We start from the raw sequence: 142,840 nt of genomic DNA on the forward strand, positions 1-142,840 counted from the left end.
CCACCGCCACCGCCGTGTATCGGCCACCGTCGGCACCGCCGTGTACCGCCCACCACCGCCACCGCCACCGCCCGGCCACCACCGTCACCGCCATGTACGGGCCACCGCCGTGTACTGCCCACCACCGCCACCGCCACCGCCACACGTGTCCCTTCCCCGTGCCACGTGTCGCCGCCGCTTCCACGTGCCTCGCCCCCCCGCCACCGCCATGTACGGGCCACCGCCGTGTACCGCCCACCACCGCCACCGCCTCGCCCACCACCGCCATCGCCACCGCCTGGCCACCACCGGTCACCGCCATGTAGTGGCCACTGCCGCCACCGCCTGCCCACCACCGCCACCGCCGTGTACCAGCCACCTGCCGGCACCGCCGTGTACCGCCCACCACCGCCACCGCCACCGCCGGCCACCACTCGTCACCACCATGTACGGGCCACCGCCGTGTACCGCCCCACCACCGCCACCGCCACCGCCACACGTGTCCCTTCCCCGTGCCACGTGTCGCCGCCGCTTCCACGTGCCTCGCCCCGCTGCCACCGCCATGTACGGGCCACCGCCGTGTACTGCCCACCACCGCCACCGCCACCGCCACACGTGTCCCTTCCCCATGCCACGTGTCGCCGCCGCTTCCACGTGCCTCGCCCCGCCGCCACCGCCGTGCGACGTGTAGATCCCGCTTCCACGTGCCACGCCCCGCCGCTTCCCCGCGCCACTCGTCGCCGCCGCTTCCACGTGCCACGCCCCGCCGCTTCCCCGCGCCACCTGCCGCCAAACTTGCCGCGTCTGCCCGTGCTATAAAGCGCCGCGTGCGCGCGAACCACACGTCGCTCGCCGCCTCCGCTTCATTCGCCGCCGGGATGCCGCCGCGCTGGCCGCGGCTCGTCCGGTTTCCGTGGCGCCCGAGCGCGCCGAACGGTAGGTTCTACGCCGGAGATGCGTGCCGGTGGCTTCCGGCTCACCCTCGGCACGTACAACACCTCGGAGCTGGCGGCGCGCGCTTACGACGCGGCCGCATGGCGATTTCCGCGGCCACGGTGCGACATGAACTTCCCGAGACGTCGAATCGCTAGAGGAGGCGGAGTTCCTCGCGCCGACGCCGTGCCTCGTCGATGACGAGGACCGCTCGCCGCCACCGCCGAGGTGCAGCGCTCGGATCGCAATCGCCGAGCACGACGAGGAGTTGATGCGCCGGTGGAGGGCGCAGCTTCCCCAACGACGTCGACAACACCGCCGCGTTCTTCGCTGACCTCCGGGCACAACGCAGGTCCAACGAGCGCCATCGTCGGGCCGTCGCCGTGTTCGAGCTCGATAACCCGAATACAACTTGGGCCGACAACGACCCTCGGTGGGACGACATTTGGACCGAGACAACCTCCGACGACGAGTAGATCGACTAGACTAGTTGTTTATCTATTTTATTGTATTTTCAATAAAGTCGTTGTGGCGAGACGCCGATGATGAGAAAAGTTTCCCGCCGGATTACATGTGGAATTAAAGTAGCGAACTCAACTGAAAATTAATTAAGATACATGGCCAGAGTAGTACTCGTGCCTAGCCCTATAGTACTCGTGCCTAGCCTCAACCGAAAATTAATTAAGATACATGGCCGGATTCGATCTGTTCGAGTCATTCGGTCATACTCGTGCCTAGCCCTATAGTACTCGCCACTCGTAGTCATCGTAGTCGCCGTCATCATCGTCGCCGGCATCGGGGTCGCGGTAGTCAAACCTCGGCGGGAGAGCACGCGTGGGCTGGGACCGAGGGTAGCGCAGGCGGGGGCCACGGTGGGCCATGACGCCCCGGAGAGTTCGGTCGCGCCACCACAGCCGACGGCCGGCCTCGTTGAAGTTCGAAGGAGGCGGGCCGCCCTCCTCTTGCCTCGGCGAGCGCCCTCTCACGCCGATTGATGAAGAAGCTCTCCCAAGTCGGGCTGTAGTCGGGATGCCATCGGGGATTCCTCCGCTGCTGCGGCGTGAGCTCGAAGTAGTAGTGGTTCGTGATGGCCATCTCGCGCGCCACACCTAGAGGGACGGGAGGGACCGGTACCCCTCCGACGCTCGGCAACCAGCCGGTAGGGACGCGGTAGCCCGGCGGGCGAGGGTAGTTCGACGCGCAAAGCGCCTCCGCCTCCGGAGGGTTAGAGATACGATGGAAGCCATGTGACCTGGTGATGAGGTTTGCGGATATGAGTCTAGATGTGATATGTAAATGGAGGCCAAGCCAACATATATATAGTGAAAAAATGGCGGGAGGACGGAGGCGGGAAGCGGTGGAAAGCGCGGGAAGAAAAATAGGCGGGAACGCAGTGGCGCCAAAAACTGTCGGTGGGATAAGGACGTGTGGGTAACCTTTAGTCCCGGCTGGTGGGTACAACCGGGACTAAAGATCCTTTTTTGTGTCATCTAACAAAACTGTCGGTGGGATAAGGACTTGTGGGAAAAGGAGCATCGATACGCCTTGCCAAGCCCCTGAACGACTACATCTCATCTAACAGTGTTGGGGAAAGGGTTGGGAAATCTCCCGTGGCGCATCTCCACTTTTAATATCTTACATACAGTTACATGATTACACAAAAATAAATGGGAAATTGATTGCCATGTTGAGATACTCATTTGTGCCATGAACATTCTTCAATTAACTTGATGATGGAGCATCTTCATCATTTAATTAATCTTCTTCGGCCGTAACCATGGAGCATCTTCATCATTTAACTTGATGCTTGGATCAATGTTCACTCTGAAGGGTGGAATTTCATCAAACTGATTATAATCTTCTGACATGTCTGTCTTGTCCTCCACTCCCACGATGTTTCTTTTTCCAGAAAGAACTATGTGTCGCTTTGGCTCATCGTTTGATGTATTTGTTTCCTTATGTTTCCTTTTTCTTGGTTTGGTAGACATATCCTTCACATAGAAAACTCGGGCCACATCCTTGGCTAGGACGAATGGTTCGTCTCTATACCCAAGATTGTTGAGATCCACTGTTGTCATTCCATACAACTTGTCTACCCGAACCCCGCCTCGTGTTTTGTTGACCCATTTGCACCTAAACAAAGGGACCTTAAAAGAAGGTCCATACTCAAGTTCCCATATATCCTCTATGTAACCATAATATGTGTCATTTGGGCCTTCATTCATTATTGCATCAAAGCGGACACCACTGTTTTGGTTGGTGCTCTTTTTATCTTGGGCGATCGTGTAAAATGTATTCCCATTTATCTCGTACCCTTGAAAAGTCACTACGATCGAAGATGGTGTCCGGGCCAGCAAGTACAACTGATCTTCAATATGTTCGTTATTCAGGAGATGTTTTTGCAACCAACCGCCGAAAGTCGACATGTGTTCACGTCTAATCCAATCGTTCGACCGCCCGGGTTCCGGGAGCGTAGAAAGTTCTTGTGGTCACCGATATATGGAGCCACCAAGGTGGAACTTTGTAGGACGTGTAGTGTGCTTGAGTCAAAGAAATCCCGTCCCTACATATCATTGATTTCCTTCCTAGCGTGCCTTTTCCACTTAGTCTCCCTTCATGCCGCGATTCAGGAACACCAATCGGCTTAAGGTCAGGAATAAAGTCAACACGGAATTCAATGACCTCCTCTCTGTTCCATAGCCCTTGGAGATGCTTCCTTCGGCCTAGCACGGTTATGAACATATTTCTTCAAGACTCCCATGAACCTCTCGAAGGGGAACATATTGTGTAGAAACACAGGACCGAGAATGGAAATCTCATCGACCGAGTGAACGAGGAGATGTGTCATAATATTGAAGAAGGATGGTGGGAACACCAGCTCAAAACTAACGAGACATTGGACCACATCATTCCGCAACCTCGGTAGAATTTCTGGATTTATTACCTTCGAGAAATTGCATTGAGGAATGCACATAGCTTCACAATGGGCGATCGAACATTTTCCGGTAGAAGCCCCCTCAATGCAATCGGAAGCAACCGTGTCATTATCACGTGACGATCATGAGACTTCAAGTTACTGGAATGTTTTCTTCTCCATATTTATTATTCCCTTTATATTGGAGGAGAAGCCGGACGGGACCTTGATACCGCTAAGACATTCAAAAAATATTTCCTTCTCCGCTTTTGTAAGAGCGTAGCTAGATAAATGACGTCCTTTAACTCTCTCATGCAGCTTTTTGGGGTCTTTCCAACGTTGCTGGTCCTCCCGTGCTTCGGTGTATCTTTTGTCTTCCCGTACACACCCGTAAAGCCTAGCGGGTTCACGCAAAGATTCTTCGTCACGTGCATCACATCGATTGAAGAGCGGACCTCTAAGACTTCCCAATAGGGTAGATCCCAAAATATAGATTTCTTCTTCCACATGGGCGCGTGTCCGGCATCGTCATTCGGAACGGACCGTCCGCCAGGACCCTTTCCAAATATTACATCTAGATCCTTGACCATACCAAATATATCAACACCATCACGATGGGGAGGCTTCCTCCGGTGATCAGCCTCACCGTTGTAATGCTTGCCTTTCTTTCTTACGGGATGGGTAAGCCTAAGAAATCGACGATGCCCCAGGTACACGACCTTCTAACCTTTTTCCAAATAATCACCTTCGAGCTCATGTAAACAAGTGTGTGCATGCATTGTATCCCTTGTTTGACTCGTCCCGAAATGTTACCAAGAGCAGGCCAGTCATTGATGGTTACGAAAAGCATCGCTCTTAGGTCAAATTCCTCCCGCTTGTGCTCGTCCCACACACGTACACCTGCTAGGGACCACGGCTGTAGAAGTTCTTCGACTAATGGCTTCGGTACACATCAATGTCGTTCCCGGGTTGCTTCGGGCCTTGTATGAGCACCGGCATCATAATGAACTTCCGCTTCATGCACAACCAAGGAGGAAGGTTATATATACAAAGAGTCACAGGCCGGGTGCTATGGCTGCAGCTCTCGCTCTCCAAAAGGATTCATGCCATCCGTACGAGACCAAACCGTAAGTTCCTTGCATCCTGTGCAAAGTTTGGGAACTCTCTATCGATTTTTCTCCATTGGGAGCCATCAGCGAGGTGCCTCAACATCACGTCTTTCTTACGGTCTTCTTTGTGCCATCGCAACAACCTAGCATGCTCTTTATTTCGAACAAGCGTTTCAGCCGTGGTATTATAGGAGCATACCACATAACCTTGGCAGGAACTCTCTTCCCGGGGCGCTCGCCCTCAACATCACCAGGGTCATCTTGTCCGATCTTATACCGCAATGCGATGCACACCGGACATGCATCCAAATTCTCGTACTCATCGCGGTAGAGGATGCAGTCATTAATGCATGCATGTATCTTTTGCACATCTAATCCTAGAGGGCAGACAATCTTCTTCGCTTCGTACGTATCGGCGGGCAATTCGTTACCCCTTGGAAGCTTCCTCTTAATTATTGTCAGCAACTTTCCAAATCCCGAGTCGGTGACACCGTTCTCTCGCCTTCCATTGCAACAATTCAGATGTGCTGCCTAGCTTTTTATGGCCATCTTCGCAAGTTGGGTATAACAATTTGTTGTGATCTTCTATCATCTTGTCGAAGGCCAACCTTTCCTTTTCGGTTTCACATTCTCTCCTTGCATCAGCAATGGCCCGGCCAAGATCATCATCAGTCGGGCTCATCTGGGTGCCTCTTGATCTTCTACTTCATTGTCTTCATTGCCTTCATGCGTATCATCGTATTCGGGAAATTGGGATAACCGTCATCATCCTCTTCCTCTTCGTCATTGTCTTCCATCATAACCCCTCTTTCTCCGTGCTTGGTCCAACAATAGTAACTCGGGCATGAAACCGGATCGCAGAAGGTGGCTGTGAATGAGACTCGAGCGAGCGTAATTTACGGTATTCTTGCGAGTCCACACATGGACAATACATGAAGCCACCATGTTTGTTTGCCTCCGCCACGGCCATAAAATTATCCGGGCCCGCGAGTGAACTCGTCAAACCGTCGGTCAATGTACATCCATTGCCGATTCATCCGCATGATATAATTAAGCTGATCAAAACCATTACAGAACATCACGATGTATATATACACATGCATTTTATCAATTGCGGATGAAAAGGATAAAGTTGTTAACCTCGATGAAGAAGAAAAAAGCAAGTTAAGTGTGGCTTGATTTGTGTAAACTCAAGTGGCAAATCCTCTTAAGCATTTCATCAAACACCTCTTGTGCATGTGAAGAAGAGAGGAGAGCAATACACCCTCTTGTGAAGATAGTGAAAAAATGGCTAAGTGTGGCTCACACTTGGGCAGGGGCAAGGTTATATAGCCAGAGGGGGCCTTTGGACCCGGTTTGTCATACAAACCGGGACTAAAGGGTTCCCCAGGCTGACACGGCCTGCCGCGCCCTGCGGGTGGACCCTTTGGTCCCGGCTTGTATGACAAACCGGGTCCAAAGGCCGCTACGAGACAGGCGCCAGCGGGTGGGGTCGTCCTGGGCAGAAACGAACCGGGTCCAATGGGGGCATTGGACCCGGTTTGGTTCAGCAGTGGGTCATTTGCTTGGGTCCAAAGGCCTCTTCTCCACTAGTGTTCTAATATGAATTGCTAACAACAGTAAATTATAGATCTAAAACTTCTCTTCTAAAAAATATTTTCTAGAAGATTAGATGTCAAATACAAATGATGAAATCCAACACTACATGCACCATGACCATTTATCATCATTGTTTGGACGTAGGAAAACAAACAGCTTAATTTCTCAAGGTAGGCTTTCATAAGTACGGTGTATTTGGTAGTGCCTCCTTCCACTCTGCATGGACTTGCTTGAACGAAAGATGTTCTGTGAAGAACCAAAAGAAAGAAATATATAAGCTCAAACAATACATATTTGAAAGGTGCATTGCCGGCAATATATTTTCAAGGAAGACTAGACAGGAAAAGATTACTTTGCTTAAGTACACGCTTACCAACAACACCAACCAAACGTCAAGTCCGTTAAAAAGTTGGAAACCAAGCTAAGAGCCACACCTATGCCTCAATTAACTATAAAAGATGTTATATGTACTTAGAATGTAACATGCTTTATCTTTGGCAGTCTCATGTAAAAATTCTTACAGAAAAGATACCCGGTTCCTCACATAGCAGTTTGTACATGAACATTCAAGTTCCAGAATTATATGCGATCGATATATGAAGTCACCAGTATTGAGAAGTAAGTTCTCTATGATACAATCTACGAAATAGTGAATTACCTATATGGTGTTGGCACTAAATATTCACTTCACGGAATATTTCAAAAGTCAAGCAATTTCTAGAAGTAATTATCTTGTGGGAATATAGATAGTGCCGTAAGATTTATCATGAATCATGTCTAGTTTAAGAGGTATTCCCAACTTGACATGCATAGATAAAAGAACCAATAAGACGCCTGTGTGCTTGTACATGCAGCTATAAATGTGATGAGAAGTAGTATAGAATATATCACTAGACATGAGAGTATCCAAAATAACACTGGTAGAAAAACGCTCATCTATACCGGTTCCAGAGGGGCATTAGTACCGGTTGAGCAACCGGTACAAATTATCCGGCACTAAAGCCCCCCCCCCCCTTTCGTACCGGTTGCTTACGAACCGGTATAAAAGGGGCCTCCACGTGGGCCACCAGGAGAGCTCAGGGCCAAGGAGCTTTGGTACCGGTTGGTAATACGAACCGGTACCAAAGGTTCCCACCCGCGGCGAGGAATTTGCCCAAATCTTCGCCGCGCGAGAATTGGATTTTTAGGGTTTTTGGAGGGGTTTAGGGATATCGGTTTGTTTCATATCGCGTCGATGTACCGAAACGCGTTTGGGTTTAGGTAGTACATGAAGATCAAGATGATGCATAGCAAGTTGGTGCATATAATATAACACACATGTAATTGCATAAGATCGCAAATTAAGTAGCACTATGCATGAAGATCGATCTTCATGCATAATGGTACTCTCCGAGGCGTACTCTATATATGTCTATTACATGTAGCATAGTGGTACTCTTCGAGTCAACTATATATGTAACATGTACATCTTCATTCATAGTGGTACTCTGCGAATGGTGGTATGACGTCCCGAAGGAAAAATCCCGCCAATTCCTCGCCTATTGCTATGAAGAGGTCATCGATTGAGAGCTTGTTCCGCTTTCTTGCCAACTATAAAAGAATAAGATACAAATGAATACATGAAACAACTATTACTGAAATTCAGCACAACTTATGATAAGAAAACAAATTTGTGAAGATTGTTTTTGTACCTCTTTATTCTTTCATTATTCGTTCTCTCGCTGACAATTCTGCGGATGTACTCGCAAACGAAGAATCCACAGAGATCGGTCCCTTGTGGTTGTTGCGGGCATTTCTTTACAAGAATATAATTCAATCAAACAATAGTCAAGTATGATAATTAAAAGGTGTGTGGACCTAGGTAGTACTACTTACTTTCGCACGCCATCGCAGCTTCGGTGTCCATTCACGGGGCGTATCTTCCTTGATGAAAGTTTGCCATACGCTGCTCGACAAAAGAAAATGCATAAAAGAGTTATCAATTAGTTCAAAGTAGGAAATTAACGAAACAAACTGATAAGAATTAAAATTACCTTCTGAGCATTAAAAAACAAGACACGTATAGTTCCGATTTTTTGCTTACTGAGTCAAAGACTTCAACTTCTCCAATTTCCATATTGATGACGAGAAGAATAAAGTGAAACCTACGCACGTTTCAATATGTAGTGTCATATATATAAGTCATTAGTTAAAATTTTGACATACGGTGAGCAAAATATAATGTGTTTTAAGACAGTAAGACTCACTCGATGTCGGCGGCGGCGTGGGTGCGTCGTCTGCTTCGTCGCGCGGCGTGGGTGCTCTGCTTCGTCTGCTTCGTCTCGCGGCGTGGGATTTGGGGATTTTTCGGTCGCGCGGCTAAGTTAAAACGAGTGGGACGGGCCTTTAGTACCGGTTGGTACCACCAACCGGTACGAAAGACCTTTCGTACCGATTGGTGGTACCAACCGGTACTAAAGGGTTTTTTTTTGTTTTCTTTTTTCTTTTACTGTTTTCTTCTCTTTTGCTGTTTCTTTTTTCTTTTACTGTTTTCTTCTTTCTTTTCTGTTTCTTTTTTATTTTCTTTTGTGTTTCTTTTCTTTTCTTTTCATTTTCTATTTCTTTTCTTTTCTTTTCATTTTCTATTTCTTTTCTTTTCATTTTATATTTCTTTCCTTTTTCTATTTCTCTTCTTTTATATTTCTTTTCTATTTATTTTTTCTTTTCTGTTTCTTCTTTCTTTTCTGTTTTTTTTCTTTTCTTTTGTGTTTCTTTTCTTTTCTTTTTATTTTCTATTTCTTTTCTTTTCTATTTGTTTTCTATTTCTTTTTCTTTTTTCGTTTGTTTTATTTTCTATTTCTTTTCTATATCCTTTTTTATATTTCTTTTATATATATTTTCAAATTCTTTTTCTATATATTATCTATTTCTATTCTTTACTCCCGCCACGACGTCGTCCACGCGGGAAACTTTCCCGCCACGTACGACGGAAAAAGGCGGGAAAGAAAGGGCGGGAATAAAATTTTATTACGAGTGAACTCGAATTAAAAGTACATAGCTTAACTGAAAATTAAAGATACATGGCCAAATTCTACCGTTGGAGTCATTCGGTCATACTCGTGCCTAGCCCTGTAGTAGTCGCCACCTGTAGTCGTCGTAGTCGCCGTCATCATCGTCGGCGGCATCGGGGTCGCGGTACTCGAACGTCGGCGGGTGAGCACGCGTGGGGCTGGGACCGAGGGTAGCGCGAGGCGGGGGCCACGGTAGGCCATGACGCCTCGGAGAGTCCGGCCGCGCCACCACGGCCGACGGCCGGCCTCATTGAAGTTTGGAGGAGGCGGGCCGCCCTCCTCGTGCTCGGCAAGCGCCCTCTCACGCCGATTGATGAAGAAGCTTTCCCAAGTCGGGCCGTAGTCGGGATGCCACCGGGGATTCCTCCGCTGCTCGGCGTGAGCTCGAAGTAGTAGTGGTTCGTGATGGCCATCTCGCGCGCCACACCTAGAGGGACCGGAGGGACCGGTACGCCTCCGACGCTTAGCAACCAGCCGGTCGGGACGCGGTAGCCCGGCGGGCAGGGGTAGTTCGAGGCGCAAAGCGCCTCCGCCTCCCGGGGGTTAGAGATGCGATGGAAGCCATGGGAGAGAATGATGAGGTTTGCGAGATATGAGTCTAGATGTGATATGTAAATGGTGGCCAAGCCTACATATATATAGTGAAAAAATGGCGGGAAGACAGAGGTGGGAACCGGTGGAAAGCGCGGGAAGAAAATAGGCGGGAAGACAGAGGCAAACCTTTAAAAGGAGCATCGATAAGGACGCTCTGCCTATAAAAGGAGCATCGATACACCATGGGAAGCAGCTCAACAAGCCAACATGGATGGAGAGTTTCATCACCATGGATGGAGGAAAGGGTTGGGAAATCTCCCGTGGCGGAACTTGTCGAAGATGCCCTTGGTGCACACGCCCTATGGCATCTTCGGAAGTTCCGCCTCGGAAAAATTTCCCTGCAAGCCCGTGGAAGACTCCATCTCCTCTAACAATGTTGGGGAAAGGGTTGGGAAATCTCCGTGGCGGAACTTGTCGAAGATTCCCTTGGTGCACACGCCCTATGGCATCTTCGGAAGTTCCGCCTCGGAAATTTTTTCTCGCAAGCCCGTGGAAGACTCCATCTCCTCTAACAATGTTGCGGAAAGGGTTGGGAAATCTCCGTGGCGGAACTTCTCGAATATGCCCTTGGTGCACATGCCCTATATATGGCATATTCGGAAGTTCCGCCTCGGAAAAATTTCCTCGCAAGCCCGTGAAAGCTACTTAACTAGTAAAACAAGCCAACCATCTCCATTGTTAATATCTTACATACAGTAACATCATTACACAAAAGTGATTTCCATATTGAGATACACAAGTTATGATCCCTATATGTAGCTAGCTAGCTAGTCTTCTGAGTTTTCTTCGTCCGTTTCCCTTTCTTCTTACTGCGACGCAACCATGGACAATCTTCATTGTTTAAGATGATGCTTGGGTCAATTTTTACCTTGAAGGGTGGAATATCGTCAAACTTATTATAATCTTCCGACATGTCCGTCTTGTCCTCTACTCCCACGATGTTTCTTTTTCCTGAAAGAACTATGTGCTGCTTTGGCTCATCGTATGATGTGTCCTCTTGCCTTTCTTTTCTTTTTTTCGGTTTGCTAGACATATCCTTCACATAAAAAACCTGAGCCAATTCATCGGCTAGGACGAATGGTTCGGTGTCGTACCCTAGATTCTTGAAATCCACTCGTAGTCATTCCGTACTCGCGGGTCTACCCGTACCCCGTCTTTCGAGGTTGAACCATTTGCACCGGAACAAAGGGACCTTGAAATTAGGTCCATAGTCAAGTTCCCATATCTCCTCTATGTACCCATAATATGTGACCTTGTTCCCATTGCCATCTTCCGCATCAAAGCGGACACCACTCGTTTTGGTTGGTGCTCTTTTTGTCTTGGGCGAAAGTGTAAAATGGGTTCCCATTAATCTCGTACCCTTGAAAAGTCGATATAGTAGAAGATGGTTGGTTGGCCAACAAGTACAGCTTGCTCGTCATCGGTGACATTCATGAGACGTGTTTGCAACCAACCGCCGAAAGTCTTCATGTGTTCTCCATCAATCCAATCTTCACGTTGCTCCGGGTATTTAGAGCGTAAGATATCCTTGTGTTCCTCTTTGTACGGAGCCACCAAGATGGAATTATGTAGAAGCTGTGTAGTGTGCTTGAGTGAAAGAATGTCCGTCCATACACGTTGCTGATTTCTTTCCTAGCGTGCCTTTTCCACGCAGTCTCCCCTCATAGCACGATTCGGGAACACCGATCGGCTTAAGGTCGGGAATAAAGTCAACACAAAACTCAATGACCTCCTCTCGTTCCATAGCCCTTGGAGATGCTTCCTTCGGCCTAGCACGGTTATGAACGTACTTCTTTAAGACTCCCATGAATCTCTCAAAGGGGAACATGTTGTGTAGAAATACAGGACCGAGAACGCCAATCTCTTCGACCAGGTGAACTAGGAGATGTGTCATAATATTGAAGAAGGATGGTGGGAACACCAACTCGAAGTTGACTAGACATTGGACCACATCCTTCTGTAAATTTTGTAGAGTAAGTGGATTGATCACCTTCGAGAAATTGCATTGAGGAATGCACATAGCTTCACAATGGGTACTCGAACATTTTCCGGCAGAAGCCCCCTCAATGCAACCGGAAGTAATTGTGTCATAATCACGTGGCAGTCATGAGACTTTAGGTTTTGAACTTTTTCTCCGACATGTTTATTATTCCCTTTATATTCGACGAGAAGCCAGACGGGACCTTGATGCTACTCAGGACTTCAAAAAAGATCTCCTTCTCCTCTTTGGTAAGAGCGTAGGCGGCGGGACCTTGATACTTCTCCGGATTCGGGTTGTTTCCTTCGTGGATACTTTGTCTGGTCCTGCCGTGCATCCGGTGTATCTTTTGTCTTCCCATACACGCCCAAGAAGTTTAGCAGGTTCACGCAAAGATTTTTCGTCACGTGCATCACGTCGATTGCGAGTGAACCTCTAAGAATTTCCGGTAGGGTAGCTCCCAAAATATCGACTTCTTCTTCCACATGGGTACGTGTCCGTCAACATCATGCGGAACAGATTGTCCGCCGGGACCCTTTCCAAAGATCACTTTTAAATCCTTGACCATATCATATATAACTTCCCCGATAGGGCGGGTAGGCTTCGTTCGGTTATCCGCCTCACCTCCGAAATGCTTTCCTCTCTTTCTTACGTGATGTTGTTTTGGAAGAAATCGACGATGCCCCGGTACACATTCTTGTTTCCCAAATAATTACTCGTCGGTCTCACCAAAACAGTGTGTGCATGCATTGTATCCCTTGTTTGACTGCCACGAAATGTTACCAAGAGCAGGCCAATCATTGATGGTTACAAATAACAACGCTCGTAGGTTAAATTCCTTTTGTTCGTGCTCATCCCACATAGGTACACCTTCGTCACGCCACAACTCTAAAAGTTCTTCAACCAATGGCCTCAGGTACACATCAATGTTGTTGCCGGGTTGCTTCGGGCCCTGGATGAGCACTGGCATCATAATGAACTTCCGCTTCATGCACAACCAAGGAGGAAGGTTATAGATACATAGAGTCACTGGCCAGGTGCTATGGCTGGAGCTCTGCTCCCCGAAAGGATTAAAGCCATCTGTACTTAGACCAAATCTTAAGTTCCTTGCGTCATCTGAAAATGACTTGAACTCTCTGTCGATTTTTCTCCACTGCGACCCGTCAGCGGGGTGTCTCAGCATCACATCTTTCTTACGGTCTTCTTTGTGCCATCGCAACAACTTGGCATGCTCTTTGTTCTGGAACAAATGTTTCAACCGTGGTATTATAGGAGCATACCACATCACCTTCGCAGGAACCCTCTTCCTGGGGGTGGACTCACCCTCAACATCGCCGTGGTCATCTCGCCTCGATCTTATACCTCAATGCACTACATACCGGAAATGCATTCAAATTCTCGTACTCCCCGCGGTAGAGGATGCGGTCATTGATGCATGCATGTATCTTCGCACCTCTAATCCTAGAGGGCGAGACAACCTTCTTTGCTTCGTACGTGCTAGAGGGCAACACGTTCTCCCCTGGAAGCATCTTCTTTATTATTTTCAGCAACTTTTCAAATCCCTTGTCGAAGTACCATTCTCTCGCCTTCCACCGCAAGCAATTCCAGCGTGGTACCCAGCTTTTCTGACCATTTTCGCAATTTGGGTACAACAGTTTGTTGTGATCCTCTAACATTTTCTCCAACTTCAACCTCTCATTTTCATTTCCGCAGTTCATCTTCGCATCAAGAATGGCCCGACCCAAATCGTCATCCGGGTCATCAAAAATCGGCTCATCGAAAATGTGCTCTTCTTCGACTTCGTCTTCCCCCATTCTACTACCACCGTCTTCGGTGAATAAGGGATAGTTGTCACTATCCTCTTCTTCTTCGTTGTCTTCCAATATAACCCCTCTTTCTCCGTGCTTGGTCCAACAATTATAGCTGGGCATGAAACCGTTCTCCGAGCAGGTGGACGTGAAGGGTCTTCGAGGTAGAGTAATCCTTCATATTCTTACAGGAACTACATGGACAATACATGAAACCATTCGACCGCCTATTTGCCTCAGCCACGTTGAGAAAATAATGCATGCCATTAATGAACTCGGGATGGCACCGATCACCGTACATCCATTGTCGACTCATCTGCATTTTATATGTATATCAAAAATCATTAAATGGGATGCATTCCATCAACGTAGAAGATGAGGGCATAAATCTTGCATTAGTGCTCATGGGATGCAGGGCGAATCCACCAGGTAATCTACTACCCAACATCCCATCCCTACCAGATCCCTATGGATGAAATAGAATTGACGAAAATAGTGTGATCTGCAATGACATTTAGAGAGAAAGAGAGCCAATCCTCGTCCCAGCCTATCGGCAGTTTTGCTCAGCTCATATGCGAGCGTCTACACTTCAAGGCAAGAACCTCAGAATGCCAACAAAGATCAGAGGTTGGAGAAACGTAATGGAAACTGGAGGTAGACAGAAAGTGATGTTCTCGAAGGGGGCGAAGGAGGGACACTGAGAGGAAGTAGGTATATATACACCTCAAAAGGAAGCATGATGGGGGATAAAATTTAAGGGAAGAACCATGGTGGGAGATGGAATGGGAGGACACATCATCATAATGGGAAGGTAAGGGGAGCTGAAGGGGAACGGACCATGCCAGACTTCGGAGCGCTGATCAATGGCTGCATAATGGTGGGGGTGATGTTACTTGGTGTTGAAAAATAGAGATAATAATGCTATAGACATAATTTATTTATGATGCGGTGGATGACATGGTGAATGATGATGTAAGGCTTGCATGACTTGGCAAGTTAGGATTGGTCAAGGATGTTTGACGAGGTGGATAGGCTGCATGTGAAGAGAAATGAGATCACCTATTAAAAATAGAAAGATTCACTCTACCAAAACAGATCAAATCTATTTCCGATCGGCCCGATGGATATGGCCTTAGGGCATCTCCAACCGCGCGACCCAAGCGGACGCGTTGAGCCGTTCGTTTTGGGCCGTTTGGGTGGCCAAGCGGACACGCGGACAGCGGACCGCGTCCGCGTGTCCGTTTGGGTCGCACGCTGCGCCCAACGCTCGGACGCAGCGCATATGTAATAAAAAAACAAAAATGAAAATGGAAAAGGAAAACAACAAAAAAATAAATTTAAACTTGTTGTTAATTAAACTTAGCCCTATTTGGGGAAATTTTTACACAAAAGAAAGCCCTATATGGGCTTTAAACTAAAAAAAATGAAACCCTAGCGAGGGTTTGCGAGCACGCGGTGGCCGCCGGCAGTACTACCCCCAGTAGTACTCGTCGTCGTCGGCGTCGATGACGACGATGCCCCCCAGCGGCGAAGTGCTGTTCCGGCTCGAAACGCCGGAGGGCGCCGGGGACTCCGGCCAGGGCAACCACTGCGCCCTTTCCCAGGCGGAGTGCGGATTCGGCGGGCTCGCCGGCCTGCGCAGCCGTGCCCTCCGCGCGGACTCCTGGCGGAGCTGCTCCTCCTCCTCCGCCCAGAGCGCGGCCTGATACGTCTCCGACGTATCGATAATTTCTTATGTTCCATGCCACATTATTGATGTTATCTACATGTTTTATGCACACTTTATGTCATATTCGTGCATTTTCTGGAACTAACCTATTAACAAGATGCCGAAGTGCCGATTCGCTGTTTTCTGCTGTTTTTGGTTTCGAAATCCTAGTAACGAAATATTCTCGGAATTGGACGAAATCAACGCCCGGGGTCCTATTTTGCCACGAAGCTTCCGGAAGTCCGAAGAGGAGACGAAGTGGGGCCACGAGGGGCCACACCCTAGGGCGGCGCGGCCCCCCTTGGCCGCGCGGCCCCGTGGTGTGGGGCCCTCGTGCCGCCTCCCCGACCTGCCCTTCCGCCTACTTAAAGCCTCCGTTGCGAAACCCCCGATACCGAGAGCCACGATACGGAAAACCTTCTAGAGACGCTGCCGCCGCCGATCCCATCTCGGGGAATCCAGGAGATCGCCTCCGGCACCCTGCCGGAGAGGGGAATCATCTCCCGGAGGACTCTACGCCGCCATGGTCGCCTCCGGAGTGATGTGTGAGTAGTCTACCCCTGGACTATGGGTCCATAGCGGTAGCTAGATGGTTGTCTTCTCCCCATTGTGCTTCATTGTCGGATCTTGTGAGCTGCCTAACATGATCAAGATCATCTATCCGTAATTCTATATGTTGCGTTTGTTGGGATCCGATGAATAGAGAATACTTGTTATGTTGATTATCAAAGTTATGTCTATGTGTTGTTTATGATCTTGCATGCTCTCCGTTACTAGTAGATGCTCCGGCCAAGTAGATGCTTGTAACTCCAAGAGGGAGTATTTATGCTCGATAGTGGGTTCATGCCTCCATTGATATCCGGGACGAGTGACAGAAAGTTCTAAGGTTGTGGATGTGTTGTTGCCACTAGGGATAAAACATTAGTGCTATGTTCAAGGATGTAGTTACTAGTTACATTACGCGCAATACTTAATGCAATTGTCTGTTGTTAGCAACTTAATACTGGAGGGGGTTCGGATGATAACCTGAAGGTGGACTTTTTAGGCATAGATGCATGCTGGATGGCGGTCTATGTACTTTGTCGTAATGCCCGATTAAATCTCACTATACTCATCATAATATGTATGTGCATGGTCATGCCCTCTTTATTTGTCAATTGCCCAAGCTGTAATTTGTTCACCCAACATGCTGTTTATCTTATGGGAGAGACACCTCTAGTGAACTCGTGGACCCCGGTCCAATTCTCTATACTCGAAATACAATCTACTGCAATACGTGTTCTCATCGTTTTCGCAAACAATCATCTTCCACACAATACGATTAATCCTTTGTTACAGCAAGCCGGTGAGATTGACAACCTCACTCGTTTCGTTGGGGCAAAGTACTTTGGTTGTGTTGTGCGGGTTCCACGTTGGCGCCGGAATCCCCGGTGTTGCGCCGCACTACATCCCGCCGCCATCAACCTTCAACGTGCTTCTTGGCTCCTCCTGGTTCGATAAACCTTGGTTTCTTTCACGAGGGAAAACTTGCTGCTGTGCGCATCATACCTTCCTCTTGGGGTTCCCAACGAACGTGTGAGTTACACGCCATCAAGCTCTTTTTACGGCGCCGTTGCCGGGGAGATCAAGACACGCTGCAAGGGGAGTCTCCACTTCTCAATCTCTTTACTTTGTTTTTGTCTTGCTTAGTTTTATTTACTACTTTGTTTGCTGCACTAAATCAAAATACAAAAAAATTAGTTGCTAGTTTTACTTTATTTGCTATCTTGTTTGCTATATCAAAATACAAAAAAATTAGTTACTTGCATTTACCTTACTTGATTCATCATGTTTCCTTTTAATTTTACCACGAAAGACATACCGGTAGGACGTGGGTCTATAATTGGGAGAAATAATATAGAGGAATTTTTCAACCATGTCAGTACCGTTGACAATTTTGAGGATAGACACTTGGTAGACCTTGCCCCTACCTATGAAATTGCTGCTGCTGCTTTAGTTCGCATGTTGGAAACTAAATTTGTTAATCTCAATCCTATAATCCAACACATGTTTCTCACACTTGGTGATATGGAAAAAGGGGAAAAGAAAGATTTTGTTTTAGAAACCCTTCTTAGAGAATTTGGTGGTATAGCGAGAGAGGCTAGAAAGGTCTTTGCTAAATTTAATATGCTTGGTTCGTACACCAATTTTGTTAGTCTCCTTGAAAAGATGGATATGGATAGAATAAAGTACACTAATAATATTAATGATGGAGGGGAGATCAAAGCACCAATACCATGTAAACTCTTAGCTATGAATGATGCACTAGAAAATAACTATGCTTGGCTTGTTCCTGAAAATTTGTTTGATGAGAGTAGCACGCCTAAGACTAATGAAAAGGGAGATGCTAAAACTTATGTATCTAATATACTATGCCTGGTTGAGAAAACTCCGCACCCCGCTGAGAATGCACCACCCTTCGATAATACTTGATACACACTTTCGCGCCTAGCTGAAAGGCGTTAAAGAAAAGCGCTTATGGGAGACAACCCATGTTTTTACCTACAGCACTTTGTTTTTATTTTGTGTCTTGGAAGTTGTTTACTACTGTAGCAACCTCTCCTTATCTTAGTTTAGTGTTTTGTTGTGCCAAGTAAAGACGTTGATAGTAAAGTTCATACTAGATTTGGATTACTGTGCAGAAACAGATTTCTTTGCTGTCACGAATCTGGGCTGTTTTCCCTGTAGGTAACTCAGAAAATTATGCCAATTTACGTGAGTGATCCTCAGATATGTACTCAACTTTCATTCAATTTGAGCATTTTCATTTGAGCAAGTCTGGTGGCTCGATAAAATTCGTCAATACGAACTGTTCTGTTTTGACAGATTCTGCCTTTTATTTCGCATTGCCTCTTTTGCTATGTTGGATGAATTTCTTTGATCCATTAATGTCCAGTAGCTTTATGCAATGTCCAGAAGTGTTAAGAATGATTGTGTCACCTCTGAATATGTTAATTTTTATTGTCGCTAACCCTCTAATGAGTTGTTCTAAGTTTGGTGTGGAGGAAGTTTTCAAGGATCAAGAGAGGAGTATGATGCAACATGATCAAGGAGAGTGAAAGCTCTAAGCTTGGGGATGCCCCGGTGGTTCACCCCTGCATATATTAAGAAGACTCAAGCGTCTAAGCTTGGGGATGCCCAAGGCATCCCCTTCTTCATCGACAACATTATCGAGTTCCTCCACTGAAACTATATTTTTATTCCATCACATCTTATGTGCTTTTCTTGGAGCGTCGGTTTGTTTTTGTTTTTTGTTTTGTTTGAATAAAATGGATCCTAGCATTCACTTTATGGGAGAGAGACACGCTCCGCTGTAGCATATGGACAAGTATGTCCTTAGTTTCTACTCATAGTATTCATGGCGAAGTTTCTTCTTCGTTAAATTGTTATATGGTTGGAATTGGAAAATGATACATGTAGTAATTGCTATTAATGTCTTGGGTAATGTGATACTTGGCAATTGTTGTGCTCATGTTTAAGCTCTTGCATCATATGCTTTGCACCCATTAATGAAGAAATACATAGAGCATGCTAAAATTTGGTTTGCATATTTGGTTTCTCTAAGGTCTAGATAATTTCTAGTATTGAGTTTGAACAACAAGGAAGACGGTGTAGAGTCTTATAATGTTTTCAATATGTCTTTTATGTGAGTTTTGCTGCACCGGTTCATCCTTGTGTTTGTTTCAAATAAGCCTTGCTAGCCTAAACCTTGTATCGAGAGGGAATACTTCTCATGCATCCAAAATACTTGAGCCAACCACTATGCCATTTGTGTCCATCATACCTACCTACTACATGGTATTTCCCGCCACTCCAAAGTAAATTGCTTGAGTGCTACCTTTAAAATTCCATCATTCACCTTTGCAATATATAGCTCATGGGACAAATAGCTTAAAAACTATTGTGGTATTGAATATGTAATTATGCACTTTATCTCTTATTAAGTTGCTTGTTGTGCGATAACCATGTTTACTTGGGGACGCCATCAACTACTCTTTGTTGAATTTCATGTGAGTTGCTATGCATGTCCGTCTTGTCTGAAGTAAGAGAGATCTACCACCTTATGGTTGAGCATGCATATTGTTAGAGAAGAACATTGGGCCGCTAACTAAAGCCATGATCCATGGTGGAAGTTTCAGTTTTGGACATATATCCTCAATCTCATATGAGAAGAATTATTAATTGTTGTTACATGCTTATGCATAAAAGAGGAGTCCATTATCTGTTGTCTATGTTGTCCCGGTATGGATGTCTAAGTTGAGAATAATCAATAGCGAGAAATCCAATGCGAGCTTTCTCCTTAGACCTTTGTACATGCGGCATAGAGGTACCCCTTTGTGACACTTGGTTAAAACATGTGCATTGCGATGATCCGGTAGTCCAAGCTAATTAGGACAAGGTGCGGGCACTACTAGTATACTATGCATGAGGCTTGCAACTTGTAAGATATAATTTACATGATACATATGCTTTATTACTACCGTTGACAAAATTGTTTCATGTTTTCAAAATCAAAGCTCTAGCACAAATATAGCAATCGATGCTTTTCCTCTATGGAGGACAATTCTTTTACTTTCATGTTGAGTCAGTTCACCTATTTCTCTCCACCTCAAGAAGCAAACACTTGTGTGAACTGTGCATTGATTCCTACATATTTGCTTATTACACTTATTATATTACTCTATGTTGACAATATCCATGAGATATACATGTTACAAGTTGAAAGCAACCGCTGAAACTTAATCTTCCTTTGTGTTGCTTCAATGCCTTTACTTTGAATTATTGCTTTATGAGTTAACTCTTATGCAAGACTTATTGATGTTTGTCTTGAAGTGCTATTCATGAAAAGTCTTTGCTTTATGATTCACTTGTTTACTCATGTCATATACATTGTTTTGATCGCTGCATTCACTACATATGCTTTACAAATAGTATGATCAAAGTTATGATGGCATGTCACTCCGGAAATTATCCGTGTTATCGTTTTACCCGCTTGGGACGAGCAGGAACTAAGCTTGGGGATGCCGATACGTCTCCGACGTATCGATAATTTCTTATGTTCCATGCCACATTATTGATGTTATCTACATGTTTTATGCACACTTTATGTCATATTCGTGCATTTTCACGGAACTAACCTATTAACAAGATGCCGAAGTGCCGATTTGCTGTTTTCTGCTGTTTTTGGTTTCAGAAATCCTAGTAACGAAATATTCTCGGAATTGGACGAAATCAACGCCCAGGGTCCTATTTTGCCACGAAGCTTCCAGAAGTCCGAAGAGGAGACGAAGTGGGGCCACGAGGGGGCCACACCCTAGGGCGGCGCGGCCCCCCTGGCCGCGCGGCCCTGTGGTGTGGGGCCCTCGTGCCGCCTCCTGACCTGCCCTTCCGCCTACTTAAAGCCTCCGTTGCGAAACCCCCGATGCCGAGAGCCACGATACGGAAAACCTTCCGGAGACGCTGCCGCCGCCGATCCCATCTCGGGGGATCCGAGGAGATCGCCTCGGCACCCTGCCGGAGAGGGGAATCATCTCCCGGAGGACTCTACGCCGCCATGGTCGCCTCCGGAGTGATGTGTGAGTAGTCTACCCCCGGACTATGGGTCCATAGCGAGTAGCTAGATGGTTGTCTTCTCCCCATTGTGCTTCATTGTCGGATCTTGTGAGCTGCCTAACATGATCAAGATCATCTATCCGTAATTCTATATGTTGCGTTTGTTGGGATCCGATGAATAGAGAATACTTGTTATGTTGATTATCAAAGTTATGTCTATGTGTTGTTTATGATCTTGCATGCTCTCCGTTACTAGTAGATGCTCCGGCCAAGTAGATGCTTGTAACTCCAAGAGGGAGTATTTATGCTCGATAGTGGGTTCATGCCTCCATTGATATCCGGGACGATGTGACGAAAGTTCTAAGGTTGTGGATGTGCTTGTTGCCACTAGGGATAAAACATTAGTGCTATGTTCAAGGATGTAGTTACTAGTTACATTACGCGCAATACTTAATGCAATTGTCCGTTGTTAGCAACTTAATACTTGGAGGGGTTCGGATGATAACCCGAAGGTGGACTTTTTAGGCATAGATGCATCGTTGGATGGCGGTCTATGTACTTTGTCGTAATGCCCAATTAAATCTCACTATACTCATCATAATATGTATGTGCATGGTCATGCCCTCTTTATTTGTCAATTGCCCAACCGTAATTTGTTCACCCAACATGCTCGTTTATCTTATGGGAGAGACACCTCTAGTGAACCGTGGACCCCGGTCCAATTCTCTATACTCGAAATACAATCTACCGCAATACTTGTTCTACTCGTTTTCTGCAAACAATCATCTTCCACACAATACGGTTAATCCTTTGTTACAGCAAGCCGGTGAGATTGACAACCTTCATTGTTTCGTTGGGGCAAAGTACTTTGGTTGTGTTGTGCAGGTTCCACGTTGGCGCCGGAATCCCCGGTGTTGCGCCGCACTACATCCCGCCGCCATCAACCTTCAACGTGCTTCTTGGCTCCTCCTGGTTCGATAAACCTTGGTTTCTTTCTGAGGGAAAACTTGCTGCTGTGCGCATCATACCTTCCTCTTGGGGTTCCCAATGAACGTGTGAGTTACACGCCATCACGGCCCGGCGCTCCGCCTCCTCCCGGAGCGCCGCCTGGCGCGTGTCCTCCTCCTGCCGGCGCGCCATCTCGAGGAAGGCCCAAGCCTCCGCCTGGGCGTTCTCCTGGGCCTTCCTGGCCTTCTCCGCCAGCGCGGAGGCGCCTAACGTCTCGGCGAGGTGAGGCCATTTTTCCAGCTCGTCGAGGTCGCACTGCTCGCGGGACGCCGCGAGCACCGCCTGCAGCTCCGGGTCGTCCTCGTCCTCCTGCTGCTAGGCCTGCGGCTGGGGCTGCTGCTGGGGCTGGGGCTCGTAAATGTACAGGCCGCCGGGGTGGCGGCCAGCCCGCTTGGCAGGTTTGCGCGGCTGCGCGCGAGGCCGTGCCGTCGCCGACGTGAAGCACGTGTGCCGGCGCGCATCGTGCTCCACCTCGATCCACAAGTCCTAGTTGGGACTTGTGTCGCCGTACGCGGGGTCCTCCTGGAGGTCCGCCGGCAGCTGCGCGCGGCGCCTCCGGATCTCCGCGACGCGGGCGCGGTCGGACGCCGGGATGGGCGGCACCGGAACCCGATCTGGGCTCAGGTGCCAGCCGTGGGGAAGGTGCACGTCCCCCACGGCATTGGGACGCCGGCGTCCCGAACATCTGCGCCACCGCAACGGTGACGTAGATCCGGTCGCGTCCGGGGATAGCGCGGCGGCCCTATGGCGAACGCCGCCGCGCGACCGGCCCGGCCGTGCTGCCGGCCTCGTGGTCGTTCGCGGACGGGAGAAACTCGCGCTTCGGGGCCATGGCGGCGCGGAAGCTCGAGCCCGCGCGTGCGTGTGGCCGGAGTGGAGAGTGGGGACCGGATAGGGACGGTCCCCTCCCCGATCCACATTTAATAGGGCCGGGGCACCGACACGGTTGGGCCGACCACGCGGACCAGGCGGACACGCGAGGACGCCGCGTGCCATCCGCGGCCACGCAAACTCGGTCCAGGTTTGCGTCGTTCCGAACGCCGCGGCCGTCCGCTTTTGCGGTGCGTCCCCACATTGGACCGCGTTTTTATCCGGCTGAACCCATCCGGGCGCACGGGGCGCGGGATGGGTCGCCCGGTTGGAGATGCCTTATGCCCGGTCCAGATGGCCTTAACGAGCTATCACCCCTTCCACATCATGGAAACCCCTTCCACATCATGGAAACCTCGGCCTATCAACAACACTCACTTAGGACCACTGATTCCGCACCGTCTCCATGACTGTGGATGTGTTGGTCAAGGCGGCCGCCGGGAGGCCGACGCGCTCGGCGACTGTGAGTACTCTGTCGTCCGGCCACCTCACTTTAGTGCTCTCGTTCGGCGCGGAGCCCTAACTGTTTCGGCGGCCATGTCCAGATCCCTTCGCCCAGAGGGTGCTGCTTACGCTGGAGGCGAAGGAGGTGTCGTACAAGATGATGCTCGTCGACCTCAGTAACAAGCCCGAGTGGTTCGTCCATGTCCAATCCTCCTCCTCACTCTAAATGTCCCACCCATGCTAAAACACTGAAACCAAAAGGCACTTTGACAAGTGCTGGGCGGATTTCCAGTTGGTCAATATCTGATTTTCCGAATTGTTTGAGCCATTTCTGCAGTAATTCACTAGTTAGTTCGCGTCTGGTGAAGTAGGAATACTGGGGACTGAGGTTCTTTGGATTGTGCTATGGGTATGCGGCGCTGTCTAGATTCTTCGGATTTGGTAGATCCCATGCGGAAAATAGCCCTGGAATTGGGACTGATGTTGATGGTTGGTATAGGCTTGGGCTCTGCGCTGTACCTTCCATTTTTGGATTGTGAAAAGCAAACATGAGTAATATGTTGATTACCAAAACTTCTGCCATTTCCAGAACTTGTTCATAGCTGTTAAGTTACTAAGCTTTGCGTTGTGTTTGTTTGTGCAGGCTCTCTTCACCAAGGAGTCTTTTGTGAAGACACAGCCAGCCAGAGAGCACCTGATCGCTGGGTGGGCGCCAAAGGTGAACCCGTAAGCTCTCACTGTTCGAAAGACCACCTGTTTGTGTCCGTTTGGGCCTTGTCAGCAGTGGTGATGGCCAGTAGGCCTACTATCTAGCTTGATCGCGTGATCTGGGTTGGAATAATGCGAAGCCTTACTGATATCAGTCGATTGAATCAGCTGCAATGCATGGAAGGGGAAGTCCAATTAAGAGAGATGCAGTCCAGGGTGGATAAGGCCAACAAGGACATACAAGAAGAGATGGCACATAGATATGCCGCAGAGGAGGCAAGCGCCCGTGCTAAGGATCTTGTAAGAGCGGAGGTTATGTAGAAAAATAAGCTGCTGCCACAGGCATCCAAAGACGCTGATAAGAAGTTGAGATTGGAGCAGCTCTTTCCATTTCAAGACAACTCATACTTGATGTTCACTTGGGTGGAGATTAATAACGCCACATCATCATTCTCAGAATCAGACAAAGATTGGAACTGGATCTAATGGAACGGTAGACGAGGGCTATCTCAAACACTTCGATGTAGCAATGAAGCAACCCCATTCTAATGACAGCACCAGTACCAAGCATATCAACCAAGAGGTATTGTCTGAATTTTGTGCTTCTTCCAGTAACCAGTTTACCATCACTGTTTTAGTCAACTTTTCATAGCATAGTCAAACTCTGTCCCATCTTGTGAATGAGTCATATTCATTGTGGTGAAAAGAGAAACAACTTGACTTGGATAGATATACTGTGGTGTTCCCATATATTTTGCCGAATGTTGCCTGTTAACTTGCTGTGTAAACCTGTCCAGTCTGATCACCAGATTGTTTTAAATCTCAAGCGAAGTTAGTGTTCAAATGTTTAATCAAGTGCCTATTTGTGCAGATCGAGGTTCTGAGCAGGATACACCATCCACACCTATTGATGCTCCTCGGAGCCTGCCCAGACAGTGGCTGCTTGGTGTACGAGTGCAGGGAGAACGGCAGCCTTGCGGATCCTCTGCAATGCATAAATGGCACACCAGCAATCCCATGGTTCCACCTCTTCTGCATGGCCTAGGAAATCGTGTCAGCCCTTATGTTCCTTGACAGCACAAAGCTCAACCCGATCATCCACCGTGACCTGATGCCTGAAAACGTGCTGCTCTTAACCTAGTCAGCAAAATTTGTGATGTTGGCCTGTCAACACTAGTCCCACTGCAGGAGTCTTTGTCAAGCCATACGGTGTGCAAGAAGATCGGTCTAGCTATTCTACCTAGACCCAGAGTACCAGTGAACTGGGCAGGTGTCCGTCAAGTCTGACACGTACTCCTTTGGCATGGTGATCCTGCGGCTGCTGACGGCGAGGCCACCGATTGGGTTTACCTGAACTAGTGGAGGGAGCAGTGGAAGGTGTTGAACTTAAGTATTTGCTGGATGAAAGTGCAGGGAACTGGTCCTTGAAAGAAGCGTGTGATCTAGCTTAGCTGGGCATAAGGTGTCTGGAAATGTGCGGCCTGACCTTAGAAGCATGGCGGCGGTAGAGCTGGAAAGCTGAAGCATAGGAGCGCAACGTGGTCGAGATGTGGATGTGTGAGAACAATGTATCGCCGACGATGAAATCACTGCTACTTAACAAGACGCTGGTGCCTAATCGGTCGCTTCTGACCGTGATCATGAGCTGGAGGTCCCAGGCAGGCATTTTATTGAGGCTAATGGTAAATAGTTAGTCTAACCGCACGTATCTTCAGGGTCAGAGGAGAAGGTCAATCTATGTGATGTTATGTTATAGAAGAGGCAGTAGAGCTTTTTTCTGGTCTGTTTGCCTGTCTGTTTGTCTCACCTGCTGTATGCAGTTTCCACATAAAGTGAAGCAGTATTTTTGCAACTATAATTACCATAATGTGTAAGCTTACTATCACTCTATCAGCAGTCGATTGGCTAATGTTTCCACTGAATTTTCTTTTTGACAAACAAGTTAAAGACAAAGGAAAATGTATTCCCTGAAAGAAAGAAAGAAAGAAAGAAAGAAACACAGCAGGGATATTATGACAGTGCCCTTTTTATTTGACATCATGTAGCAGCATAACAAAACAGCAGCGCATCCGGAAAGTACAAATTGCATCGTATCCATGCATACAAACTGGTACTCACTCGTGCTTGAAGCGGCATCGCTCGCCGTAGATGCAGGAACCGATGTTTCGGCAGAGCACGGTCCTGTAGTTGCGGGGTCCGTGAACCTGGAGCAGCTCCGCCTCGCCGTGCGCAAAGCGGCAATCCCTGCCAAGACGGCACCTCCCTGTACTGGCCCAATGTCTGCACATCTCCGTCTTAGGATCACCCTGCCGGGTTAGACGAGGAGCATGGTGCGCTGGAGGAGGAGCGTGGTGGAACGCTGGAGGAGGAAGAGCATGCTGGAGCGCTGGACGAGTAGGAGCATGGAGCCCTGCACGAGGAGGAGCCTGGAGGAGGGCTGCACGAGGAGGAGCCTGGAGGACGGCTGCACGAGGAGGCGCTGGACGAGAAAGAGGCAGAGCATGGAGCGCTGGAGGAGGACGAGCGTGCACGGCTTCGGTAGCAGGCCGAGCGCTGGTGATGGGCATTGGCATCGCATGCCCGAAGTAGTCTGCGGATCGAGCGAGGAAGTCGTCATGCCCGCTGGTGATGGGCATTGGCATCGCATGCCCGAAGTAGTCTGCGGATCGAGCGAGGAAGTCGTCATGCCCGCTGGAGTCGGCGCCGAGGGTCAGGAAGCTGGTGCGGCTGGTCGAAGGCGCGGCGTAGTAGCCGTTCGAGGGCGCGGAGGAGTAGCCGTGCCCGTGCGACGAGCCAGCGCGGTTGCCGTCGCCGTACTGGAAGGCTGGAGGAGCGAAGCCGGACGACGAGGGCGTGCCGTTTCCGTAGGGGAAAGCTGGCGCGGCGAGCATGACGGGGGCCGATGTCGTTGTCGGATACACCTCCCCTGCGATGTTGACGCCGAGGGCGGGGCCCGAGGAGGCCGCGCCGCCGTGGTAGACGAGGCCGGCGTGGGGTGGCGCGGAGTAGTAGGCGGTCGAGGGCGGCGCGGTGAAGAGGACGGGGCGCGATGTGGCCACGGCGTTGTTGAGGCCGAGGGTGGTGGAGCCCGAGGAGGCCGCGCCGCCGTGGTAGACGAGGCCGGCGTACGGGGGCGCGGAGTAGTAGCCGGCGTAGGAGGGCGCGGTGGCGAAGAGGAAGGGGGGCGATGCCACGGCGGTGTTGAGGCCGTGGGTGGAGCTCGAGGAGGACGCGTCGCCTTGGTAGACGAGGCCGCCGTAGGGGGACGCGGGGTAGTAGCCAGCGTAGGAGGGCGAGGCGGCGAAGGGGGCGGCGGGCGATGTGGCCATGGCGGCGTTGAGGCCGAGGGCGGAGCCTGAGGAGGACGCGCCGCCGTCGTAGACGAGGCCACCGTAGGGGGGCGCGGGCGCGGAGTCGACCTCCCCGGTGATGATGGCGTCGGCGGGCGCGGTGGTGTGGTGGGTGCTCGAGCCTGCACCGGCCGTCATGCCGCCAGCGAGGAACTTGGCGGCCCGCGCGTCGAGGATGTTCTTCTGACTCATGGTGGCGCGCGGCTGGAGATGACGGAAATGGCTTGCTGCGGCGGAGAGAGACGGGCATATATATACCGATCGAGCGAGCGACACGCGCCTGCGTGGCTGCGTCCACAAATGCGTTCGCTGCTTCTGCTTGGGTATGTCGGTTCCCAACACCATGGTACCATGCTAGGACCCTACGCTAGGATGGTATATGAATGTAGGCACTAGAGTATCAATGAGATCATTAAACAGAAGGCTCGAAAGGCCGACTTTGAATTAACAAAACCATCAACCGGCCAGGCGTACAATGGTAGTAACAACAGACATTGTCTTCTGTACGATGGTCTAAGAAAAAACAACGAAATACTGGGGTTACCAGCTAACGATACACCAAAAGGAGCAACAAAGAAGAAGAGAAACAAGCTACAAAACACTAGCTAACTAGGCAGAGAGCTTGATTCCGTCGATGGAAGCATTGTCATCTGTTGCAAGGGCACGGCACCGAGAACTGCCCCGAACTAACAGATCTCCCATGCTTAAGCAAAGTGCACCCATGACCGTTAGAGCGTGGTTATCTTCCTGTCTCGAGATACTAAAGGGGGAGGGCTTGATGGAGACGCCTCCAAGGAGGAGAGCGGCGCCCAAGGGCGTCGCCGTCACCCGCACCGGCCGAGGCCTTGCCGGGCTTTCGCCCTAGCCCAACACCACCCCTCAAGACGCAGCCTTGACACTTATCCTACGACACATTGCTCCCACGGCGTAAGGAAGAAACCACCGGCATCGCCTGCGGCATGAAGCCGGCCTAGGAAACCACCCCTGGGTATCTAGGAGGCCGCCCAAACCAGACCGAACACCGTGTATATGTAGCCACGGAGACAATGGCGGCGACAAGCACAAAGAAGGTGAAGAGGGTGTGCCTAAAGCCAAAGAAGAGAACTTTGCGCTATCGGAGAAGCGCGCAAGTTAAGCATGGCGGCGTGATCCAACTACGAAAAAGGAGGGACATTTGGTGACGCCTCCAAGAAGGGACACGGCGTCGAGGACGTCGTCGTCACCCGCAGCGGCCAAGGCCTTGCACAGCTTTCGCCGATGTCCCCCCAGAAGCCGAGGCCGGCCACCACCATGAGACCGTAGAGTGGGAACCAGAGCCGGCACCGCCGGCAACACTACAACCAGTCTTGCCAGCCCAGGGGACGCAGCGACCTAGACCCAGGTCAACTACGCCAAGCTCAACGCCGACACCAGCCGCGCACCGCCAAAATCGCCGCAACAACCATAGCATGTACATCCCGTCCATGCCGCCTCGGAGCTGCCCCTGCCGTCCATGGCGAAGCACAGCGCCCCGCCAAGCATATGGCGAGGCGGCGACAAGAGCCGGATGCTACCATCGCCACCACAGCATCGCCCGCGAGCGACCGCGGCTAGCAACCAGCAAGCATCAGCAAGCGCCACCCACCCCTGGAGCAGCGTCGCCCACTGCCCGGAGCCCCTGCCCCGGCAGCCAAGACACAGCCCCAACTGTGCCTGAGGCGACACGGACCCAACCGTGCCGCCAGCCTGACTCCACAACGCAGGGACCAGGACCCTGAGCCAGAAGCTTATCCCGAGCAAATCCAGGCCCGACACCCACCACCACGACGGGAGGGCGGCGCCAGATCTGCAGGGGTCAGCGGCTACGGTCGATTCCGACCAGAGACGATGCTGGAGCCCATCACAACGACGGGGCGGCACCGGAGCTGCACCGGGAGCCCGCAGTAGGCCTGGGCCACCGGAGACGACGCGGGGGAGCGGCGAGGGGCCCGGCGTTGCGCTGACCTCCATCCCGCAGCGAGGAGGGCCACGAGACCAGATCCCCGCCGCCCCCATCACGGACGCAGCGTGGCCTTTGCCGGCGGCGGCCTCCAGGGGCGACGAGGCGGGGAAGGAGGGGAGGGGGTTGGCGGCGCTGGGGGCTAGGGTTCGCCCCCTGCGTCGCCCGGAGGGGACGACGCGAGGGACGACTTGCCTCTCGGAAATTTCTGGTTAGATCATGGAAAGTACTCCTACTCCGGACGAGAGTTTCGCTCGCAACTCCTAGTTAGCCGTTGTTGTTGGTTCCATTTATGGAATATTGGCAGCCGATTGGGTTTGCAGACACTTTGCGTCATCCGTGCATGGGCCCATGGGATGACTTGGAAGCATGCGACGCTCATTTGGCACCCTGACAAGTGACTAGTGACAACTAACCTGGCCAAGTACACAATGCAATAACCTCAATTTTCCTTTCGCTCTTATTTTGTTTGCAAAGTAATCCATCCTTCTTCAAATCACCACTCCCAAACACAAACCTATGCTGCTTGATCTCCGTCTATCGAGTGGACGACGGACAACTCTCCTCCCCGCCGCCAGGCGACCCGCAGCGTTAACGGTGAGGGCGGCGCGACGCGTGGATGGCTTGGTGGTGCAGTTCCATGTTGGCGGTGCGATGACACGGATAATATGTGACCACTCTAGCTGTTGGTTGTTGTTCGCAATGGCGCCGTTGAGGAGTTGCTGGCTAGTGGGCTCCTCCGGCGGATGTGTGCAACCCCTTCTTGCCCTTTCTCAAAAAAAAAAACTTCTTGCCCATATCCGGCCATCTAAGCAATGGAAATGGCTAGTAGGTATAGTACCTTTAATGAGACGGCTGATCTTGAGATGTTGATGCAGTTGGCCTTGCTCCTGGATGAACATGCCTGATGAGCCTGATGTCTTCATTGACCTGGATGGAAGGTCTTGTGGGCGCCAATGATCCGGATGCTAGGTATTTAAAGGCTCCGTACGATCTGATGAACAGGTGGTGGAAATCCAAGACCCGGATGATTGCTTCCTTGGCGCCTTCTTGGCTCCAATGTGTAAATGACATGCCCGGTAGATCTTGGAACTCTTGTGAACGTGGCAACTTTGATTTCAGCATTCCGGATGTAGATGATCCTCATGAGTCGTTGGAAAAAGTTCCGCTTCTTCTTCTATTTTTTGTGGTAGGGGTTTGTGTATGACTATTCTGATGCTCATATTTTATTATATTTTATTCAGATTTTTTGTGCCTATGTGGCCCAAAAATAATTATTTGTATAACTATTATATTGCAAACAATTTGTAAAATATGCAAATATTGATCGAGTTATGTTGGACAAATAAATCAACGCTTAAAATGAGATGATGACTAAGGGCATGTTTGGATTGAAGCACGCCACATGCCACAATCTCTTAGGACATGTGCAATGGTTGCATGCCACAATTTCTTAGGATATGTGCAAGGGTTGATAAGACATGTCTTACCTTACCCTGTCACGTAACCTTGATATAATGATCAAATAAAATGTGTAATGAGTCATTTTTAGTCTTATCACTACAAGCCAGATATCCAAATATGTGGTGAGAGAGATTGTGCTCAGAGGTCATCTCATAATTAAGAGAAGATAAATCTTTTTTTTTATATTCTGTTTCATCTACCTCATTGTTTATCCCACGTGTCACTGATAAGATATCATCCTTGTACATGCCCTTAGCTCTCTACCTCACATGTCATACTCACTCTGGCCCTAAATAATTGTCATGTGCCCAGTAAATATAGATTTATTTTAGCCTAGCTATATTTTTTCTAAATATGCAAAACTACTTAAGGCCAGAGGGTGCACACATGATATAACTCTTCACACAAGTATGTTGAGCAATTTGCGCATTACAAATGTTGTGACGTGCCACAAGTTTGGAAAAAGAAGTGTGGTATGGATAGGCATCAAGCAAACAAGCAGTAAGAAATAAAGATGGCAAATCACCTTACAAATAGGCGCTACATATATATATGTTCTTTTGTAATTGGTTACACATATATAAATACGATTGATGAAAAGTCAGTTCCGCTTTTTTTGTGTGGTTAGGGTTTAGACGGTAGGGTTTAGACTTTAGAGTATGATGTAATCATGACTGTTCCAATGCTCATATTTTATTTGGATTTTCTATACCTAAGTTACAAGAAAATGGTTACTATTTCTTAAAACAATCAATCACATAATTTCTAAAAACATGTAAAGATTGATGGAGTTTCGTTGGACAATGAATCAACACTTAGGGTTACAGACTAACAAATAATGTTCGACAATCAACTTAAAAGAAGACGCTTCAAATCGTGACCCATAAGTGCAGCATCATAAGTAAAGCATATTGAGATTGCAGTTGAGTCTGCACCAAGGTTTCTTTTCTCGACCGGTATTTTCGAGATTTCGTCCAAAAATGAATCTCTAGGTCCCTAAAATGGGCCTGGCTGTCATCCAAATAAATTTGGCACACAATTTAATTAGACCCTCTCAGCCTGCAAATTACAAGCGTTGTAACTCGTAACCCTAGCCTACATATCGCCTTAGCCCACTCACGTAGCCCTAAACCTTTCTCCCATTCGTCCACTCCACTCTGGCACTTCTTCTTCCCACTTTGTGGTATTTCCCAGAAAACTGATGTGGCAGAAAGTTTGGGTCAATCATTCGCAAGGTTCTTGAAACTCAAAAATACATGAAGTAAGGGTTTCTTTCTTCCGATTCCCTGTATCTTTATTTTTTGTTTGTTTGCTGCTGTTCCTAGATCATCATAAGTCTATTGAGTTGTATCCAAAGGCCCTCTTCGTGTATTTGGTCTCTCTTTTGTGATGATTCTAGTAGTGTTTGGTCTCTCTCATGATGGGATTTTACTGAAGTTAGCTACTCTCTCTCTCTCTTCATTAGTGATTCTACCGAATACTTGTTGATCTCTCACATGAGATTCTACCTTAAGGTCTCTCCCTCGTGATATTATTGGGACGGTGGTTTGGGACGGTGAAAGCAAACTGATTTTCACCGGGTGGCTGATGTGCGTTTGTATCAAGGTTTTTTTTCTTATTCCCTAAAAAATATCGGTGGGCACTGGTATTACCGGTTACCAAAAATACAAGGAGAAATACCATCCGAGTTTTTTTTCAACTAAAATTCAAATGTTATCTAGAATTTATCAATATCCGTCAAATTTGAGTAGATTACACACATTTTGGTAAATACCAACTAGTAAAATTTTATTATACTAGTACGTACCAAGAAATCGTTTACCAGCGAGATTTAGGAAATTTTGTTCCAGAAAAAAAACCTTATTAGTGGATAGTGCAGGTCCTGCTGGCGGCGAGAGACGAACATGTGGCGACGGACCTTCGAGGGAGAAGTCGGGGTGGCGACAAATCGACGAAGGAAGAGCGTTTGGGAGGGCGATGCGGCTGAGGCGACGCGGGAGTGACGCTGGCCACGGGATTGAGGCAGGTGAACTGAACTGAACTTGGTGCGTGCCTTCCCCCTCCCCCCCCCCCCCGCGCGGCGGTTAGACTCTTTCACCCTCATCTCCAACGATGGTGTTCCTTCTTCTCTCTGTTCCGGCAACAACATTGCTTCGAGCCTGGTTGAAATCGACCGTTGGTACGGGTGCTCGGAACATAGCACCGCATAAAAGAAGAAACTCGGGACAAATAAGTTTTCAGAATCATCTTGTTTTTCGTATTTTTAGAATCTGGGCGAGGTAGGAGAAGGGCAAGTGGGTTAGACTTGGACCAGGTTGTACAAGTAGCAAGGTGAAGCCGTCCATGTTCAGTGGAGAGAAGAAGGCCCAATTTTCCGATTGTTGGACTCGCTCTCTCTCTTCTATAGGAAAAGGCTTTGGTAAAAGAAAAGCGTCTGCTCACCCTCTCCGGCGGCGCCGCGGCGGTAGGAAAGGAGGGGGGTTCCGGCGGTAGGAAAGGAGGGTTGGGGGTGGCCAGCGTGAGCAGAAGCAACCGGGCAAGCAACGGCAAGGGGAGTCGACGGCGAGGGCAAGCGCGGGGATTCCGTGGAGCTAGAGCAGGGAAATCTCCATCCGGCTGGGCGCCGGAGATTTCGGGATGGAGGGTTTCCGTTGGAGCGGACGGCGAACAAGCGGCGGTCGACGGCGGCGACGGGTGCGGGGATCCGTTGATTCTGCTCCGACGGACTCCTCCTTCCCCGCTCCTCGCAGATCAAGGCGACTACGGCGGCGCGACCCCTGCGCGCGGTGGCCGCCGAGCCATGGCGCCGCCGTGGTCCAAAATGGTCCAAGAGCCGAAGAGACCCAGACAACATAATCTCATCCAAAATGGTAAGGAGGTGAGTAGTTTGTAGACGACGGCGACGGCAAACGAGCTCGCCCTGCTGTGCCTATCGGGCGCACAGAGAGGCTGCAAAACGCAGGCTGGAACCAGAACCAGGGCACGGGCCTGAATAATGCAATCTTCTCATGTAACACAAGCATCCTAGAATGCACTCTATCCACCCAGGCTCTGTGAATCCAAGCATACGAGTTAACCCTGCTACCGAAATGCTTTACTTATGCTCTGCAAATAGTGCCATATGTCTATGCTTTCCTTTCTGCAAATGTTGTTCTAGCTGTTCATGCAGTAACATGATGAAGCCAGCCGCTTAACTATGTTTAAGCCATGATTTCTGGCATGTAATGCAGCCATGTCAGAGAATTTATCTATTCTTGTTCTCCTAGTTTTTCTATGGACCGTTTCTGTACTACTGAATTCACACTTAAATCTTTCAGGAAAGCAAACCTTGCGATGGGTCAAGGTCTATCTAATATAGGCGTGGCAACTAAAATGGAACACACCACAGTCTATATCGAAGTATACTGAAAGACAAGAGAATGTCAGAATCAAGTATGCTCTGTCATCTATGCAAGGATTGTGCCCATACATGGAAGATGCTGTGAGTAACAATGCACTACTTTGTACAATTTTTGGGATGTTGTACATAAATATAGTGATTGGTAGGCAGGAATTTGTGGTGAAATTCTAATCTTGATTTTTTTCTCTTTGCTGTTTTCAGCATGCAGCTATCCCGGATCTAGATGGTGCCAGGACGACATCATTCTTTGGTGTTTATGATGGCCATGGAGGTTTGATCTTCATTTCTGATCTTTTTATGACAAGCCGAAACCTCTCACCCGCATAACTGACCACTTCATGCTTTGACTAAAATATCATAAATTACATAGTTCTGTGGAAAATAAATGTCATGTGTGTCAGTATGTCTGTGTGTCTATGCGTGTGTATGTATATATATCATTATTGAATATATGCTATGAACAGTTCCAGTTTATGTTGTAATTTTCAGCTGTCAATAGATTACATATCTGTACCGAACATTTCTTCAATGCTGCTAGAGTTCGACATACATGATCTCCTGGGGAGGTACATGATCAACTTATGGCATCGATTCTTTGCTGGGATGCTGCAGATATAATGTGAATTGTGCAGAATTAATACTTCCGATGGAACAAAATTATCATGAGTTCTAGTTCTGATTATTGTATTATGAAGTGCTCTGAGTTGTGAGAAATAATCAGAACATTCCTTGATCTTTGCTGAAAGTGGAGTGGTGTATATTATCACCGTGTGGACTGTTGGCTGTACCATTTCTTTCCAGTGATACCAATATCAAAGTGATATTCAACTAGTGGTGTTCATCACATTCTTTTGAATATAAGCTTATTTGCACATTCTACTGATTCCCCGTTCTTGTTCTTTTATATACTTATATATGAAATGCCAGATTGAGCTATATATTTTCTGTTTCAGGAGCTAATGTAGCAAAGTATTGTGCGGAAAAAGTTCATACCGAGCTTCTGTTAGATGAAGGGTATCCCAACGATCTGGGTAATGCATTGGGGCGCGTATTTTCCAGGTTAGTTAATTGAATCATGTGCTCTACATTTCAGGCAACGTAGCTTTTCTCCCTTTTCAGTAGTCAAAGGTGAATGGGTTGATGCTTACACCTATTTTGTTCATAGCTCTCATGTTCTCGTAGAAAATTGTTGGGCATGTTGCAGGTGCAAATCTGAATCTTCATGCTTAATCTTTGCAGAATAGATGTGCAGTTGAAAGAATACGATGAATGGAGGGTGTTAGCTAACCCCCCATCAAACCAATCTGCTAAGTTGTCTCCAGACTCCTGCTTGTGTTCAGGTTTGGTTTCCTCCAAGATGAATATCAAGTAATTAATATGATTTAAGATCAAGCCATTGAAGGAGTTAAGATTGTATCACTTGGATGATATGCATACTATTACCTGTAAAATCGAACTGGAAGGAAGGTGTGATATGGATTATGGAGGATTTATTATACTTTCTTGAGATATGCTTTTGAGTTGGAAGTGGCATATAAATATGTTTACATATAGCTCCTCTACCCAATTATTGAGTTGGAAGTTGGAGTAGTTGGTATATGTATTGAGTGCCGGGTTTACTGAGTTGGAGGACATCTACTTCTAAGTTCTGGTTGGTCATTGCACCTTGGCTGTTATCATATTCCCAGATTCAAGGTATGAGATGAGAAATAACTCTTTTCATGTGACTGAATTCATCATTCGTTTCTTATATTGGTTTGATTCTTTTATCGAAGTGCACACAGAAAAGTTTTTCTCATAGTGGTCCGCACTGCTTGTTCTTCCGTAAGAGTTACAACGTTTTTTATATATATAATTTAGTTTGGAAACTTTTTCCTTTCAGGGAGCCCCTAAATTTGAAGGAAGCATAGCCTGTGTGGCTCTCATTAGAGGATACGAGATCATTGTTGGAAATGTCAGTGATTCTCGCTGCGTACTCTCAAGGAATGGTCAGGTATAGTGACTGTTTCCTTGTCAAACGTCTAGGTCGATGGCACCTAATTGTCCACTTTTTGTCATAATAAATGCATTCAGTGGGTGTGGGTACCTAAAAATCCTTCTTATTATCATTTATCCGAAGGCAATCGATTTATCCACCGATCACAGACCAAACCTTCCGGAGGAACTTCAGAGAATTGAAAATGCTGGACGACAAGTAATCAAGGATGGGGTCTATTTTAGGTGTTCAGGGCAAGCAGGAGTACCTAAGGGTGGCTATCGTGTTAATGGGATGTTACCCATGTCCAGAGCTATTGGTATAACCTTATCTAATTTCTTTTGGTCAGTTGCGTACTATCTATTTCATTGTGCTTAGCATTTTGCCTACATGCATTTCAGGTGATTTTTTACTTCAAGTCGAACAAAACTTTGCTTGCTAGGGAACAGGCAGTGAAATGTAATCCTGACGTTCGCACTGTAAGTTTGTGATTTAGCTGTGTTAGTGCAGTATAAATTTGTTTCCATGGGTGTGTGTTCTAATGGATAATGCCTTTTTTTTAACAGGAGGCCATAACTCATGATACTGATTTTCTTCTTATAGCAAGTGTCGGCATCTGGTTAGTCCTTTTCTAAAAAGTATTGAAGTGGTTGTTTTATTTTACTTCCTTCTAAGTGCATTTTCGTCTAGAATAAATCTACCAAAATGACAGTTGTCCTGCATGCTTGTGTAGCCTTAGGACAGAAGAATATTTCCAGAGCGGTTTGTACAATTTGGTTCAGTTAAATTCGTTGTGGCCTCGACTGATAGCTTCTGAGTTCAAGCTATCCATCGCATGTGTAGTTCTTCTTTGTGTGGTTTCTTGTACTGGATGACTTGAACATGTGCCAATCCTTACAGTAGCTAGTTTTTCACCATGTCCAGATAATTAGTGAATTTTATGGTTTTGTATCTGTTTTACTGAGCTAGTTGGAAACGTATGCCTCATTCATCTTGCATAGCTGGCTTAACAGTGTTACCACTTCATGAAAAATTAACACCGGTAAGAATCTTCCAAACTTGTGGAATAATATATCTCATAGTATTCTGTTCAGCTCGGAGAATCCTAAAAATAATACTACAACAATAAACTCGTTTTTTGGTTAAGAACATTGGATTAAACTCAACTCACAATATCCCATAAGTCATATTTTTTATGCTCCTGTAAATTCATTGATGTTACAATATTCAAATTACATGCCTCTGTTTTCCCCCTCCTTCAGGGATTTTGTGTCAAGTCAGGAAGCTGTTGATTTTGTACAAGAAAAGTTCGCCGGAGTAAGTCTTTTTACCCATTCTTCCTTGTTTTTAAAGTAAAAAAAAAAAAAAAAAATCCTACTGGTTGACGAGTTCTTATGAAAGACCATGTGTAATGTATCTGCTCATGTACCACATATATGTCCTGTGCATGATCTGCTGCTATTCCACAGTTCATGATACCTAAAGCCTTTAGCTGAAAAGCATAGCAATAGCATTTCTTTTCATTGTATGCTTATGTTGATATAATTGTCACTCATGCTACACATATATGCTGTGTCAACACAGGGGACGTCAGATCTGCGTACCATTTGTGAGGAGCTTCTTGATCATTGCTATAGCTCGAAGGGCAACTCAACGGTGATACTGGTTCAGTTCAGGCATGCCGCCAGGCTTCCTCATCCAGCCCCCGACCTGCCAGTAGCCCACCCAACCGACGCTGGTGGCAGTAGCAACCCATCTTCTTCCAGTGCCGGCATCACTCAAGACACTGGTGCTGACGCCAAGGCCACTACTGACACCAACGCCGAGAACAAGGAAGATGTAGCCCTCGTGGCTCCATCAACTTAGCTAGCTGCACGGAGGTATGAGTTTTGATCGAGAATAGAGAGCTCCTGGGTTGGGAAGGGTGCAGTGCTATTTGCTTTCCTATTTTGCGAAGACGAACTCGATGTGATGCCACTGTGTAGGGTGACGATACCGTCCAGCTTACTCTCTCTTGTTGCTGCTTCCTGAGAACTCTTCAGGAGATTTTGTCAGAGAGCCACTTGGAGTAGGATTCAGGCACTTTGTTTTCTCGTTCTGATCTTGGAACGTGAAGATTCTCAACTACCGATGTTCACTGCCTTGAGAATTCCTCTGTGGTAGCAGTACTATGCCTTGTGAATTCTTGCTCTGATCTTGGATCTTGAAGTTGCGTAGTTGAGCAGTATTTCTGTGAAAGCTCACCTTCTTAAGAATTCCTCATTTTTTCTGATCTTACATCCCATTTGTCTGGTGTGCATTTTCTGAGGAAATCAAACTCGCAAATACAATTAGCAGTCCCGCTGGTTTTGGTCGGTTTCACTCTCGTAGCCAGGTTATTCTTCAAACATGCATTTTCTTTGAAGGAATTCAGTCATCAAATAACCAAACTCGCAAATACCATTGGTGGATATGTCAGCACAATTGCCGCGTTTCCAGTCGCGTATGTATTCCGCGCAGCGTGTGTATTCCAATTGTGATCGAAATCTTACCGACGGGCGACGGCAACAACAGTAGCGTAGCTTCCACGGTTGCAATTGGAATCCGATTCTAGTGATTAAACCCACTACGTCTTACGAGACCGATATGGTTTCCAATCCTGGAGCCATGGATATATAGGCAGGACTCGACCCAGTCCCAGACCCTTCCTCCTCTCGTACCCTAGCTCCTAGACCTAGACTCGATCCCTTTCTCTTCTCCATCTGGATCAAGCCATGGATCCCTGCAGCTTTGAGCTTATTCCGGGTACTCCTCTCTCCGCCGTCTTCTCAGGCTGCGTCGATCAGTCGGCGACGAGTGAGTTTGACGACGCCTACCTCCGGGCCGTCGGCGCACTTCCTTCACTTACACCTGTCCGCTTCGCTTCTTCCTCCCCCATCCATCACGCCACGGCACTACACGACTCCATCGAGCTCCCGGCGACGTGCGAGGTGTCCGACTACGATGCTGATATCGACGTCAACCTCCGGGAGATGGAGAAGGACGCCAAGCAGTGGCCCTCGCCGGAGTATCTGAAGAAGGTGCAGGGAGGTCGGATGACCAAGTCCAGGCGCGCGGAGCTCGTGTCCTGGATGGACGACTTCACCCGCTACTTCGACCTCGCCCCCGGCACGCTGCACCGCGCCGTCTCCTACGTCGACCGCGTCCTGTCGCAGCGAACCCTGCCGGAGACTGACACGGAGCACCAGCTCCAGCTCCTGGGCGCCACGGCCGTCTACACCGCAGCCAAATACGAGGAGCAGTGCTCAACACACAAGCTGAACGCCACGGCCGTCGCCGGGATCTGCGGGCTCGACACGACCAGCAAGGAGGTGATCGCCATGGAGCTCGTCATGGTGGAGGCGCTGGAATACGACCTCAGCGGACCCACGGCCTACACCTTCGTCGAGCACTTCATGAGGTACGCCGGCAGAGGAGAGCAGGATTCGGAGGTTCGGCGGCTGGCGCATCACCTCGCCAACAGATCGCTCTACGACTACAGCCTGCTGCAGCTCCTGCCGTCCGTGGTGGCAGCGTCGGCGGTCTTCCTCGCCCGGCTAATCCTGAACCCGAATGCCATCGACGTGCGGAAGTGGAACGAAGACTTCGAGGAGCTCACGGGGTACAAGCCCACGGACATCATCCTTGGCATCGAGTCCTTGTACATGAAGAATCACGATTCTCGCTTCGACGTGGTGCCAGACTTCTTGGAAGGCCAATTGATGGATTTTAGGTTTTTTTTTCGAAATGGGGCAGTGCCCTGATGGATTTTAGGTGAAAGATTTAGGGTTAAGGGATTGAGAAGCACTCTTGAATCTTGAGTTGTAAACCAGGTTAAAATGTTGTACAGGTGTACATTGTTATTTTGATATATGCTGATATTACGTCGTCGTATATATGAAATCAGCTAGCAGAACGGATTCATGCACCGACTTGTGGTAGCAGGATGCTCCTGATATAGCAGACCTCGTGGCTGCGGATTGTAATTCAGTTTCATGCCATTGCAATCAGTAATGAATCTCTCTTCTTGATGAAGAAATAGTTCTGCTTCTTTATTTCATGATTGTTAGGGTTTAGGGTATGACTCTTTCGATGCTAATATTTTATTCGGATTTTCTGTACCTAAGTCACACGAGAAATAATTATTTGTGTAATGAGAAATAATTATTTTTATAACAACAAAATTGTAAAAAAAATCTAAATATGCAAATATTTCTCCAGTTTCTTTGGAAAAATAAATTAACGCTTAGGATGATCACTAAGAAAAAAAAAAGTTCACCAATCAACTTAAAAAAAGGCGCTTCATTTCTTCCTTTTACAATTTGTGACGCATATATAAATGCAATTGATGAAATAAATAGTTATGTTTCTTCTTTTTTCTGTGGTTAGGGATTAGGGTTTGATGGCTCTTCCGATGTACATATTATATTCAGATTTTCTCAGCAGTGCAAAACTTAAGTATCCAAGACAGAACCTAGAGCTGGTTTACATACACAAACAAAACAAAAATCGAGTCTAAACCCAAAAAAAAAGTCCGACTCTAAAGAAAAAGATCAGATGGGCGATAATTCCTCTCAGACTCTAATAAAATTGGAGCTAATTTTTTACATATGGCCGTCTCCAAAAATATTTTCACTCGAGCCGGCCAAGAACACTAACAACTTAGAAGAAATTAACTTAAGGTAGTCAGAAACTATAGCAGTCTTAAAAAGTAATAGTATTGAAGACGGTCATTATTATCGATGGCCTCTACGCTCATAGAGTCGGCCTTAAAGAATAGCCTCCTCCAAATATATATTTTTAGAACCGATTTGAATTCAAAATCAAATTAAATCTCCTCTCCATGTTGCTTTTATATTCATGACACTATTCATGCTAGTGATGCCAAGTGGGGCACGATGTGCCGACGTTTATAAGAAAATTTGAGGGTCCGACAAAGTTAGGATGTTAACATTTCACCAAATACTTTCCATTTTGAACCTATTTTTATCATTTTTTTTTTGTAAAATCTATTTCTGATGCAAACACAACATATATACATGTTCATCATAATTGTAACATTTTGGGATATTAAAATTTTATCATTTCATATAGGAAATTGCAAACAGATAAGTGTATAGACGCCCACACTTTCATCATTTTCTCTCCATGTTCATCATAATTGTAACATACTCCTTCCCTCGTAAAATATAAGACACAAATTTTTCGCACGGTTTTTGATGCACAAATTTGACGACTAATATATATTAAAATTATGGATTGAGAATTTACAAATGGCATCCTTTCTTTCGTCTTACAATTCTCTTTGATTTCATATATATGTATACAAACTTTCGGGATATATTATATATACAAATTATAGTCAAAGGTGCAAGACGTTGACCAATGAAATTTAAGGGTGCCTTATATTTTTGGGCCGAAGGGAGCACAAATTTCCATTCACACAAATTTCTACCTTATTTTTTTTTCTAGAATCATGACAGCTACTTTGCACATCTAAAAAATATTAACATAGGAATTATAAATGTGTTTAGAATAACAATAGTACGCAAGGCATATTGTAGAAGAGTGCATACCTTTTGATCCTACTCATCTTCGGTCTAATTGCTTGCACATTGATGTTGTGTACATCGGCAATATCTACCAGTTGCAACTCTATTTGCATCTTATCTTCTACTACTTATTTATTTTTTAATCGATTGTTCTCATTGCTTCATTCATCTTCTAGATTGTTTGCGAGCTAACCCTAGATTCTTTTTGGCCTTCTTCCTTTTTCATAGTTTTTTCTCTTCTCATCGTCCCTTGTAAAGTTTCATTATTCTAAAGGAAGCAGCTTTCCTTCTAGAGATTGTTAAAACTTGGTACATTCCCCCCCCCCCCCCGGAAATTCCACATTCACATGTTAATTCGTAAGAAAAGTACAAAACAAGTTGAGTTGGAAAAATCTCATAAAAATCACGGTGAAGCCGAGGATCCACTACTAGGAAAAAGTTACCTGGCGCACCACTTTTTGCTAGTCATGCATGACACACTATGGTGCGCCATGGCTAGCGCACCACTAATAACAAGTAGGTGTGGGTGTGGCGCACGGTTTGGTGCACCACGGGTAGTGGACATAGGTGTGGTGCACCACGAGTATGATTTTGAAATTTTGAAATCTTTTTGGAATTTTTTTTGATTTTTTTAATTATTTGTCCTCTCTGCTCTATGTTGTTCTGGTCGAACCCTAGCCGGGGAGGAGGGCGGTGGCAGCCGAAGAGTAGGCAGCAGCAACGAAGAGGAGGTGGGCGGGAGGGGCGCATCACGGCCTAGGTAGGTGGCGGCGGCAAGAGAGGAGGCCAGGATGGGTGCCAAAAGGTCTAGGCAGGCGGCGGTGGCCGAGAGCAGAGGGAGGGGACCGAGAGCAGAGGATGCAAGGGCGCCCGCGGAGGAAGGCCACCATATCTTCATGTGCGTAAAGCCATATCTTTGTGTGTGTGAATTTTAGCCAGAGAAAGAGGGAGGAAGAAGAGGGAGAAGTAAGGAAAGTGAGGTGGATAAGGTGTGGATGGGCGGATTATTTTCTATAGAATTATGTTTCTATAAATCAAATAACTAATACAAAAAAAATTCCATAGAATCTAGATTATATATAGTTTCTATATAAATCGTATGAATGAAATGAGCCCTAATTAGCTCGTGCCATTAACAAGCACAACCAAAGGTTGGTCTTCTCCCCCGAAAAAGAACAAAACAACTGCTGCCCACGGTGTGAGCTTCAGCATTTCAGCTAGGCTAGCACAAACGGTTCGCTGCCCCCCATCTTCACTCTTCAGCAAGCGACATCCGTCGGAGGCGGCTGTTCCCTGGCGGCTGCCACTTCTGTCTCGAGCGTCGTCTCTCGACATGCACCGTCTCATCCGTCTCCTCGTCGAGCACGAACCTCCGCATCAACGCGCGTTCCGTCAGCGACCTCCCCCTCCTCATCGTCCCCTCCCACGCCGGCGCCACCGGAGGCCTGGTCGGAGCAGACACCGCCGGGGCGGTAGAGATATCACCGGCCGAACAGCTGCCGCTCCTCCTCAGCGTCGGCGCCGCGGCGTCGACGTGCACGCCCAGCCGCAGGACGGCTTCGTGGGAGCACGCCGGGGCGCAGAGCCGCAAAAGCCTCGCGAACGCCAACGCCGCGGCCTTGAAAGAAGAGCAGACGCGCGGACTCCCGTCCTCCTCCGACGCCGGCGGCGGCGCTACGGCAGGCTGCATCCACATGTGCAGGCAATCCAACGCTCTCCCGTACCACGGTCGCTTCTTGCCGGCGCTCCACGTGCGCGCATTCCTGCAATATCAGACGCATGGTTACTGATTCAACGATCGCACCGTCCAAAATCAGCAGCACGCCTGTCGTTGCCTAATCGACGGTACCTCGGAGGAGGGATCCTCACGAGGGGGAGAAGAAGTAGGGGCCATAGGGCGGAGTGCACACGGGACGGTGGTACGCGAGTTACCCGAGCCGGAACACCCGCACGATGACGAGGGCCTACCGCTGCTTGTCCGGAATTATCCGGGCGCTTCGCGTTGTTACAATGAGTTGTGGTTGTGCCTCTAGGGCTCCCGGATCCGGCTTATATAGACGCACGGATCTAGGGTTTACACGGAGAGTCCTAGCCGGAATACAAGTCGCCTAACTACGGTACAAAGTCTTGCCGTGTACGTCAAGGATCCGCCTTCCTTCTAGGTCACGCTGGATCCGGATACTTCATGGGCCTCCACGGATCCGGCCTCCTTCGTAGGTCGGTTAGGATCCGACTCCTCGTTCCTGGGCTGGACTTCATCCTTCATGATCTACAGCAACTGGACCGCCCGATGGGCCACATGCCTCACCACCAACTATGGGCCACCCGGGCTTGCCGGATCTAGGCCATGCCGTTGATATACCCATAAAGTATACCCACAACAGTAGCCCCCGAAGTTCTCCGAGATTCATCATTCCTCCGACTTCATACAGCTCGGAAACGAAGAGAATCTTGAAGAGCTTCAAAACTTCTTACTTGATTCCGGGTTCATTCCTTCGGAAATCCCTCATCTTCAGATCACGCACAACAACGGAAGCTCCGCTTTTCCCGCGCACAACTTCCTCATTTCCCGCGCTAAATTTTCGCAGATGCAAATTTTTAGCCGGAATTTTCGGGAGTGCATGGTTAAGTTACCTCCACGTCGTTTTACCGCACTTGACCTAAAACACGTGTCATCCATCCAACGGTGTGACCGTTCCATTTCCACCGTCGGATCCGAATCCCGAATCTCCGCGTGCGGCCTATAAATACCCCGCGGCTCGGTAATTTCTCATTCTTTCACCTCTCCTCACCACTTCGTCTTCCTCCTCGCGCCGCGCCGCCCGACAGATCTCGATTCCGGCGAACTTTGCCACGGTGAGCTCCGCGCGCCGCCAGTCCAAGTCTCCCCTCGCGCCAAGATTCCTGCGGTTGAACGTGAATTTCTCTCCGCCGCCAATTCGTGGTCACGCGGGACGATTTTCTTCAAGTCCGGCGACCTCGTCTTCACCGGAGCTCCGTCGAGCCACCGCGCCATTTGCGGTAAGTGCGCCGGCCTCGTAGAAGATAGACTTAGTGTAGAAGATAGACTAAGTGATCCGGGTACTCAAACACTTTGTATGGGCGCAGCCGGAAGCATGCCACTCGATTCGTCGCACTGTACTGGTAGCTCTCCGAGTAGCCCGGATCCCAATCAAATAGAACCCATATGCCCGGATCCCATATCATTCCTGCCACCATATGTTTCCGACATTAGATTAGCTCAACCGTTTTCCGCATCTTCCAGCACCGCTCCAAGCCGGATCCCATCCCTCCAAGAGCTCCAAGAAGAACTCGAGGGACAAGCTAGGATGGCTGCCAAGGTTCAGGAGGCGGAAAACAAGAAGGCGTCCAAGGCCCGGATCCGTGAAGGAGAGCGGGGTCAGTGGTGGCCCTGCGCAACTACTGATGTGGAGCTTAGAGAGCTCCAGAACGAGGGCATGATCTCCACTCATTGGAGTTTCACACGTGACTCCGACGTCCCCAAGCCCGAAGCCGGAGAAATTGTTATGACCAAGGCTTGGGTGGAGCGCGGACTTTCACTTCCCTGCTCGGAATTTTTTCTCTCCGTCCTCAACACATACGGGCTCCAGCCCCACAACATCTGCCCAAACTCATATCTTCTCCTGTCCAACTTCGTAACTCTTTGCGAAGGGCACCTTGGGATCCGGCCAGATGTCAAGTTATGGCAGTTCTTTTTCCGGGTGAAGAAAGAAACCAAGGACAAAGCAATGGTGAACTGCGGAAGCATGACGTTTATGCTCCGCCCTAGCCGCATGTATCCTCCCCACGACTCGCACGAATCCGTCCGGCACGGAACGCCGGATGGTTCTATGAGAAGAACGCTTCAGTTCCGGATGTCCATGAAGGCCTGCCCCAGTTCATCAACGAGCCTCCGGAAGAGCTCGCAAGCTGGAGCTTCGTTCCTTCGCTCGCCCAAACCCCGATCTTGGAGAAGGCAGCGCGGAGAATCTCCTGGCTGGTCCACGACGGACTGACCGGAGCCCAGCTTACCCTTAGCTGGTTCTCCCGGAGAATCCAGCCTCTACGCTACAACGCGCGCCTGATGTGCGCTTATACCGGGGCGGACGATCTTCTCCGGGTTACCCGCCACGATCTTCCGGCCGACTCCCTGAAGAGAAGGTTCAAGACGTTGGTGAAGATTCCGAGGGGCCAACAGGTCCCGGAACTGATCAAGGACATCTACACAAAAGACCAATATCCTCCGGTAAGCTTTGTTCTTTTCGTTGCTTCAAACTTCACAAGTTTTTGGATGTTAACTCTAACTTTTATTCATATTCCTTCCAGCTCAACACTTTGGCGGAGGAAAACTTCCGCACCATTCTTCGTGTCCCTGTCAGCGGCGACGCGGCGGAGGAGGCTCCGGAAGACGATGAGGAGGAAGAGGAACAGGCACCCCGCAAGGCGGCCCCTCGACCTACGAAGCGTCCCCGCGCCAAGGCTTCTGGCACTGAAGCTGGAGCTAGCGGCGAGGCCTCCGCCAAGAAGCCCAAAACCACAAAACCACCTCCGCTAGACTCGAGGAAAGCGGAGCGTGCGCGCCTAAGGATGCTTTCAACAGCTGGCCAGCGCACGCGCCCCATTATCCCCGGCGCCCCGTAAGTTTCCGAACATGATGCAATTTTATCTTGGCGAAATTATCTCTTGTCTAATCCCTTTCACTTGTTTGCAGGAATCCGAGCACCACTGCCACGCGGACCACCAGCCAAGAACCTATCACAAAATATATGAAAAAGTCTCCGGCAGTTGGTCCTTCTACTCCAGTTCCACCAAGTACCTCCCACCCAACTCCTCAACCGTCTCCCCCTCAGGCTGATCCATCTCCCCCTCCTGCCGCAAACACTCCACCGGAAATAATTCCGGTTAGTAGCGAGAATGTGGGCGGAGAAGATCCTAAAGCCAAAGGCCCTGCCCAAGAAGACGCGGAAGCACAAGGCCAAGGAGAGGCTGAAGTCACTTCCTCTGAGAAGGCTGGAGACGGCGCTGGCGACATTGTCGTTTTTCCGAAGAACTTCGGAGATCCGGCTGACACCACTTCCACCCCCAAAGCGTATGCTACCAAGTTTTTCAACAAGCTGTCCGAGGCGGAGAAGTGGGAGCTTGAGCAAGACTTGCTCAACGCCATGCTGAACAACGCCTGGGGGAAGCCTGACTCCAGGACATCGGAAATCCAGGACTTCAAAAAGGACGTCGGCCAGTTCTTCGACAAGCTCATCTGCAAGCAAAAGGTACTCCCCAGTAGCCCCCAAGCATGTAGGCGGAAACTCAAAAAATAGTTAGCGCTTAGATGCTTAGAAAAAGATTACTTCCGGGAAGGTTATTAAATTGGATCAGTAGCCCCCAAGCATTATGGCGGAAAAGTTCCGGCAATAATGCTTTGGAGAAAACCACTTTTACAGGCGGAATTTTTACTCCTGCTCTGTCTATGTTTTACAGGAACAGCAGGCACTGCACTATGAGCTGCACAAGAACATTGCGCTTCAGCGCCGCGTTACTCTGAATCAGGCGGAAAATATCCGGACTCTGAAGGATGAGAATGCGGAACTGACCAAGCAACTGGCGGACGCCCAAGGTTGGTTTCCGCCTTCTTCGTCATTAGTCATATTCCGACTTTGAACTTGTTGTTAACTTATGTTATTATAGGCGCATCCTCTTCCCTTGCTACAGCCTCGTCTGAACTTGAGAACCTGCGCTCCTCGTACCAAGATTTGGAAACGAAACTAAAGGAGGCGGAACTAAAGAGGGAGCAGGCCGAGAAGCAGCTGGCGGAGAAAAACTCCAAGCACATCAGGGAAAAGGGCGAATTGATACTGAAGAAAAATGCTGACAGCGAGACCATCAAGAGGCAGCAAAAAGAGCTCAATGGACTCCGGAAATATATGGAGACCGCGGAGCATCACTGGGACTTGCTCAACGAGAACATCTTGGGTACGATACTGAAACCTTGTCCAGATGTTTGCTCCGACTTTTTACTTTTGCGCTCAAATTGCATGCTTATATCCTGATTATCTTTATGCAGAGCCGCTTGGGTATCCGGAGCAGCGTCGGAATTTGTTTCCACGGGATGACCTTCTCCAACTTGCAGGCGATGATTGCAAAGATCTCATCTCCGCCTCCCGCAAGATATGCTATAACTTATCCATCAAGAGGAGTCGCACTTGCAACGTTCGCAAGCTTGTTGGAAAGATGGACGTTCTTCCGGAGCTGGTGACGGATCTGCAAGCATCATCAGCCCGAGGCGCAGCTGCAATGACGTTGGCTATGTGCTTAGCACATAACCCGGATCTTGATCTTGATGTGGTAACCACGGGCGTTCCTCCGGATGCGAATGTTGACGCGCTCCTGGATGCAGTGAGCGGCTACGACACCCGTATCGCGCGCAGGATCCAGCATGAGGAATTCTACGACAAGGTCGTTCTTCCTGCAGACGAGCCCTTGGAAGCGGAACTTCAAAAGGAGCTCGCCGCGAAGGCGCGACCTGCGGAATCCGGAACCCAATATACCTGGACCAGCTCCAAGGACGCTCCCGAAGAAGAACCCAAGACCAGCACTGCAGCTTCTGATGAAGAAAAAGAAAGCGACGAAGATGTGTCATCTCCGGCCGAAGACGCCGAGAAAAAAGATTCAGAGGGCAAGACTTCTCCGGCTAAGGGGGAGTGAAAACTTTTATTCCTGCGGGAAAGACAAAGCATCATTTTGGCCCCAGCGAGGGTTTGTAATATAACTTTAAATTCTTAAGTATCTAGGGACGAAACAATTATGCATGGGCGGAAAACTTATCCTGCTATCCTTTTGAATTATTTGCATGTTTCGTTTGTAAAAAGCAAGTGCTGGTTTGTTAATTTTCCGGCTTACTCATTTGACCTTCCACGAGCCGGAAAACCTTTGGCCGGAAACGCTCGCCTGCGGCGACGAAGCCCAATGGCGTCCGTCCATAACCGCGGAAACAAGCCCCCAGCCTAGGTGCCGGAAATCACTACCAGGAATCCACGAGTTCGCAACGAAAAATTTTTCCACCAGAAAACTTAAGCTTACGTCCGAAGGGACGATTTTGAAAATCACAACTTTCATACACGCCTAGGCGGAAACATCCAGCTCTGCGGTTTTAGTTGGAAAAAACATACACGATCTAAAATGAACAAGTAAAGGAGGTAAAAGACTCAAAGAGTGAACCATAAGCTTTATTTCATTGATCATGTATAACTATTACAGAGTTTGTAACTCGGAAAAAATATGCTAAGTGTAGAAAGGACGTAGCTGTGCGATATTCCAGGGGCGATCTGTTTCGTCGTAGATGTCATCCGGATCCTCACGCTTGCATTTCCGGTGCCAGTTAGCAGGTCTATCCCTCAGCTCGCGGAAATCAACAAGGTAGTACGACCCATTATGAAGCACTTTGCTAACGACGAAGGGTCCTTCCCATGGAGATTGCAGCTTATGGTCTTTCACCTTTCGAAGGCGGAGGACCAGGTCTCCTGCCATGAAGGAGCGTTTCCGAACTCGACGACTGTGATAACGTCGGAGCTTCTGCTGGTAGATGGCGGAGCGCTGGTCAGCTAAGTTCCGAGCTTCTTCAATCAGGTCCACAGATAGCTGTGTGGCCTCATCAGCTGTTTCTTCATTGTAGGCGGAAAATCGCGGTGAATCGTGGATGATGTCGGAGGGAAGCACGGCTTTGGATCCGTATACCAGGAAAAATGGGGTAAACCCTGTTGATCTGTTAGGGGTGGTTCGTAAACTCCACAAAACAGCTTCCAACTCATCAGCCCAAGCTCCGCTGCTCGTCGCAGCGGTTCTTCAAGGCGCGGTTTAATTCCTGATAATATTAGGCCGTTAGCCCTTTCAACCTGACCATTGGATTGTGGGTGAGCCACAGATGCAAGGTCCAGCCGTATCCCCATCGTTTCACAATAATCCCTCAACTCTCCTTGAGCGAAGTTTGTGCCATTATCTGTGATTATGCTGTGTGGGATGCCGAATCTCATCACGAGGCTGCAGACGAATTTTAGTGCCGTAGCACCATCGGCTTTTCTCACTGGCTTAGCCTCGATCCATTTGCTGAACTTGTCAACGGCGACCAGGAGGTATTCAAAACCGCCAGGAGATGATCTTTTTAACTTACCAACCATATCGAGCCCCCAGACCGCAAATGGCCAGGTGATAGGTATGGTCTTCAGCTCTTGGGCTGGAGCGTTTGGTTGAGTAGCGTAGTACTGACAACCTCGGCGGGTCTTGACTATTTTGTCGGCGTCTTCTTTAGCTGTGAGCCGGTAGAAACCTAACCGAAAAGCTTTTGCAACGAGCGATCCGGGGCGGCATGATGCCCGCAGTCCCCTGCGTGGATCTCTCTGAGGATTTCAATGCCATCTTGATTGGAGACGCATTTGAGAAATACCCCTGCTGCACTTCGTTTGTAGAGCTGTCCATCAACAACTGTGTAGGATCTTGCTCGTCTGACGATCTGTCTTGCGAGGACCTCGTCCTCAGGCAACTTCTGATCGATGAGGTAGTCCAGGAAAGGCTGTGTCCAAGCCGGAACGATAGCCATCACTTCCCTAGCCGGAGATACTGCCACCTCTGGGTTTTCCGGGTTAGCGCCCTTCACCGAGGGTATCCGGAGATGCTCCAGGAAAATGCCAGGCGGAATTTGCTTCCTGCCGGATCCGAGCTTGGATAGCATGTCCGCCAGCTGCGTTATCGTCTCTCCGACGTACTTGACTTCGTATCCGAGGAAGCACTTGGCGATCTCATCAACTTCGTCTCCGTAGGCCGCCATGACGGAATTTACGGCGTTCCGGGTTCCGGCTACTTGTTGTGCCACCGGGTCGGAATCTCCACAGGCATATGATGTGCTTGATCCCAATTTCCTTAGCGATGCGCGGACCGTGTAGTAGAGCCTCATATTCCGCCATGTTATTTGTAGCTTCGAAGTGGATCCGCGGAACGTCTCTGCAGTTCTTCTCCGGTAGGGGACTTCAGGGTGACTCCGGCTCCTGAGCCTTGATGCTGCTTGGATCCATCGAAGTGCATAACCCATGTTTCTGGTTCCAGCTCCAGACTTGCATCCGGAGCCTCTGTCCAATCTGCGACGAAATCCGCCAAGACTTGGGATTTAACCGCAGTCCAAGGCTTGTAAGCGATGTCGAAGGCGGATAATTCAATGCCCCATTTAGCCGTACGTCCTGTTGCGTCAGCGTTGTTGAGAATTGTTGACAGCGAAGCCTTGCTCACAACTGTTACTGGGTGCTCTTGGAAGTAGTGTCTCAGCTTCCTGCTGCCTAGGAACACTCCATAGGCTAGCTTCTGAAAGTGAGGGTATCTTTGTTTTGATTCTGTCAGCACCTCGCTAATGTAGTAGACAGGTCTTTGGACGTCATATTCATGACCTTCTTCCTTTCGCTCCACCACGATGACGAGGCTGATGACTTTGTTGGTAGCTGCCAGATAAAGGAGCATTGGCTCTGACTCTGCTGGAGCTGCCAAGATGGGTGGGGAGGTGAGTATTTCCTTCAACCCCCGAAGAGCTGCGTCAGCTGCGTCATCCCAGACAAATTTGTCTGTTTTCTTCAGCAGCTTGTACAGAGGTAGCGCCTTCTCGCCAAGACGGCTAACAAACCTACCGATTGCTGCAACGCAACCAGGTTAGTCGTTGCACATCTTTGAGACAAGTTGGCCGTTTGATGCACGGGATTGCCTTGATCTTTTCCGGGTTAACCTCAATGCCTCCGTGAGAGACTATGAAGCCAAGGAGTTTTCCGGCTGGCACGCCAAAGACGCACTTCAGCGGATTCAACATCATCTTGTACCTGCGGAGGTTGTCGAAGGTTTCTGTGAGGTCGCTGATCAAGTCGGATCCTTTCCGGCTCATGATCGCGATGTCGTCGACGTATGCGTGCACGTTCCGGCCAATTTGGTCCTTCAGGCACCGCTGCATCGTACGTTGGTAGGTGGCACCTGCATTTTTTAAACCAAAAGGCATAGTAACATAGCAGTAAGTACCAAACGGGGTAATGAATGAAGTCGCCTTTTGGTCGGATTCCTTCATCCGGATCCGATGATACCCGGAATACGCATCAAGAAAACACAGAAGTTCCGCCCCCGCTGTCGAATCAATGACTTGGTCAATGCGCGGCGGGGGAACGGATCCTTCGGGCAATGCTTGTTCAAGCCGAGTAATCGATGCACATTCTTAGTATTTCAGTGTTCTTTTTGGGTACAAGGACGGGATTCGCGACCCAATCGGTGTGGATAAGTTCTATTACAAAACCTGCTTCTAGTAACTTTGCTAGTTCCATTCCTATGGCGCGGCGCTTCTTATCTCCAAAGCGTCGCATAGCTTGCTTCACCGGTTTAGCCCCCGGATTTATGTTGAGGTAGTGCTCGGCGAGTTCCCTAGGTACTCCGGACATGTCAGAAGGTTGCCATGCGAAGATATCCATGTTAGCGCGGAGGAACTTGACGAGCGCGTCTTCCTATTTGGGGTCCATGTTGGCTCCGACTGAAACCTGCTTGGAAGAGTCGCCTTTGATGAGGTCGTGCTTCTTGGTTTCTATCACGGCCTTGAAGGAGGTTTTCTGCTCGGAGATCTGCTTCTTGGTGGTCTGCATCTCAGTCGGATCCACCGCGGCTCTGTAGCCTTTTAGCTCTTCTCCGGATATCACAGACTCTGCGAAGGCGGCTTCGCCTAACTCGCACTCATGAGCCTTTTTGTAGTCTCCGGATACGGTAATCATACCTTTAGGACCCGGAATCTTGAGCTTGTTGTAGATGTAGCACGCTCTTGCGTGGAACTTGTGGTAGGTGGGCCTGCCGAAGATGACGTGGTAGGAGCTCTTGAACGGCACAACTTCAAACGTGATCTTCTCTTCGCGGAAATTATGAACATCGCCAAAAGCCACGGGAAGTGTGATGCTGCCGAGGGAATTCGCCTTCTTACCCGGAACCATGCCATGAAACTCAGTGTTACTGTGTTTAAGCTTGTTCCTTGGTGAGGTTCATCCGCTCTAGAGTCTCCGGGTACATGATGTTCGAGGCTGGCTCCGCCATCCATGAGGCACTTGGAGAAGTCATACCCATCTATGCGGGGACTTACGACCAAGGCGTAGCATTCTTTTGGCACAATTGCGGGGTGATCCTTCCTATCAAATGTGCACGGGATTTCCGACCACCCGACGTATCGCGGCACGGCCGGAACTATGGCGTTCGGGATCCGGGTAGCTGACTTGGAAGCGCGTACTGTTGGGGTCCCGAGGAAAGTGTGGTAAGCCCCCACGCTCTTTTTGTCGAATGGGTTGGATTTTCCTGCGGATCCTGCCTTGGGATCCGGCGAGTTATCATCCTCATCCATTGCCTCGGAACTATCTTCCTCTTTGTCTTTGTTCTTGCCCTTGCCACCTTTGCCGCGTGGGCGGTGCTTCCGGGCGCGCTTGTATCCTGCCTCCGGGTCGTTCTTTAGATCATTGACCCACTTGCAGTTGCGGTTGGTATGAGTGGACTTCCCTGTAACCGGATCCAGGTGGGCCAGGCAGGGCATGTCTCTGTACTCCTCGTAGGTTTGCGGAGCGCGGGATCCGCCAGCCGTGACCTCGGAGGTATGCTGCTGACCCCTGCCGGCTCCGCCTCCACGTCCGCGTCCTCTTCCGCCTCCTGAGCCTCCGCGTTGAAACGCCATGGCGACCATCTCGGATCCGCCACTCTTCTGGTCATCAGGGTTCTTGCGCTTATGGCTGCTGCTGCTACCGTTATCGCGGTTCTTCTTTTGTTAATGCAGGGGGATTGCTGTAGCTGCGAGATCACTTCCTGCGTCATCATCGGCAGCAGTATGATCACTGGCAATGGAGATCATCTCATCCAAAGTCAGCTTGCTTGAGTTAGCCAAACGAGTGAGCGTATGCCTCAGCAATCCTCCCCTCTGCAGTCCACCAATAAAAGCGTACATGGCGGTGGTGTGGTCGACGTTTTCGCACTCGTTCCTGCATGCCAACCATCGTGTGAGGTAGTTTCTTGAAGTTTCTCCCTTCTTCTGGATGCAAGCTTGCAGGTCGCTTGCCGTGGCAGGTCTTTTGTAGGTGCCTCTGAAGTGTTTCTCGAAAGCGGTCTTCGGGTCGAACCGGCAAAAGATGGAGTTCTTCTCGAGGTCACCGAGCCGGATCCGGGCTGGACCTACAAGGTACAAGCTGGAGCATGCGGCAAGCGATGTTAGGGGTTCCTCCGGCAAAGGTTACTCGCATTATAGTAATCCTCAATCCAGGTATCCGGCCTTTCGGTGCCATCATAATGCTTCAGGTTTCCGGGTAGCTTGAGGTTCATCCTTGGCTTTGGTTCCTCTCGAATCATCCTGCCAAAGCACTTCGGACCAATGTAGTCGGTTCTGTATTCGTTAAGGCGATCCCGTGCGTCGCGCGGGCCGTGGCGAGGGGATTGTGAGCGAGAGCGAGATCTCCGGCCGTCGCCTCCGCCTCCACCTCCGCCGCCACCGCTAGGTGGTGGTGAGGGAGACCTGCGAGGTGGGCGGTCCGATTTCTTGCTTCCGCCATCCGATTCTCCTCGGCCTTCCCGGTGCCGGCTCCGGCTCCTGTGGCTGCCTTCGCCACCGGCGCTGGCTGCCCTGGTCGTTCCGGCGAGGCTCCGGGTCACGGCTCCGGCGAGGCTCTGGGTCACGGCTCCGACGAGGCTCTGGGTCGCGGTTCCGGCGAGGCTCTGGGCCGCGCTCCTCATTCCGGCCCCTCCTGGGCTCGGGCTCACGAACATTGTTCTGGTTCCGGCGTGGTTCCGGCGAGCGCTCCCTGTTTCTGTTTCTTGGCAGCACGTTGTCGCGGATAACAATCCCACCATGCCCTGGGGGCCTGGTGTTTCCGGCTGGACTACGGCGGCGAGGGGGTCGCGGGTAACCGTTGGGCGGAGGAGAGGGGTTGCGGTATTTGTCTCGCCCAGAGTACATCGCATCCTTTCCCTTTCTTGGATCTGACGAAGGCGTCTTTGACGGAACAGGGATCGGATTTGGGTGTTCCCTGACTCTTCTTCTGCGCTCCGAGGATCCGGTGTGTGATTCATCATCGGGATGCCGATCGGCGCGGGCGTCCTTCTGCGCGGTAGATACACAGTTATCCGGATTGGATTCCAACCTGCGCGAAGTATCTGCCTTGCTTTGCTGCTCGCATTGCTGAAGCGACAAGTGTGCGGAGGTAGTTGATATCAACCTCTTCGTCCTTCTTCTTCAACAGTTCCGCAGCTTTTTGCATGTTGTCCTTTGGGGTTTCCAGCGGCCGGTGCTCTGTGGGCGTGGTGAAGGGTATTCTGCGAGGCGGAATTGCTTCTCTAACAATTCGATCGGCCTCCGCCTGCGCATAAATCATCTTTACTTCCCACTCTGCCCTCATGCTCTTGACCTGCTCGAGCGTGGCAGTAATCTCGCGATCCTGTCTGTCGAAATTTTCCGCCAATCCAGCAGCTTCTGCCCTTTCTTCCCTTAACGCGGCTTCGGTATCGGCGAGCTTCTTGGCAGTGGCCAGCATTTCCTGTCTAGTGGCCTCTACAGCCTCCAGATCTGCGGCGTCGCCCGGGGTTATAGGTGTGTTAAGAACTGCTCGCGCAACCATCTCTTCAGCCGACAGGAGTTCCTCCGAGGAAGAATCCCTGTGGGGTCGCTCCCGTGACATTGGAGATCCTTGATGGGATAGCTGGGGGTCGGATTGGCTGGTTGGCTCTTCAGATCCAGTTTGTCCCAGCGCTGCTACGGTTGCGAGAACCTGCTTAGGCTGGGCGGAGTCGACTTCAGGCTGATCACCGAAACCGTACTCCCCTAGCTTGCGGTTAAACTCGTCAGTATCCATGGGGGGGTATCTCCGGAAATTGGGCTCAGATTGCCCAAAATCGATTCTTCAATCGGAGCTTCGCTTTCTCCGACAGGCTCAGCCTGATCCGGATCTGCGCCGTTTTCCGGTGCCTCTACCTGCTCAGGACCAGCTCCGGCTTCTTGAGGGGCGGTTCCGGCGGTATGGGCCAAGAAGTGTACGAAGTGGCACCTCTGCTTTTCTAACACCTGGGAGACCCAGGCGGATCTGCATTGGTCTTCCACCGTTGTTTCCTGCTCAAGAGCGGATTGGGTGGGCTTTGAAATTTCCAGATCCAAGGCGGAATCTTCCTTGGGAAGCTCCTGCATCTCAGATCGGATCTTCGCGACAGCGTCCAGCTCTGCGGCGGTCGCGTCTGCGTTACTTACCAGTGGGTTTCCGTCGGAATCGACGGTTTCCCCGATGAAGATGTGTATGCCGCCAATTGGGACGATGGAGAGCTTGACGGGGTTTGTCCTAGCCGGAATCCAGCACTCATCCGGGGGGCGATCGGCGGATTTCCGGCGTAGAGGACGCGCCCCACAGCGATGGTGTCGTCGTAGCTTCCCATGGCGGAACCCTCCCGGTTCCGGCCTCCGGACGCCACGAGCCCCACGGTGGGCGCCAAGCGTCGTTGCCTAATCGACGGTACCTCGGAGGAGGGATCCTCACGAGGGGAGAAGAAGTAGGGGCCATAGGGCGGAGTGCACACGGGACGGTGGTACGCGAGTTACCCGGCTTCGGAACACCTGCACGATGACAGGGCCTACTGCTGCTTGTCTGGAATTATCTGGGCGCTTTCGCGTTGTTACAATGAGTTGTGGTTGTGCCTCTAGGGCTCCCGGGATCCGGCTTATATAGACGCACGGATCTAGGGTTTACACGGAGAGTCCTAGCCGGAATACAAGTCGCCTAACTACGGTACAAAGTCTTGCCGTGTACGTCAAGGATCCGCCTTCCTTCTAGGTCACGCTCGGATCCGGATACTTCATGGGCCTCCACGGATCCGGCCTCCTTCGTAGGTCGGTTAGGATCCGGCTCCTCGTTCTCGGGCTGGACTTCATCCTTCATGATCTACGACAAGCCGGGCCGCCCGATGGGCCACATGCCTCACCACCAACTATGGGCCACCCGGGCTTGCCGGATCTAGGCCATGCCGTTGATATACCCATAAAGTATACCCACAACAACGCCATTGCACAAATCGACCAATTCACGTAAGTAAGTAGAGAACTTATTTGCTCTTCCCACAAATATTAAGAAAAACAGAGAGAAAACACAGTAGAGTAATATTCTGGCGCGTGTACGTGTGATGCACACCTTGGTTGCTGCTGTCGCGAGCGGTTGGAGCCCTCCTCCTGCATCAGGATTCGAGAGAACTCCATGCATCTCCGGATCGTGGAGGAATCGATCTGTCCGTTTCTATCAGCTATGGTACTGTTGTTGCTGCCTGCTCCTGTTAAGTGCGGGACTTTGGTAAAAGAAAGTGAATATTAATTGTAATTTTGTTATCGCATAGATTGATCCACCATTAACTTGAATAAGTATTCAGGAAATAATTTCGGTAGAGCAAAATAAATGGGTACATTTATGATTTGCGCGTGCGTATTACAGTATGTATAGAATAGTGCTAAAATAAAATTAATGAGTACATTTATGCCGATTGGTGGACGTACGTGAACAAGAGTGGATAAATATTAATTCGTCACATTTTCACGAAAAACCATATGAACCTGCGCCAAGGGGCGACTTAGCTGAAAATCGAAAGCAGCAGAACCAAAAAAAACGTGGTCGGCAGGATTCGAACCTGCGCGGGCAAAGCCCACATGATTTCTAGTCATGCCCGATAACCACTCCGGCACGACCACGTTGCTGGTAAAAGTTGAGTTAAAGAATATAGATCCTATTTCTAATTCACTTACGAAACTAGTAAAAGATCTATACTAAGGAGCTAAGCATGTAAAACAATTTTCAAATTTCCAACATACGCTTCGATGTATTAGGCTTTGCAATGAGTTGTGCCAACGGCCAGCTAAGTTTCGCTTTTGCATAGGGGATCGTAGTAGGGAAAGTGGATGGTTGAACCGGCCGGCATATGCTCCTGCGGTAAGTCAGGCCACCATTGGTCCGGGTGTTTTGGTGGGCCTCGTACAGAAGCTGTTCATTTTTCTGATACAGACAGTGCTTCCCGTACAATACGCGAGTGGCCAAACGCATCTCCCCCAAATCGCGCACCTCTCTCTCATCTCTCCTCCAAAATCCGACCGGCGGCCGTCGAGGCAAATGGTGGAGGCGCGGCGCGCGCGCGAGAAGCTGATGGTGGAGGCCGCGGCGGCCGTCGGGCGGGCGGACGGCAGAGGAGCCTGCGCCGCCATCATGCTACCTCCACGGCGAGGCAAGCTTGCGGCGGGGCCGGCGTCGGGGACGGGGGCGGCGTCGACGCGGCGTCGGGGACGGGGCGACGTCGACGTGGCGTCCCGGGCGAGCTCGGGATGGGGCCGGCGTCGAGGACAAGGCGTCGTTGAGGTCCGGGCGAGCTCGGGACGGGACCGGCGTCGAGGACAGGGCGCCGTCGACGTGGCGTCGGGGACGGTCGGCGTCGAGGTGGCCCGAGCTCGGCTTCGTCGAGGAGGCCGGCGTCGGGGACAGGGCGGCGTCGACGTGGCGACGGGGACGGGCGGCGTCGACGTGGCGTCGGGGACGGTCGGCGTCGAGGTGGCCCGAGCTCGACTTCGTCGAGGAGGCATTGGGTACAATGCGGCGTCGAGGTCCGGGCCAGTTCGGGAAGGGGCCGGCGTCGGGAACAGGGCGGCGTCGTCGTGGCCCGAGCTCGGCGTCGGCGACGGGCGTCGTCTAGGTGGCCCGAGCTCGGCGACGGGGACGGGCGGCGTCGAGGTCGCTCTGCAGCTCCCGCACCCCGGCCGCGACCTCGTCGGAACTGCGGCAGCAGGCGCACCACACGGTGAGGATCAGCGGCGCGGGGAAAGGCAGGGGAGAGGATGCGAGGGGGAGTTGGGGGAGGACCGCACATGTATTTTACTGTGGCATACGTACAGGACACTGCAGTAGTGGACCGCACATACATTTTCTGGACCAATGAGATGCTGATTTGAGCCAGGTTCACATGCCGCCGGGTTCTATTAGTCCACTCTCAGTAGCTGCTGTTTGGAAGATTCCGATGATGTGTTGGCCGGTCTGAGAGAAGTAGGGTTGCTTTGCCATTTTGGTACCATGGCAGCTACTTCATTAGTATCAGCACCGGCGTGGAACATACGGAATTAAGCAGATGTACACTTTTTCCCGTATGGCACGAAGAGAAAACATTTGGTTTGAGGCATTGGGAGAGTACAGGATTCGAGAGTTTGATGTCTTCCACAAATTGGGTTGTACTTCTGCGTGCACGACTTATTAAGATGGTTTTTTGCTCAAGTGCAGTGGTTTATAACTCAAGCACAGTGAGTCACTTGATTGCTCTATTTTATTCAACATGATCAGCGGGAAGCTACGTACTCTTCAGACTCCCTCCATTTGAGTGGGAAATCACTTCTTTTTTCTTAGTGTTAATCTTCTCAAACCATATAACTAAACAACTTAATTAGAGCATCTCCACCGATGACTTCCATGTAGTAGCCGGCAACACACATCAAATTTACTTGATCCTAATCCACCTCGCCCTATAAAAGCCATCTACTTGATCTGTTATAGAAGTGTCCAAACAAAACTTGCATCAAGTTATCAACTGACCTAAAAAGAAATTGACTTTTCTACACCCTATGTTTGTACATGGACAACCTGATGGTAGACCTTAAGGTAATGCTATCCACTATTTGCACATACTACCTCTGTCCACAAAAGAATATTGCAAGTTTGTCTACATTTAGATGTATTTAGATGCTTTTTAGTGTAGATATACATTCGAATTTAGATAAATCTCCGGCATCCGTTTATGAACCGCCACATATTGTTAAAATGAAGCTTTGGAATTTATTTGGATGTATTGTGGACAGCTTGCTAAGAACAATGCAGAATTAAGCTTGAGGATTGACCATTATAATGTGTCAGGGTAAAGAAAAAAATGGTTGTATAAGATTTGTGATTAAGCCTCTTCTTGATCAACAATTTAAATAAATCATATAGTGTTGTTCTGGTGCAAGTCCAGAGAAAAGAACAGGCCTCCTGCCTGAGCAGTTGCTTGGGCTCGCCGGCGGCTCAACACTATACCTCATGTAAACATTTGTGGTTAAACACAAGAAAATACTCCCTCCGTCCATAAAAGAATGATGGGGATTTATCTAAATTCAAATATATCTATACAATAAATAGTATTTAGATACATCTAAATTTAGATAAACTTGCGACATCCCTTTATAGACAACACTATATCTAACGTAAAAAAAATTGTGGTTACACGCAAGAAAGTACTCACCCTGTCCATAAAAGAATGTCGAAGATCTAAATTCGGATGTACGTACCTATCTAAAGGTATAAACGATGCCCCCCATAGGGGGCCTCACAGCGATCCTCGCACGTGAGCCGTCGGATCACCTCATCAGCGTATCTGGTCCATTCGTTGTTGCCTCTCCTCCTACTAGATAAAGTCATGCAATGGCCATGTGCTACCCGCCTCTGGCTGCAAGTGGGCCCCACCATCGTCCGGGCCCGCCTGTCGGTGACTGCGGGTGAGATTGCTCTTGGTCAGACGTGGTTAAAATAGGCATCCCACGGTCCAAACCCTAGCCGCACTCCCCAATCCCCGCATGCCCCCAGTCCACGCTCTCCCCCAATCCCGCACGCAGGGGCGGCGCGACGGTGTCGACGTGGCGCAGGAGGGCGTCGGCGGCGCCACAGAGCTCCGGGCCGGCGGCGGAGAGGCGGAGCACGGGGCGGCCGAGCGGGGCCACGCTCTCCCCCAATCCCGCACGCAGGGGCGGCGCGACGGCGGGATTCCCCTCGAAGCGCGCGTCGACGTGGCGCAGGAGGGCGTCGGCGGCGCCGCAGAGCTTCGGTCCGGCGGCGGAGAGGCGGAGCACGGGGAGGCCGAGCGGGGCCGCGGCGTCAAGTGCAGCGGCGCGGCGGCCTTGTCTCACCTATCGGCTATCCCTCCTCTCCTCTCTCTCGAGCCGCCGCCGGCTCTCTCCACCAAGATGGCGCCGTGTTGTGCCTTCCCTCTCTCTCTCGGAGATGCCTGGCGGAAGCAGCAGTTCGGCGCCATGCCCACCTGCGGGACAAGAACGTGATGCAGCTCAAGAAGCTCAACACGGCGCTCTTCCCCGTCCGCTACAAAGACAAGTATTACCAGGACGTCATCGCCTCCAAGGACTTCTCCAAGCTCGGTGAGCACGCCCCCTTCCCCATCCGTCTCTTCCAATCTTGCCTGAATCCCTACCTCGCGCCGCCGGGATCAGTTCGTGACCTCATCCGGTCGTTTCCTGTATTGGGATTGTATCCGCCCGCTTCCAGCTATTGGATTTGCAGACAGAAGGCAGGAAACGGTTGATTGCTGCGAGATTGGGCAAGAATAACCATTTGGATTTGGATTTTAGAATGCCCCCTTAGTTGTATGTATGCATCTAGGTTGCTGGTACATTGATTTGCCTGCTGGGTTCGGCTGATTTCGTGTATGGGAAAATATGTTGCTGCTGCCGCTGTCTGATTGCTGCTTTTTTCCCTATTTGTTTGTAGCTTACTACAGCGATATATGTGTTGGGGCAATTGCTTGTTGCCTGGAGAAGAAGCAAGGAGGGGCGGTCTGTGTTTATATCATGACTCTGGGTGTATTGGCGCCCTACCGTGGTCTTGGTCTTGGTGAGATTTTTTTCCTACCTAAACTTATTTTTTGGTTATATGAAAAGAACACCCTATTGGGGTTTGCTCATGAGGCCTAGAACCTTACAAGTAAGATAATAACTGGGTGCTTATTTTCCTGGTTGCTGACATTGTGGATCAGATAGTAACTGTTGAATAGTTGTATGGCTACTGCGTTGCATCATCTGCATTTTATCTTGTACCCTAATTTCAACTCTACCAACAAATGTTGATGATCATGCTTATACCAGCATCTTTTATTGACATCATGTTGGGTGTGTCAAAGATTGTAGATAGTGACTATCTGCCACATCTGCTCATGAAATTAAGGTTTAATACTCTTATCACGTTATGTCCTGTAGGACATGGTATGTGTTTTATTGTTGTGTAGATGGTAATACTTACTTCCTTTGGAGATGGATTTTATTTAAGGAGAAAAGGATTTTAACATGTACCGTTCTATATGCTTGTTCATATGTTATCATTGCAACCGTTGATGTCATGCAAGTTCTAAAAGAAAACATTTACATGTATCAACAATTCAGCACATGAAAATAGGTTAGAAATAATGGGCTGGCACTGATTGTTTTGACAAACAACAACTGCATTCTACTGCACATATTTATATATTTTTTGGTTTTTGTATTTGCAAGAGTACAAGATATTTGTACAGAAAAAAGGATAAGGATTAAAGGAAGCTTTTTATTCAAATTGAAATAAAGAGATTAACTCTTCCTCGTTTCCCTGAACTTGAGCTAGTGAAGTTCCACCTTAAAGAGCTCCGCACCTATATAAATTAGGCCTAATTCCTTGGAATATGAATGCAGTCCTTTAATTATATGATTGAAGATTTGTGAATTCATATTTGTTGGCATGATAACTGGTGAGTACACCCTCCAGAGCATCTTGGACTACTCTCTCACTCTAATCGTTGTTCCACCTACAGGACCCTCTCTTCTAGCTAAATGCCATCTGCTGAATTTGTCAACGATTTTAATTACCAGCTCCACACTAGCATGTTGTTCCTTATTACTGAAAAGCCATGCATTCTTGTTTCTCCACAGGGACTGGCGATCAGCATAATGATAATGTCAAACTGTCTCAATTTTCTGCCGCCAATCCGACGGCGCTGCTCAGACTACCATGGCTCCAGTTTATCTGTTGTCTCAGGTATGGTTATTGTCATGTGAAAATTCTGAAAGCAGTTGAACCATACCTGTCTGGTATAAGGACATTGCATGAGAACATGATCGGTATTGCCTTTTTCCTGAAGACAGATGAAGCAAGGTGAATAAACCTCCTGGATCACATGCCTCTGCCTTCTGTCTGAAGTCCAAATTCTATATTGCAGTGCAAGCCATATGAATATCTTGCACTTGAGAGTAGCTTTGCTTTTCCAGATTAGCTCCGGTAATACTCTAAACTATGACATAGTGCTCTGTACCTTGAGCTTGTTGTGTATACACCATGACATAATACTCTAACGCTTTCATAGATTTTGAAAGGATACTTTTGGATATCATCATTTATTACCTGTAGGGATGCAAGTGTCTGGTGAAGTTTGCTTAGACCATAACAATTTTGATTTATCATGACAGATCTTTGCCTTAAGGGAAATAACAGGCGAACCTTAAGGTTATGCGCTGGTAAAAGTGAAGTTATTTGTGGTCCGGTCACAACTTTCTGTAATGTTACGGTTTTAGGATTGTGAACTTAAATATATATAATAATGAAATAATTCTATTACTCTATCAAGTAATCATGAAATAAGGATCATGTTCGTTTTCTATTTTATAAATGCACTTCCAGATTAGTTACAGTCTGAAGCAACTGCGGTACCACTATATTAGCAGTAGATGCATGTCCTTCTATATCTATTAGGTTTTGGTAATGTGATCACTTATGCTGCATGGAGCTTCATTGAAGAGTACTTTTTAATTCACTGTGATTTTTTGCTTCTTATTGTGGTAGTCTTGCTTGTGTTACCCAGTTATTCCTCATTCGATTAACAAGCTTCTGACTTTGGTATTTATGACAAGACTGATAGCTAATCACAGTTATTCAGGCATTATGTTTTGCGCAAGGCCAAGAATGTTTTGTTGACATCTGGTTTGCGTATACCTTTTCTCAAGAAAACGGGAAGGCTTGACAGGTTAACAATTTCTGTGAAACATGGTCTGATGATTTAGTATGCAGCTTTATTAGAAATTTCGCCTTACCATTAATTTTCTAAATCTCTCTACAATAGATTGTGTGTGATCTCCTCCCTCACATGTCCCAAGAATAAGTTCTGATGTTCGGTACATTCGTTGTATCAGTTGCTTTGAGAGACTCCTTTTTAGAGGTTTTGAGAGGCTATACAATTTATGTCAGTTTTCGTACAGAGATTTTATTTTGTACATTATTGAGAAATGTACCTCCACACTACCCTGCTTCATAGGATTCTCTAACCTAGGTGTTGTATATGTCTATATCATATGTAGTTCTATTTATAATATATCATTGAGCGATGTACACTCATTTATCATATGATTTGTATATCTCTCCAGGGTCAGCTTGCCTCTTGGTTTGGTGGCGAGGTGGCCGAGCGGCCAAGCCAGTGCTATTTTATCTACTACGAAAACTTGCATTGACAACTTCCACCTTCCACTATAGTTTTGAACTAATTCCCATATTTTTAAACTACAGAGATATTTTTTTTACATCAAGTACATTCCGTACAGCAACCTATAGATAGCTACATCATTTTATCATTTGCTTAGGCCTTAAACATTATAGCTTAATATTAAATTTTCCTGCTATCCGCGAAGAAATATATGCCATTTTTCCGATTTTAGCGCGCATAAGTTAAACTACATTTACCTAAAAAAAAAAAGTTAAACTACATCAATCAAAGGAAGAACTTAATTTTGGAAAACTCTTTCATTCCTTTCTTTCCAAGCGTGGATGTATGTTATGATGCCAATAGCAGCTCCTTCAAATCCTGTCGGACATTTAATATAGGTTTCCACCACTCATAAAAAGATTGGCTTGTTGTTGTAGGCGAAGGCACCACGAACATTGTTGAAGCGAGCACCAAGTCTCGAATCACAGGTGTTCGATGGAAAGGCAAGCGGGTTGCATGGAAATATTAATCCATGTACAAATATTCATTCTACTCAATATAGCTTCTTTTTTCTGAAATTTAGCTACAGTTTATCACTAAATAGATGAGTGATTCATGAAAAAAAATAGTTATGCTAGATTGTTTCAGACTCGCGCATCAGATAATAGTTTTTGGATATACATACCTTGTTCTTGCATCAGATAATATATTTGTGCTAGATTGTTCAGCCTCTAGCGGTTCTAAAAAAATAGATTTAAGATTATTCTTGTGATTTTTGTATAGAGTTGCTAAAGAGATGGACGAGATCACGGAGCCAAGGAGAGATGTTGCCCACTGGTGAACGCACTTGCTGCTGGAGTGGTGTTATTTGACTTAATCAGTTTTCAGATTTCTTTTTTGATATTTTGATATTTTTCATGTTATGGTTACTGATTAAAACAATCATTTTTCAGACAGAGCCAATTTCAAATAGATTTCTTGCCCTTCCCCTCATGCATTGTGCGGCAAATTAGTGTGGCTAATCGGACTGGGTTTCAGCTAGGGGTACGAGAGGCAATTTCTCAACTAGGTAGGCAGCATAACTCATTCACCCCTCCCCTCATGCTTTGTGTGGCCGAATAGATCTTGGTTGCTTGGACCGTCCGAGATTCCTTCCAGTGGCCTGAACATTTGCTTGTTTGCATCCGTGAACAAAAGGAAGTGTGACAGATAGAATCCATGAAAATTCTGAATTTCTCATGCTATGTTAAGAATGAATACTAGAGTAACGGAGAGAAATTTATCCCAATTTTTCATCCACTGTATGTGTTCCATTTTTTGGTGTTCAATGCGAGAGTATGTATCAATGATTTGGATGTAACGTTCTTAAATAGTTCTTCCTTTCAGTTTTCTATTTAAATTTTGATTTTCTATTTCGTGCATGTTTTTTCAGGTGCTCAACTGCTTGTCTTAACAACCATACTCTATGGTAATGAGTGAAGGAGAGGTGGTGCAGGGCCGTGTGAAGCAGCACTGGTGGCTACATGTCGAGAACGGGAAGAAGAGACATGTCTGTTAGTGAATGCATGTGTGATCAAAATAATTTACATGAGGTGATCAGTGGTTACGACCCGAGTCTTTTGCCGCCACATAACATGAAGAGCTCTCTCGTGAATGACGAGATCATCTATGTCAGTGATGGTGGTTCTCTGAAGATTATCTATACATGTAGGTAGTCATGCTGATATACTTTGGTTTTCTTATCGTACCTGAAAGTTCTTTGTCTTCATAATAGTATATATTTATACATGTAGGTAGTCATGCTGATGTACCTTGGTTTTCCTATCGTACCTAAAAATTGTTAAGCTTTGTCTTCATAATAGTATATTTACTTTGTTGTGTGTTCTTACCATAGTGCGAATGCACTATACTTCCGTTCTTTCACTATCTATATTTGACTTTCCGGTGGTTTATAAATATCATAGTGAAAGAACTATCTACCCCGAAGACTCGGCTTTTTGAAGTGTCACTACATTTTCTTACATTCTTTCGCGTTTTTATTTGTTGACTGCTTATCATCGATTTGTATAAATGATTAATATTGTTTTTTACAAGTCGTTTACCAGTGTGGTTGTAGTCTCTTTTGTGCTTTCCTTTACTTATCTCTTATGAAGAAATGATCTATCAAGTGTTGGAAATACTTTTTTGTGATGCAGTGCTTTAAGAAATTAACAAGGAAAGGACCAGAAAATATTTGAAAATCTGTACTATGGCTCGAATTTTACGGGGTCGTGCGCCAAGGCGCACATTATAATCTAGTATACTAAATAGTGTTTGAATACATTTAAATTTAGACAAACTTGCGACATCTTTTTATGAACAAAGGTAATAGTATTTTAGGTAACGTAGTTTGTGATTTACGTACGTAGTAAATGATACTGTTTTAACAATCCCCAATCAAACACATCTCCATGCCTTCCTTATTAGGGCACGTTTAATGTCATGGTAAGAAGACGAGACTTGCTTTATCTATGCAGTTTGTTTAAACTCTGATCATGCATCGTTGTAGTAATTTTGAGTTAAACAGGGAATTCCTGAGGATTTAGTGATGGTTCTTTAGTTGTGTGCAGCTGTTATCATCAGTTACACTGAAGCACATCGAGGCTTCCTTTCTTTCCACTGCCATGAACAGCTGGGTAACATGGCTATGTTATGTTGCATCCTGAACTAAGTAATAGGTGTGAGGAGGCCAAAGCCAAAGGTATGGATAACTATGCTCCTGAATTGGAAGAAACCATTGAAAGACTGATTATTGAGCGTGAGAGGAAGATTCAAAGAGCCCTTCAGCGGTTGGACGTACAATGTGGTGACATCAGTCTTCTCTTACGCTTGCCACGTAGGATTTTGCTGAGTTAGATGAGACAGAAGAAGAAAGACAAGTAGTCATAGTGGGGAGTAACATATAGTAGTGTCATGCATATGACACTACTCTATGTTACTACCTTCATAATGCATAGTAATTGAGATGTAGTATCATGCATGAGTCTATTAATTAGCTTGTAGACTCATTCTATCTTGAAAAGTGTGATGTTATGGTAACATAGCTAGTTACCACAACCATCTCTTTTTCCATTTAATGTCATGCCATGTCATCAGTTTGCCTAGTTGGCAATGCATGTAGCTCTATGTTACTACCTTAGTTACTCCCACTATGAGTAGTCTTAGCTAAGGGATGATCTCTTATGAAATAAGAGAAGACTATTTTTTCCATTGTAGAACTTGTCTTCCCTTAGCCACACAATTTTGTACTAAATAATTAATTCTTATTTATTGTAAGGGATGCTAATAAGAGATAATGCATTGTACCCCTACTACTTATCGTCTTCTCTAGATGACATGGACTACTAAGAAAAGACATGTCTTCCCTACAATTGTACATGCCCTAAGGCAGCTATTGCAATTTATGTCACTGAGTTTACAAAGGTGGGAAATGTGGCCAAAAAACCGTTTGGCTCCCCCTGTTGGTCCGCTCTAGGTGACATGGGTGGTAGTGGAAACGCTAACCAGCCAACCCCTCCATGTCCGTCCCCTTCTCTCTCGTCGTCGTTGAGAGGAGCCCGCCAACAACGCCCGCACACATGTCAACCAAGGACCGTGGCGGCAGGGACCTCGTTGTTCCCACTCGTCGGGTAGAGCTCTAGCAATAGAGGCGGCAGCCTTGGATGGTGATGGCGGCGCCACCGGTGGCAGGGGCGCTCACCGGTCCTGTTGGCTGTCCCCCTCGGCCGCATGGGTCGCGTGGGGGCGGAGGCTATTGATCGTGTCGAGGAGGTATCCCCTGACCTATACCTTAGATCTGAAGATGGTGGTTCCTCTCTGTGGTGTTCCTTCCCTGATGCTACTCGATCATATCGGGCTCGCCGGTGATTGAGTTGTCGTGGTGGCAGGGATTGGGGCTCTGACTGGGGGGAAACCCTTGCCGGTGGTGGCGGTCACTATGTCGACGATGCGGTGCACCGTTCCCTTTCTTGGAGGTGACGTTGAGGTATATAATCCTGCCCTCCCACTCCGTCCCCCTGGGTGAAAACCCAAATCCCTTGGATTGGGCGGCGGCGTGTTGGTGTTCGTTTTTCCTCCTTGGAGGCTTCGCTTTGGGACATGGTGGTGGTGGTGGAGCAGTGCGGTGCGAGGGGCTACTGTTGGCGGTATTTCTGTTGAGGCGACAAGGTGTCGTGTTCAGTCAGCGCCTTTGACCTGTTGTGCTCTACAACCAATTGTGGTATGTGTCCACCGGTGGTGCAGCGCCCTCGATCCTAGGCGAGAAGGGATAGGGATCCCCTTTTCGGCGGCTGAGCCTTGCTGGCTAGCATGAGGCAGAGGCTTGAGGCCATTCCTTTCATGGTGGTGGTGTTGTCATTCCCCCATCTTCTTTCAGAGATCTCAGTCTAAAGCTTGCATCTTGATGAGTGTTTGGTGTGGTGGTAGATGACAGTCTATGGTCTCACTTGATGGGGTGTTCGTGCATGTTCTTGCCCTAGGCAAGCTGTCATGTGTGCCTTTCATTTCTCTTTGAGGAGATACTCTACCTCGCGACGGTGCGGCGCCCTTCGATCCTAGGCGAGAAGGTAGGGGCCTTCTTCGGAGGTAGAGGCGGATGTCTCTACATCGACGACGAGCTAGGTGTTGACGAAAACTAGAGCATTCTCCGATGGCATACTTTCGGCGAGTCTTCTCCAAGGCTCTGATCGTGAGGACGGATGAGGGCATCGTCCTTCAAGCTGTGTTTCTTGTAATATTTTTCTTGTTGTGTGAGTTTCATGTAAGCTAAACTCTCAACACTTTGTACATGCCATTTCGCGGCTTTATTAATGTAAAGTTGGGCTAAGGTCTTATGTTTAAAAAAGGTTAGAAAGGTACCCCTATTTATTACTCGTTTGGCCCCGTTAATATTCTGTTTGGTTATTTCATTATAAGAAAATAAATGGTGAAATATAATAAATATTTGCAAACTAGAGGAAGGAAGTAACTGAGCTCTCCAAGCAAATTAAGGAGAAGATGAAGGAGATGGACACTTTTGGTAGGTCCTGTGTTGTCTCTACTACTTAAAAAAGAACGAACATGTTCTCCCTTCTCCCCCTATTTTCGTCGTCCTTTTGGTCGTAATAGGGAAAGCACTTTGGTCGTCCTTACCTTCCCAGAATATTAACTCGCGCATTTAATCAGCCTGGGCCGTTTTAGGAATCATCAGCCCATAAATCACGCTATGGTAATCTCCACTCCCAATACGTCTAAATTTGCGTACATTTGGTCGTCCGTCCGTCCCACCAGTTTGGTAGTCCATCCGTCTCACCAAAATAGGGAAATATAAATCAGCTGCCGTCTCACGTTACATGCAATCCAACGATCAATCAGCGGAGACGTAGGAAATATCAATCAACGGAGAGGAAATATCTTCCACGCCGACTCCCACCTGTTCGTCGCTGGTCGCCAGCTCGCTGGACACGATCGCGCCTGCCGCCCCTCTACCTGCCCTGCCTCTTCTCGAGCTTGGCCAAGACAGGAGTTCACCCGACCGACCGCAGTTTGGCAGGGTATATCAAGGATTGCCCAGGCCAGCCTCCTCTTGCGCGGAGAGACGGCAACAACGACCACACGCTCAAGGACCCGTGTCCCCGCCCGCATCGTCCTCCTTAGTGCTGCCAATCTCCAGGGTCACCTCCTCCTCCAGCTCCGTTGTGGAGGTCGGCGAGGACAGGATCGGCCGATGCGCCATCAAGGCCTTCAGGGTGACGACTTAAGGGATCTGATGTGAGGTAGTTCGATATGATTATTTTAGAACTCATATTGAATAGGTAGCTTTCAGATCTGTTGACACATGTATCAAGTTACTTTCCAATTCATACTACCAGGTATCAAGTTTCCATTATGAATAGTACTAATTTCACTATTTCCTTTCACAAATTGATCGTAGTTTCGACTGGAGCTGATCGAGGCCAACCTCTACCACGCCACCAGCTTCGCGCCGTCCATCCCTGTCTCCCAGTTCGTCTTCGTCGTTGCCACACCATTAGCGAGCGATTCTATCCCTTCCAAGGTGAAACTGAATACCCGCTTTCCGATTCATCATTTGTGGCCATATGATCGTGTCGCGGATAAATTCGTGTTATATGCAGTACCAGTGTACCACCAGTTCATGATGTGGTTAATATCGCTGAATCATACTAGAAAATGGGATGTGTGAGATTAAACTTTGTTTTGTCAAGGTACTGTGTTTATTGCAGGGCAATCGCGATGGTTGTGGCCAGCTGAGGCAAGAGTAGTATTCCGTCCTTGAGGAGAAACGAGAGGGAAGGAGGCTGCTGGAGGATTTGAGGAGGGAGAATGGGCTCAAGAGCAAGGAATGCCACAAGGCTCACGCGTGGTCTCTGCATGAGCTGGAGATGGAGGTGATGCACAAGTTGAAGCCCGGTGGTTCTCTGGACCACGGCGACGTGTCCAACGTCCATAACGACACTACGACCATGACCACCCGATAGATTATCTCTTAGTACTTTAATTAGTATTAACTTTTACTATTTTTAGTATTTGAGATGGATTAACTTTTAGTACTTTGTACCATAAATCAGTTCTGCCATAGTGACATTAACTTTTTTCCTCAATCTCAAATACTATTTTTTACACCGATAGATTTATTGTGGAACTGTAATGCGATCAAAGGAGAAAAAATATATATTTATTTTGATGCCCTTCAATTTCCTCAAATATGCTAATACAATTGTGTTTAGATGATGTGTTATAGCTTGAGTAATATGCAAATTGATGCCGGAAGACGGTGTAAATAAAGGCTGGAAAAGTTAGTTCCACAATAATGTACTTTCTTCGGTTTTTCTATGTATTGTTTTGTGCAAAATAACTCGGTAAGTTTACAGAAGTTCTTCTCTTTGGGTTCTCGAAGCAATTTATGGTTTTATCGGCAAGCTATACTTTAGAGATCCTGTGTGGTGAATCTTTCTCCCTAAAAAGGAGAAGCTGTGGATGCAAATATACTCACCAAGCGAGCTGAGGTGTCTAAATTAGAGGCGGAGTATTGGGAAGTATGTGCTCCATTTTATTTTCATTTATCTTCTAGCAGGTTTTTTCTTTGCATATTTAGTGTGTAAGGGCTACAACTTTAAACAATATGATTTCCAGATTTTGGCAAAGTTCACTGGAGTGAGTGAGTGACCAACAAATACACACAAGAAATGCAGACGGGACGTGTATTTCTGATGCTTAGCTCACTTTGCGTCTTATGTTCTTGTGATGTTTTGAATGAAAAGAATGCTATCCATGCATCCTATACCTATAATGCTTCTCTAAAATGGAGTGAGTGCAGGAGTAAATTGAATTCACCTTCAGAAGTGTTCAAACTGATGTAGGACAATGTGGTGCTCCTCTATGTGGTAATGCTTTGACACATCCTTAATGAAGATGAGGCTCATTGCTAGGATTTTGCTCTATTGTTATAGACTTGTAGTGCTTTCGAATTCAGTATGTTACTTCTCAAGTAAATAAGTAGTATCTGATCTGCATTTAGCGCTGAGAATATTCAAGGAAATACCTTTCACAGAATCATTGTCTAGGATATATTTGGCAGTACATGGCATAATCGTAAACGAAATGAAAATAGTTATTTTCTCTGTAGGGTCTTTTTTTACCGACCAAGCTATTCTATGTTATTTTTATATTATACACACGAGTCTCACACTTTATGTCATAACAAATAGTAAAATTTGCAGCGTGCATTTTTAATCTTTTTCCGTGTCCTTATCTTCTTGGTGGTCCTTCCATACTTGAGCAAAAAAAGCCTAATAAGAATGTGTCACATTGTATGCCACAACATTTTGTAGAGTCATATGATTTAAACATTACTATATTTTTCATTTCTGAGTGCTTCCCGATACAGGTTTTCTTTTGTAGGTTAACTAAATATTTTCAAGCTACTTTAAGATGAAACAATGAGAAAAAGGGGCTCTACGCAGAAAACATCTTTACATTAGAGGTATAACTTCCAGGTACAATATAGATTTTGATCATATTTCAGTACTAAAAAGTATATTTGTGCAGAAAATGCAGCAATGAAATCCCTACCCCCTGCTTTTATTCGTAATTCTCTGCCTTAGCATTTCGTTGTCAACATATGGAGGTCCATTTGTGGGCCTTATTGTGAATATGTTACTTGGTTATTTCTTCATGAGCTATAAAAACTAATTGCCTTTCAAGTTTACAATAGTATCTAAAGTGGCCGGGTATGAAGGTAGGTCTTGCCTTCACTTTTGTTCCCAGTCCTAATATATAAATATCCACAAATAGATGAAGGGTCATTTTAGTAGCATATATACAATCAGAATGATATTTAGAACAAAAGAAATGCATGAATTTGGTATCTAATATTTTTGCGATTGAGCATGCTATCCTTTCATTCAGAGCATTGAAATGGTTCTGCTTGTATACTCTGGAGCTGAGGTGCAGTTTTGGGTATCATTTTGAAGAATATGAGGCGTGCACATAAAATTTATAATCATATTCTCTTTTTGCCCTCAATTATCCTCTATGCAGCATGATATGGCTAATGCAATCACTAAATAATGAATGTTTGTTGTACCTGAGAACTGAGTTCCAGCTCAGCAATGCAAGGTAGAATGAGCTTATTTTGAATGGCTAATGCAATCACTACCTAATGAATGTTTTAGCTGGGGCTATTATTCACCTCTCCATTTGATTATTTGAAGAAATAATTGAGCTTATTTTAAATATGGCATATTCGGTGAGTTTTAAACATGATTTATCCATGTTAGTTTTTGTTGTTGCATTCCTTATTATGTAGTGCCTGGCAAGTGCTTGTTGAAATGCCTTAATAATTTCTCAACTATGATGTAGGGATCGATGAGGCAAGGTAGAATGAGCTTCTTACTAAGCTGCATGAGTTTAATATGCAGGGGAGGGGGGTAAATGCAACATGTTTTTCACAAAAATAAGGTAAGACGATTCTTATTAGTAGGATGCAGGTTATGCATGAAGTTGTTCTTTAGAATGTTATGCAGTAAACATACCATATTTATAGTAAATTTTCGTCTCATTCTGTTGCTAATATTTTTGAACCATGCGACTGTTCAAAATCTGATCATGACACAGAGGTTCAGAGGCTTTATTTTGCTCCATGGCCCATGATCCACAAATTATCTTCCACATATGAGTTATTGGAATTTCATCTTCAGTTCCGTACACGATCAAATATGCTTTTCTGAGTTTGGTTGTGAATGAACAATAAACTAATTACTACATATGTTTTTTCTGTAAAAGAATCGGTACATGTATGTTAATATAATAAACCGAGTCTTGATAATTTGCCTTTGAAAAGAAGCTAATTACACCAATCTATGTTAATAATTGAAGGGTTCAGGCTGTAATGCATGTATGGGTAGTTTGCATATCTGTAATAATACTACATACTGTATTTGAATCCAGGCCAATCAAAAACTTAAAACGTCTTCAGGTAAAGCACCATATCTTTTCCATGCATTTAACAACTCTGCAAGTTATATGTGCTACGGCTTTTGTATTGTAAATCTGTATATATGTCTGTTTGTTCCGACAGTTATGTAATGCTTTCATGGATAAATGTGTAATTGTTGAGTTTATGAGTCTAGGAGATGCATGACTTCAATAGTTGCATGACTGGTATATACATGCAAATCCTAAAGAGGTCAAGAAGCATAGAGATAGGGAGAGGCATGCAAAAGGTAAAGACAAAATTTCAAAGTGCGGGTGGCAATCTCGAGAGTTTAAAAATTTGTCAAAGGCCCCTGTGAATGGCGAAAACACCTTATGTGGTACTCCAGAGACTGGGGAAAATGGAGCAAAGTTCCTTGTTTATGATCAAAGTGCTGCTTAATTGTCCTGTAAATTAAAAGTGGTACCTAGAACTAATTCTACATCCATTCTTTTTATGATGTGAAGTGTAATTTGACACTACTTGCATAGGCCTGATTGATTTCTGAATTTTATATGTATTCTGACACTTATATGTATGACGTACCTTCATATATACAGTGTCTTGTCATGAATCCTGACTGTGAGAAATGTAAGAATCCTGCTGATTGTTTGGGAGCTGACATTCGAGAGTGAACATATGCTATTTTGCCTGCATCTGTTTGCTGCATCAAAAAGCAGAGAAGATTTTTTTTTTACTTGTGTGTGGTGCTACTTGTTCGAAGGCAAAGAGGGTTGAGAGAGTATAGATTTATTTTCCTGATGGTTTTATAGGTTCTTCACCACAACCATATGAGGCCGTCGACCTACTGGAGCTATTGAATGCTAAAAAGTGACACTGCTGTTATGCTCCTGGAATCATATTATTTATCTAGATTGAGAATTCGGATATTGGGCCATTAAACATCTACTTTTTAGAACATTTTTTAATTGTGTCAATTTTTTTTATCGAAATTTGGTTGTATGCATGCTGTGTTAGAGATAGGTTTGGAAGTTGAAGTCAATAAAATGTCAATGTAGTTTGGTGACTGAGTTTGAGTGCATAGCTATCACATTTGGATGGTTCTTATGGAGTAAGGAGTTTTTATTCTCAGGTTAGTCCTACGAGAGTGTTGAGAAGACTGAATTTTGAAGAGCATTGTTTGTTATATTTGTTACTTGGTTGATCATCATTTTCGTTTACAAGACTTAACTGGTTAATAATTATGAATTATTATATTATTTATTTTCTTTCATATATACGATGATGAATTGACAAAGTGTCTGTGAAGGGGGGTATATTTTTGAGCCACTTCTCGCATTGGTCTACTAATGTGCTTCTTAGAACCTGAATTCGGTAAGCGGCGCCAGAGAGGTCTCAAGATTCATAGGGACGACTATTATCTTGGAATAAAACCGTTGTAGCAATCAATGCCAATTACCAGTTAGGCATTCCGAGGATGAGCACCAGTTAGAACCAGTAATGCAAATTATGAACCATCTCGTATTTTAGGTTTTCCAGTTACTAACAACACTGCTAAAAGTAAGTGACTAACAACACTCATGAATAGATCAGTATGACAGTTTGCTCAAAAATCATGCTCAGTTGCCTCTACTCGCTAATGTAAAGATAATAAAAGCTTGGGTTCAATAAATGCAATTTGTATATAATGAGAATTGACAGATGGGTATATTGTCATGCTATCGATATTACTTATTGCTTGCCTGACAAACTGTCGGAAGGGAAAAAGATAGTTCTTTAAACGAGCGCAGCTGGATAAGCAAAGCATTTACACCCAAATCATTTTGATCAAAGCAAATGATATTTACACCTAAATCATTTTCTGGTCAAATGCCTATTAGAATTTTTTGTGCTCGAGTACAAACACATGCTATTTCCATTGATGCATTTGATATTTTAATATTGGCGTGCATTACATTCATATGTCCAATAGAAAGAATTTTGTTAATCCGTGGCAACGCACGGACATTTTTACTAGTTCTTTTAAAAAAGGTTTTGTCATGTTCGCGTGACTTTTTTTCCTTCTCAGTTCTCACATAATTTTTTGTGTTGAAACTTTTGAAGTTAGCTAGGACTCAATAAAATACTGGCTCAAATTCCTAGACCTAGACCAGTCGCACCAAGTGATTTGAATCGACAAACCCTCGACTCGGATACAAACCGATCGACCCAAAGGGGTTCGGCTAACTCAAGGCACACAGGCCGTTTAGTTCTAACTTGGATCATCTTGGCGCCTTAGACTTGTAGAATAATTCCATTGGTCGTCCTAGCTCCATGATGATAGATGCATGCCTCACTGAAGAATAGCAAAACCGGAAACATTACTTACTATATATACTAGTTTCGCTCTCGCAATTTGACGACACGAATATTGAAAACTTTACTGACACAAATGATGCTTCTGGACTCACCAGCCACATAAGTTTGTGTTACGCAGATGGGGGATACGTATGATATGAACTACTATAGTCGCTGAGTGCATGAAAGGGTGTCCCACAACCACATTACATACCCCTCTGATCTCTCAAGAGACGGTGCTTATATTGCCGTCCAATAGTAACAAGGTGTGTCGGGACTCGGGACAGTCCGAGAACCAAATCATTTGTGACACCCAGTCGAGTTATTACCAAGGTTTTTTTTCTCGGCCGGAATTTCCGAGATTTCGGCGAAAACTGGTCTTACCGGTTACCACCGAGAAAAAGAAATACCGAACGAAATTTTCCGGTATTTCAATAATTTGGTCAAATTTAATTTTTTTATATAAATTTTGAATAAAATAGTGAGTTGGTTTGACAAATCTCGGCCGGTATTTGGCCAGTATTTCCGAAATACTGGAATACCGGTACCCACCGATATTGTTTGCCTACCGAGAAAAAAAACCTTGGTTATTACACGCGCCTATTATAAAAAGAAGCTTCTGCTTTGTTGACTTGTTGACATACTATATGAACAACTAACAAACCATTGGACGAAGTGAATCGACTCAGGCGCGCACACATTATATATGAAATATGTACGTCGAAATGTAGGATATTTGCACACACGGGATAACCACATGAGCAAAGCACATGGTTTATTGAAAACAGAAGGTAGTGCTAGTGCACATTTACGACAATCACAAACATGAATAATACTCCAACAAATGTTCCCAAGTAGCCTTGCATTTTGCCTTTGTTTTTTGATCCCATGCATTATGCCTAGTGTATCGGCAAAGGCTTCCCTGGTGGCTGATCTTGCTCATTATGCATTTGCATCCCCAACATCCACTGTATCCTTGACCTGCATAATTAAGTTCCGGAGTTTTCATCGCTCCAGTAAAATCCATCCCCTGTAAATGCAAGTTGGCCATTTCATGTTAGACGTTGAGTTATTTTGTTGTGGAATCATGGTGATGGCTTAACAGGTTGCGATTTGTTATTTTTTTTAATCCCCAAACGGTATGTCGTGAAATAATGGTTTCATATTAGAATGATCGAATTCTTTTTACCCACCGGAGGTTACGTATCGTCCTACAATCAAATATGCAAGTAATGATAATGCACTGAATCACAAACTACAGTTGATGGAGTATATGGAGCACAATTGTATTTCTCATCTTACAGAGCAGTTTTTCCGCAAGAAGCAGCTGTCTGTAAGAAACCATTTGATAGTAAAGATCTTGCAGAAGAACTGGTGCAGTTTGCTCCGTATTCAACTTATCACAAATCAAAAATCTGGACAGACTTGCCCCAGAGAGATGAAAATTAAATGCTTCGAGGAGTTAATGTGCAGAATACACAACGGAAGTTCATGAATCAATCACTACATCGAAGAAAGCATGGGAGTTTTGCGGCTGCAAAAGGAGATGATACAGTTCATAAACTGTAGTTGCTCCAGCAGCGAGAAACAAGAATCACCACCATGTAGGGCAATCAGACTTGCAGAAAGTATCTGTTATGGTCGGTCTGACCTATACACGGGGGCATATGCTGTGGACTAGCTTCATCAGGTGTACTAGTGCACTAGCCAATGTGTACCATTGGATATGAAATAAACCCTACATATTCTAGCGGGTTGCTGGGCGTTCATTGCTTGTAGATTTAACACACAACCCCTCTGGTAGCTGCACATTTTTAAAAAAAATCGTCCCTCCCAACTGGACTAGCATTCTTGCAGCGACCTAGCTAGCAATCCGAAGTATTCCTTAGACTGTGATCTATTGTGGTTGTGCATGCACGTGTGGCTCCTTGCCCATCTAACGTACAACAAAAAATTAAAATGTAATTTTCAAAAAGGGAAACGCTGCAGAATAGGAAGGTACAGACTTTAGTTTTTTATCTGTACACACGGATCGGAAGAAAAATTCGAACTGGACGAAGAGGCTCCATCCACATAATTTGGATTTACAAAATGGAGGTGACTACAAGGATTTCTGTTGCTAAGCTGCCGTGGTTGCAGCGAGATTACTTCTTTTTAGACTGCAAATGATTAAGTTTTTTTGTGGATGAAAATGAAAAACAAAGGGCAGCCGAACACTACTGCTGGAATTTTGAGCAAATGGCACGTTGTGTGGAAGAGTTTCGTAAGGGAAGCTCTTACAAAATGTCCAACCTACTGGGAAGTAGTCCACCCGCATCAATCTGGATCCTTTGTGCATCATCGGATGGCTCATGTGCTTCTTAGTACATTAGTACACCTGATGGAGCTAGTTCACGGCATATGGGCCCCCTATACACGCAGGAAGCCCACTAGTGGCTAGTTGTGGGCTTAGCCCAAGTAAATTAGGGGCTTAGCCCAAGTAAATTAGGGTCTTAGCCCAAGTAAATTAGGGTTTAGAGGAGGCCGTCCTCTTATATAAACACATGTACCCTTCGTGATCCCCTGCGCCCAGCCGCACCCAACCCTAGCCGCCGCCTCCTTCCTCCGCGACGGCGCCCAGCCGCCGGCGCCGAGCCCTCCAGCCTCTCCGCCTCACTTCCACCCTTACAACCTCCGTCCTAGATCCGGTAGAACCCTAACCCCTACTAGTATCTGATTGGTAAAGCTTAGAAACAAAACAAGTCACATACATCTGAATCGTATGGTTGTCAAACAATCATAATCATAAGAAACAAATTATACCAGTCCGTTGAGATGTCCTATCAACAACCGTCTAGACAAAACATTCCCATCCCCCCTCTGATATCCATTCACTGTACAAGCTGGACATAAACCTGCCCATGACAGCAACATGTTACCTACTACACAAAACTTCATATCCCATAAACTAAATATGACAGGACCTTTGTAACATGTAACTCAAATACAATGGATCATTGCGCTCCGTAGGAAGATTAACAACAGACCAACCATACCGTTTACAACATTTCTCCACCAAATCTCAGTTTTCTATCCGCCCCTGATAGTGGTACAGAAGGAGCCGGAATAAGTACATTATTTACTGTACAACAGCAATAAAGAACTTAGACAGGGGCGCAATAATATTTTGTATACCAAGTGAGAAGATATAACAAGGTTGACATAGTCAACTATAACCATGATTGGCATGGTGAAGTCTGGCTTTTCTGTAGGCCAGAGTGGTTATCAAAAGAAGCACCACAAATAGCATTTCCTATTTCCTCTTTTTCAGTCGTTATTAAATCTGCTTCTGCTAATCTCAAAAAAAAAAAATCTGCTTCCCCTAATGATTAAATGAGTATGACAGATACATGTCTATACAATTGATGTAGGACCACAAACTGAATTGCGATCCCATTGGTTGCATATTCTTTAGCTATTTCAAGATGTTCGCACGTAAATATACACAAAATCACCAGTAGTTGCTACTGGCTGCTCTGCTTTAACTTATACCCTAAATTTAAATGTTGAACCAATCTGCGATGTTTGAAAATTGTAGTAGCAACGAAAATTATATCTACGAACAGCCTATGCAGTGAAGTGAATGCATCCATTAGGGCATCTCCAGCAGTGCGACCCAACTAGTTTTGACCTGTCCAAAACGGTTCACGCGGACAGGCAGATCCGATGGGATGTGCACGCTCCAGCGGCATGACCAAACGGACGGACTCGCGCGGACCAACCCATCCGTCCACCAAATTTGGTTAGCGAATGCATTGGGCCAAATAGCACGCGCATCCTCCCGCGTCCTCCCGAGCTCTCTAGCCAGTTGCCAGTGCGTGCTCATGCGTTCTCCCCTTGGCCACCCCCGAGCCCTCCCAAATGGTCAAAGCGGACAAAATGGGTCACTTCGCTGGAAGCACTAACCTAGCAGACCGAACCAGCCCATTTTTTGTTCGCGGCGTGACCCAAACGGATAGGAACGGACCGAATGGGTCACTGTTTTGGACAGCGCTGCTGGAGATACCCTTACACATGTTATGGAGAACAAAAATATCTTCTAGTCACTTTCACGTCGACCTGGGTATGGAAACCTGGGCCGGCCGCCCAGTACGACCTAGCCCGGCCCCAGGGTGCTATCGGGCTGGGCTCAGGCCAGGATTTTAGGCCTGTGAGAGATGGTGGGCTAAGCTCGAGCCTTGAAAATTTTCCGTTTTGCACTAAGCCCGACACGGGCTGGCCCAAAACACCCTCTTTTTCATGCTTCGGGCTGGGCTCGGGCCTGAAATTTTAGGTCCCGGTTGACCATGCCCGGCCTGAGAGATGAACATGTCGGTTTCACGCATGCCTCCATCATTTCCTAGCAATAAAACAACAAATCTTCCCTGCTTTTCATCAAGTAATTACAGAAGGCCACAATATTCCACCCATAAGCTTGTTGTACAAATTCTTTTATTGACAATCGTTTCTACATATTCTCAAAAGAAATCCTACAGTGCGACTTGGCCACAATCTGTGACATCAATCCTGGCCCTGCATACCCCCGCTAGGTCGGATCAGATTGAAGCAAGAGACCAACAGATTAACAGTCCAGATACATTGCCAATAAAAATTAATGTGTCCAAAGAGATAAGGAATCCAACATGAGCTAAATGAACGAACTAGTAGGGTGCGGACGAGTATGAGCAGAAGATGACGCATAAAATCTCACTGCATCGACAGCAAGCCGGAACCTGATTCTCCAACTATAGAGAACATGAAGTCTTCCTTTGCAACTCTTGTAGTTGCTTGTTGCTATCAGTAGTACAGCTACACCATCAATGCAGAAGAATGGCTAACACACACTCTGCATTTGGCATCCTCTTCAAACTAGTTTTGTCCTCTTGTGTGGGCAAGTGCCCACACACAAAGTGCGATAGTGATGCCTGCATGATTACTTTCGGCTGCTCTTCTTATCATCTCGACTTTAAATTGGATCATTGGCAGGCCATATCTGTTCTTCTCTTCTTCCTCACAATGCACTATCTCAACTGCAACGGCTGTACCTGAGCATGTCCTAGCAACACCGGACCGCAGGGGATCAATTTCTTCTCTTTCTTGGTAAGGAACCCCCGTTGCTCCCATGAGCAGTTCTGACAGTTTGATTAGTTCTTGGTGTTCATTTTTCTTCTCTGACTGCTAGTGATGGAAGAATAAAATATTCTTTCTTGCAATGCTTGAGCCTAATCACGATCATCTTTATCACTTCTTCATTACTTTGCTACAAAATCTGGGGAGCATTTGAAGCAGTTCTTGTGGTGGTGTGACGAGGCATCACTTTCAATCTAGCTGCAAGTACCAATTTAAAAATGGACCTGTAACACCTTAAATTCTTCTGTATCATTCCATTGGGTTATTATGTTCCGTCCCCATAACTGGCTGTTTGGGGCTTATGTTGTACTTGTTTTGTTTTCAAATGTCCTTCTCTTTGAACCACGATATTTGACACAGCGTTTCACTTCCGCTGCTTTTATGAAATTGATTCGTACTGCAGTTAGAAAAAATGTTGTGTTCTTTATCGAAAAAAGAAAAAAGGTTGTGTTATCTCCTGAGTTAAACATATAAAACTTGCAGTGCTTGTGTATTTTTATAGAAATATTTTCTTCTTATTCTTGCTGGTTTATTTCCTAATGAGCCTAACTCTGCTTATATCGCCTTGTTTCTTTTGGGGGTCATCTTTCCTCACGTCTACAGCAACAGAGGAACACAATAACATTAACAAAAGAAAATTTAGCCGATCTAAATATGGGGGATCATGATGGTTTCAAGCACAGTGGTGTCCGTCAAACTGGCACTCCAAAGGTTTCAATTCTCCCACTCGTCTTCCTCATTTTCTATGAAGTTTCCGGCGGTCCTTTTGGGATCGAGGATAGTGTCAAGGCGGCTGGCCCACTCCTGGCAATTGTGGGCGTTCTCTTCTTTGCGGTCCTTTGGGGTGTCCCAGAAGCACTAATCACTGCTGAGATGGGCACTATGTTCCCTGAGAATGGAGGTTACGTTGTCTGGGTGTCTTCGGCTCTTGGACCATTTTGGGGTTTTCAGCAAGGTTGGGCAAAGTGGATTAGTGGTGTCATAGATAATGCACTATATCCTGTCCTTTTTCTCGACTATATGAAGTCCAGCATTCCAGCTTTTGGGAGTGGACTACCAAGGACCATGGCGTTGCTAATCCTCACAATTGCTCTTACTTATATGAACTACAGAGGGTTAACGATAGTTGGCTGGGTGGCAGTGCTTCTTGGGGTGTTTTCACTCCTCCCATTCTTTTTAATGGGACTGGTAGCTGTTCCAAATATTGAGCCTTCAAGATGGCTTGAAATGGACTTGGGTAATACGAATTGGGGCTTGTATCTGAATACGCTTTTTTGGAAGATCAACAATTGGGATTCAGTTAGTACATTAGCTGGAGAGGTGTACAATCCAGAGAAAACCATTCCCAAGGCACTTTCATATGCTCTAATTGTGGTAGTTGGGGGACACCTCTACCCTCTGATCACTTGTACAGCAGCAGCTCCGGTTGCACGGGAGTTCTGGTCAGACGGATATTTTGCAGAAATTGGAAGCATACTAGGTGGATTTTGGTTGCATTCCTGGATTCAAGCGGGTGCTGCATTGTCAAATATGGGAAACTTTCTTACAGAGATGAGCACTGATTCTTACCAGCTTCTTGGGATGGCTGAGCGCGGCATGCTCCCTGAATTCTTCGCCAAGAGATCACGCTATGGAACCCCTCTGATCGGCATCCTCTTCTCTGCGCTTGGTGTGATCCTCCTGTCATGGATGAGCTTTCATGAGATCATGGCAGCGGATAACTACATCTACTGCTTCGGAATGATCCTGGAGTTTATAGCCTTTGTCAAGCATAGAGTAACCCATCCAAATGCCTCCAGGCCTTACAAAGTCCCATTGGGCACTGTCGGAGCCATTCTGCTGATTGTGCCTCCTCTCATGCTGATCGCCATGGTGATGGCGCTCGCGTCCTTCAAGGTGATGGTGGTGAGCTTCTTTGCAGTGCTTATCGGGCTTGTGCTGCAACCGTTCCTGGCGTATGCAGATAAGAAGCAATGGTTGAGGTTCTCTGTCAGTAAGGACCTGCCAGATTTGCCGGACTCCAGTGTCTTCAGACAAGATGAAATGACTCCTCTCTTGTTCTAGTTCACATAGTAATCAAGCACGTGCACATGCACATTATGTATAATTGTATGCATTATTGTTCCTTCCGAAAAAAGCACAAATAACCGATTTTTTGTTTATTTTACTTCTAGGGTGGAACATCAGTTCTTCATCAAATCAGATATGAATTGAGTTGTTACATGATTGTTAGCTTCACATTACTCTGAAATTAGGATCAATTCAGAATTTTAGGCAAGGATATAGCAAGTTGACCTTTCAAGAATAAAAATGATGCTTCTTTCAAGTGCTTGTTAATCAAGTAGGATCAGCAGCCGCTAACAATCATATGTAATCAGGAACAAATCTGATAAGAAAACAATTTATGAATATTTTGTAACTTTACAAAACTGTATTTTGATAGATTAAATAAATTAAATGACGCTTGCAGCATTATCATTCTTCTTTTGAAGCACGAAGATAAATGAAATATATTCCTCTCTCAGTATGTGAATAGTAGTACATATTCACAAGTGGAAGTAAAATAAAAACATATTTGCATGTACTCTGTCATGTACTTGTGGAAATTAATCTGCTATAGTCTTGAGCACATATTGCAAGGCAATATATCTACATTTTCAGAAGGTATAAAACGTGAGAAGCTGTGGATCCATATAATTGCACCTGGAGATGTAAGAAGAATGCTAACTTCAAACACTGAACCAAAAAGGGTGAATGTATATGTGTATAATTCTCTTACAAAGCAGATAATATTCACCATCGTATAATTTAATAAAGCTACTAAATACAAATCCTTGTAGTACAGATTTCTGAGGGAACTTTCCCTGACATTGTTGTACAACGTATAATGGAAGAATCAATAGGACAAGAAAGAATACCGGTGAACTTACACATGCTCCCAAGAGAAAAGTATGTCGTCCTGGACCGAGTGGCGCGCGGTAAGCCAGCTCGTACTGCAGTGAACACAATCTATCACTTTGCTGAATACTATGCCCATTGGATTAGACGTTGGCAGCCTGGGAAAAAGTGAGTATAACCTTTCTTTAGCAGTAGCAGGGAGCAGGCCATTCTGCCATTGTATATTTTAGCTAGGGAAACACCTGAATTGGTGATAGAGAGGAATACAATAAGTCTTATGGTATCTTCACGTTGGCCATCTCCCCATGTATGATTTCACAGTTTCTTCCGCTATGAAGTACTACCTCCGTCCCAGTTCATAGGGCTTGCACGTGTTTCTAGGCTGTCAATTTGGTCAACATAATAACAATTATATAACACAAAAACTATATCATTAGAAAGTAGAACATCTAAGCTTTCTAACGATATATATTTTGTAATATATATCTTGTATTATCATGGTCAAACTTACAACCTACAAATACGTGCAAGCCCTGTGAACCAGGACAGAGGAAGTACTGTGTAATTCAAACACGCTGACAGTCAACTTTGGATAAAATGTTAAGCATCAGAACCTTCTGACAATACAGGGATATAGCAAAAAAGTAGTAAACATCAAAGTGCATGAACCAGAACATGAAACAACATGAATGAAAGAAATAAATGTGAGAGCAGTATAGCATGATTGAGTACCTGCAGGTGCAGATGAGACAAAGAATGTGGAGATCCTTACTGCGCACACAAAGTGGAAGATTGGTGTTGATCAAGGCAGTGTTGACAGCCATTTCAGTGTATCATATGCTATCAATGGACCTTCCACCATGGGTGATCAAGTGCATCAATAAGATTTGCAGACTCTTTTTTTTGGCATGGGGTAGATGAGACAAAGAATGGGCATGGAAAGGTTGCGTGGAAATAGGTTTAAATGCCTTATTGCTATGGTAGTCTGGGTGTGCATGATCTAAAGGTTCTTAATGACGCCCTAAGAATTTTTTGGAAGAGGCTTAAAAAAGAAGGCACTCTCAAATCTTGGCAAGGAGTTGATTTTATGGTTCCAAATGAAGTAGAGGAGATGTCTAGAACATGAATTCAATGCATTGTGGGAACAGGGAGAAAACAAGCTTCTGGTTTGACACTTGGTTGCAAGGGAAAAGCCCGGCGCAGATAGCACCATCAGTCCATCACTGACTGCTTCCTTTCGTACGAGTGAGAGGAGCAAAGAGAGGACAGTCACTGAGGCGATGTCAGAGAATAGATGGATATCTGATCTGCGAGAATTATCAGTACGGCCAGTTATAGAATACATTGGTCTGTGGAATTTATTCCAGGCTGCTCCGGAACTGACGAACAAGGTTGGCAGTTTCAGATGGAGGTTGACTGTGAATGGCACATACCCGACAACTTCAGCATACAAGTTCTTTTTCTATGGACGGACAACAGAAGATCACGCATTGCAGATATGGAAAAAACCCTGCTCTGTTTAAAGAAAAGGTCTTCACGTGGTAAGTGATGGGAAATAGGTGTTGGACATCAGATCAGCTGCAAAAAAGGCGACTCCAACACTCGCCGGAGTGTGTATTCTACGATCAGACACTAGAATCGATTGACCATCTCATGGTACAGTACCCCTTCTCCAAAGAATTCTGGTGGTTATTCAGCCAAGAAAAGGGTTTTAGCAACCTGACGCCAATTGCAATTGGAGATGAGTCGATCAGAGCTTCGTGGGTCTCGTTCAGAGCTAAATGTACAACTCAAGTTGGAAAGATGCAGAGATGCGGGCGATCACGGGAATGCGCCAACTGTACGTGGCTGGAGCGAAACAATAGAACCTTTGAAAGGGCTGCCACGAACTTACAACAGGTGGTTCAGTTGGCCAAGGACGAGCTGTGGCATGTTAGCAGGCAGAGGGTAGAACCTAGGGAGGAGTAGTCCCTCTAGATGGGAGGTGTGGGTCGAGTGGAGTGGGCATGTGCAATATCTGTAAAATGTAACTCTTTTTTTCTGATCTTAATGGAACGACTGCTTGTTCTCAAAAAACATACCTGCAGCATCAAGTACATCGAGAACAAATTCACAATCACCTGGTACAGGTATACAAAGATTGGTTAGTGATCAACCTTAACATCAAGAACATTAAGTAGAAGCAAACTTTTCGGTTGATTATTCAGACCAACACTGTCAGAAACTTTCTGACAACCAAAACTGGAAAAGGAACAACAAGTACAAAAAAACTTTTCTATTTTACATGTATTCTTCAGACCACGAAGACTCATATAAATTTTACCATGGTATAAACTTTCGGATGTAAACATATGATATTTTAGCTTGAATATACAGCCAAAGTGGAAGTCTCCAGAAGCTCTACGTGATGAATCATGAAGCATCTCCATGATTGGGGCGATGCGGAACGGCAGAGAGTAAGTTGGGGCACAATAATCTTGCATCTCCATCTTCCCTCTCAATGGAGGGCAGTCAGGGCACAATCCAATGGCCGATGCCGCGCGGCCGCACCCTCCTGTGCTAGGTGGCAGGGAAGCCCTAATGTCTGGAGGAGAAGCGAAGAAATCCATTGGGGCAGGGTGTGGACTGTGGAGGTTCGTGTCGAGCGGGGCGTGGCGGGGCGGCGCCGGGGGCCGTGGCTTGCAGATCGTGGAGGTCGTGCAGGCTTTGGGAAAAGAAAAGAAAAAAGCCTATTCATCGGTTTGTTTTGATTAGGCTTGGGAGAGGGCATAGAGCTACTCCATGGCTCCATGCAAATGGCAACTAAACATCTTGACATGTTATTAATTGATGACGAAAGAAACTATTGCAGTAACTGGCTATGTTAACAAAACATCATATTTTTAAGACTAAACTAGGAAAATTGCCCGTGCGTTGCACCGGGATAATACATGCTAGAAGTTCATTTTAAACACACTAAGTTCAATTAGCAAAACTAAGTAGTTATCATAAGTAATATATAAATTACTTTTTTAGAAAAAATATATGTTCCACTTGAAGAAAGGCGCAATATACTATCCAAGAAGGTGAAAATAGGACTTACTCAAGCAGCAAAATAAATATATACATTATACAACTTGTTTCCGTTATCTATTGTCCTTCATATTATAGCAAATTAATTCACAACATTGCATAAACGTTCTTCTCCTCAATGTTTAAGACGTTGAGATGTAAAAATAATCTGTATTAAGATATTCAGGAACACAATGTTGCTTGCCTACTGAGTGCATGCATGGGGGACCTGACACAAAATCAAACGATGTGACTAAGTTCTTTGGATGGGCAGCCATGCAATCAACGGCCGGGCAATTTGCTTCAAACAGTTAAGTTATATCATCGCCAGTGTACCTACCCCTCCGCTGCATGAACCATCCTGGAATATATTTATGCCAGAATTAAAATAGATGCTCCACTGAAAAACTAAAGTAAGCATAAAAAAGTAAGATTGCTATATTGTATGAAAAGAGCCCCAGATGCAGGATTGGGTCACGTACCAATTTTTTTTAGATTAGTTTTCAGCGTCCAGGGATCAGATGTCGAGGATGGCACATAAGGATGAGAAAAAACCGCGGTAGGAGACAAACGATCGACGATGCACCAACAGGGATTGGCAGCCGACAATCAAGGTCTCATCCTCGCCGGGACGGTGGTTGCTGCTGATGGATAATTGCTGCAATTTTACCGCTGACCTGACCGAGCACATCTTGTAGAGTAGCTGCGAAAAATCAAATCGATGTTCACGCTGCGCTCCTGATCTGCCCCGACGATCTGCGCCGGGCTGCTGCACGACCGCCAGGGCCACGGTGTGGCAGGAGAGGCTGACCACGACAAACTCGGATCTACGCGGCAGGGCTGACGACGACATAAAATTGATGCAATTCAGGAGAGCACACATATAAACCACCTCCTCACGAACCTCAAACTTTCCAGATCAAACCATGAAAGAAGCACACTGATCGTGTTTTGCTGAACCTTTGGTTTGTCCATGGCCCATGGCTGTCGAACATATCAAGGTGTCTTTTTTTCTCGTGGCTGGGACATTGATCGAGTGAGTCACCATGATGATTCGGGAATTGGGGAGGAAGCTGGGGCCACCTGATATAGAGGACGGCGACAGCTCTCTTTTTTGTTTTCCACTAACGGCAGCCGTGTCTCTGAATCCCCCACGGACGCAGTGCCAGGTCTACGCCGACGTCGTCTCGCGCTGCACCTCAAGGAACAGGTGCACCTCAAGGAACAGGTGCCGTGTCTCTGATATGCCGCATGATCTGCACGATTGACTCCCGCATCCTCTGCCTCCACCTCCTAATCGTCGCGGCCGTCAATTCTATCAGATTTTCAATCCATCCAAGTATTGACACCGGTTGCGGCCAGCGGCAGGGCAAACCTGATTACGGGAGCGGATCATGCAGTACTCGCGGATCGTTAGCAGCTGCGTCTACTTTGTCGGCGACGACTGTCTGCCGGTAGCACCGATTACAGAGATCAAAGTCTCCGCTTGCTCCCATAAGTCGCACGCGTTGGGTTGGGAGCAAAGCCCAGCTGCCGATGAAACAAAACCTAAACGGCGGAAACGTTATGCGCTCGTGCATATGGCTGGGCTATCTGAGTCCGGAGCGGAGCCGGGTTCCTAGCTGGCGATGAAAGAAAACCGGATCAACCAGGAATTGGAGCATAATTCGTGCGATGGTGGGACTTGGAGCTACTCATTATGAATCGTACGAAGGCGAACGAAACAAAACATAGGACCGACAAACGGAGGAAGACGTACTTCGTGTCGGACGAAAGCGCAAAGCGACGGACCAAACCATGGAAACGTTAGCTCCTTTATTATTAGGTATAGATAGATGAGTCTACCATCTATGAATTTGCATAACATCGCACATGTGTTACTACCCACCATGTCGGTAGTAACATAAAGTAGTAACATATGCATATTAGTACTCTATGCTACTCCTTACTATGACTAGTCTTAGCATCAACCTAAGTTTGTACATGTTGATTAGATGGACATGATCTGTTGGATCTACCACTCTGGATCTTTTATATTAGTGGAGATGGAGATGGAGATTAGTGGAGATTTAGTATATCAATGACAAATACTAAAGGTAAAAAAAATTATTGAGTAGGAAACGATGGAAAAAAGAAAGAACCAGACTTGTTGTTATGTTAATTCCTTGAAGCTATACTAGCCAAATCGATTAAAGAGTTGTTGGATGAAATCCAACACCTTATAAATTGTTTTGGAGTTATCAAAGATTGCGACGGTGAATTAATCTCTCTTAACACCGATTTGGATATCAAACATTGAAGGTTACTAAAAAACATTGAAGGTTACTAAAAAAATTGAATACTATATCTAATCTGAAAACATAATACTTCCTCCCTCAAAAATAATTGGCGCTATTTTATCCTAGGTGTAGCACAAAATGAGGCCAATTATTATGGAACAGGGAGTAAATTAGAGGAAGAACACTCAGCAAGAAACAATACAATTTACAATAAAAAAAAGAGCAATTACCCCTAAATTGAAGCTACTAAAGTTGTAGAACGTAAGCTAAAGAATTACCACACAAGTTTTATGCTAGCAGATTGGCCACAATCATCCGTCTCACCAACACCAACATCTATAAAGGTTGGTTAGAAATTAGAATTGTGATTATGTTTACCTGAATTACAATATTTGAACCCTCTACTAATTGATAAACAGAGATGCATGTGTTCGTTATAAACTGTGAATGGACATTTGGCTATAACTTGTTGATAAAGCTGTTGGTTGATCTAGTTAAACTCTGAATAAAAGGGGTTAACTGAATAAAGGACATAATTAACATTAATGGTGTTGGGCCACGCAGCAGAAAATAAAAAAATTCCCTACGCGGTACTCCTAGGATCTAGCTCAGGAAGAAGACCACGAGGATTATCACTAGACGCGTAGGTGCGGAACTTTATGAAGCGTGTCGCGGTAGTGCAGTCCTTGATCCGTTCCAAGCCGGTCCCACAAACAGCTCCCCGATCCGCAAATCTCCTTTGCTTTGAAGCGTCACACGTGCAACTTCTCTGCCGGTATCCACACGAACGAGGAGGAGCACCGACGGTGGACTGCTAGATCCAGTACGGCGGCTGGACTGAGTGGGGCTAGGGTTTCCAACTCTTGGAATGCTCTAACCTTGCCCTTTTGGAAACACGTGCCCCACTTTATATAAGGAGTGAGTGTGGCTTCACAACACTTGCAGCCCACTCACTTGGGCCATATCTTGGTCATTGTGAGTCCAACTCACTGACTCAGTTCTGGTCCGGTTCGAGTCCAACTCGAACCGACTCCATTTCAGTTGGATCACATCCAACTGGCTCCTTGCTCTTAAGTGTGTGATCCTGCAGGTTCACGACCACTTAGAAACGACTAGAGTTACCCCTCCAATTATCCCGTCCTGGCTCCAAGTCTCACTCGCTCCCATTAACGCTTGTCTCAAGTCGATAACTGGTAGCGGTTCCTAGCAGAACTTGCCAGCTCCCAAGTGACGTAAAGTCATGGCGACTAACCTTTCAATGTGAATTATGTTTTAGTTTTTTTTGCCTCACGAGATATACCTTGTCAAGCTATAGGCGAGTTGTCATCATCCCTTTAATACCCCAACTCTATTCTCGATCCGTGATATGTGATTCACCTGACTAACTCTTAGTCGATCGCCTTGGTTAACACTTAACCTAGTTGCGCATGGTCATGCTTTCTGAATCATATCACTCGAGAGGGTCCGGAGAATATCTCTCCAGGTGTAGGGAAAAAATCTCATATTGGTTATCCATGTCACGTAGCTTGTTTCTCAGTCGACCCAAACTCTGCCTTTATAACTGCCGTATTACAGAACATCGTTTGATAGAACCTAAGTCGGCTGATCCACAACTCGGATCATGCAATAACCTCAGGTCTAAGGATTAAACTGATATAGAAATGCAAATGACGGATGTGCTCGTTGCGTCTCACTGTGGGTCAGTCTAACTTGCTAAAAACTTTAGCCAAGTCCGTGTAAGTCGGATTAGCATCACCATGCCCATGACAAGTGGAACGGAGTCATCATCCGACTTTCACATAGCACATTAGTCTAAGTCGTGTGTCCAACACAACCTCAATGACTAAGGACAATTTAGCATGAACAACATAAGCATATAGTTCCACAACCGAATCACATATTCAATGATATATGCCAGAGTTCATACAAGGACAACCTTACTTCATGAATACATTTAAGAAATACATCATCCATTATTGCCTCTAGGGCACATTTCCAACAAATGTTAAGTTAAATAGGAGGGCGCCACGGACCAACATCTAGATCCTTTCCCATACGTTAACAGAATATCTTGATCGGGAGCGTCGCCAACCAATGGTTCGTGGTTCGTGGCCCCTTGTTGCACGCGCATGTAAAAGGGAAGCCCTGGTAGCTAGGGATCTACGAGTTAGTCACACTGCCACGCTGCTCCCAACACCCCTAAGTCTGCACCGATCGTAGCCAGCGTGCAGCAAGGCTAGAACCTCTTGGTGTTGTTCCTACACACTACCGGTGGAGACCTAAGGGGATCATAAGGATCTCCAAATATTCTGCTTCCTCTACTTCATCTACACCGACTATGCACCGCGCCTGCCTCACGCAAGCAATAATGGGATCTTCAATCGCCCGCAATGATCATCTCTATCCCTCTCTATCAATGTTCATAAGGTGTTCTATATGTTGCCAATGCATGGTCTTCTCTTGCGCCTAATGTTTATACCTAACAATGGCATGAGAGGCCTAGATTGGCTAACACTAGAACCCTAGTGTGATATGTGATCACAATTTTGGTTATATGATCATGTTTTAGGCATGTTTTATTGATGTCTTCAGCCTTGGATTAGCGCTAAGCATTTACATTCATAATGTTTTTCGATCATGTTTAGTTAATCATTAATGATGCAATTGATGTTTTGGTTAATTACATTGATCTATTGTTAGTCATGTGCAAATAATTAGAACAGGTGACATAGGCATCCCAAATGGGCCTACCGAAGATAGTACCCGGGGTTTATTGAAGGCCCACGACTCGAAGAATAAGAAGATTCGGAAGCCCAAGTTGATATTAAGGAAAGTTAGAATTGTATTAGAGATGATGTTTGTAATCTTGCGGGATGAGTTGTAAATCGTCTCGGACTATGTAACTTGTACAATACGAATCCCTCGGCTCCGCCTCCTATATAAGGGGGAGTCGAGGGACAAAGAAAGCATCAATCATTATCTCTCAAACCCTAGTTTTCATAATCGTCGAGTACTTTTCGGCTGAAACCTTCGAGATCTACTTGCCCTCTACTTCCAACTAAACCCTAGTCTACAACCCGTAGGCATTGACAAGTTAATCCCTTGTCAATTGGCGCCATCTGTGGGAATTAGAGGCGTCAAGGATCTGGTCTCGATGGCACGTTCAAGATCGTCGACTTCATCAATAGCAAGCAACGCGATGGATCGAGGTAAACAGATCGCAACTGGTCCTGTCGATTTTGTTCCTCACCCGCCCTCCCGTTTGGATGTATATACATATCTGGAGGAGCCTATGGAGATGACGTTCGGAAGATTCCACTTTCGCGTCGAGAAAGAGGGAACGTATCGTCTCGAAGTTCCGATCTCGTCGGGATTTTCGGCGGTCGATTCCGATTTTTCGAACTCAACATCGTCGACTGAGTCAGGCGAAGAGGAGACTTCATCGCCACGCTTCATCAGCACCAGGGCAAGCGAAAAGCTCGCAAAGATCTTCAGCGACATGTCCTTCGAGTCATCTGCGGACTCCTATATAAGCGATGACTCGAGCAGTGTCGACAGCTTCAACTTCATCGACAAATCCACTACAGTGGGCAAGGTCTTCACCAATCTTTATGATGGTGTCACCAAACCCAGCACAGATCTGAATACAAAATAGCATCAGATTTATGCCATCGGAGAGCCAAGCCGCGATCAGGAGGAAACATCTGAGGCTTTCGACGATTTGGGAAATCCATATGTCGATCCCTCTGATTTACGACGAGGTCTAGGCAACAAATATATCGGGTCTGAGCCTCGTGATAGAGTTCAACTCCCGCAAGCAGCATGGGACAGAGCCGCAAGAGCTATGGATGGTTCAGAACCAATGGCTACAACAGCCACGCGAGAAGAATTGCAAGCATATCAATATAGGCTCGCACGGGCCGCGAGGGAATTGGAAAAACAGACAGCTGCCCTGAACAGAAGAAAGGAGGCAGCCTCTGCGTCAAGCAGGCGAAGGGCAGAGCTGAGTCGGCAATCTGGAACCTCGGGAGATAGCCACAGGGAAGCTCGAAACAGAGCAAGGTCAAGGTTGCAACATATACCCGAAGGAGAAAGAGAGCACTTGGTTCAAAACCTCGACATGTCTTATATGTCGATAGACAGAACAGGGAATATTATCCCCAAGACACCAGAAGCTGGGTATATGGCGACACAAGCCTTTATCCTTGCGTCCAGGCCACCTCCAGGAGATCCAAGGGAGGCACTGTACAACATGGCAATGGCAGGAGTTGGAGCCATGGGAACGGCGTTTGCATCAACACCGCCCGAAGGAACAGCAAGGCAAAATAGTCCACGACCTGCGGCAGCAGCAGCAGCGACTCCCGAAGGAACAAGTGGAGCAAGAGACACGGCAGCACAAGCAAGGGTGGACAGAGCACGGCAAAGCAGAAGGGAACATCGGCACTCCCCAGAACTAAACGACGAGGATATGTGCTGTTTGCCATGCTTCACAAGGAGAGTACGAAAAACTCTAGTCCCTTCGGGATTTAAGTTGCCTGATAACTTCAAGAAATTCGACGGCCTGCAAGATCCAGAGGATTGGCTAGTTGATTACCTCGAGACGGTGAAGCTAACTGGAGGGACCAGAGCAACAGCTATGCAAAGCATCCAAGTGCATTTAAGTGGAGCCGCGCGATCTTGGATCAAGAAGCTTCCTCCAGGGTCTATCGACAGCTGGTATAGCTTCGAAGACATATTCGTCAAGAATTTCCGGTCCACCTGCAAAAAACCCGCATCTCTAGAGGAATTGCGGGCATGTCGACAGAAGCCAGACGAATCAATGAGAAAATATATCCAGAGGTGGAATATCATCAAAAACTCGGCAGAGAATATATCTGACGAGAGAGCGATAGATGCGTTTGTCGCAGGAATCAGGCGAGGAGATTTTGTCGAGGATTTGGGGAGAACCAATCCAAAAACAGTATCAGCATTGATGGAGATAGCAAACAGATGGGCAGATGGAGAAGATGCTGTTCACAACAAACGGCATAGGTCACCAGAGGAAGACCGCGGCCGAAATTATCAAAATAGGCGACGATTTCCTCGGCAATACTCGGGTTATGATGCACCTGGGCAAATTTCGGCTGGCTTCCGAGCAAGCGCTGGAGGAAACAATAGAGATGATTACCAGAGGAGCAACGAGCAGCGAGGCGACAATAGAGATGACTCTCGAAACAACAGGCAAAACACTGGGTCGAGGTTCCAGAGGCCTTTCGTGTCTCCCGAGGAGATGATGAACGGGCCGTGTCAAATGCATTTTTATCTTGACAACAACGGGAAAAGACAGTCGGGACATTTGCAGAAGGATTGCCAAAATTTTCAGGCAATGTTAAGGTGGGCCGGGCATGCCAATGCTCAGGCAGCACCCAGAAATCCTCAGGGGCCCAGGAGTGAAATTCACCTACCACCCCCTCCCGCAATTACGGACGATAATCGACACCAGCTCAGAATTGCGGCAGCACTTGCACCACCGCCTTACGTTGATCCCAATTCAAATGGAGCGGTCTCGATGATTCAGAAAGGCAGGCCATCCAATAGAGCTCAGAAAGTAATCTCGCGACAGGTGTTCATGGCAGAAAAGATGCCTCCACCAACAGTCGAGTATCTTAATTGGTCAGGGCAAGATATTGGCTTCACAATAGCGGATCATCCACAGCAAGTTCCTCGACCAGGGCAATCAGCACTAATCTTACCAGCAGTAATTGCAGGATTTGACGTATCTCGAGTGTTCATAGACGGCGGCAGCAGTTTAAACCTTATGTATGCAGATACATTAAGGAAGATGAACATATCCCTAGCAAATCTAAAACCAACCGACACACGATTCCACGGTATTACACCCGAGAAGCCAAGTTATCCGCTCGGGAAGATTAACCTCGATGTTCAGTTTGGCACCCGAGAAAACTACAGAATAGAGAGGCTGGAATTCGAAGTCGTGGATTTCCCATCACAATACCACGCGTTGTTGGGACGACCAGCATATGCTAGGTTTATGGCGGTACCGCATTACACGTACTTGTTATGGAGGATGCCTGGGCCTAAGGGACCAATCACAGTCAAAGGGAGCTTTGCGCTAGCCGATAAGTGCGATAAGGATTTTCATCGACTGTCAGAAACTTTCGGGATGCAAGCAGAATATATGGCGTCAAGACTCACAATTGACTATGATGTGCTGCCAGATGTAGGAAGGCCAAACAAAGAATCAACTTTCAACACTGAGAAAAATTCTAAGGAGGTACAGATTCACCCGACAGACCCGAAGAAGACGACGTCCATCGCAAAAGATATGGACCTCGCATAGGAAAGCGCGCTCGTCGAGTTCCTCCGTGAGAACTGGAAAATCTTCGCATGGTGTCCAGATGACATGTCAGGAGTACCCAGGGAACTTGCCGAGCACCACCTAAACTTGGATCCACTAGCGAGACCAATCAAACAACCGTTGCGGCGTTTTTCGGAGCCAAACCGCAAAGCTATGTGATAACCCACAAGTATAGGGGATCGCGATAGTCTTCGAGGGTAGTATAACCCAAATTTATTGATTCGACACAAGGGGAGGTAAAGAATACTTATAAGCCTTAACAACTGAGTTGTCAATTCAGCTGCACCTGGAAAAGCACTAGTAACAGGGGTGATGTAAAAGTAGCAGTAATATGAGAGCAGTAGTAACAGTAGCACAGCAGTAGTAATAGCAATATGGGAGCAATGGCACCGGAAAATAGTTGATACTACTTCCAATGACATAGAGAACAAGTATATTATGATGAGAGATGGACCGGGGTTCCCAGCGATCTACACTAGTGGTAACTCTCCAATAACAGGTAACAAGTGTTGGGTGAACAAATTACAGTTGGGCAATTGATAGGAATCAAAGCATTAAGAAAGAACATCCAGATTATTAATTATGTAGGCATGTTTTCCGTATATAGTCGTACGTGCTCGCAATGAGAAACTTGCACAACATCTTTTGTCCTACCAGCCGGTGGCAGCCGGGCCTCAAGGGAAACTACTGGATATTAAGGTACTCCTTTTAATAGAGCACCGGAGCAAAGCATTAACACTCCGTGAAAACATGTGTCCCTCACATCACCGCCATTCCCTCCGGTTGTCCCGATTCTTGTCACTTCGGGGCCTTTGGTTCCGGATAGTGACATGTGCATACAACTTGTAGATACAATCTAAGCAACAATATAGAGCTTAAATCTAAGATCATGCCACTCGGGCCCTAGTGACAAGCATTAAGAATAACAAGATTGCAGCAACAATAACTTCACAAACTTTATAGATAGACTAATCATAATGTATCATCCATCGGATCCCAACAAACACAACACCGATTACATCAGATGGATCTCAATCATGTAAGGCAGCTCATGAGACCATTGTATTGAAGTACATGGGATAGAGAGTACCAACTAGCTACTGCTAGAACCCGTAGTCCATGGGGGAACTACTCACGGAGCATGATGGAGGCGGCGGCGTCGATGGAGATGGCTTCCGGGGGCACTTCCCCGTCCCGGCAGGGTGCCGGAACAGAGTTCTGTCCCCCGAATTGGAGTTTCGCGACGGTGGCGGCGCCCCTGGAGTCTTTCTGGAGTTTCGTCAATTGGTCCGGTGTTTTTAGGTCGAAAGGGATTTTATAGGCGAAGAGGCGGCGCAGGGGGGCACCTGGGGGCGCCTCACCCTAGGCTGGCGCGGGCCCAGGCTTGGCCGCGCCGCCATAGGGTGTGGTGGCCCTCTGGCCCCTCTCCGACTCTTCTTCGGTGTTCTGGAGCCTTCCGGGAAAAATAGGAGGTTTGGCGTTGATTTCGTCCAATTCCGAGAATATTGCCCGAACAGCCTTTCTCGGAACCAAAAACAGCAGAAAACGAGAACCGGCACCGTGGCATCTCGTTAATAGATTAGTTCCGGAAAATGCATGAAATCATCATAAAGTGCAAGCAAAACATGTAAGTATTGTCATAAAACAAGCATGGAACGACAGAAATTATGGATACGTCGGGGACGTATCAGCATCCCCAAGCTTAGTTCTTGCTCGTCCCGAGCAGGTAAACGATAAAAAGAATAATTTCTGTAGTGACATGCTACTTACATAACCTTGATCATACTATTACAAAGCATATGAAATGAATGAAGTGACTCAAGGCAATGATCTATAGTTGCTAACAAGTAGATAACATATAGCAAAACTTTTCATAAATAGTACTTTCAAGACAAGCATCAAAAGTCTTGCACAAGAGTTAACTCATAAAGCAATAAATTCAAAGTAAAGGCATCGAAGCAACACAAAGGAAGATATAAGTTTCAGCAGTTGCTTTCAACTTTCAACATGCATATCTCATGGATAATTGTCAACATAAAGTAATATGATGAATGCAAATAAGCAAGTATGTAAGAATCAATGCACAGTTAACACAAGTGTTTGCTTCTAAGGTGGAAGGAAGTAGGTAAACTGACTCAACATAAAGTAAAAGAATGGCCCTTCGCAGAGGGAAGCATTGATTGCTATATTTGTGCTAGAGCTTTGGTTTTGAAAACATAAAGAGAGCATAAAAGTAAAATTTTGAGAGGTGGTTGTTGTTGTCAACGAATGGTAGTGGGCACTCTAACCCCCTTGCTAGACAAACCTTCAAAGAGCGGCTCCCATTTTATTTTATTTTTGGGTGGCACTCCTTCCAACCTTTCTTTCACAAACCATGGCTAACCGAATCCTCGGGTGCACGCCAACAATCTCATACCATGAAGGAGTGCCCTTTTATTTTAGTTTTATTATGATGACACTCCTCCCAACCTTTGCTTACACAAGCCATGGCTAACCGAATCCTTCGGGTGCCGTTCAACAATCACATACCATGGAGGAGTGTCTATTTAGGTTAATTAATTTGGGACTGGGAATCCCATTGCCAGCTCTTTTTGCAAAATTATTGGATAAGCGGATGAAGCCACTAGTCCATTGGTGAAAATTGCCCAACAAGATTGAAAGATAAACACCACATACTTCCTCATGAGCTATAAAACATTAACACAAATTGAGAAGCATTTTGAATTGTTTAAAGGTAGCACTCAAGCAATTTACTTCGGAATGGCAGGAAATACCACATAGTAGGTAGGTATGGTGGACACAATTGGCATAGTGGTTGGCTCAAGGATTTTGGATGCATGAGAAGTATTCCCTCTCGATACAAGGCTTAGGCTAGCAAGGTTGTTTGAAGCAAACACAAATATGAACCGGTACAACAGAAACTTACATAAGAACATATCGCAAGCATTATAATACTCTACATTGTCTTCCTTGTTGCTCAAACACTTTTACCGAGAAAATATCTAGACCTTAAGAGAGATCAATTATGCAAACCAATTTTAACAAGCTTTACGGTAGTTCTCCACTAATAGGTTTAAACTACATGCAAAAACTTATGATCTACTTGAGAGCTCAAAACAATTGCCAAGTATCAAATTATCCAAGACATATGAGGCATTTTCTCGCTTCCAACCAAATAAAGATAAGTATTGTAGCTTCCAACTTTTATCATTGGACATTAAAAGTAAAACGAAGAACAAGTGTTCATATGAAAAAGCGGAGCGTGTATCTCTCCCAAACAAGGATTGCTAGGATCCGAATTTATTCAAACACAAACAAAAATAAAAACACACAGACGCTCCAAGTAAAGCACATAAGATGTGACTGAATAAAAATATAGTTTCAGGGGAGGAACCTGATAAGTTGATGAAGAAGGGGATGCCTTGGGCATCCCCAAGCTTAGACGCTTGAGTCTTCTTGAAATATGCAGGGATGAACCACGGGGGCATCCCCAAGCTTAGACTTTTCACTCTTCTTGATCATATATCATCCTCCTCTCTTGACCCTTGAAAACTTCCTTCACAACAAACTTCTCATAAACTTCATTAGAGGGGTTAGTACTCAAAAAATTTGAATCCACCTTGGTCCTGTAGTGGCACATTGCAAGAACTCAATAAAACATTAGCTACAGCTCTCTATGTCTAGAAAAGCTCGCTTAAAGTCCACAAGAGACAATGCAAAAAAACAGAGACAGAATCTGTCAAAACAGAACAGCCAGTAAAGATGAATTTTAATAAAATACTTCCGTTGCTCAAATCAGAAAATCAGAGAACTCAAAACTAATGAAAGTTGCGTACATATCTGAAGAACACGCACGTAAATTGGCATATTTTTCTGATTTTCCTACAGAGAAAACAGCCCAGATTCGTGACAGATAGAAATCTGTTTCCGCGCAGAAATCCAAATCTAGTATCAACCTTCGATTAGAGGCTTCACTTGGCACAACAAAACACAAAACTAAGATAAGGAGAGGTTGCTACAGTAGTAAACAACTTCCAAGACACAAATATAAAATAAAGTACTGTAGCAAAATAACACATGGGTTATCTCCCAAGAAGTTGATTTCTTTATAGCCATTAAGATGGGCTCAGCAGTTTTAATGATGCACTCGCAAGAAATAGTATTTGAAGCAAAAGAGAGCATCAAGAGGCAAATCCAAAACACATTTAAGTCTAACATGCTTCCTATGCAAAGGAATCTTGTACACAAATAAATTCATGAAGAACAAAGTGACAAGCATAAGAAGATAGAACAAGTGTAGCTTCAACAATTTCAGCATATAGAGAGGTGTATTAGTACCATGAAAATTTCTACTACCATATTTTCCTCTGTCATAATAATTTTCAGTAGCTTTATGAAGAAACTCAACAATATAACTATCACATGCAGCATACTTTTCATGGTTTCCTAACACATAATTTTTATCAAGTTCAAGAATAGTGGAATAAAAACTTTCAAACTTACTTTTATTAATAATATAACAAGGTAGTTGATCAATCTCAAGAGATATGGGACTCATAGAATAAGTTAAATCTTCTCCTTTCATTAGTAGTACAATTAATAGTATCAAGTAACATAGGACCATCATCTAGAGCTTTATCATAAACATTTGCCAAACAAAATTCTTTAGTACCATGCATTTCGACATCAGGCACAAACAAAGCATTATCATAAGATTTATCAAAATAGCATGGATTATCATAAATAACAGTAGCATAATTATTCTCACAGGTATTACTCATAGGTACTATTTCAAGAGAATCCACAGGAACATAACATTCAACCTCTTTCGGTAAGCATGGAGGACAATCAAATAGTGTAAGAGATAAAGAGTTACTCTCATTAGAAGGTTGGCATGGGTAGCTAATCCATTCTTCCTCCTTTTGTTCGTCGCTCTCCTCTTCTTTTTCATCCAATGAGCATTCGGGTTCATCAATTTCCTCCTCTTTTTCATCCAATGAGCTTTGAGGTTCATCAGTTTCTTCTTCCACGAGTTCCCGCAAATTGTGAGTGCATTCTTGTGCATTAATGTGTCTCTCTTTATAATCAAGGATATAAGGATTCCTACTGTAGCATTCTATGCAAGAATTAAGGATAGTAGAGACATAATCTTTAAGGTCCTTACAAATAGCACAAGTTTCATAATTCTCAACCATGAAGGATTCTATCTCGGAGGCTCACATAAATAAGACAAATTGTTCTACCTCTTCGAACCCATAATGAATATAGCAATTCCGGTTATAGTTCTTAATAAAAAATTCCTCACTAAAGCCACATTGAAATTTAAGATGTTTAGTATCCTGTTGAGAGCAACGAGTTTATATCATGGCGTCTAAGCAAGATTCTAGCAATTGTATTTAATTTCTCTATCATAGCACTCATTATTTTACCAGCTTCTTGATTCTCTATAATTATTATAACATTCTATAAGCTCCAAGTAGGTTGTAGGTTCTCCCATAACAGCAGTTTTTAATTTTTTGGTTTTTCAATTTTTTATGGATTTTTGGGTGTATGAGACAAATAAAACAAGACAAAAATAAACTAAGCAAAAGTAAACTACGCAAACTAATACTAGACAGAAATAAACTAAGCACAAATAAACTAGACAAAAGTAAACTAAGCAAAACAAAATAAAATAAAACAGAGAGAGAGGTAGAGTGTACTCCCCAGGTGAACTTATGAGTAGAGCTATGCCTCCCCGGCAACGGCGCCAGAAAACAGTCTTGATAACCCACAAGTATAGGGGATCGCGATAGTCTTCGAGGGTAGTATAACCCAAATTTATTGATTCGACACAAGGGGAGGTAAAGAATACTTATAAGCCTTAACAACCGAGTTGTCAATTCAACTGCACACTGGAAAAGCACTAGTAACGAGGGTGATGTAAAAGTAGCAATAATATGAGAGCAGATAGTAACAGTAACACAGCAGCAGTAATAGCAATATGGGAGCAATGGCACCGGAAAATAGTTGATACTACTTCCAATGACATAGAGAACAAGTATATTATGATGAGAGATGGACCGGGGTTCCCAGCGATCTACACTAGTGGTAACTCTCCAATAACAGGTAACAAGTGTTGGGTGAACAAATTACGGTTGGGCAATTGATAGGAATCAAAGCATTAAGAAAGAACATCCAGATTATTAATTATGTAGGCATGTTTTCCGTATATAGTCGTACGTGCTCGCAATGAGAAACTTGCACAACATCTTTTGTCCTACCAGCCGGTGGCAGCCGGGCCTCAAGGGAAACTACTGGATATTAAGGTACTCCTTTTAATAGAGCACCGGAGCAAAGCATTAACACTCCGTGAAAACATGTGTCCCTCACATCACCGCCATTCCCTCCGGTTGTCCCGATTCTTGTCACTTCGGGGCCTTTGGTTCCGGACAGTGACATGTGCATACAACTTGTAGATACAATCTAAGCAACAATATAGAGCTTAAATCTAAGATCATGCCACTCGGGCCCTAGTGACAAGCATTAAGAATAACAAGATTGCAGCAACAATAACTTCACAAACTTTATAGATAGACTAATCATGATGTATCATCCATCGGATCCCAACAAACACAACACTGATTACATCAGATGGATCTCAATCATGTAAGGCAGCTCATGAGACCATTGTATTGAAGTACATGGGATAGAGAGTACCAACTAGCTACTGCTAGAACCCGTAGTCCATGGGGGAACTACTCACGGAGCATGATGGAGGCGGTAGCGTCGATGGAGATGGCTTCCGGGGGCACTTCCCCGTCCCGACAGGGTGCCGGAACAGAGTTCTGTCCCCCGAATTGGAGTTTCGCGACGGTGGCGGCGCCCGAGAGTCTTTCACGGAGTTTCGTCAATTGGTACGGTGTTTTTAGGTCGAAAGGGATTTTATAGGCGAAGAGGCAACGTAGGGGGGCACCTGGGGGCGCCTCACCCTAGGCTGGCGCGGGCCCAGGCTTGGCCGCGCCGCCATAGGGTGTGGTGGCCCTCTGGCCCCTCTCCGACTCTTCTTCGGTGTTCTGGAGCCTTCCGGGAAAAATAGGAGGTTTGGCATTGATTTCGTCCAATTCCGAGAATATTGCCCGAACAGCCTTTCTGGAACCAAAAACAGCGAGAAAACGGAACCGGCACCGTGGCATCTCGTTAATAGGTTAGTTCCGGAAAATGCATGAAATCATCATAAAGTGCAAGCAAAACATGTAAGTATTGTCATAAAACAAGCATGGAACGACAGAAATTATGGATACGTCGGGGACGTATCACTATGCTGTCAGAAATAGATCGACTAAGAGAAGCTGGTTTTATAAAAGAGCTGCATACAGAGGCCACATGGGTAGCAAATCCAGTGTTGGTGCCGAAGAAAAACACTAAAGTCCTTCGCATGTGCGTCGATTTTACGTGTCTCAATAAACATTGTCCAAAGGATCACTTTCCCCTCCCGAGGATCGATCAAATCATCGACTCCACGGCAGGATGTGAACGTCTTTCCTTCTTGGATGCATACTCTGGTTATAACCAGATCAGATTGAAAGAAGAAGATGAGGTCAAAACAGCGTTCATCACACCTTATGGCGTGTTTTGCTACAGAACAATGCCTTTTGGTACGAAAAACGCGGAGCAACATACCAGAGGATGATGCAAAAGTGCTTGGCGACACAAATTGGGAAAAACGTACAAGTGTACATCGATGATGTCGTCATAACATCAAAGAAGGGAACGACGCTAATTGAGGATCTGAAGGAAACTTTCGACAACCTTGACAAATTCTGCCTCAAGTTGAACCCGACGAAGTGTTCCTTTGGCGTCCCTGCAGGAGAACTTCTTGGTTTTCTAGTTTCAGTGAGAGGGATTGAGGCAAATCCCAAAAAATCCAAGCGATCGTAACCACGAGGAAGCCAACAAAGTTAAAGGAAATACAGCAGTTAACTGGGCGAGTCGCAGTTTTAAGCAGATTTGTCGCCAGGCTGGGAGAAAAAGCGTTACCGTTCTATGCTTTAATCAAGCAAGGGGAGAAATTCCAGTGGAATGAAGAGGCCGATAGAGCTTTCGAGGATTTGAAGCGCACAATTTCGACACCACCAATCCTGGTGGCGCCGAAAGAGAAGGAACCTCTCCTGCTATACATCGCAGCCACACCCCAGGTGGTTAGCACGGTGCTAGTCGTTGAAAGAGAAGAAGAAGGAAAACTCCATGGAGTGCAAAGGCCGGTATATTTTATTAGTGAAGTTTTATCTCCTTCAAAACAGCGGTACCCGCAGTACCAGAAATTAGCATATGGAGTATTCACGACAGCAAGAAAATTGCGCCACAATTTTTCGGCACACCCGATCATAGTGGTCAATGAAGCACCTCTATCACATATACTGAACAATCCAGAAGCTACAGGACGTGTCTCCCTTTGGGGAATAGAACTCTCCCCTCGGGACATCACGTATGAAAAAAGAAAAGCAATCAAGTCGCAAATTCTGCCAGATTTCATTGCAGAGTGGATGGAACTACAAAATACAGGACCTCCAGATTTGTCGAGAACCTGGACCATGAACTTCGATGGCTCCAAGAGAGTAGAAGGAGCTGGTGCAGGGGTGATACTCATATCACCTGAAGGCGACAAACTAAAGTACGTCCTACGGATGACGTTCCCGAACGCATCTAACAATGAAGCAGAATATGAAGCCCTTATACACGGGATGAAGATGGCGAAAGTTTGCGGTGCAACTCGACTAAAGATCTTCGACGACTCACAATTGGTAGCTCGGCAGGTTATGAACCAATGTGATGCAGTCAACGACAGTATGGTGGCATACAAGGAGGTATACAATGAACTCGAGAAGCTGTTTGATGGATGCGAAGTAAATCACATCAGCAGGCTGAGCAACGACGAAGCCGATGTTCTTGCAAACATCGGGTCGCAGTGCCTTGCAATACCACCAGGAGTGTTTTGGGAAGAAATAGCTGAGAGATCCACAAAGCCAAAGAAGGCGCAGAAGAAAACGAAGGAGGAGAAAACTTCGGCGCCTCTCAAAGAAGCTCTAGACGAAGAAGAGGACCAGGAGCTGGTGATGATGGTAGGAGTTCCATGGATGCAAGCGTACATATCGTATATCCTAAGGAAAGAAATACCCGAAGATCCAGTTGAAGCAAGGTGAGTTATTCGACGATCCAAAGCCTTCACAGTGGTCAAAGGGGAGTTATACAAACGAAATATTTCGGGCGTGCTGCAGAGGTGCGTTACACCCGAAGAAGGAAGAATCATCCTAAAGGACGTGCACGAAGGAATATGTGGTCACCACGCGAGCAGTCGAGCTATCGCCGCCAAAGTTTTTCGGGCAGGATTTTACTGGCTGACAGCAATCGAGGATGCAAAAGAGATAGTACGAACCTGCGACGCGTGCCAAAGATTCGCCGCAAAACCGCAGTCTCCGGCAGCAGAGCTAATGCCAATACCATTGTCTTGGCCCTTTGCCCAATGGGGACTCGATATGGTTGGAAAATTGCACAAGGCTTCGCCAGGAGGATATGAGTACATGTTGGTTGCTGTCGACAAATTCACCAAGTGGGTAGAAGCGAAGCCAATAAACTCACCAGACGCAGCGTCGGCAATAAAGTTTGTGAAGGGTCTCGTTTTTCGGTTCGGAGTACCTCATAGCATCGTCACAGACAACGGCAGTAACTTTACAGCTAAGGAGTTCAAGGCATACTGCGCAGAAGTAGGCATCAAATTTCACTTCGCGTCAGTTGGGCACCCACAAACCAACGGCCAAGTCGAGAAAGCCAATGGTATCATCTGCAACGGCATTAAAAAGCGCCTGCTAGGACCGCTTGAAAAGGCTCGACATACCTGGCCAGAAGAATTGCCAAGTGTTTTGTGGAGCATCCGAACAACACCAAATACGGCGACACAAGAAACTCCGTTTTTTCTCGTCCACGGAGCCGAGGCGGTACTACCAATTGAAATAGAGCATGACTCCCCAAGAGTGACAGAGTATGACGAGGAAACCTCAAGAAAAGCTCGGGAGGACGATGTAGATGCACTCGATGAAGCTCGAGATGAAGTACTATCACGAGTCACCAAGTACCAGCTGGACCTGAAAAACTACCACAGTCGACGATTGCGGCCAAGATCTTTCCAGGTCGGCGATTTGGTCCTACGGCTCAACCAGCAAAGTACTGAAAAGCTCGAGTCACCATGGTTGGGCCCTTACGTCGTCACGGAAGTAATCGACGGAGGAGCATACATGATCAAGGACAAGAAGACAGGGGTTCCCGAGAAAAACCCCTGGAACGTGGCGCAGCTCAGGCGGTTCTACGCCTAGAGTCGAAATATAGTCCTACTCTGTAAAAATACAATGTACTGAAACGCCCGCGAGTTTTCAGACGCACTCTTTTCCTTTTCAGGGCACCGAGTGGGGCTGGAAAGGTTTTTAATGAGGCGGGCTCGCGGTGCTGCAATATAATAAAGATAGTGGAGATATACTTCTTGTTCTTCGACATGCTCGGGGGCTAAATGCCTTCAAGGTTACAAAATATACACAATATAGATGAACTAGACTTACAAAAATATTTCGCCTTGGTACAAAATACCTCGCCAAATAGAAAATCAGGGGTTAACACCCATAAATATAGTATACTCGTTCAAATTCTATTGCTTTGGTCTGAAAACCTCGCAACAAAAATATAGAACGTCGCCACCAAGACACTCGAGGGCTCATAACCCATCGACAGCAAAATATATGTATTCTCGCAACAAAGAAAAATCTTCGAGATAACAAAATAGTATAAGCTCCAGCCAACTCGGGGGCTTCACAACATAGACTACACTTTACAATATAAACAACTTCATCAATACAAAAGAGTTCGACAAAAATATAGACATAACCTCTCGCAATATAGTACAACTCAGTCAAGGCGTAATATACTATCTATGGATAAACCTTTGGCTGTCTTGTGCTCAGCATAGGTCCCCTTGACGAAGAATTCTGAATCCATTCGAAGAAGTTCATCCATCATCGCCTCAGCCACAGGAGACCATGTCATTGATTGCGTCAATGTTATTTTTTCGGCGCGATTTCTTGGCCAAGCAGTCAGCGACAATCTTCGTTAGGTCCAATTTGGGATGGCAAATATGTATCATGATCATGGCGAATCTTGCTCCAGCAGTTAACTGAGCTCGCACAAAGTTATGAATACGGGGGGCATCTCTAAATTTCTCCATCAATCCAAGAAGAGTTTTGGGAGCCTCGTCTCGAGGGAACAGAGTCTTGTAAACAAGGTTCAAGGTTCTCTTGCAGGAGTTAAGGAATTTGCGAACCTGACAGGCGCGATCTTGAAACCTGACAATCTGTTGGGTTCACTCGGGAGTGGCCCAGAATAGACAACTATGGTTAAGTGAAAGATTAACGAGGAGGTTCGTTCTCACATTCACTCTCTCATCTTCAGCAGCAGCGTCGAGAACCGAACCTATTGAGCGACAGAGCAAGAAATTTAAGGAGAGGTACAACAAAAAGCAGAAGCAGTGCTAAGTTGGAAAAACATACCTAACATATCCACACTAGCTTCAGTCATTAGCTCGAGCATACTATTTTCTCGAGTCGTTGCTTTCTCAGCTTCCGAAACGACGGCGTCCTTAGCGGCTATGGCTTCTTTAGCTTGTTGAAGAGCAATCTTCTCTCTTTCGGATGCTTTTCGAGACTGTTCCATTAGCACAAGCATTTGCTTTTTCATGGATTGAAGTTGTTGGCGAAGTTCTTGCAAATCTTGCGACAAGTGTTTACTTGAAGAACCTTCGATAAGGTTATTATCGACAAGGGTTTTCTTCGAGAAGGAAGAAGCGGGCGAAGTATCGGCAGAACAAGGATTGGCTGAGTAGTTATCAAATATCAACTGGAAAAGAAAGTCTCAGTATCAATGATAATGCAAAATAGAATTTCATTGATCTTCAGAAAATTTACATAGATATTACAGGAGGAGTTCTTCAAAAGGACTACTACGACTATTGTCGCCAAAGCTACTGTGGCGACAACATCTAAAGAAACAGAAAATAAAGAAAGGAAAAGACAGGGCATTCAACTAGACCTCCGGCTTCGACGAGCTAGGAGTTGAAGTTGGCTTGATTCCAAGATAGGCAAGGATTTTCTTCGTGTTGGGCTTCGCAGCCTTGATCAGTGATCGCCACTTCGTGGTCTCCATCTCTTGTGTGTCGCCCACTTTAGTCCAGTCGATGGTTTGCTGGCTGTCTGCAACTAAGGCGACAGTGCTTTCGACAGCAATCTTCATATTCTCTTGGCGCATCTTCAGTCCAAGATCTTCTGGTGGATTGAATTCCTTGGCAAGAGCAAGGAAATTAGCGGGTTCCTTTTTCTTTGGGAAGAAGTAAGGGAATAGCCGTGACAATCTTGTTTCGGCCTGTTCAATGCCTTCACGAGTTTCTGTTCCATGAAACTCAAGGACAGAGAGTGCGTCGAGAAGAGGATCGTTGTCGGGATCTTCAAGCTCAAATTCTTGGTTTGTTTTATCTGTCGAGGAAAATATATGTTGGTCGACAAGCAAGTAAAGAAAAGCAAGTCTAAAGAAGACAAAATAGATCGAAAAACTTACTGACAAAGCGCCGATTCTGCGAGTTCAAGCGCTTGAGGATAGCTTTTTCATGAGCAGGCTGCGCGGCTTTATGCTCGCTCAAGGAAGTTTCGGCATCATGAAGTCTCTTCTCAAGATCTTCGACACCAGCAACTTCTGCCTTGGCCTTATCAGCCTCTGCCCTAGCTTTGCCAGCATCAGATTCGGCCTTCTTGCGAGCCGCCTCACTTTGCTCTAATTTTTGAGCAAGCGTGTCGGCAAGTTTGTTGGCCTCCGCAAGTGTTTCTGCCAAAATAGTTAAAAAATAGTCAAAATTGCGATAAAACAGGAGCAAGAAGTCATGAACAAAGGCAAGCAGGGAGTCATTACCTTCGGTCTTGCTGGCATACTCGCGGTACCCAACGAATTGGGCACCGATGCGAATAAGTTCTTTGATCATAGGCTGTCAAAGAAAGATAAAGAAAGAAAGCGTCGGTATGGGAAAAAACATGATGGCCCAACGAAGCAAACAGAGAAAATATAGACAATGTCAGAAAGAAATTAAGAACTTACATCATCCAAAAGAGGAGTTGAGGAGCTACCCAATTGTAGGGTAGGCTCCGTGACTGTTTCCACCCTTGCCCTTTTTGGCGAAGGGACAAGGGGGCTTGCAGGAGCAGCAGGTTCGTCGGTGTTTTGTTGAGGAGGCGAAGATTCTTCTCCTTCAACGTGCACCTCAGAAACAACTAGAGTATGCGACGTACTCGTTCGAGCAGTCGCATCAGTAGCTGGCATTTCTTCCTCGTCACCACTACAATTAAATGACGGCAGTATAAAAAGCAAGATAGAGAAAAATCTTCGAGTAGCAAAACAAGGAGAAACAAAAGATAACTTACGAGCTGACGAGGGCTTCAAGGTATGGATCAAAAGCTGCCTTCTGGCGTGAAGGAGCAGCTTCTTCGGCTTTGGAGGTGCTGGAATCTTCGACATCAGTCATCTTCCTTTTGTTCTTTGGAGAAACAGCAGGAGGAGGAGACTGTGCCGAGGTGGTACCCTCGGATTCAGCTTCCTTTTCAGAGGATCCCGCAGATTTTTGAGAACCTGCGGGTTCACTATCAGGGACAGGAGCATCTTGGTTGTCTTCAATGACAACAACTCATTCTTCGACTTCTCCACCTTCAGGAAGGGGAGGAAGCGAGACAAGATTTGGATGGTTCTATACGAAAACAAGGGGAAGCGTCAGCAAAAGAGTTATGCAAAGGATGGTAAATAAAAATGAGCAAAGTCGACAAAGGTTACCTCGAGGAGCGCATTGGTGGCGCTGTATGGTTTTACGCGACAAGAAGAAGGGACAGGATCTTTTTTGCTGAGGGAGGAGATTTTCCGGACAAGTTTCTCTAAGTCCTTGACCTCTAAATCCACCGACAACCGATCCGCATCCTTGTCGCCAACATACTTCCAGAGAGGGTATTTGATAGCCTGAAGAGGCTGCACTCTGATTCTAAGGAAATAGGCTGTGATTTGTATACCTGATAGCTCTTTGCCGCGAGTGTTTTGCAACTCGTGGATGCGAGTCATCAATGCCTCTGTCGCCGTTTTTTCTTCCTCGGTAGCCTCTGCATCCCAAGAGCGGCGGCGATAGATTTTCTCGGTACCGTCAAAAGGAGGAATATTGTCTTCAGCACATCCATGGTTTTCCTCATGAATGTACAGCCACTTCTTGCGCCACCCTTGAACTGAGTTAGGGAATTTGACGTCGAAATATTCGACATCGGGGCGAACACAGATAACAACGCCGCCTATATTATAGGCGACATTGGGAGAGCCATTGCGGCGATAAAAGAAAATGCGCTTCCATAGCGCCCAGTTAGGCTGGACGCCAAGGAAGGCTTCGCAGAGGGTGATGAAAATGGAAATGTGGAGGATAGAATTGGGCGTGAGGTGATGAAGTTGCGGACCGTAAACAAAAAGCAATCCTCGAAGGAAAGGGTGAATGGGGGCGAAAGGCCGCGGATGAGATGGTCGACAAAACTAACCGATACTCCATTGGAGGGGTTGGGTAGCTTTCTTCGACTGGGAAGCACGGCGCCTTGGGTTTCTTCCTGATCCCCGGTTTCTTCGGGAGGTTGATGTCTTGGGTGGAGATTTTGGATCTCTCCCACTCGGCGCTTCCCGGATCCACGGAAGCCATCGTCGATTCCGGCGTGCTGTGTGTCGGTCAATCTACGTGGTGGCATTAACAATGGCGCGGGAATACGGCTTGGGAGAAGATGAGCTCGGGGAAGCGTGGGGCGCAAGAGGAGTTTTTGCGAGAGGAGAGCGAGGAGAAGCTGCGCGAGCGGAGGTGCTCGAGGAAGAAGAAGGGGATCTTATATAGAGGTGCGGCGAAGCGGCGTACCGTTGGATGGAAAAAGTGTGCGGCAGATGATGACCACGTGGAAGAGGGGTAAACAAGTAATTTAATCCTGGAGGAGTTACAGTGCGTGCTCCAGGAAAAGCGGAGGACGTGTGTCCCCCACTTGCACGATGTGTCAATATGATGCGTAATTTCGGCCCGCAAGGCAGTGGGAGAGGACTTCTCGTGATTTCAGGAAATTGCAATCGTGGCTATCGTCAGCAATAACGTCACTTTAGCAAGAGAAAAATTCGACAGCTTCATAAAAATGGCGATGGCAAAAGATATTGGAGAGCCTTTGATCAAATACAAGTTTTTGATCAAATGCTCGGGAGCTACTTTGGAAAAATGATAAATTTGAGAAAGACAAAATAGAAATGGCGAGAGCCTATGATCAAATACAAGTATTTGCTCATAGCCTCGGGGGCTACTCCCATCGGGAGCGTTGTTCGCGCACCCGAGAGATTTTGACAAAATATGTGACAGGAGAAAATATAGCGACATAAGGCATGGAGCCTACACCCAAGCACAAGTCCTTGGCTGTAGCCTCGGGGGCTACTCCCATCGGGAACGCTGTCCGCGTGCCTGATGAAATTATAAAAAAAAAAGAGAAAGAGATGGAGAAAAAGAAGAAGAAAAAGTGAGCATATTTCGAGTTATATACATAACTCTACATATACTCCCATCGGGAGAGCAATATAAGTCATCCGTTGACTCAATAAAATGTGCTATTCCAACAGCTGAATAAGCACTCGACAATATATTCTCAGAACGCCAAAGTTGCGAACAATTTCTGAATGCCGCAAATTTGCGAAGGTAAGACCCCAGATCCGTTCTGTGTGGCGTGGCGCCGTCTCGACGTCGGTTTGCTACTTTTATCCGTATCAACAGATACGAAGAAAAATCCTAACGGACGCGTTGGGTACCCGATAAATATGACTCGGGACTCGACAGAATGGTAAGACCTTAAGCGGCACCTGTCGAAGTTTACACCGGTATCCCGAGATCATGTCCGGGGACGTGATCTTGAAGTAGGTTTTTGCGGATTGCCACTAGAGCAGTTAACTAGTACCTGATCCGTCAGATGAACTAGCCCCAACTACCATTATCCCTGTACCATATAGAAATTCATAAGAAGAAATATAGAGAAGTTTTAAGTTGTTGAGTAAAAATAAACAGTGGAGATTTTCCCTAACTCTACGATTCAAGCAAAATCTCGGGGGCTACTGACATAGGCTTCCCAAATGGGCCTGCCGGAGATAGTACCCGGGGTTTATTGAAGGCCCACGACTTGAAGAATAAGAAGATTCGGAAGCCCAAGTTGATATTAAGGAAAGTTAGAATTGTATTAGAGATGATGTTTGTAATCTTGCGGGATGAGTTGTAAATCGTCTCGGACTATGTAACTTGTACAACACGAATCCCTCGGCTCTGCCTCCTATATAAGGGGGAGTCGAGGGACAAAGAAAGCATCAATCATTGTCTCTCAAACCCTAGTTTTCATAATCGTCGAGTACTTTTCGTCTGAAACCTTCGAGATCTACTTGCCCTCTACTTCCAACTAAACCCTAGTCTACAACCCGTAGGCATTGACAAGTTAATCCCTTGTCAACAGGGGAGCACCGATTTGCAATTAATAGAAAACCCCCAATTTGTACTCAAGAACCCTAACCCTAAATCCCCAATTTCAGATGAACCCTAATTTTTTACACAAATTTCTGCAATTGAACACACGAGCATGAGTTTGGGGACACATCGTGATGTTGTTGGGTTGTTGGACACGAGCATTTATGTGATAGTGACAAAGGGTTAACCTTGTCAATACCCATGATGATGGACTTGGGTTTCTAGGAAGGAGAACATTGGCGAATCAATAAACCGTTCAACCAAACTAGGCAACCAACGAAAAGTATTATCAAGGGCTCTCCCCTAGATCGTATTATATGAAAACTAGGGTTACATGGTGTTTCGTCTGGTTCAATCTCCCCCCCAGGTGGCTCCTCTTAGCCCTTATATAGCGGGGTGCTGGCGTGGGAGTTGGCTTGCAACGGTGCCAGAAGGTAGCTCCTTGTGACGGTAAAGCACACGTCCGTTGCGAACCCCAAGAGGAAGGTGTGATGCGTACAGCAACAAGTTTTCCCTCAGTAAGAAACCAAGGTTTATCGAACCAGTAGGAGATGAAGGCCACGTGGAGGTTGTTGGCGAAGGAGTGTAGTGTGGCGCAACACCAGGGATTCCGGCGCCAACGTGGAACCTGCACAACACAATCAAGATACTTTGCCCCAACTTAACAGTGAGGTTGTCAATCTCACCGGCTTGCTGTAACCAAAGAATTAAACGTATGGTGTGGAGAATGATGTTTGCTTGCAAAGAACAACGAGAGAACGATGATTGCAGTAGGTTGTATTTCAGATGTAAAAGAATGGACCGGGGTCCACAGTTCACTAGTGGTGTCTCTCCAATAAGATAAATAACATGTTAGGTCAACAAATTACAGTTGGGCAATTGACAAATAGAGAGGGCATAACAATGCACATACATATCATGATGGCTACTATGAGATTTACTTAGGGCATTACGACAAAGAACATAGACCGCTATCCAGCATGCATCTATGCCTAAAAAGTCCACCTTCGGGTTAGCATCCGCACCCCTTCCAGTATTAAGTTGCAAACAACGAGACAATTGCATTAAGTACCGTGCGTAATGTAAACAATACAAATATCCTTAGACAAAGCATTGATGTTTTATCCCTAGTGGCAACAAGCACATCCACAACCTTAGAACTTTACGTCACTCGTCCCAGATTCAATGGAGGCATGAACCCACTATCGAGCATAAATACTCCCTCTTGGAGTTACAAGTATCAACTTGGCCAGAGCCTCTACTAGCAACGGAGAGCATGCAAGATCATAAACAACACATATATGATAGATCGATAATCAACTTGACATAGTATTCCATATTCATCGGATCCCAACAAACACAACATGTAGCATTACAATAAGATGATCTTGATCATGATAGGCAGCTCACAAGATCTAAACATGATAGCACAAGAGGAGAAGACAACCATCTAGCTACTGATATGGACCCATAGTCCAAGCATGAACTACTCACGCATCAGTCCAGAGGCGGGCATGGTGATGTAGAGCCCTCCGGTGATGATTCCCCTCTCCGGCAGGGTACCGGAGGCAATCTTCAGAATTCCCCGAGATGGGATTGACGGCGGTGGCGTCTCTGGAACATTTCTCGTATCGTGGCTCTCGGTACTAGGGTTTTCGCGACGGAAGGATTATATAGGCGAAGGGGCAGAGTCGGGGGACGCCCGAGGGGCCCACCCCATATGGCGGCGCGGCCAGGGGTGGGGCCGCGCCCCCTATGGTGTGGCCGCCTCGTGGCCCCTCTTCGTCTCCTCTTCGGTGTTCTGGAAGACTCCATGGAAAATAAGACCGTGGGCTTTTGTTTCGTCCAATTCCGAGAATATTTTCTGTGTAGGATTTCTGAAACCAAAAACAGCAGAAAACAGGAACTGGCGCTTCGGCATCTTGTTAATAGGTTAGTGGCGGAATGCATAAAAATGATATAAAGTGTATATAAAACATGTGAGTATTGTCATAAAACTAGCATGGAACATAAGAAATTATAGATACGTTTGAGACGTATCAAGCATCCCCAAGCTTAGTTCCTACTCGCCCTCGAGTAGGTAAAGTGACATGCTACCATCATAATCTTGATCAATACTATTGTAAAGCATATGAGATGAATGAAGTGATTCAAAGCAATGGTCTATAGTTTGTTAACAAATAGATAATGACTAAACAACTGAATCATATAGCAAAGACTTTTCATGAATAGTACTTTCAAGACAAGCATCAACAAGTCTTGCATAAGAGTTAACTCATAAAGCAATAGATTCTCAATAGAAGGTTTTGAAGCAACACAAAGGAAGATTTAAGTTTCAGCAGTTGCTTTCAACTTTCAACATGTATATCTCATGGATAATTGTCAACACAAAGTAATATGATGAGTGCAAATAAGCAAGTATGTAAGAATCAATGCACACAGTTGACACAAGTGTTTGCTTCTAAGATAGAAAGAAGTAGGTAAATTGACTCAACATAAAGTAAAAGAAAGGCCCTTCGCAAAGGGAAACAGGGATTACTCATGTGCTAGAGCTTTTTATTTTGAAAACATGGAAACAATTTTGTCAACGGTAGTAATAATTCATATGTGTTATGCATAAAACCTCCTATAAGTTGCAAGCCTCATGCATCGAATACTAATAGTGCCCGCTCCTTGTCCTAATTAGCTCGGATTTCCATGGATTATCATTGCATTACATATGTTTCAACCAAGTGTCATAAATGGGTACCTATATGCCACCTGCACAAAGGTCCAAGAAGATAGATCGCATTTGATCTCTCAATTTTGATAGATCTCAACTTGAGGACATCCATACCGGGACAACATAGAAAACAGATAATGGACTCCTCTTTTATGCTTTAAACATTCAACAACAGATAATATTCTCATAAGAGATTTGAGGATTAATGTCCAAGCTGAAACTTCCACCATGATACATGGCTTTGGTTGGCGGCCCAAAGTTCTTCTCTAACAATATGCATACTCAAACCATTTAATCATGACAAATCTCCCTTACTCCAGACAAGACGAACATGCATAGCAACTCACATGATATTCAACAAAGGTGTGACAGGTTGATGGCGTCCCCAGATAACATGGTTACCGCTCAACAAGCAACTTATAAGAACTACGATACATAAGCGACATATTCTTTACTACAATAATTTTTTAGGCTACTTTCCCATGAGCTATGTATTGCAAAGACAAGGAATGGATTTTTGAAAGGTAGCACGCAAGCAATTTACTTGGAATGGCAGAAAAATACCACATAGTAGGTAGTTATGGTGGACACAAATGGCATAGGTTTTGGCTCAAGGTTTTGGATGCACGAGAAGCATTCCCTCTCAGTACAAGGCTTTGGCTAGCAAGGTTGTTTGAAGCAAACACAAGTATGAACCGGTACAGCAAAACTCACATAAGAACATATTGCAAGCATTATAAGACTCTACACTGTCTTCCTTGTTGCTCAAACACTTTTACCAGAAAATATCTAGACTTTAGAGAGATCAATCATGCAAACCAAATTTCAACAAGCTCTACGGTAGTTCTCCACTAATAAGTTTAAACTACATGATGCAAGAGCTTAAACATGATCTACTTGAGAGCTCAAAACAATTGCCAAATATCAAATGATTCAAGACAATATACCAATTACCACATGAAGCATTTTCTGTTTCCAACCAAATAGCAATAAATGCATCAGCTTTCAATTTTTGCCATGAACATTAAAAGTAAAACGAAGAACACCAGTGTTCAATATGAAAAAGCGGAGCGTGTCTCTCTCCCACACAAGCAATGCTAGGATCCGATTTTTTTCAAACACAAACAAAAATAAAAGCACACAGACGCTCCAAGTAAAGCACATAAGATGTGACGGAATAAAAATATAGTTTCACTAGAGGTAACCTGATAAGTTGTTGATGAAGAAGGGGATGCCTTGGGCATCCTCAAGCTTAGATGCTTGAGTCTTCTTGAAATATGCAGGGATAAACCACGGGGGCATCCCAAGCTTAGACTTTTCACTCTTTTTTGATCATATTATATCATCCTCTGTACATGTAATGGTTTTGCTACAATATACTACCTCTGTACATGTTCAATTGACTCAAGGTATGTCCGTGCATAAGCTACTTTCTCTGCACAATTCGTATAAATTTAATCCAAACGGATGCAGTATATGATTCCGAGTTTCATGATGTCAATTACGAGATTATCAGTTTTTTTTGTTCTTTTAGGATTTATTTATTTATTTTGAAGGTTGACGCGAGCCGTCGTAAGACATCTGTGACATGGGAAGACTGATATGTCACGCTACACATAATTAAGAGATGTTTTGGTTATGCTTAACTTTAGCTCTTTTGCTCTAGGCTTATAAGTCGTAAGCTATAAAACCAAAAGCATCCATCTCAAAGAAAAAAAAAAACGAAAAGCACCTATTTATAGCATCTCTAACAGAACCCGTAAATGTCGCTGGAACCGAACTTTTCCGGCGGATTTACGGTTTCGGGTTGAATGTGTCGCAGAGACCGAAAAGATGGGCCAGCCCGTAAAATAAGTTCAGGGGCCCGAACAAATCTCCGAACGGCCCCTATTAAAAGGGTTCGCGGAGGGGAGTTCGGGTCGCAAACCCTACTCCCCTCCGTCGTTCCTCTTCCTCCGCCGCCGCCAAGCACCATCTCCGGCGAGCAATCCAGCGAGCCCCAGGCAGCAATCCACCGGCCGACGGTGGGCGATGGCGTCCCGAGGCGGCTCCGCAGGCAGTGGCGCCGGATTGGGCAGCGGCGACTCGCCGCCGCGTCCGCCCATCTTCCGCACCGACGCGGAGCGGCGCAAATGGAACCGGTCGGAGGGCGCGCGCAAGCGCAGCGCCCGCCGGTGGACGAACTGGGGGCTCACGCCCCCAGTGAAGCTCGCCAGGTACGGCAACGCCGGCGAGGGCTCCTCATCCGGCCAGTCAAGCCGCGCGCACCGCGGCTCCCCGTTGCGGACAGCAGCGACGACGACGACCTCGTCCCCGCGCGGTCGCCCACCTTCTCCGCCGGGGACTATGTCCACGGCAGCGACGAGGAGGACGCCGTCCTCGCGCAGACCAAGGCCATCAGCGCGGCGGAGGCTCGCCAGCGTTTCCGCCGGGAGGAGGCGGAAGCCGTCCGCCTCGTCCGTGAATACGAGGCGGCCCGCCGGGAGGCCCGTGTCCGCCGCGTCAAGCTCTAAATAGTCGAGCTTGACGCCGACGACGCGTGAAGCTCATCCTCGACAGCGTCGGTACCATCTGCCGCCGACACGCTGCGCCACCATCGGCACCGCCGCGCGCGTCGGCCACTTTATAGGCTGCATTTTGCTTAGCTTAAGTAGCACTCGCCGGTGTACCAGTACTGTAGGTTTAATTTCACGAACAATGTATGTTTTGATGCTCAATGGGAGCATCAATTTGATGTCGAACTATGATCATCGCCGAATTTACCCGCGCCCTTTCAAATTCTGCTTTTCAGTTCCAGTTTTACGTTTTCTAATCTGCGTCACTGCCAAATTCGCACGAAGTATCGTTTTCGGAAGATTGAAAACCACTTTTTCGGACTCTGATAAAGATGCTCTTAGGTGTTTTTGGGGCTTAAGCCAGAAATAAGCCCAAGCTTAGCACTCCTGCCTGTGAGCCAAACCGAGGGTGACGGTCGGGGCCGCACTTTTATAACCGGTCTTCGCTTCCCTCGACATCTAATTTGCAAGAGATGGTGGCGACGATGGGCGCGCAGTACTGCTCCTGGTTGCTGCGCTTCCTCCTGCCGTCGCTGTGGGAGGCGGAGGTCGCCATTTCCGCCGCGGCGCTCCTGGCCACCGTGGCGCTCCTCGTCGTCCTCGAGCAGACCGCGTCGAGCACGAGCGCCACCTCCTCCCCGCCTTCTTCCGCAGCTGAAGCCTGCGGCCGGGATAGCCGGTGCCGGAGACAGAGGCGGAGCCGCCGCACAAAGAGAAGCAAGGCCGCCGAGCCTGGACTCGTTGGCGAGGTGAGGCCGTACCGATCCTGAGCGGCGTGCTCCCCGGCCCGTGCATGATCCGCATTTCCCCCACTCAAATGGCATTGCTAACTTGGTTCCCTGATCAACCCCCCGCAGATCGAAATCGTGGCTGACAGCTCTCCCTCTCGGGGCACCACCACCGTGTACGTGATCAAGGTAAGCTTCGTCTCGATCAGTTCATGCGTACACAGCTACCAGCAGAGCACAGGTGCGGCGTGTGTGTTCATTCATACTATGATTTTGCTTGCGTCAGGTGGAGCTTGTGTCCGCCAAGTACCTGATCGGCGCCAACCTGAACGGGACCTCCGAACCTTACGCCGTCATCTCCCTCGGCGACCAGAAGCGCTTCAGCTCCATGGTGCCTAGCCCGAGAAATCCTGTGTGGGGCGAGGGATTCAACTTCCTGGCCGGAGAGCTACCAGCCGAGGTCTGAACACAACAGTGCGCCGTTCGCTTTACATTATTCTTTCCTGATGTTTCTTTGAGCAATTAATTAAACAAGATTTCTTTATAACAAGAGTTCTTTTTAATTAAATGCTATATATACTCCCTCTGATTCATAATAAGTGTCGGGGTTTTAGTTTAAATTTATCCAACACTTATCATGGACCAGAGGGATTACTAGTTCAGATATTAGAACCCATTCACAGTAAGCCCCTTTACCAGCCAATCATTTTGATGCTCAAATGTTCCACCTACCACCAAGAGACCCTAATCATGGATGTCTCAGTTCAAAACTTCAAACTTGAACTAATAAAAAATATTTGTGCATCATTATATAGGAGTTAATTAACTAGCCCACTCCCTTGATGATCCACAAAGTGCCGTTCCAGGTTTAATATCTCAAGCGTGGAGGAACGGCGATAGAGCGAAGAAAAAGCACAGGGTGTATGCCAGCCTTGATCCTACAAAGCAAAATGCTTTTGCACTCTTGCTATACTGCTAGTTTTTCCATTCTCTCGGAGAATCTTCAGAGAGCATGGTATATAGTATAGTACTGGCTTGCCGACGAAGTTTCAGCACCGTTGCAGAAAGTAGCATCATAAAAATTTCAGAGTCACTTTGCTTTGCCATAATCATGTGGCAGAATTATTTTTCCTTTTTCTCTAGATATTTTCCCACAAAGGTAGTGGTCCAAAATTACGATGCACCTGACGCGTCCCACATTCGAGTTTTATATACTGAACTGAACGATGGAATGGAAAAGGTAATCTCTAAAGTAGCAAGCAGCATGATCAATTCTGGCAGAGTACAGTGCGTGCATATGCTTGCATGTAGGTGCAGCATCATATAGCTTCTCCGAAGCAACAATGCTTGCATTTTCTCCTGTCAGGTGTCAATGATTCACAACCAAAGGTGTTACCGGGCACAAACAGTATATGAACTGTATGGAAAAACCTGGCTGTCTAGATTTGTTTCATCAGCGTGTTTCTTAACTATCCAGTAGCTGGAAGTGACACATAATTTTCAGCAAAAGTATCAACAAGATATGCTGCTGCGCACATTTCATGCCAAAAACCTGCTTGCCTAAATTTGTGATATATTTCTATTTTCTGGATAGGTAACCATAACAATATATGACTGGGACAATGTATGCAAATGCAAAGTTATCGGATCTGTAACTTTAGCTATTCTCGGCAAAGACGAAACAGGAGCTACTTGGTACGACCTGGACAGCAGATCTGGTCAGGTAGGATATGAATTGATGAATAACCGCAGTCTTCGTCCATCTCAGTGCTTCATACAGTATCAACCGTGTTTATGCTTCCATCAAGTTAAGCATATATTTACAATGCCAAATCCTGCTTGCAGATCTGCTTGCGCATTAGCTCAGTGGAGGTGCTTCCAACTTCTGATAGGTAACATTGATTTGAGAAAAAAAAAAACAGCAGTATTTCTGATGATAAACATCCTTCTAATTTCATCAAATGTTTCCAGCTTCTTTAAGCAATATACTGAAACTAACTCCCAGAGAAAGATGCTACTCAATAAGCAACGGTTGGCGAGGATTGAAGACAGTGGTCTTCTGCAAGCTATAACCGAATCTTCTCATAATGAAGTACTAATTCTCAACAAATGATAATTGCACATACAGCATTGCATACTCATCTGAACCGACAGATTGCCTCGTCTACTTGCAGATTGTTCACCACAGTTATTCGTGTGCTCTGGAAAGGTCCTTCTTGCACTGTGGGCGTATGTGCATCTCCTCATGGCATCTCTGCTTCCACTCTAACGTATTCGTCAAGCAATTGAATGTAAGTACATGTTGTGAAAATGTGAAGCCCAAACTGATCCTTGTACGGTTTTAACTAACGAGTAAGATAAGGAACATCAACCACGTCAGAACTGTTAAGTATATTATAGCTCCACTTCCTATCAGATCGTTCTTTTAGATTAGTTGGTTGGTAGGTGTATCCTAACAAGAACATCCAAATTAATAAATTATTACTCCACTACACCAACCTTGGTAACTAACTAACTAACACAAATCAGGTAATTGCTGCAGCAAATTAGGAACAGTAAATAACACTGATAGTATGGAAATATTGACAGGCAAGTTCAGTTCTTTTTTTTTTATCAAATTCATCCTCATAAGGATTTCTTAGGTTCCTTTCTTTCCTTTGAGAACTTTGGGTTCCCTTTCTAAGGCCTACAATTATTTTTAGGTGATTATTCCATTACAAGACATATATGAGGTATGAAACCTACGAATCTCTTTATTATGACCTTAGTATTTGGTTTTAAATGGTTGAGATGGTTGACACATGCATGATTTTACCCTGCAGATAAGGAGGAGCCAGCATTCCCTTATAAACCCAGCTATTACTATATTTCTTCATACCGGTGCAGGTGGTCATGGAGCACCTACAATGTGCTGCCAAAATGGTAAACTATTTTCAGTTGGCGTGATCTTGGAGATCCTCCCTGAAGCCAAATTTACTAATTATTTTTCGACGGCATATTTTTACAAAGTTAGATAAACCGCATGCCGAATTGCAAAACTAAATACTATTATGGATTCAATTTGCTCAAAACTTGTATGATTAAATCGCATGCCTATTTGGAAAGTTATGTGCCATTATGGATTTTATTTGTATGATTTATTAAATTTCAACATCAGTGAGCTTGAACTAGTTCAATTTCAAGTTCATACTCCTTCATGAGTAAATATTTACTACTGAAGGCAGTAAGAGCACAACAAGTCCTAGAAATATAGTCTACTGTGTCACTTTCATCTTCCATGTTGGAAAACTATCTATAGATCTCTCAATTGAGCATTCCTGGTTTAATGTTTCAGGAAGCATCAGGTACAAGTTCACATCCTTCTGGAACAGAAACCGTACATTTCGAGCTCTAGAGGCAGCATTACAGAGTTACCGAGCAACCTTGGATGCTGAAAAGCAGGTATTCAGAAATATTCTTGTTTCGTATTTTGATTTGATGGCAACCACCTGACAATCTGTACTGGTATACAAAGGTGAGATCACATTTGCTTCCTAAAGGAGAAAGTATGAATGTTATTAGCAGCAGAACAGACAACATAAAGACAGAGGACAGAAGCATTGAACTGGCTATCACATACCAACCATTCATCAATGAACATGTTCTTGTAGATGTAACCAGTGTGAGCATCCCAGTTCAATTTCCAATTTTGTAATATGCATAATTTATATTTCTGTTCCTAATTGTCAACATGATACTGCCTTCAGGATACCTTCCCTGGTACAGCTGAGAAGTTTTTCACTGTGATACTAGGTGACAATGCAATGTTTTTTCAGCAGTACCGAGATGCACGAAAAGATACAGATTTAAAGGTGCACATTTAGTCAACTGCACTATGGCATATCCTTTTCATGGTCTCAATTTTTTCACCAAGTAAGCTGCTGCCAGCATTACCAAACATGACAGTTGAAGGTTTTTTTTCTCCAGCTGAGTAAGTGGCATGTCTCAGATGTGTACGGTGGAAATTTCCGTGAAGTAACTTTCAGGTCGCTGTGCAACAGTCCTCTGTGTCCTCCGGACACTGCAGTAACAGAATTGCAGCATGCTTCTTTCTCGAAGGACAAAAGAAACTTGGTAACAAAAAAAACTGATAGGTTCACTGCAAATCAACTTACATGGTGTTATTTCATCCTTTAATGCAAGCATACGTCCCTATTTGATTTCAGATCTACGAAACAAAGCAGCAGGCACACGATGTCCCATTTGGCTCTTACTTTGAGGTATTTCGCATACATCTTCTGAAATATCCTACGTCCCTGATTCTGACATAGTAAAACCAGAATAGTATCTTTTAAAGTGTTTCAAAGACTAACTTGTGCCCTTCTGGACCCGATTTAATAACATTAACCGCAATTCAGTTAATCGTGTATAATATTTAGAACCTACACCTTAATGATTTTTTATTAACCTAATAATGTACTCATATACACCCTAAGATAGAAATGGTAGTAAACAGCAAACAAAATTCCTATCTTAACCACTTTATTCCCTATGTCAGCCCACAAAACATTTGGTTTTGCTAGTAGATACGTAAATATTTTTGCCTGCAGGACAATTGTAGCTGATGCTTTGGTTTTACTGTTGCAGATCCACTGCAGGTGGTCTCTAAGAACGACCTCTAGTTCAACATGTCAAGTGGATATAAAGATTGGTAGGTTGAATTTCAATCAAGTTTACTTTCATAAAAATTACTCCTGAGTTTATGCAGCACAAGATGCATCAGGTAATATTATTCATTTAAACTTTCTGCACTTAATAGGTGTCAACATGAAGAAATGGTGCATTTTGCAATCAAAAATAAAATCAGGAGCAACTGACGAGGTACGTCACACCATCTTATCCATTTTAAGGTATCCTATGAACGAACAAGTGCTGGCAACATAGAACACCGATAATATTCACATCTGTAACATGAAATAAATGGCATGGTTTAGAATCCTAACCGTTTACCCTCTTTATATAATTGTTGCATCAAAATCCAGCATCAGAAGCTAATTCATTATAATCCAGAGTACATGGATCAGCCTGATAACAATTGATGAAAGAACAAAAAAATTTGGGCTTCAGGCAAGCTCTTCGGTTGTTAGGCATCACTTGTCTTTAAGGTATAAAATTAAGAATATGAGAAGAATATGATAATATGACTCCACGTTGATCTGCAGCAGAAGCATGCAAACCTCAATTAATGTAAACCATAGAAACCATATACGAAATCAGGAACGTAATTTGATCTTTTATAAACAGTATTTGACTGTCTTCCTAACATGACCTGGACCTTCTGGTACAGTACAGGAGAGAAGTTTGCAAGATTTTGGAGGCTGCTAGTGATTATACCCTCAGAGCCAAGTCAAATGGCCCAGCAAGTGACGATACTGTGGCGATATCCTCGGCATAAAGACCCGCAGAAGAAATCCACCTGCATAGTTCCATGGACATATACAAACAAAACATATTTGCAAGATGTGGAGGCTTCTTGCACCATAACCTGAAAGCTTCATCGAAGAGTCAAGACAGTAATGCTATTGCAGCCTACAATCTTGAAGACAGTCAAATACAGTTGAAACGACCAAAAAGGTCCACCTACCACACCAAACGCTTCTAAATGTGTTGACTGTCAAGAAGGAGAAGAATTACTCCTGCAAAGTAGCATATCATTGTGAATAGGCCAACCTAGGTCCAAACCAATGAAAAAGAGAGGGCAGATGATCCTAATCCATCTCATCCCTGTAAATCCATGTACTTTCTCTGTTATATAAGTGACAAAACAAAAATTACATCAAATTATCAACTGACCTAAAAAAGAAGCTGACTTTTCTACACCCTATTTTTGTACATGGACAACGAACAACAGGATGGTAGACCTTATGGTAATGCTATCGATTATTTACATATACTATAAAGTGCGCCACCTGGTTTCCCGTAAAGGCTGCAATGATGAGTTCATGACAACAATCATTTCCGTGACCTGAGATCATTCTCAAGTTTTTTCATCTTTGTCTCTTGCGCTTTGAGATCCTTTTCAAGTTTATTGATCTTCGATTCTTGTTCTTTTGTTACCAGAGTGAGGGTCCTGACATCTAAAGCCCCAGAGAGTTCATTCAATGACTGGACCTGCAATAAGGTTGAGAAGAAGAATTAAGCCGGATTTACTTTCCGAAATGTTTATGAATGATACACATGTCCCATTGAAAACTAGTCACCATTTCTATTCACTACTCAGAATCAACTAATTATTATAATTGCAAGTGCAACAATTACAATTCGGGGTAGAAAATATTATCCACTCTTTGTAATGTTAGATAATAGTGAAATACGATGTATAGAAGGTATGTTTTAGACACTGAATTCATTATATATGGTACAAGTACAAACTGGTTGGTTAGTTTTGACACAAAAACCGAGGAAAATACATTGGGTATAATCGTGTAAGGGCTCTGCAAACAATCCACTTTTTTTTTTCGAGAATACAAAACAGTCCACTTGTGATATTGCTTTCTATCTGAGGTCTTGATGAAATAAGTTGCAGTTTGAGTTTAGCGGCTGTTGGCAACTTGGCATTCCCTGGCTGTTGGGTACTCTTAAGAACCTGAAACTAAACTTGGGTGGAACTCATGAACTAGTGAATTTTGTGGAAGTTAACCCAATTCAATAGTCTTGTCTAAGTTATTCCAGCACGTAATACTAGAGCAGGGGGCATAAAATTGCCTTATAACAGATTATTTGTACTCATTCAAAAGTTCTAAGCTGCTGAGTTAAATAACTTTAGTTGTTTCTCATGTTAGATTATGCACTGGGAAACACAGAAACAAATTGAGAAATGACTTTGCATTATATCTTGATATGGTCACCTCAGTCAAAGATTGCTTGAAAGGGTCAATAATAGATCATATCATTCTAATGAGTACTAACCTTCTCAAGGAGTTGCAACCGTTGATCCATATCATTAACAGAAGCGCCCTGTCTTGTAATCACGTGGACGACATACATCAGGTGGGTTTGCAGAAACCCCGAACAATGCCTATCAAGAGAACACTGTGCAAAGGCTGTTTCACAGCCAACTCCATAAAACGGGCAGTTGATAAGCTTCATAGGGCAGACTGTTTCACAATGTTTGTCCATCTTGGACCGCATAACCTGTTGCTCGCACAGCTGCTCACATGGTAGGAGCTTGAAAGGGCAGACAGAGTCATGCTTTTCGATATGAACAGCACAACAAGAAACTGCACATCCATCATTCGTGCAGTTCACAATCCTAAATTTGCATTGACTTTCGTGCTCAGCTAGCTTCTCTGGCATGTCAAATCTCTCAGGGCAATGGAAACTGCATTTCACGTCGGTTTTCCTCAGAATAGTCTCTGTGGTCGCCTTCCTTTCATCCTCGGCCCACACGCTTTCCGTCTCTAACTTTTGCACGAAGTCTTTAATTTTGTTGAGGCGGCTTTCGCTAGAGAAAAAACCAGAGACATGGCTCATCATATTCCTCTTTGAGGTCACAAAATCATCAACCAAGTCTGACAGGAACTCCGTCGGCCAGATGGATGCTTTTGTTAATTGATCTGAACGAGCCTGATGTCCGTCCATAGATTCGGGAATCGGTTCACATCTCTGAATCATGTACCCTGCTAGCTCTGTCTTCATGCCACCAGCAACAGACGATGGGCTCTTGAAGATATCCCCAGTGGTGTTGTCCACTGAAGCTGTGGCCAATGCTTGAAGTAAGAGCTGTGTCATGCTATGTACAACCTCCGTGTCACATAGATCGCACTGAAATTTTAGGACCTTGCCCTCTTCCGTGTCCGCACACTCTTCCGGGTCCGCAAGGTTGTCCATTGGAAATTCAGGTAGTTATGGTTGAATCAGTAGAATGTCATCCTGAAAAATAAAGGGGGTTAGATGGATAAAGAAACAGTTAGTCTGTCATGTTGTAAAGCGATCCTGCAGTATCTGTAATTCTGTATACGATTGCAGCCTACAATCTGTACAGCCAAATTTTATGCGTCGCCATTCAAATCAAATTTTATGCTGTCACCGATGCTCTGTACCACTCTTCAACGACAGAGCGTTTTTCTTTTATTACGAAATTCCAACTACATGCAGAAGTACGGCACAATCAAGCCCCGAATGGACAAAATGTTGAGGCAGTGGTCATCCCACAAGCAATCAGTAGCTGAATTAATATGGCCTTCCGTGGTATTAACGCTACCCTAGCGGACGGATAAATTCGCCTCCGACGGCAACGCCAACTAACCTTGCACAGCCACGGGCGAGGAGTAGGAGGAGGAGGCCTCGAGACTCGAAGAGGATCCACCGGAAATCAGAGGCAGCAGTTCACGAGCCGCCGGGCCAGGAGGGCTCGGCTCGCCGCCGGTAAGGCAACGATCGGCGGGGAGCTTGCGGGGCGTTGAAGAGGCCTGGGAGGAGCGCGCCGCTGCGCCGGGGAGAGAACCGGTCGCAGTACGACTGACGACGTTCTCGCCGCTGGAACTGGGCTCGTTCTCCAGGGCACTGGGCCGGGCCGCGGGCCCGCGGGCCGCATCTGTCTGGACCATTTATCGGATCGGACGGCGGAAAAAAAAAATCCCCACCGTGCTGCATTCCGTCGGCATCCAGGACCTTCCAGAAGACCAGAACCCGTCGTCGCCATCGATTGCGCCACCAGAGCCGAAAACCCTAGCAAGGGAGAGCCCCGCCGCGCCGCGCCGCGCGGGCAGCCAGCCAGCCATGGACGCCGTCCGGAAGCAGCTGGACCAGCTCATGGGCGCCAACCGCAACGGCGACGCCCGGGAGGTCAGCCGCAACTACTACGACCGCGACGTCTGCCGCCGCTTCCTCGCCGGCCTCTGCCCCCACGACCTCTTCCAGCTCACCGTGCGTATATATCCTCTTCCTTCCTTGGAATGCCGATCTTATTCGCAAAAAAAAAAAAAAATAGGAATACCGATCGGGACTTAACTCCGGCTTGCCTCCCCTCCCCTCGCTGATACGTTTGTTTTTTCTTGGTGTTCTGCAGAAGGTGGACATGGGCCCGTGCCCTAAGCTGCATTCGTTGCAGCTGCGTAAGAAGTATCCTGCTTACTCGAATTCCATCTCCGTTTTCTCTGTCTACTAATTTCCCCTTATAAGTAGTTCGCATTGGATATTATTAATCGTCCGAGCTTAGATATTGTGCACGGGTCATGGATCATGCAGTGTGAGCAATATATAATTATTTACATTTTGTACTCGTAGTACAGATTGTGACCGCCATATTTGTCAGAATGAAGCTTGGGAATTTATTTGGATGTCTTGTGGACATAATAATTGATATGTTTTAACAACAGTTGTGCTACAATGTTTCCCCATCAAATAAATCTCCATGCTTCCTGAACTAAGTAAGAAGATGAGGTTTGCTTTATCTATGTTGTTTGTTTAAACTCTGCTCATGCATCGTTGTAGTAAATATTGAGTTAAACAGGGAATTCCTGAGGAATTAGTGATGGTTCTTTAGTTGTGCCACTGAAGCACATAGAGTCTTCTTTTCTTTTCATTGCCATGCACATCTCTATTGTAGTATGTTTGCAGCTGGGTAAAAAGGCTATCTTCTGTTGCTTCCTAAACTAAGTAATAGGTATGAGGAGGCCAAAGCCAAAGGTATGGATAACTATGATCGTGAATTGGAAGAAACCATAGAAAGACTCATAGCTGAGTGTGAGAGAAAGATTCAAAGAGCCCTTCAGCGTTTGGAGGAGGAAGACGCTAAGGCAGCTATTGCAATTTCTGTCACTGAGGTTACAAAGGTACCTCCTGTTAATTAGTTACTCGTTTGGTCCCATTAATACTCTGCTTGATTATTTCATTATGGAAACTAAATTGTTAAATGTAATAAATATTTGCAAACCAGAGTAAAGAAGTAACTGAGCTCTCCAAACAAATTAAGGAGAAGATGAAGGAGATAGACACTTTTGGTAAGTCCTGTGTTGTTATTTTATTAAGGTTATGTCATGTTGACGTGAAAAAAAAATTCCTTCTCACTTCTTGCCTAGTTATTTGTGGTGAAACTTTTCAAGATTCTTTTATTATCAAATTATATGTTTGTAACTTTGCATTTTGCTCATCTAGATCTTGAGGGAAACACTGAGGGCAAAATCCGGGCTACTGAAGAGATCGATAAGCTCAAGGAACATAGGGCCGAAGAGCAGGTATTTCTGGTGCCACTATAAAAAAATTAACACATTGGAGTTGCAATAACTTATTTATATAGCTGACTTTATCTCTGTCCTGCTGCTTGCGTAACAATTTTATTATTATTTTCAAGGCAAAGCTGCTGCTTGAAGCTTTTAATAAGGACCGTGTTTCATTGGTGAATGCTCTCCAAACTGTTACACAATCAACCACACATTCTGCTCTTGCTGCTACTCCAGATGCACGCACACAAGAAATGATTAACGAAAAGCTCAAAAAGGCAGAAGAGCTAGGTGTGTTTCTTTAACCGAGCTTCCTACAGCCTCCTTTGCTTGACTACTACAGCCATTTCTTATATGATTTACATACGACATTTTTTTGAACAGGTGAGAGTGGGATGATTGATGAAGCTCAAAAACTGTTCGATGAAGCAGAAGCTCTTAAGAAGGTTGGCATCTATCTTTAGCGTTTAAATTTATTGGAGCAACTAACAAGAATTTATAGTAGGGCATATGCCCTTAAGGAGCATGTGACTAGAATTGTAGTAGCTTATCCGCTTCAGTTGTCAAAGTACTATTTCATATCTTATGTGTTTTGTGTTGATCTTTAACCAGCTGGGTGCGCGGCCACATCCTGTTCCAGACTCTGCAAAATTGTCGGCTCACGTGCAAACTGTAAGTAGCTCGACTTTTCTGCTGCGACCCACAATAAAAATTCAATCCTCTTAATGGAGACATTTGATTCCATATGTCATAGGACCCTATTCTAGTCAGGAAGCTTAGCAATAACTACACGTTTAGTCGTTTTATTTATATTGATGATTTGGTGCATTTGTGTTCTTTGTTCAGACTGATCAGAAGTTGCGCTTGTGTGACATATGTGGAGCATTTTTGAGCGTGTATGACAGGTAATTTCATCATCTTTGGCTTAACCATGAATTTCCGCCATGGGGTCATGAGTATAGCGGAGTATGGGGTTTCAAGTGTTTCAATTTTTGACAGACGCCTGTGCCTCCCTTTTCACCAGCAGGCTTTTGGGTCCAGTTTTACGAGGATTACTTTTGCAGCTAAAGAATGTGCGTGTTTATTTTATGCATGCTTTTATCCTTGTGGATTGTAGATGCCTTGTAAGGGCATATGGTTACTTACAAACTTCTTGGAAACAACATTGTTATGTATAGTTACAGCCTTGTTAACTTTTTCTTTCAAACAGTGATCGGCGTTTAGCAGATCATTTTGGAGGGAAACTTCATATTGGTTATATGCTAGTACGTGAGAAGTTGTCTGAACTGCAGGTTAGTTTTCACTTTTCAGAATAATCTTTTGAGTGAAGCTTATTCCTGTAGAGTCATGTGTTAGTTCCAGATTTTGCTAACATGCCTTGATTATGCACTTCCTGTGTTAGTACCTGAAATGGCTTGTTTATTTGGGGATTAAGATTGGAATTTTGCTTCTGTCCTTTTTGTAAGCAGGAAGAAAAAAACAAAAGGCGCAAGGTGGACCGAACTGAATATGACAGAAGGTATTGTTATGCTTCCTAACTTAAAAGTACCCTAATAGTGCAACATTATATTATTAATTATCTTGCTAAAAATCATGTTGGAATGATGTCTTCTGCAACAACTAGATCCAGGGAAAGGAGCACCGAACGTGATAGAGCATCAAGCAGGGACCGTCATAGAGGAGAGCGTGGCAGCAGCAGTGGCAGGGATTATGACCGTAGAATTAGCCATGATCGCTACCATGACCGAGAAAGTAGATATGACAGGGAAAAGGACAAGGAATCAGGGAGATCTCGTAGCTATGATTCAAGGAGTCATAGAAGGTCACGTTCCCCTAGGGATAGTTCTAGAGACTATGATCGGCATGGGTACGCTCGCATTTATTCTATTCCTTGCTTGCTATCTTAAGAAGAAAATTTTGAACCAAAAGAAGACAACTAAACCCACAAGGTTCTGTGTGAAACTTAAATTACTAAGGAAAAATATTTGTTCTTATTACTTGGTGTGTATAAGCTTTTAGATTTATTCCTGTAAAGTTCACTATCAATCTCTAGCATGTGAATATGACTTCATTGCATTGATAACCTGCATCATTGTACGATCTTGAACTAGTGGAGCGGATACTTTGCTTGCTGCAGCACTCATGATTCTCATGAAAATGCATCTGACCTGATTTCGGTGTTCTCTACAGGCGTCATGACCGTCGAGATCGGCACTAGGTGCAGGCTTGTTTCATTAGATTTTCGGAGGGTTCTGCAATGCAGTCAATGATGCTCTCATCATTGAACTAGACAGTAAAAAGACCAGCTTGCGAGTGGAGGGTGAGGCACCTGGCATTTCTATCCTGGTTATATATGTGCATCTTCCTTTACCCCAAACTAATGAACATGACCTGGTGTAACATATATATTCTGTTATGGTGTTAGCCGGTGTTGTTCTTATGTGTGCATGAGAAGTGCGTTATTTCTCAGTTGCTCTCCAATTGCCAAAGCACGTCAGTTGCTTTCCTGAGTGTTTCTTCGTATGTTTTTGCGTGAGCAGGTTATGGAAGTGCCATATTGTACTTACGCATCTGATTGATGAATGCATTAACGTAAGGTGACAATCCTTGAAAATTTTGTAACACCTCCTACATCCAGATTTCCTCCTAGGAAATACTACACCTGCATCTGAAGGAGTAGTACAGTTGAGATAATTTCAGCCGGGTTGATCTGATTTGTGAATAAGTATACGCCACCATATGTAATCATGAGGAACCCTTGAATGCTGGTGTAGCAATACTACGTACTGGCCCTACTGGTGCTGTAATGATCTTTTGTCCGAGGGAGGCTTGGGTGAATTAGACGTATATCCTTGAAGATTCAGAGTTGCGAGTATTGGAACCTAGACATTTGTTATAGGCTCATCGCTCGTGAAAACCTAAAGGTTAAGAACATTTTTAGGTTTGACTGTCAAGTAACCAATGTTTAGAACACCTGATTGATATTAATAAACCGATCAAAAGAAGATATGTAATACACTAAGAGGTAGTTTGGTATCCATCATTTGATCCGGGAATTCATTTTGAAATTCCATAGGTGAGCTGTTTGGTTGCCACAGAATTGGGCCATCATTTTATTTAGGGAAATGATTGGATTTCCCCGGGGGATGCAGCGCTCTCATCCTCTGGGTGTGTGCCCTCTGATCTCTCCACGTCCGGACGCTCTCCTCCGTTCGTTTTCTTAACCACGTGGGTAGGGACCACCTTCTGGTATCTTATCTTCTCTTTTTTTCAAGCTTCACATGCGGGATGGAGGCTCTGTCGACGCCGGTGCTCCACCGGCCGAACCTTCCTCCTGGAGACGGAGCCAAGTCTCTTGAGCGCGTCCCCCGCGCGCTCTCCGCCGGGACTCCGCACGCCGCCGCGAGGTGCGCCAATGGCGCCGCCGCGAGTTCCAGCATGCATCCCCTCCCCTATCACCTCTCCCCTTCGCAAGCCCTTGAGGCGCGCAACAGCAGCAAGGCGGGGCTCCGTCCAGGCGCCATTGAGCTCGTCCCCTCCCTCTCGCGCGAGGTCGTCGCCGCTGCAAACCAGCCATGGGCTCCACCTGCACTGCACACCTCAACCTATGGCGGGCCGCCACCGCGACCGGCGTCGCCCACCTCGCCACCGCAAGCCATGGCCGGCTGCAGCGCGTCGATCTCAGCGAATAGGAGAGCGAAAGGGCCGCCTCAATCTCGGGCTCCTCTGCTTCGTCTCGCGCACCCTCGCACTAGAGCCCGCGGGGTGCGCCTCTGCCTGCTCGTCTTGGAGCTCTTTGCTGCCCCCGGGAACCACCTACGACGCTCCCAGGCGAAGGTGTTGCTAGTGCTACATGTGTTTGTTATGCTGCGGAGTTGCTACCGGTAAAGGCCGGCTTTGCTAGCTTAGGCCTCTGGCGTTGCTGTCAGAGGAGGTCGGCGTTGCTACCTTTGGCGTCTGGCAGTGCTACCAGCGGAGGGTGGATTTGCTACCTTAGGTGTTTGATGGTGCTACCGACGGTTCTGGGGCTGCTACCTTAGGCACATGGAGTTGCTGCAACCTTTTTGGCGGCGCTGCTGCAGGCGAGGTCTCCTTCATTGTCTCTGCAGGGCGAACCTACTAGTTTTGCTACCGGCGTTACGCATTTTTGATACAATATAGACCTTGTAAAAAATGTTGTGATACTATTTTATTTTTGCTCTAATTGTTTTGTTGTTTTGCTACTTTAATATAGAAATTGTGCTACTTGTTCTTCGGCGAGGGTCTCCGGCGAGGTCTTTGTCAATATTTTTCGATGATATTGGGTTTTGCTACATTAGCATTTTTCTGCTACAATAGCACACTTTTCTTGCTACGAGCTCTCCGGCGAGGTCTCCGGCGAGCTCAGCCTTTTTATTGGATTTCGTGACTGAACCGTTTTTTACTACAATGTAGCAAAAGCGGGTTTTTTTTTGCTGTCGGGAAGTGTTTTTTTGCTACATTCAGCAAAAGCAGATCTGACCGTCCAAGATGGCGATCCGACGGCTGGCGACCCGGGGGCTGGGAAATCAGATCCCCCGGGGGACGCCCAACAGTTTCCTTTCATTTAGGAAATCCAGCAAAATGATGTCATGTGTAAACACAATTCCGAGCTGAAACCTGTCATTCACGTTTCTCCATGGAAGCCATTTACAAATTCAATATTGAATTCTACTGTCATTTACAATTCCTGTGGCAACCAAACAAGTGTCCATTTCTGGAATTACAATGTAAATGAAATGAATACATGTATTCATTTCAGCATATTTCCAAAGAAACTGAATGCTACTCTTTCTACATGTAAAGATATGCCTTCACTGGAACATTATTCATTTCAAAATGCTACAAATGAAATAAAAGCCTGGCTTCCAAACGACTTCTTATAGTTTCTATTTAAACCAACATATTTCCAAAGAAACTGATGGTCATAATGTCTCGAGGCGACATGTATAATGTATTTGGACACCAACTAATTACAGGCTAGCAGGTTAGAATGTGCGCAAACGAGTCATCAAGTCCCTATAGTTCACCTGCAGATCGTGGTCCGGTGCTGCTAGCTCATTAGCCTCTTAACTCTGTCAATGCAACTGCAAGAACACAAGGTATTACATTTTGTTATTTGTGTACTTTCATCTCTGAAAGAGTTAAAAATAATGTATGTGCAAGGGAGGTGCAGTAAAGGAGAAAACCTTCTCGTCAAATTGGGCAAGAGGCATTCCATGGCGTCAACTAGAATGTCACGCTTCATGTTTTTCTCAGCTACATTCAGGGATTCTCTTGTGCCTAGAAAAGGGAAACAATAAACCAATAAACTTATACTCGGCATACTGAGAGAAGAGTCATACAATGGGGAACAGACAAGTGACGATGATATTACCAACGTACCTCCTGGACTTTCTAAACCAAGCCCCCTCCAAGATGATGTTTTGTGTGCTTCCAGTTCGCCATCCTCTGAAATCAACCATCTATCCAAAATTTGTCCAATGATCATGTGGGCAGCTGTTGAAGTTCCGTCACAGATCTTGGAGAGATCCTTTGAGCGGATTGACCTCGTCCAATGATCCGTATCAACAGCCGTCTCTAAGGCAATGCCGTCCTTGTAATAATGAGTGGCTCTGGAGTTTTTGGTCTTTTCACATGGTTTCCTGACATCCTTCTCTACTTTTGAATCTGAAGGTTCAGCTTCTGGAACATGATGTGTAGCTCCTCTAGATTCACTAGAACAACAGTTGTCCATATCAGCAGCTTTTGGTGTATCCTTTGAAGAACAAGGCTCATCCATATGTTGCTCAGAGTTGCAGTTGAAATAGTTGGTCTCAGGGAATATGAAATCATTATCCTCACCGCAGTTGACATTCCCTAAGCTCATCAACCCATCATCATCTGAGCAGTCTTCTGCATCATCATATGCTAAAGCTCTCAGTTGACTGCTTACAACCAAAACAGCATCTACTTCTGCATACTTCCCTTGTTTACTGAGGTCAACACTTTTACACCCAGAACCCCGATTTATAAAAGCTATGGCTTGAAGGGCCTCACCTGGCAAATCACCTTCGTCACATTCAAACAAGCATTCCATCAAGTACCTCCTCAAAGCTACTCTAAATTGCATCTTTCGAAACTTAGAATCTGGATCCAGTATGGGATGCAGCAATTTCAGGTCATCATGCTTGACGTTTGGAAGCGACCAAAGAGCATTCAGGACATCATTTTGCAAAGATGCTGTTTCTTTTGGAAAGGGAAAGAACTCTAGTTGTGAAATACCCATGGATCTCGACTTCTGCTTCCAGTATAGGTTTATTACTGACATTGCCTTGGCTAGTCTCTTAGGCAAGTAACCTTCATCAAGCTGCTTTATTGTCATTTTGCATCTTTTCTTCACCATTTCAATGAGATGCCCTCTACTGGAGGACCGAGGAACATGTCCGAATTTTGGCAGACATGTTTTTCCTATGAGTTTCCTATTCACTGCGACAAGAGCTTGGTCAGGAATCCCATCAAGTCTATCCAAAGCTTGGTTCATAGATGACAAAAGTAGTGTCGACACAGGTGTGACAAGGCTCAATGAATCAGATTGGTAGCTGCAATGATTTCTCAAAACTTTGGACAGTTGAGACATGACATCATCTTCATTATCCAACTTGGCTAAGTAACATGGAAGATGGTCTGTTACTATTTGACTTAATATCGGTCTACTCTTAAGGAAACTACACTTTGTGTTGCTTATGATACTAGCCACTGATTGAAGTGCTTCATTGCTTAACTTATTGATTGTCCTATGCATAATATTCAAACTTTCTGGGCACAGTGACCCATCTTCACCTCTTGGTAAGTTCAGAAGCCTGAGACCATCCTGAACTAAGTGATGTTTGTAGCCATCGCTCTTTAGAGTAAAACTTTTTGCAACACTAGCTTTCACTTTTTCACAAGACACCTGAAAGAAAGGTTCTTAATTAAATCCATATGTATTTCATGGAAGCATGAATTCAACAACTGAACTAATGCAGAAGAAGTTGCTACTGTGAAACTATGTCAACATGTTTGTATTTGTCGTTTTATGGTAAGTAAATAAATAAAAGAACAACGCTGGTGAAATTTTGCCAGACTAACTAGAATGTAACCATGTACAGAAATCCAGAACAATATGGTACAGATCGCAGATATGCCACATACAAGCGATTCCAGCTAGACAACAACAGAGCATTCTTTACCTCTGTTCTAATCATTCCCATTTTAAAAATCAGCTAACTGAATATACATATGAGTTGTGTAGTAAGATCCATACGAAGCTAAGTTTCTCATTTGATTACGTTGCATATTAAATGTTCTCCTGTAACTTCTATAGCCCTAGAAATGAATATCAATGACATGTTCTTTTCGACAACTAATATCCATGGCATGTTTCATTTACATCAGTATGTGTCCATGTTTGCCCCAACAGATAAAAGATATAGAACCTATAATGTAGAATCCGTTGTTTTTCTTACAAGACCAGTGGCTTACTTCTTCATTCCTTATATCTGATTCAGCCAAGTACCTGTATAAGCAGAAAAAGCTACCAATTAGACCTTTCCTGTCACTACATTGTTAGCGCAAAAAAAAAAAACAGGCATGTATCCAGTTTGGTGGAGATAATTTTTCAGAAACAAAGGCCATAGGCCCGCGATATTTTGAAAATGGCATTACCTAGCTGCATCATATTTAAGCTTAGAAAAACGAAACTATCTAGAGACAAATACTTCCCTAAACCTTGGAAGCAACAAACATAATTTCTTTTTGATTGCATGATACAGTGGTGGACGAAGAAACGACCAGGAGCACACGGCATTACACTTATCAGCGTCTTTGTCGCCTTAAGCAATCTCCAGAAAAAGATAAGAATTGATATGGCAATGAATAAGGAACTGATGCGCACTTACGCATCCGCCAAGAACTTGGGTCGCTTGAGACGCTTGCTGCAGCTATCCGGTGCGTGAATCATCGACTCCAACCACCTCCGTTTCTTGTCAGCCAGGGCCTCCTGCCTCCGAACAAGCGACCACAACCTCTTCCCATCCTTGACGGAGAAGTCCATCGCCACCACCGCCTGCGCTTCCTCGCCCTTCCCGGCTTCGTCCCCCGCTCGTCGGACGCTGCTTCCGCCTCGCTGCTGCGCGCTGCTGGTCGCCCGTAGCAACGGACGGCGACGCGCCCGCACGTCTCTCATGCCGCTCAGAGGCCGGTGGCTACTCCGGCAGGCACCGCCGCGCGGATGCGTCCCGCCCTTGCCCCAGCGCGCCGGCGTCGGAGCGGCGGCTGCTGTCCCGATTCAGTTTGCCGATTGGAGAATGGCAGTCGGATGGGCTTCTTCCGGGGGAGAAAGCTAGATGGGCCTTGGAGCTCAGTGCGAGCTAACTACTCCCTCCGTTTCCACGAAAAATGTACTACGGAGTACCTCCGTTTTTAAAGACTAAGACACGAGCACCTATTTTAAGACAAACTTAAATCATATTATAATTTTCGTCCAACTTTTTTAGGACCGTTTTGCCCTCCCACCGCAGTACATAATACTCATAATGCCACCGTCTAGGTACCGGTTCGCTTCTCCTTTTTCTTTCCACACGACTGAATTTCTCCTCCGGACGGCGCCGACCTGGATGGAGGCGGCGGGCGAGGTAGATCCTGGAAACGGTCAGGGCAATCAGTGATGCACAGAGTCGATGGAGGAGGGCGGCCGCGCCCTAGCGTGTGCTGGGAAACGAGGAGCGGCGGGGATGGGGGATGAGCGACGGCGGCTGGCCGGTAGTGGATAGAATGGACCGGGGATAGAGAGCTGAGCAAGCGAATTGAGAGGGGAGGGAGGCGTCGGGGTAGCCGACCTACCCTCCTCTGTCTTCCACAAATTCGGAGAGGCACCTTCTCCCAGGCTCGATGGAGTGGCAGTACTGGGGCGACGTGCCTGCCAGCGTGAAGGAGATCGGGGAAGACGGCGGATAGCCGGGAAGAAGGCGGATGGCCAGGAGTAGTCGCGCGTGGCCAGGATGCGTCGTCTTCGACGTCGGCTGGCGAAGGATGCACTGAGATTTGCTGGGCGACGCGATTTGGGGCTCGAGCGGGCATATTTGGGCTCGGATTGAAGAATCGTGAGGCCGTGCTACTTTTTTCACCAGATCCGGGCAGCCCCGTCGAATCAGCCACGAGCGGGCATATTTGGGCTCGGATTGAAGAACCGTGAGGAGGCCGAGCTTATTTTGTCACCAGATCTGGGCAGCTCCATCGAATCAGCCACGACAGTGGGTCATGGGAGCGGATGGAGATGGTTGTGGAGGATTTGGGGAGGCGCCAAGAAGGTTGATGTAGAAGTGTCCGCAGGCAAGGTGGAGGTACATGATTTGGTCGAATTGAGAGAGAAATACGGCGACACAATTTGGGGTATTTCCCCATTGTCGTCAGGGGTGAGGAGAATGGAGGCTGTTGAGGGGAAAATGAGGATGAGCTAGCAACTACCAGCGACAGAACTGAGGGGATGAAAAGCACGATAGGAGTGGGCGAGTGGCGGTTTATGTTTTCGTTACTGAATTTGCTGCTTGCCTGCTTGGGATGTTGCTGCTGGTGTTTTCCTGTTTTTTTTTTTTTTTTTTTTTGCTAGGTGTGTTGTTCTTCTAGGAAAATAACTTCTCTTTCCCAAAAAAAAGGAAAATTAACTTCTCCAAGAAAAAAAATTAATATGCTACTTTCATGCGCTGATTCAGTGCTTGAAAGGAATATACGAGTAGAGAAAATTAGAGTAGCAGAGAGTGTGTTTCTATTCCGTTGAGAGAGAGCGAGAGAGAGAAATAATAAAAATACTATATGTATTGTTTATTTTAGAGAATGAGATATGAGGCCATTGAAGTCCACCGAAAAAAGTACACGCCTTTTGAAGTGCGTAAAGTACAGCTTTATCAAGTTTGTGCAAGAATTGTTGAAAGAGCTCTTTTTTTGCAACCATAGATTTCATTTTAGATTGTAAATCACAAACTGAACGAAGGGTCAAACTAGGACCACCGTCTTCATTTGTTTTCTAAGACTCGGACATTTATCTAGGACACTTATTAATACATATATGATATTATCACTCATTCAAGTTACTTTTCAAATCTAGGGGTGTGATCGACATTATACACACACTATCATGGATGGGCTACAAACTCACGTGCATATCATGGTTATCGGCGCCACCAACCACCGCAAGTGCTTGGACTTGACAATTTACTTCCTTCGATGGTGAGATAACGGCTTGCCCCATTGCCCGACGAGATAGATCCAACTCAGGATGTGAAGAAGTCGCCGTCGGTCGGTAGTAGGTAGTGGCCACGTCGGCTAGAGACACTGGTTGTAGTCGGCTAGAAGTTTCCGCCGACCAATAGTGGCTGCCGGAGATAAGGGCATCACCTGTAACTATACAGGCACTAGCCATCGTAGGAGATACAGTCGGCACCAGGGTTACAAGAGGTAATCAATAATAATAAAGTCAACCCGTAGCAACGCACGGGTATTTTTGCTAGTCATACTATAAATTCGGAAATCCGTTTTGGCTCCCGGGACTAAATGATCCCGATATGTGGACCAATCAGCTCTCCTGTGCGTCAACTTTTGTCAGTGTATTTGCTTATGTATTTCCTGTGCACCCTTCTTTTTGAATAGTGCTTGGACTCAGTTGAGCAGGCATAATCAATGCGTGCAGTTCCCCTGCCCCATTTTCCTTTCCGTTTGCCCTTCCTAGTTCCTAGACTCAACCTCGTCTTCCACCACTCCAGCCTATCTTCTTCTCCGCTATGGCTGCTCCGACGAACGGAGTGGACGAGAGTCGAGGCCCGGATCTGTTTTAAGTACGCAAGCAACATGCTCCTATGCTCAGATGAAGCACCGATATGGCGTTGAATAAATTTGATTTATGTGTGGAATTTAGGCCCTTATATGAGACAGTCCAGCCTCAGGCCATGTTGATGGTGCAGCGGTGAAGGATTCCAGGTGAGTCTCTGGTGCGTGTTTTCTCAGGTCTACGGAGTACGGACCCTTTGGAGACAGCGGCGGCTCGTATTTGTTGCTGATCCTCGATCTGGTTCTTTCTTGTTTTTCTGCTAGTTGATCCTCCCTGTTTTCTTGGTCATCGGTTTGATTACTCAAATTGTCCTCCCGTGGCGGCGACCCTTTCTTCCTCCTGGACTCTGATGGGGTTAGTTGAGGCCCCGGCATTCTCGCCAAGCTGATCAACCGGTGGAAGCCTGTGCTTCAGTTCGTGAACGAAGAGTCAAGTCCAACACCGGTTGGCGCAGCGTTGGGTTCATGGCTTCACGCATTGCTTCACCACTCTAACTCCTCCGTTCATGCATTGCTTATTAACCGAGAGAGAGATGCACATCAATGAAAATACCTGTACTGTTGGTACATGTTTCCCTATCTTCACCTTTCCCGTTTGTGCCAGTTTAGGTTCGAATTTATTAGCATACGTATCTCTGAACCGTACTTGTCTATCAATACCTGACCCTCTTTTTTACCTGCATTTTCTGCGCGTCTTCAAGAAAAAGGTAGTCATGCCACACACGGATGCCCAGGCAACATAATTGGTCCAGCAAAGCAGGTGCATCCGGTCCCGGGAGCCAAAACTGCATGCCCCTATAAATTAAGCAAAAAAATCTTGATTATATTATATGTAATTATTATTGTTGGATTTGTATTTTTTTTCGAGGGTACGCCAATAGCGTACCAAATCTTTATAGAAGAAAGAAATATTGTTTACAAGAACCGACGCCAAGATGCGAACATCTGAGCCGGCAACTCCACACAACTCACACCTAAGCCTACTCTCGCGGCATCCAATCTCCAGCTCCTCTCCTAGCAAGCTTCCACAGCGCGAACTCCTCCTTGATCCGGGTCACCAATTGTTGCACATTGCATTGCTGCCTCTCCTCATTGAACACTCGAGCATTCCGTTGCTTCCAAAGCATCCACGCGGTTAACATGACTAGAGCGTCGAACCCCTTCCTATCTCTCCTGTGCACCAGCCTCCTAGCAGAATCCCACCAGGTCTCTAAGGTGCTGTCCCGGTTTGGCTCCACAATGTTAAGCCCCGCAGCAAGTAAGCACTCAAACCAAGTCTGTCTCGCGAAAGGGCAACGCATCAGGATGTGGTCGACCGTGTCTTGATCTTGTAGACATGTGAAGCACACTGACCCCTGCTCCTGCAGCCCGTGCCTCTGTCGCCTATCCGAGGTCCACAAACGGTATCTCAACGCCAACCAACAGAAGATCTTACACTTGGCCGGGGCGAACGATTTCCAAATTGCCTGATGCAGACCAAACTCCAGGCCTCCCTGACAGAGCAAGTGATAGGTGTCCTTAGCAGAATAAACACCGTTCGCTGCTCCGATCCAGGCAAACTCATCCTCTTCCTGTGGCCTCCTTGGCACCAGGTCAATTTCCTCCCATAACTTGACGCATTGCGCCCATGCCTCGAGCGAGAGGTCAGCGCCGAAATTTGTTAGCCACGCATTGTCCAGTAGAGCATGTGATACCCGTATGCTGTTCCTCCTTCTAGGCAGCACCGCATTCGTGACAAGCGGCGCAATGTCCTCCGCGCACCGCCCATTGATCCATCTGTCCAGCCAAAAGAACACCTTCTCTCCCGATCCAACCGAAATCTTTGCTAAACTTCTGAACACTTCAATCGCTCCCCTGTCAGACGTGAGCTTTAACCCCTGCCAAGGTCTACTCGGATCGGTCCTTTGCAGCCACTCCCAATGGGCTCTCAGGGCCAGCCCCTGCAGCGTTAGGTCTTTCACTCCGAGACCGCCCAGCCGAGTCGGCTTGCAAACGTTCTCCCACGCAACCAGGCAACGCCCTCTAGTATTTTGCTTGCGTCCTACCCAGAAGAAACTCCTGATATGCTTCATCACTTCTTCAATGATCCACACCGGTGGGTTGTCCACCAGCACATGGTGCACTGGTCTCGCCAACATAACCATCTTGACAAGCGTTAACCTCCCAGCTCTGTCGATCATGCCCCTCTGCCAGGCCGGCACAATCCGCACCACCGCGTCTAGCATCGGTTGCCACTGCGCTCGAGTTAGAGGCCTCAACGCCAATTGGAGTCCCAAGTACTTGATCGGAAACTCCACGCATTGACAACCCAACACTTCACGGGTGCGCACTTTATCCTCCTCCTCTCCTCTGATCAAGGTCGCTGAAGTTTTCCTGTAGTTCACTTGTAGCCCAGAAGCCTCTCCAAAGATGTACAGCAGCTCCTTGATCGCCTGCAACTCATGAATGTGGGGGCGGAAGAACAGGACTACATCGTCCGCATATATCGAAATCCTTTGCATCGCCGACACATTCGCTAAATTGCTAAGCAGTTCCTGTTCCACCGCTTTCTGCATCAAGCAAGTCAGCACTTGCATACCCAGCACAAACAACATTGGAGACGTCGGGTCTCCTTGCCTTAAACCTCGCATGTGCTGCAATCTTCTGCCTGGGACTCCGTTGACTGTCACGCTGGTATTGGCTGTATAAAGGAGTAGCGCGATCCATTTGGTAAAAAGCGGCCCAAAGCCCATCGCGCGAAGCACCTCATGAAGGAATCCCCAAGACATTGTATCAAATGCTCGTGTGAGATCAAGTTTGAGCAAAACTCCTGTCTGCCTCCTCTGGTTGATCTTCCTCGCAACCTGTCGCACCAGCAAGAAATTATCGTGCAGACATCTACCTCCGACAAAAGCGGACTGGTTAGCGCTAACCACCTCACTCAATCTGCTCCTAAGCCGGTTCGCCACTAATTTGGAGAACAATTTAGCAAAACTGTGTACCAAACTAATAGGCCTGAAATCTCCAATTTCCATCGCATCTTTCTTGGGAATCAGCGTGATAAGTACCCTGTTCAACCTCGTGAACCCCCTGCCATCTCCAACACCCAGCTTCCAAACACATGCCATGATATCCGTTTTGATCACCGGCCATGCCCGCTGATAGAATGCTCCTATGAACCCGTCTGGCCCCGGCGCACGGTCCCCTGGCATCTCCTTGATAGTCTCCCACACCTCCCTTTCCGTGAAAAGCGTCTCCAGCTCCCGCAGGTCTACCTGCTGGATGCCGACCGCGTGCAAGTCAATCATAAAAGGCCTGATCCGAGTCGCG

The 142,840-nt window shown here is 46.1% G+C and overlaps 7 protein-coding genes, 1 long non-coding RNA gene, 1 other non-coding gene and 1 pseudogene across 15 annotated transcripts; 7 read left to right on the forward strand and 3 right to left on the reverse strand.

The window, feature by feature from the left end:
• The first annotated feature begins 24,036 nt into the window (after positions 1 to 24,036).
• Positions 24,037 to 26,204, forward strand: LOC124690356 (annotated as a pseudogene).
• An 8,238-nt stretch (positions 26,205 to 34,442) lies between these two features.
• Positions 34,443 to 36,842, forward strand: LOC124687799 (probable protein phosphatase 2C 16). 6 transcript variants are annotated; one of them, XR_006998307.1, is made up of 6 exons: positions 34,443 to 34,518; positions 34,688 to 34,757; positions 35,440 to 35,614; positions 35,726 to 36,181; positions 36,369 to 36,479; positions 36,606 to 36,836. XR_006998307.1 is itself a non-coding variant. In XM_047221543.1 (6 exons), the coding sequence occupies exons 1-5, from the start codon at positions 34,506 to 34,508 to the stop codon at positions 36,377 to 36,379; spliced, it is 324 nt and encodes a 107-aa protein (XP_047077499.1). In that variant the 5' UTR covers positions 34,470 to 34,505; the 3' UTR covers positions 36,380 to 36,479; positions 36,606 to 36,838. The 6 variants fall into 6 exon arrangements, 1 of the variants encoding a protein (XP_047077499.1); XR_006998309.1 differs by having other exon boundaries at positions 34,445 to 34,567; positions 36,632 to 36,842; XR_006998306.1 differs by having other exon boundaries at positions 34,445 to 34,567.
• A 45-nt stretch (positions 36,843 to 36,887) lies between these two features.
• Positions 36,888 to 38,422, forward strand: LOC124687800. The gene is made up of 4 exons (XR_006998311.1): positions 36,888 to 36,940; positions 37,028 to 37,080; positions 37,724 to 37,778; positions 38,046 to 38,422. It is a non-coding gene; the product is annotated as an uncharacterized LOC124687800 (long non-coding RNA).
• A 792-nt stretch (positions 38,423 to 39,214) lies between these two features.
• Positions 39,215 to 40,243, forward strand: LOC124690357 (putative cyclin-F2-1). The gene has a single exon (XM_047223747.1). It carries the CDS (start codon positions 39,215 to 39,217, stop codon positions 40,241 to 40,243), a length of 1,029 nt encoding a protein of 342 aa, XP_047079703.1.
• Positions 40,244 to 57,688: 17,445 nt separating this feature from the next.
• On the reverse strand, positions 57,689 to 57,770 carry TRNAS-AGA. The gene has a single exon. It is a non-coding gene; the product is annotated as a tRNA-Ser (tRNA).
• Positions 57,771 to 80,997: 23,227 nt separating this feature from the next.
• LOC124687801 (probable polyamine transporter At1g31830) lies at positions 80,998 to 83,434 on the forward strand. Its single transcript, XM_047221544.1, has 2 exons — positions 80,998 to 81,239; positions 81,873 to 83,434. Exon 2 carries the CDS (start codon positions 81,924 to 81,926, stop codon positions 83,331 to 83,333), a length of 1,410 nt encoding a protein of 469 aa, XP_047077500.1. The 5' UTR covers positions 80,998 to 81,239; positions 81,873 to 81,923; the 3' UTR covers positions 83,334 to 83,434.
• A 34,792-nt stretch (positions 83,435 to 118,226) lies between these two features.
• On the forward strand, positions 118,227 to 123,903 carry LOC124690358 (BAG-associated GRAM protein 1-like). The gene is made up of 16 exons (XM_047223748.1): positions 118,227 to 118,490; positions 118,599 to 118,658; positions 118,756 to 118,929; positions 120,064 to 120,192; positions 120,315 to 120,361; positions 120,598 to 120,760; positions 121,172 to 121,201; positions 121,292 to 121,391; positions 121,804 to 121,910; positions 121,984 to 122,130; positions 122,216 to 122,320; positions 122,436 to 122,582; positions 122,675 to 122,728; positions 123,096 to 123,159; positions 123,268 to 123,329; positions 123,796 to 123,903. Exons 1-16 carry the CDS (start codon positions 118,227 to 118,229, stop codon positions 123,901 to 123,903), a joined length of 1,761 nt encoding a protein of 586 aa, XP_047079704.1.
• Positions 123,904 to 124,162: 259 nt separating this feature from the next.
• On the reverse strand, positions 124,163 to 126,955 carry LOC124692681 (TNF receptor-associated factor 2-like). The gene is made up of 3 exons (XM_047226102.1): positions 126,757 to 126,955; positions 125,418 to 126,380; positions 124,163 to 124,619 (listed from the first exon to the last, which is right to left on the reverse strand). Exons 2-3 carry the CDS (start codon positions 126,336 to 126,338, stop codon positions 124,461 to 124,463), a joined length of 1,080 nt encoding a protein of 359 aa, XP_047082058.1. The 5' UTR covers positions 126,339 to 126,380; positions 126,757 to 126,955; the 3' UTR covers positions 124,163 to 124,460.
• A 274-nt stretch (positions 126,956 to 127,229) lies between these two features.
• Positions 127,230 to 131,095, forward strand: LOC124692680 (U1 snRNP-associated protein usp106-like). 2 transcript variants are annotated; one of them, XM_047226100.1, is made up of 13 exons: positions 127,230 to 127,376; positions 127,519 to 127,571; positions 128,116 to 128,284; positions 128,389 to 128,452; positions 128,607 to 128,686; positions 128,803 to 128,962; positions 129,056 to 129,117; positions 129,284 to 129,343; positions 129,518 to 129,576; positions 129,882 to 129,963; positions 130,141 to 130,190; positions 130,296 to 130,538; positions 130,862 to 131,095. In XM_047226100.1, exons 1-13 carry the CDS (start codon positions 127,230 to 127,232, stop codon positions 130,887 to 130,889), a joined length of 1,257 nt encoding a protein of 418 aa, XP_047082056.1. In that variant the 3' UTR covers positions 130,890 to 131,095. The 2 variants fall into 2 exon arrangements, with proteins under 2 accessions (XP_047082056.1, XP_047082057.1); XM_047226101.1 differs by lacking the exons at positions 130,141 to 130,190; positions 130,296 to 130,538; positions 130,862 to 131,095 and adding an exon at positions 129,699 to 129,744 and having other exon boundaries at positions 129,882 to 129,964.
• A 2,516-nt stretch (positions 131,096 to 133,611) lies between these two features.
• Positions 133,612 to 136,763, reverse strand: LOC124690359. The gene is made up of 5 exons (XM_047223749.1): positions 136,609 to 136,763; positions 136,193 to 136,226; positions 134,075 to 135,623; positions 133,879 to 133,972; positions 133,612 to 133,776 (listed from the first exon to the last, which is right to left on the reverse strand). The coding sequence occupies exons 1-5, from the start codon at positions 136,761 to 136,763 to the stop codon at positions 133,743 to 133,745; spliced, it is 1,866 nt and encodes a 621-aa protein (XP_047079705.1). The 3' UTR covers positions 133,612 to 133,742.
• Between the last annotated feature and the right edge of the window lie 6,077 nt (positions 136,764 to 142,840).

This window comes from Lolium rigidum, chromosome 2 (assembly GCF_022539505.1).
Source record: "Lolium rigidum isolate FL_2022 chromosome 2, APGP_CSIRO_Lrig_0.1, whole genome shotgun sequence".
Classification (NCBI taxonomy): domain Eukaryota; kingdom Viridiplantae; phylum Streptophyta; class Magnoliopsida; order Poales; family Poaceae; genus Lolium; species Lolium rigidum.

What these genes read in the sequence shown, in the direction of transcription:
- LOC124692681 (XM_047226102.1), bottom strand. Translation starts at nt 126,338, where the DNA reads ATGGACAACCTTGCGGACCCGGAAGAGTGTGCGGACACGGAAGAGGGC. An exon ending in GGTTGCAACTCCTTGAGAAG is followed by an intron (nt 124,620 to 125,417) that starts GTTAGTACTCAT and finishes ACCTTATTGCAG; the next exon opens with GTCCAGTCATTGAATGAACT.
- LOC124687801 (XM_047221544.1), top strand. Translation starts at nt 81,924, where the DNA reads ATGGGGGATCATGATGGTTTCAAGCACAGTGGTGTCCGTCAAACTGGC.
- LOC124690359 (XM_047223749.1), bottom strand. Translation starts at nt 136,763, where the DNA reads ATGGACTTCTCCGTCAAGGATGGGAAGAGGTTGTGGTCGCTTGTTCGG. An exon ending in CAGATATAAGGAATGAAGAA is followed by an intron (nt 135,624 to 136,192) that starts GTAAGCCACTGG and finishes CCTTTCTTTCAG; the next exon opens with GTGTCTTGTGAAAAAGTGAA. An exon ending in TTGCCCAATTTGACGAGAAG is followed by an intron (nt 133,777 to 133,878) that starts GTTTTCTCCTTT and finishes GTGTTCTTGCAG; the next exon opens with TTGCATTGACAGAGTTAAGA.
- LOC124690357 (XM_047223747.1), top strand. Translation starts at nt 39,215, where the DNA reads ATGGATCCCTGCAGCTTTGAGCTTATTCCGGGTACTCCTCTCTCCGCC.
- LOC124692680 (XM_047226100.1), top strand. Translation starts at nt 127,230, where the DNA reads ATGGACGCCGTCCGGAAGCAGCTGGACCAGCTCATGGGCGCCAACCGC. An exon ending in CTGTCACTGAGGTTACAAAG is followed by an intron (nt 128,285 to 128,388) that starts GTACCTCCTGTT and finishes TTTGCAAACCAG; the next exon opens with AGTAAAGAAGTAACTGAGCT. An exon ending in CAAAAAGGCAGAAGAGCTAG is followed by an intron (nt 128,963 to 129,055) that starts GTGTGTTTCTTT and finishes TTTTTTGAACAG; the next exon opens with GTGAGAGTGGGATGATTGAT.
- LOC124690358 (XM_047223748.1), top strand. Translation starts at nt 118,227, where the DNA reads ATGGGCGCGCAGTACTGCTCCTGGTTGCTGCGCTTCCTCCTGCCGTCG. An exon ending in AGCCTGGACTCGTTGGCGAG is followed by an intron (nt 118,491 to 118,598) that starts GTGAGGCCGTAC and finishes AACCCCCCGCAG; the next exon opens with ATCGAAATCGTGGCTGACAG. An exon ending in GTGCTTCCAACTTCTGATAG is followed by an intron (nt 120,362 to 120,597) that starts GTAACATTGATT and finishes TTGCACATACAG; the next exon opens with CATTGCATACTCATCTGAAC.
- LOC124687799 (XM_047221543.1), top strand. Translation starts at nt 34,506, where the DNA reads ATGTCAGAATCAAGTATGCTCTGTCATCTATGCAAG. An exon ending in TGCTCTGTCATCTATGCAAG is followed by an intron (nt 34,542 to 34,687) that starts GATTGTGCCCAT and finishes TGCTGTTTTCAG; the next exon opens with CATGCAGCTATCCCGGATCT. An exon ending in TGTTTATGATGGCCATGGAG is followed by an intron (nt 34,758 to 35,439) that starts GTTTGATCTTCA and finishes TTTCTGTTTCAG; the next exon opens with GAGCTAATGTAGCAAAGTAT.